This window comes from Hemitrygon akajei, chromosome 16 (genome assembly GCF_048418815.1).
Source record: "Hemitrygon akajei chromosome 16, sHemAka1.3, whole genome shotgun sequence".
NCBI classification, from domain to species: domain Eukaryota; kingdom Metazoa; phylum Chordata; class Chondrichthyes; order Myliobatiformes; family Dasyatidae; genus Hemitrygon; species Hemitrygon akajei.
Window position 1 is genome coordinate 78,852,925 of NC_133139.1, and position 144,179 is coordinate 78,997,103.

Consider the following 144,179-nt stretch of genomic DNA (forward strand, 5'->3'; position numbering starts at 1 on the left):
CACGCATGCAGATTCCTCTAACACAGCACACCAGCTCCCACGTGATTTACTGAGTGAGGGCTTCCTCCACAGGTATGGGGGCACAGTCCACCAGTCCAAATGGACACCTAAGTCCTCTGCATGGATCCTAATGCCCACACAGAGTGGGACCTACCCCACGAGTACTCATTTGCTCATGCACCCTATGTATCTCCCACTGTCTCCCTCCTGGCTTCTCACCACTCCTTACCGACAAGATCAGGTGGAGTCCAGTCCAGATCCCTTTCCACTTCCTTGGTTTGAGCTACATGCTGACAATATCCCCGGGTTCTGACTCAGGCCTCATCCTTGTCCCCGATCGCTGACCCTGTCCACACCTTTGTCAACGCACCAGGCTCTGTCCACACTCCAGTCCCTGGTCCCTGACTCTTCACATACCCTTGGCCAAATGCCCAGGCTCCACTCACACACTGTTTCTGCAGCCTCTGCCCACAATCTCTGTCTGTGATTTCTGACTGTGCCCACACTGTCTGTATGCCCATGTACATAAAAGGATCTGTCTCTCTGCCTACACGCCTAGCCGTGACCCTGGTCTCCAGCTCTACCTGTGCATCAACTCTGACTTTCTCCACTCTCATTCCAGGCATCCATTTCAAGTTTTCAGGTGTCCTTCACATGGCCCTGATAAGATAATGCTCCAAACTACCTCTCCTATCTCCCACCTTTGGTTCCTCTGATGCTCGAGGCAGAGCTGTGTCTTGGAAGGAGACGCCCAAAAAGGCAGACCAAAGGGTTCAAGGATCCCCTCCTCAAAGAAACGAACTGTCCCCATTGACTGTTGGGAACCTTTGGCCCATGCCAGCTTAAAATCGAGAGTGGATTTGTCAGTTTTCTTTTGCATGAGGTGTGCGTTTGGGGTTTCGTGTTCTTGCCTTTTGCACAATTTTGCAGGGGGTGTTTGATGTTTTTCTTTGAATAACTTCCATGGTTTTCTTTGTTTTGCGGCTATCTGGAGAAGACAAACATCAGAGTTGTGTACTGCATACGTACTTTGATAATAAATGAACCTTTGAACCTTTTGAATCTTTGAGGTATCTAGTATGGTATTGATAACCCTAAGGCCATGCACTGGGAGGACACAGAGTGAATTTTGCAGCAGATGGATTGGACAAACCGCCCACCGCCTGTCCCATCTTTGAAAGAATCTGCGATTCCCATGTCAGTCTCTTCGGAAGTCTCAAAACCAGAATGGAGGTTAGTCTTCCTCGCTCCCAAGTAGAGCCCTTCACCAAAACCTGATCAGAGCTATTCTTATTCTGTGGCAGCTTTTTGTACATTGGCACCCAAATTGCCTGCATTGAGCAAGAGGCATTGACGTATTGTAAAGGTTGTGAAGAGATGAAAGATTCCACTTCCTTCCTCAACTGGTAGATTGGTCGGACAGCGAGTTTCAATTGCTTCCGTCCAATAAGTTATTATAAGTCAACCTGCCTTTTCAGTAACAGCCAAGGAAGCAAAGTAATGTCAGAGGTCATGCCTCCCTGGGGATTATGGGACAAGTGATAGCGGCGAAAATTGCAAAATAATTATGTGAGGAGAGATATGCAGTTATCAGCCAATGTGCTGTTTTTTTAATATCTGTTATTGAATAATCTATACAATTTAGTCTGTTGTGAAGATGGCAAGCTTCCAATTGATAGTAATCTTCAGGATAATTCACAATTATCAAGGTTCAAGTTACAGGAAAGTGTCTTTTATTGCTTCAGTAGCAGATGGAGTCATATGCGTGCCGGCCGGTACCCAGGGGATGGAGTTTATGAAGGATAATGTACTTTAGTTTTCAAGTTTCATTTTGATAGAGCTTCACACGCTGCCAAAGACTGCCCTGAAATTCAAAATAGTCTGTAGTCAAGTTGCTCAGAATAATCTTTGCAATCATTTTAACGTTCTTCGGTACCGGGTGGTTTAACGGGCCATTTCAGAGACCACATCATCGGTGAGGTGGAGTCACATATCGGCCAGGCTGGGTAAGGAGAGCTGACTTTCTTCCCTGTGTGATAGCTGTGGGTCAGGGTGAGTTTTCATAACAATCCACTCATCTCATGCTGTGGTGCCACCGATTTTTAAATCCAGCTGGGGTGAGTTCATGTCCCCAAAACCATTAGTCGACGTCTTTAACCAGGTTACTGGTTACCGTTCCGGTAACTTAACCTCATGTCGCCACATCTATGGAAGCTACTGATTCTTCCCTCCCCTTATCCCAGGAACCCCTCTATCAATGGTTCCAGCAAATGGGAATGTGGCTCCTGCCCAGAGTTGTCGTCTCAGGACATCCCAGTGGATTTTGGGACAGAATTTTCGAAGGAGCCTGGTCTAACGAGGACACATTTATACTGCACTGCTCATAACATTAAAGACATGGTTGTACTGGATGAATTATGTGGAACTGTGAGTTCAAATCCCAACATACCAACTAGAAAAATTAAAATGTTAATTAATTCAAATAAATCTGGAATAAAAAGCCAGTAATGGGCACCATAAAACTGCTGGATTATCAGAAAAGCCCATCTGGTTCGCTGAGGTCCTATGGGGAAGGAAATAAGCCATCCTTCCTCTTTCTGGTCTCGGTCTTACTCTAGACCCAGAGAAATGTGTTCAGCTCCACAGGGGGGCAGCGTGGTGCAGCTGTTAGAGCCACTGCTTCATGGCTCAAGAGGCCTGGGTTCAGTCCTGACCTCAGATGCTGTGTGGAGTTTGGACAGTCTCCCTGTGGCTGTGTGGGGTTTTCCCTGGGTGTCCGAGTTTTCCTCCCAAAGACATGCAGGTGGGCACTGTACACGTGGGGGAGGGTGGGAGAAAATAGTGGGGGCAGTCTAAATTGATAGAAACGTGGGATGAGTAAATCAGGATTGTGTAGGCTTAATGCATGTGATTTGGTTGATGGCTGGAATGAACTTGATGGGCAGAAGGGCCTGTTCCAGTCCATGCTCTAAATCTCATCTGGATATCCAGCATTCCCAACAAGCAGAACAGAGGTTAATTGGGCATTGTAAGTTGCCGTGTGGTTAGGATAGGATTAAATTGGGAGATTACTGGGCGGCCCCGGTTTGAAGAGTTGGAAAGGCCCGCTCTGCAACGCATGTCAATGAAAGTGAAGTGTAAAAAATTAGCGCCCACACGAACACCCCCCATTCTCCGTCCACTCTCTTAAACCAAGGGCAAATTATTGCTGCCTTTAAATTTACAGGCCTTTTAGTGTAAGACGAATCCGGATCATCCCGGGGCCACAAGGCAAATATGCGACTCCCCAGGGACCATTAAAGACCAGGAGGAAGCCTGTAGTCTGAGGAACGGTGTCAAAGAGCTCCAACTTCAGGCTACTCCAAACCATTTCACGGCCAAGTAAATCTTCGCAAAATGCGGTCACTGCAGAAGATGGGAATCCTGTCAGCTGATCTAGACACAAGAAATTCTGCAGATGCTGGAAATCCGAAGTGGTAACACACACCAAAATGCCAGAGGAACTCGGCAAGTCGGGCAGCATCTGTGGAAATGGATAAACAGCCAATGTTTCAGGCTGAGACCCTCCTTCAGGACAAATTATATGTACATTGTAAGCTAATGCCCAGAAAAACTGGGTTTGATTACTTTTGTAAGAGTAAGTATTGGCTCAGACCCTAGAGAGAGCTCCTCTCATCTTCTTTACATTTGTAAAGCTGAATACCTTTTTTCGAGTGCTGAAACTTCCTATTCTAACATTTCATGTAAAGGACCGCACCTCTGGCTGTGCATTCATCCATAGGATCGTGTGTCAGTGCTTACTATCTTAAGCAGAAGAAAGATCATAGAGTCCTACAATATGGAAGCATCCCATTGACCCACTGGACCATCAACCACCCACTGACAATCAGTCCCATTTTAACTGCCCCACATTCCCTTCAAACGCAGGTTCAATAGTGGCACTTTAAGAGGTTTTCAGATAGAAAAATAATCATAGTTGAATTTATTGTCATAAAGCACAAGTACATGCCTGCACAGGTGCCATAGTATCAGCTAAGTATTTCTCACACAAGAAGAAAAACACAAATTAAATGTAAATGATATACTTTTTTCACAATTAGAGCAAGTCCACTGTAGTGCAATGTGATCAAAGTGTAGCTATACTGAGGTGGTGATCACAGTTGCACAGGTTAGTCCCAGAAAACAAATAATTGAAGGAAATTGCTGTTCTAGAACCTGGTGGTATGGGCCTTACAGACACGTGAATGTACAGGGAATGGAGGAATATGGATCAGATGCAGACGGAGGAGATTTAGTTTAATTTGTCTGTGTCTGCCACAGATATTGTGCGCTGAATGGCCTGCTTCTGCACTGTCCCCTTATATTTTCTAGGTTCTATTCTCTCTGTGTACTGTAGGGGCAATTTACAGTTGACAATTAATCTATCAACCTCTACACTCTTTTGGATGAGGAAGGGAATTAGAGCAATTAGAGCCACTCTCTCTGGTGCTCCTCTCTCTCCCTTTCTTCTTTCTTCCATGGCCTTCTGTCTCTTTCACCAATCAACATCCCAGCTCTTTGCTTCATCCCTCCCCCTCCAAGTTTCACCTATCGCCTGGCGTTTCCCTCTTCCCCCCCCCCACCTTTCAAATCTACTCCTCAGCATTTTTCTCCAGTCCTGCCGAAGGGTTTTTGGCCCGAAACGCCGACTGTACCTTTTTCTGTAGAACGCTGCCTGGCCTGCTGAGTTCCTCCGGCATTTTACGTGTGTGTTGCTCAGCTCTCCAGCATCTGCAGACTTTCTCTTGTTTGTGAATATCGCCAATTGGATGGGTAAACAGGTTTCCCAAACTTGCGCAAGAAGAACGGTGTTTCCTGCCCTTCATCTGTAACCCCTCTGGGATCCATGTACTCATAGAGCCACAGAGCATGGAAACAAGCCCATCAGCCATCAGCCACACATTTGCACTCATCCTCTGTTAAATCCCATTTTTACCCTCCCCATGTTCTTCTCGATGTTTCTAAGTTCAATAGTAGCTGGCTCAGTGGCGACTGGTGATGGCCGCTCTTCACGGAAGGACTGAGTTCATAAGGCTGCTCTCCTCCAGTGCTGACGGGAAGGCGTTCTCAACATCTGAAATGTATGTGATTATTGGACTGTACTTTATATTTTCGGTGCTTTCCTTCTTGTGGCCAGTTGGCGGGTGGGTGATATGTTAGCTTTAGTGCGAGGAAGGGTTTGGGGATTTGAGGTCTGACTTTCCTTGTTGGTGTTTTTCTGTGTGGGGCGACCTGTTTTGGTGTGTCAGAGAGGGGGGTCGGAGTTTTGATGTTATTGTTGGTGTTCTTTTTTTCTGAGGAGGAGGGAGTTGGGGATTTGATGCTATTGTCACTGTTTTATTTCTCCGTGTGGGGGGTTCAGGGTTTGAGAGTTTTGTTTGTTTTTCTTTTTCATGCGGGGGGGGGGGTGTAGTAGATGTCTTTTCTTTAGATGGTTTTTCTGCATCTCATGGCTGTCTGGAGAAGACAGATATTAGAGTTGATATTAGAGTACATGAATACTTTGACAATAAAGTGATCCTTTGAACCATTAAATTCTATTATCAGAGTGCATACATGTCATCACTTCGAACCCTGAGATGCATTTTCCTGCGGACGTACTCACAGATCTACAGAATATTAACTATAACAAGATCAATCGAAAATCAAGTACAGCATAGCAGACAACCAACTGAGCAAATGCAAATATAAATAAATAATAAGACCATCAAATAACAAGATAAGGAGTCCTTAGAGTGAAGTCATTGATTAGGGAACATCTTGATAGCTGTTCATCTGTTTAAGAGCCTTCCCCCCCTCCCCCCCAGCCCCTACTGTTAATTCTACCACTCACTGGTGGCAATTTGCAGTGGTCAGTTAATTTACTGACCCCATTCTTTGGAGTGTGTTAGAAAACGAGAGCACCTAGGGGAAACCCACAGAGTCACAGGGGGAACGTGCAAACTCCACCCAGTACCAGAGGTCAGCATTGAACTTGGATTTCGGGTCCCGCGAGGAGGTAGCTCAGCTTGCTGTGCCTCTGTGCCATTCTCCGCTTCATGTTACAAAGAACTGCTACAGGTTCTGTAAGCTGCAGTTGATCCCAAGCCTTAAAGTGATAAGTTTCCCCAACCCTTTTAGTAAAATCCTTAAAGGGTCTCATTTTTTTTATAGATCTGGCTTAGCAATAGAGTCATAAATCTCTGGAGTAATACCGCATGGAAACAGATCATGTGACCCAACTCAATCATGCTAAGCAAGGCTTCCATGTACACTAGTCCCATTTGCTTGCATTTGGCCTGTACCATGCACCTGTCCAAAATGTTTTTACTGCCATTATTGTACCCAGCTTAATGCTTACGCTGGCAGCTCGCTCCACATAAACACTCACCCTCTGCTGTCCTTCAGTCTCTTTTAAACCATTTCATTCTCATCCTAAGACTGTGCCCTTGCGTTTTTGATTGCCATTTCAGGTGAGAAAGAGTGTGCATTGCCCTAGCCATGGCCCTTATGATCTTCAACATTTCTACAATTGCCTCTTCTCAGTCTCTTAGCTCCAAAGAATGAAGCCCTAGCCTGCCCAGCTCAGGCCCTTGAATTCTGGCAACACCCTCATAAATCGTCTTTGCACTCTTTCCTTTTTATTGGTATCATTCCCAAAACAGGGTAGCCAGAACTGTTACATTACAAAAATGAACAACTTGTACAACGTAACATATCAACTCCTATACAGTTTATGTTTCTCTTATGAACGTTGTTTATCTGATGTTTTGTGCCTGTGAAGCTTCTCCAAGAAAGTTTTTTATTATACCTATAAACTCAGCTTTGACTCTTACACAAGTCACGACCCCAAAATTTGATACGGAATGAAATTCACTCTTCCAGGTTTATATATGAAAAACATATTTAGATAAATGCAAAAGGTGAAAGAAATGACAACTTTTCTTAATCTTTTCTTTTAGTCTCAATACTGTGGGGCAGTAACATTTGGAAGCAAACATCAGATGTATCGTTATTGCAATGGAGTGACAGGAATTACGGAGGCATGAGAGAGGAGCTGGCCAAAGCTGACTGGAAGGGGATACTGCAGGGATGATGGAAGAGCAGCAATGGCTGGAAATTCTGGGAGTGATTCGGAAGGTGCGGGATAGATACAGCCCAAAGAAAAAGAAGTATTCTAAAGGCAAGATGACACAACCAGGGCTGAGAAGGGAGGTCAAAGCCAAAGTGAGGGTATATAATAGAACAAAAAAAAAGTGGGAAATTACAGAATAGGGGAAGCTTTTAAAAACCAACAGAAAGCAACTAAAAAGTCACAAAGAGGGAAGAGATGGAATAAGATATCTAACAGTATTAAAAAGGATATCAAAAGTTTCTTCAACTATATAAAGAGTAAATGAGAGGTGAGAGTAGATATTGGACTACTGGGAAGTGATGCTGGAACAATGGTAATGGTAGACAAGGAAATGGTGGATAAACTAATTAAGTATTTAGCTTAAGTCTTCACTATAGAAGACACCAGCAGTATGCCAGAAGTTTGAGAGTGTCAGGGGGCAGATGAGAGTGGAGGTGCCATTAGTAGGGAGAAGGTTTGCGGGAAACTAAAAGGTCTGAATGTAGCGAAGTCATTTGGATCAGTTGGTCTACACGCCAGGGTTCAGAAAGAGGTGGCTGAAGAGATTGTGGAGGCAGTAGTAATGACCTATCAAGAATCACTAGATTCTAGAATGGTTCTGGAAGACTGGAAAAGTATCGGTTCACTGTTCAAGAAGGGAGAGAGGCAGAATAAAGGAAATGATAGGCCAATTAGTCTGACATCAATGGGGTTGGAAAGATGTTGTGGTCGATTGTTAAAGATATGGTTTTTGGATACTTGGAGGCACATGACTAAAGAGGCTGAAGTCAGCATGGCTTCCTTGCCTGACAAATCTGTTGGAATTCTTTGAAGAAATAACAAGCACAATAGACGAGGGGGAACTGGTTGGTATGTACTTGGATTTTCAGAAAGCCTTTGACAAGGTGCCATACATGAGGCTGCCTAACAAGTTAATAGCCTATGGTATTACAGGAAAGATAGAACAACGGGTCGTTTGTAGTATAGTTAGTGGGATTGGCTGACTGGCAGGAGGCAAAAAAGTGGAAATAAAGGGAGCCTTTCTGATTGGCTGTCGGTGACTAGTGATGTTGAACAGGGGTTTGTATTGGGACTGCTTCTTTAAACATTATACGTCAATGAGTTGGATAATGGAATTGAAGGCTTTCTGGCCAGGTGTGCGGATGATACGAAGGTAAGTGGAGGGGTAGATAGTTCTGAGGAAGCAGGGAGGTTGCACGAGGACTTGGAGAGATAGGAAGAATGGGCAAAGAAGTGGCAGATGAAATATAGTGCCTGGATGTGTATCTTTGGTAGAAGAAATAAAAACATAGACTCTTTCCGAAAAGGAGAGAAATTTAAAAAATTCGAGCATGGCAAGGGGACTTGGGAGTGCTCATGCAGGATTCCTTAAAGGTTAATTTGCAGGTTGAGTTGGTGGTGAGGAAGGCAAATTCATTTCGAGAGGACAAGAATATAAAAGCAAGGATGTAGTGTTGAGGTTTTGTAGGGCACTGGTGAAGCCTAACTTGGAACATTGTGAACAGTTTCAAAGGTTTAAAGGTTCAGAGGTCGAATTTAATGTCAGGGAAATGTATACAATGTACATCCTGAAATGCTTTTTCTTCACAAACTTCCTACAAAAACAAAGTGCGCCAAAGAATGAACGACAGTTAAATGTGAGAACCCCAAAGTTCCCCCCCAAGTTCCCCCCTCCCATGCGTAAGTGGCAGCAAGCAACGATCCCCCCTCCCCCCACCAGCAAAAAAAGCGCATTGGTACCGTCACCGAGCCCAAGCTTGTGCTAAGCAGTAGCAAAGTCACAGGCCAAAGTTACCCCAAAGGCTTCGCATTTCATCCGACATTCGACAAACCACAGGTTCTCTCTCTCCTTGGCAAGGGAGAGGGTGGTGACCCCCATTTTCACAGCAAGTGGGAGACATGACAACAACCCGCTGGTTTACGATGTTAAAAGACGCTTTTTTCAAGCTCTGTGTCTGAAGATCGTAAAGACCTCGGATCTTCAGGCCCACAGCAAAAGATTTTCCGGCCTCCCCGACGACACATGAGTCTCCTGCCGTGACACCGACCCTCGATCCCCCCGTCTCCAGAGCCCCGAGATCTTAAGCTTCTGAACACGATCGAGACTCTGAGGCCAAACCCTTGGCATGTCGAATAACGGCCAGTCATCGAACCCCGAGAACGGGTCCCATTCCCACAAAGAACCGAAGCCTGCGTGTAACTCCAGGTCAGGGTCTTCAAAAGAACCCTGAAAGGGAAAAATAGAGATATTAAAGATGGAAATAGAGCTGTTTCCACAGATGCAAGCAAAGGAGTCGCCATTAAGTGCCATTATCCCTCCTAAGCTTTGGACCCCTTATCTAAAAAAAAGATGTGCTGACATTTAAACAGGATTAGAGGAGGTACACGCGAATGATTCTGGGAATGAAAGGGTTACCTTATGAGGAACCATTGATGGCTCTGGGCCTGTATTCACTCAAGTTCAGAAGAATGGGGAATGACCTAATTGAAACCTATCGAATGGTGAAAGGGCTCGATAAAGTGGATGTGGAAAGGATGTTTCCTATGGTGGGGGAGTCTTGGACTACAGATCATAGCCTCAGGATAGAAGGACATCCATTTAGAATTGAGATGAGGAGGAATTTCTTTATCCGTAGAGTGGAATTCATTGCCACAGGCGGCTGTGGAGGCCAAGTCATTGGGTATACTTAAGGCAAAGGTTGATAGGTTCTTGATTAGTCAGGGCATGAAGGGCTTTGGGGAAAAGGCAGGGGACTGGGGCTGAGAAAGAGATAGACCAACTATAATAAAGTGGTGGAACAGACTCGATGGGCCAAAATGGCCTAATTCTGCTCCTATATCTTATGGTCTTATGGGTGTGATGTGACCGTATTGATTGAGTAGTTACAGTTGATTGGGTAGTTGCAGATTTGGCACCCCCTTTCCAGTCTGTGAAGATGTCAGCAAGTATCTAGGAGGGCAGCCCTCTTGCATTCTTCTTCATCTGACGGGCATTTTGTCTGATACCATGGAGTGCAGTGAGTCTCATTGCCATGGGCAGCTCCTGAAAGTAATCTCTCAGACCACTCTACCTCCGTTGTGTCTTAACCCATTACCCCACTTCACCTCTCTCCCGGTCCACAAATCCTATCTCTTTCCCTGTTATCCCTACTTCTCTAATCCATGAACCTTGCGTGTCAGAGAAGATGTTTCACAGTTGAGAGGGGGTGGTAGTGGATGGACTGTGAAGTGATAGACAACACAATCAAAGCTAACTTATAACCAAGCCTAATTGCCCTGCCTTACTGAGAGACTGAGTGTACGCTGGCGTAGTGGCTAGTGCGATGTTATTACAGCTCAGGGTATCGGCATTAGGAGTTCAATTCTGAGCTCATCCATGCGAAGTCTGTTTATCCTCCTCATGGAATATATGGGTTTCTACAGGTGGTCTGTTATCCTCCCACAGTCCAAAGACGTACTGGCTAGTAAGCTCATTGGTCATTATAAACTGTCCTGTGATTAGGCCAGGGTTAAATCAGGGGTTGCTGGGCAGTGAGGCTCAAAGGAGTGAAAAGGCTTAATCTGTACTGTATCCCAATAAATAAACAAACAAACAAATTGACAAGATTTACCGTTTCTTTCACTTGAGTATTGTCCAACACCCAAGTCTGATGTTGGCCTCAGCTATTAAAAATCAGCAGTGGATTATATTGTCATCACACATCTCGCAGGAAAACATCTCCGTGTATAATATGTGATTCAATGGAAAAATGGGATTTGTGGTATGGACTGCCACAGCATGGATAATTCTCCAGGTACAATCCCTCTGTAAGTGGTTGCATGCTTAAGATAGAGATGTAGGTGGTTGAAGCAGTCTTTGAACACTCTTAAGGCAGAGTCGGCAGAGACTAAGTGTTGAAAGGTTACCACAAGGAGGTAGAAATGCTAAGTTAAGATTACAATCGATCGTGACCTTATTAAATTAATGTTTGTAGGTTAAGATAAGCTTTTCTTTGTAGATACCTTCACCTGCCTTGGAAGGTTTGATGCAAAAATATCAAGGGAATTAACTCTGGACATAACGTTGTTATTCATGTCCTGGGAGTCTTTAACAAAAGAGTGTAAGGACCTGGAAGGACTCTGTGCCTGAGAGGTCCCTGCTCAAGGACTGTTTGATGCAAGAGTGAAGAGAGGTTTTTAGTCTATGCCTTACCCAACACTGTCACAGTGTGACACTTTTGATACGGCTAGTAGAACAGTTGCCTCACAACTCCTGGGACCCGGATTTGATTCTGGCCTCACATTCTGTCCTTGCGACTGTTTGGGTTTCCTCTGGATGCTTCAGTTTCCTCCCTCCTCCCAAAGACGTGCAGTTATGCACCGAAGAACAGGAGGAGATTATATCAAAACATATAAATTTACGAAAGGGATAGATAAAATAGAGGTGAGAAAGTTGTTTCCATTGGTAGGTAAAACTAGAACTTGGTGACAGAGCCTCAAGAAACGGGGGAATAGATTCAGGTTGGAGATGAGGAGAAACTGCTTTTCTCAGAGAGTAGTGAATCTGCAGAAATCTCTGCCCAGGGAGACAGTAGAGGTTGTTTCATTAAATATATTTAAGTTACAGTTAGACAGATTTTTGCATGGCAGGGAAATGAAAGATTCAAAGATATAAAATACATTTATTATCAAATTATGTATGCAGGATACAGCCCTGAAATTTGTCAAACCCACAGACATGAAATAAAGAAAACCATGGAACCCATTCAAAGGAAAGCACCGACCCCACCCCACACCCCAATGCACAAAAAAGAAACAAATAGTGCAAGCGGCAACCAAAAAATGAGCAAAAATTCAATATAAAGCACAAAATTGAAAGAGTCCAGCCAAATTCAGGTCTGCTCACTGTTTAGTACCTGCAGGCTGCCCAGATTCAAAATCACCCGAAATGGCATCAAAGAAAAGGGGAAACTAAGAAGCAGAAACACATCGTAATGTGAACTACTAACCGTAGACCCAGAACTCCGGCACCATCCTCCAACGACATTCAGGGAGAGAGAGACCATTCAAACACAGGGACCTTCCTTCGGGAGCAGCAAGGTGAAAGAGAGAGAGAGAGAGACACCATCACACATAAACACCTTCCTCCGGCAACAGCGAGCGAGAGGCTGGGAGATGGCGCTGAACATCCCCTCGCCTTCCGCACTCGCCTCATTGATTTCAATCTCCCTCAGGGCTTTAATTGGCAAGATCAGCGAGAAACAGCCGATCATGGGCTCGTGCCCCATCTTCAGGCTTCTAGGCCGCATGCTTCACTTGGAACACCCTCAGAGACAGCAACGCACCAGATCGTTCAATCGGCTGGAAAACACACCACCAGCGTGTAGATCGCAGGCTCCAACAGAAGCAAATCCACGTTTAAAAGAAAAAGAAGATGTAAAAGAGGTGAAAGAAGTAGTTTTGTGAACCATCAGGAGGATGTTGCCCTTGGTCGCGTTGTTCGCTGGCGCCATTTTCTCCTGGACTAAATTAGAAGGTGATGTGAGAAAGGGCAATAGTTGGAGTTCAGCCTACAGCCTGACAGACTATGGCCTTATTGAATGACAAAGCAGGATTGGGAGGCCAGCTATTCTATGTTCTCATGTTCTTTTGTAGTTCAGTAGGTTATTTGCCACCTGTAAATGTAGTGCTGAGTGGTAGAATCTAGGGAGGGTTGGTAGGCCCTTGGTGGGCTTCAGTTATACAAAACACAGCATCGAAGTAGGCCATTCAGCCCATCTAGTCCATGCTGAACCATTTAAACTGCCTACTCCCATTGACCTACACCCTGAGCTGAGCTCTCCATATCCCTATTATCCACGTACCAATCTTAATTTCTCACAAACATTGAAGTTGGACTCACATGCACCACTTGTGCTGGCAGATTGTTCCACACTGTCATGACCCTCTGAGTGATGAGATACCCCCTCACATTCCCCTTAAGCTTTTCACCTTTCACCCTTAACTCATGACCTTTGGTTGTAATTCCAGCCAATGTCAGTGGAGAAAGCCTGCTTGCATTTACCTTATCTACAGTCCTCATAATTTTGTATAGCTCTATCAAATCTCCTCTCAATCTTCTACATTCCAAGGAATAAAGTCCTACCCTGTCCAGTCTCTCCTCATAACTCTGATCCTCAATCACAATGATTCTACCAATATACTGGAACAAATAGTGTTGGTAGGAATGGGCCCTTGGTGATGATCCTTTTGCTGTGCTTGTCTGGGGACCTTATCATGTTAGGGTGAGAAGGGATCTTGGCGTTGTACCCGACTCTTGGTGCAAATGCCTTAGACTGTCTGTTCCAGGGAAGCAGGCTCACGGGTGAGACAAAACACCCTGATTACAAATAAGCACATTAATAATTTATTTACAAACAGTAAAGCATTCAACCAAACATTTAAGTCCCCCCAATGCAACAGAACTACGAAACTAAACATGCAACAAACAGGCACTTAGCTAAGAGTGCACGTGGACCTTCCTATATCTGCAACACACTTTTCCAACGGTCCCTCAGCACTGGTCACGACCTCGGTGTAAAAATCAGTCCCCTGAAGACAAAGGAAAGGTGCTTGAAACCAGACACTGATGGTGGGGCACACAAGAGAAAGCTACTGTGTCCTTCCACCGGGCCATCAATGACTGGCACGGTAGAAGCGGCTTTCAATCGACAAGTAAGCTGACTCCCCAACCTGACACTGTCTAAGGTGGACCTTTGCATCTACGTTCTCTGCCTAGAGTCTGAATTGGAAATGCTTAGACCAGACACTTCTAGTTGTACCCTGGTAAGCATGTAGCCTTGAAAGAATGGTAGTCTATGAGTCAATGAGTAAATATATTATCTAGGTCACTGCAATTTTGAACGTCTGAGAGTTAATGCATGATTTAGTGATTCCCTGTGTAGTCCACAGTGTTCAATTAGATCCATCCCATTTATTTCCCTGTCTACTCCCCTTCTTAAGCCGAGCACATTTTCAGTTTTCAACCTCTCTTTCAGTTGCTTGGTTTTCCACTTAGCCCCATGCCTTTTATGAATGGCCTTATTAAATGCTTTATAAAAGCCAAGATATCTAAAATCCACCATATTACTCGTCAACACAAATTCTGTTACGTACTCAAAGAATTCCAATAAATTTGTTAGCTATGAACTGCCTCTGTTAATCCAATGCTAGCTTAGAGTTATTGCTTCAGTCCTTGAGAATCTCTTGAATTGCTTCCAATAATAGACTCCAATACTTTTCCCACTATAGCTGTCAAGTTAAGAAACCCATAATTCCCTGGATCATGCTTCTGACCTTTATTAAAGTTTTGAATACCATAAGCTATTTTCTCAGTCTCTGCTGCAGTAACAATAAAGAGTAGACAAACTTAGTTGAGAGAGGGAGGACTAAAAGAGAGGAGTCCGTTTGTTTTTAAGGCTATTGCAGGAAGAGATTGGGTGGCAGGGTGGAGATACGTCTCTCCCAAAGGAGGCACAAGGCGCTCCTTCCCACCGCTAGCCTGCAGGCCACCCTTGGGCAAGGTGTAGCACCTGCTTAGCACCACCCCCCAATCAGGGTCACATGAAGCCAGGCAAACAGGTGGTAGATAGTCGTATGAGCAGCTGGTGCATACCACAAGTCCGAGTTATGTGACCACTGATGCCAGGCAGACAATCTGTAAAGAGTATTGATAATGGCTGGGATCATCCGCCTTGTAAGGACACTGCCCAGAAGAGGGCAATAGCAAGCCACTTCTGTCAAAAATTTTGCCAAGAACTTATCAGTCATGGACCGGTGGTAGACCATGATCGTCCACTCCGCAGGGCATGGCAAATAATGATGATAATGGTGCAGAAGGGGAATGGTCTGAAGGCAGCAGCACAAAGTGCTGGAAGAACTCAGGTGGTCAAGTAGCAATGGTGAAAAGAGAAAACAGTTGATATTTCAGGTTGGTGAAGTTGGGGTGGGAGGTAGATGATGGTGGAGAAGTTACAAAGCAGCACCATTGGGGGATGCGGAGGAGCGAGGTGTAGCGTACATGATACAGAGATTGCCTTAGACCGACCCGGTGATAAGGAGCATGATACAGAGATGAGGAAGGGGCAAAAACATGATGAAGGGGAGCATTGAGAAAAACGATGGATACTTGTGTGGAGACCAGGATAGAGGTCTCCGATATCTTTAAATCCTGCCCTTTATTGTATCAGTGCTTAGAGCTGCCTCTGAATCTGCTCCACTGAAGGTGGAGGAAGGTTTGAGGTGGGTAGATAAAAAGATCTGGTAGTCAAAGGAGAGGCAGGTAATGAGATTAGAGATTAGAGAGGAGGGTAGGACAACACAGGAATAGGGATTGCTTAGAGATGGGGTTAAGCAGGATGGTGGGAAGGGAAGACTGGGAGGAATGGAGACAGGCTAGCCCCTATTGACATCAATGGATCTGGGGTTGAGAGAGTGAACAGCTTCAAGTTCCTCAGCATCCACATCACCGAGGACCTCACGTAGTCTGTACATACCGGCTGTGTGGTAAAAAAGATACAACAGTGCCTCTTTCACCTCAGACAGTTGAGCAAGTTTGGTGTAGGCTCCTAAATCCCAAGAACTTTCTATAGGGGCTCAGTTGAGAGCATCCTGACTGGCTGCATCACTGCCTGGTATGGGAACTGTACCCGCCCCCCCCCCCCCCCCCCCCCCCACCCAATCGCAGGATTCTGCAGAGAGTGGTGCAGACAGCCCAGCGCATCTGTAGTTGTGAACTTCCCATGATTCAGGACACTTATAAAGACAGGCATGAAAAAAGGGCCTAAAGGATCATTGGGGACCTGAGTCATCCCAATCACAATCTATTCCAGCTGCTACCATCCGGGAAGTAGTACTGAAGCATAAAAGCCAGGAGCAACAGGCTTCAGGACAGCTTCTCCCACCAGGCCATCAGACTGATGAAGTCATGCTGACTTGAGTGTACTCTATATTACATTGAATGTTCTATTTATTATACATTATTATAAATTACTATGATTGCACATTGCACATTTAGATGGAGACTTAACGTAAAGATTTTTACTCCTCATGTATGTGAAGGATGTAAGAAATAAAGTCAATTCAGTTCAATTTTCAGGAAACCAAGAGTTAGCCAGGGGACCTTGGTCTTTTTTCTTGGAGTTAGTCATTCTCTTAGAGTCATACAGCAGGGAAGTGAGTCTGTCAGCTCAATTCATCCATTTCAACCAAGATGACATTTGACCTAATCAAATTACTAGGATTTAGCCCATCCATTCTAAACCTTTCCTATCTATGTACCCGTCCAAATGTCTTTTAAATGTTGTATTGTGTCCCCTCTACCACTTCCTCTGGCGGCTCATTCCATATATCCACTGCCCTTTGTGTAGAGAAATCACCCCTCAGGATGCCTTTAAATTTTCCCCCTCTCACCTTAATCTATGAACTTTAGTCTTAGACTTCCCCGCTTCAGGAAAATGAGTGATCTACAGCCATCATCCTTTTATAAACCTCATTTAGGTCACCCCTCAGCTTCCTTCACTCCAGTTACAGTAAGGCATTCCCAGCCTATCCAGTCTCTCCTCATAACTCAGTCCCTTCAATCCTTGTAACATCCTCATCCATATTTTTCAGCATTCACCCTCTCTGTTTCCATTCCTCCTTGTCTCTTGTTGTCTGAAAGAAACAATTTTCGGAATAATCCTTGGTTTTGTGTTTCTTATGTGGTTCAGCAGCCGTACCAATCTCCCTTTTACTTTCAAGCAGAATCTCTTCAGGCCAGCAACAATGAATCAGAGCAGGATGAATCTCATTCTGCTTGGAGGTCGCTGAAAGTGTCCAGGCTACAAATTCCAGGGGAGAACTCCATTCCACGAGAAGGGAGGAGGTTAAGTTCAAAGGCAAAAACTCCTTTTTGGATGAATTCTTGGGGGCAAAGGTCAGCTGTTGGATTGTGTATCACAGTTAAAGCCTTTCCAACTACTGAACTCATTTACTGTACGTGAAACGCTGTCATAGGAAAGCAGCATCCATCATCAGAGATCCCCACCACCCAGGTTTCGCTTTTTCTCACTGCTGCCATCAGATAGAAGGTACAATAGCCTCAGAACTCACACCACCAGGATCAAGAACAGTTACTACCCCTCAACCATCAGGCTCTTGAACAAGGGGTTATCTACACACTTGCCATCCATTGAGATATTCCTACAACCAATAATCTCTCTTTAAGTCTCTTTATTTTGTCGTCTCATGTCCGCATTATTTACTGCTATTAATTTATATCTACATTTGCACATTGTTGGCTTCTGCACTCTAGTTGATCTTTCGTTAGTCCTGTTACAGCTACTGTTCTATAGATTTGCTGAGAATGCCCGCAGGAAAATGAATCTCAGGGTTGTATATGGTGACTGGCATACATGTACTTTAATAGTAAAATTTACTTTGAACCTTAGAATGGTTGGAAGATAGGAATCCTTACCACAAGCAGCCAGGGTACTGTGTTCAATATGGCTTTACGCAAGGTGAATACAATGAACTGGTGAGGGGTAGGGGAAGGTAGCGAAGAGGTGGTTCTGAGCAAATGAGGAGGAATGGATTGGATTAAATTATTCTTTCACATCATTCCACTGATTCCCAGGAAGTGGGTTAGAATGGATACCTGGATGAGTAAAATCACCTTCCCAAGCCATTCCCCTATCTCAATGGATGCCCCTAGGCTAAACATTCTTACCATACGCCACTGTTCCTTTGAAATGGAGTGACTGAAAGCTTAAAGTGTAGGAATTAGAAATTACAGACTGAGGCATTCTGAACCCAAGTCCACTCAGGTACAGTGCTTGTAGAGAATTTGCATTTGATTCATAGCCTGAAGGTGTTGATAAGGTAGTTTCAAAGAGTATCAAGCCCAGGCTCTAGCAACGAAGACAGGGAGTGCTGGAACAGTGTAAAGGGAGCTTTACTCTTTATCTAACTATTGTTGTACTTGTACTTAATAAAAATATATCTTTATTTCATATCATATTCTACAAAACTACAACAAAAGAATAGACGATAATAGTAAACAACAGAACTATCAACACAAACTAAATTAAATTAATATGTTGCCATTCCTGTTAGAAATGACATTTATCCCTCGCAGTGCCCAAAGGTCCTGGAACACGTCCACAGTGCCCGTGGACATTTTGTGTTCCCTCTCCATGTTTACCAGGGCACAGACATTTCCTGAGAACATCATTAAGTAGTCTACGTGGGTGAAACGCTCCATTGCCAGCATCCAGGACCCACTGATAGCTGTCTTTGCCTGGTGCAGCTCTACCTGTTCCAGAAGTGTTTGATGGCACCGTGCAGAGGATGCTCTGCCCTTCTCTTGCCATGCTCCACCTGCTTGATGGGGCAGAATAGAGAGGACTTTACCTCGTATCTAATTCTCAAAGTTTTATCAGCACAGAACTGACAAGTGCAAAGTTGTCTGGCAGCAGTAGATTAATCCTTGGATTGCACATGCAGCAGTAAGCGAAACAGCAGAGATAATGGAACTCATGCAGCTTATGTATAAACAGCAGTATATAAGGGTTTAAGAAATAATAAGTGGGCAGGGGGATCCCATGGAGAGGGCGAAGACACTAACACCACATTCTAATCCTCAGAGACAAAAACCAGTATATCCTCCTCTGCATCTTCATACTTCGGTGATTAATTTTTTTTTTACAAATGTCAAGTGTGCCAAAATTAATAGATTTTTTTTTCCACCGCAGTTCCTTGAATTCTGTTTCTCTGACTGATGTCTAGCTTCTGGGTAGGATGCAGGTTGAATTCTCAGCCAAATTCTGGGCACCAATGGGTGCCCATTGGCTTCTCATAACCGGGCATCATGGGGCAAGGGAGCAGTAGGAAAGAGTCACCATTCAGACGGTCATTCAAAACATTCAGCCATGGCTTGAGGCTGCAAAAAACTCAGGACTTCAATACCCAGTCCCTTGCATTTGTTTTTCCTTCCAATTAGATGCTGACAAAGCTATACTTCAATCCAATTATGTCATATACTGTACTTTATTACCAATGTTTTGTTTCATAGCTGGGGGTGGTAGTGGGGATAAGTTCCATTACCTATTAAATGCTCCCAATGGCATGCATCTCAAATAGTCTTTGACAGTCAAGTCCGACTCTAGGCCTTCACGAGTAGATTAGCTACAAAACCCGACAGGAGCATTTCGACTGACAGGTGAAGCTGCAAATGCTGCTTGCTGGTGCCTTAAAACCCGTCGCTTCTAGCAGATAGGCCTCGTCTACCGTGATTGGCGGTTCATCAAAGAGAAGAAAATCTCTGATCCCAAAGCTACACTGCCTTGGGGCTATACCCACTCCTGGGGAAGGCTTTGGGAGTGGACCCAGAGGAAGAATCTGGAGCTGGAGTCCCTAAGGCAGTCCTACTTTAAATTCAGTGCTCACTGACAACTTGATGCCAAGTTGTATCAGTCTCTGCTGTGAATGGGTGACTGTCAGGAGAGGGAAGAGAGAACGTCAGGTAGTGGAGAGCACCCCTGTGTCCATCCCCCTCAACAATTACTACTCCATTTTGAGTTCTTTTGGGGGGGGGGAATCTACCTGGGGGGAGCAACAGTGACAGTGCCTCTGGCACTCAGTCTGGCCCTGTGGCTCAGATGGGTAGGAAACTGAAAAATATGGCAGCAGTAATAAGGGCCTCTATAGTTGGGGAGATGATAGGCAATTCTGTGGACATGAAAAGGAAACACAGGTGGTAGTTTGGCTCCCAGGTGCCAGGGTCTGCGATGTTCCTGACTGCGTTCACTATATCTAGAAAAGTGAGGGTGAGCAGCCAGAAATGGTGGTGCATATTGGCACCGATGACAAAGGTAGAAAAGGGGGAGGAGACCCCGAAAAAAAGAATACAGGGAATTAGAAAGGAAGCTGCGAATCAGGACCTCAAGTGTAGTAATATCAGTATTGCTTCCCGTGCCACGTGACAGTGAGGATAGGAATAGAATGAGGTGGCAGATAAATGCGTGGCTGAAGAATTGGAATGGGTGTAAGGTTTCAGATTTCTGGATAACTGGAACCTCTTCTGGGGCAAGTGGGACCTGCACAAAAGGGGCAGGTTGCACTTGAATCTGAGGGGGATTAATATTCTTGTGGGCAGGTTTACTAGATCTGTAGGGAGTTGTGTAAACTAATATGGCAGGGGAAGGGAAACAGTACGATAGAGCTGAGGATGAGCCCGCAGGTTTACAAGTGGACGATGGGTGTGACATGAATGTAAGGAAGGACAAGTCAATGATTGGGTACAAATGCAGACAGAGCAAAGAGTTAAATTGTACCACAGAGGCAAAATTCAAAAGGGCAAAGAATGCAGGACTGGAGGTCTGTATTTAAATGCATGTAGCATTCGGAATAAGGTGGATGAACTCGTGGCACAATTAGAGATTGGTCGGTATGATGCTGTTGGCATCACTGAGTCATGGATGACAGAGGCCATAGATGGAAGTTTAACATCAGAATCAGAATCAGGCTTATTATCACCGGCATGTGAAGTGAAATTTGTTAACTTAGCAGCAGCAGTTCAATGCAATACATAGTCTAGCAGAGGGACAGAGAAAAAATAATAGTAATAAATAAAATAAAACAACATAATGATAAGCAAGTAAATCAATTACATATATTGAATAGATTATTAAAATGTGCAAAAACAGAAATACTGTATATTAAAGAAAAGTGAGGTAGTGTCCAAAGCTTCAAAGTCCATTCAGGAATCAGATGGCAGAGGGGAAGAAGCTGTTCCTGAATCACTGAGTGTGTGCCTTCAGGCTTCTGTACCTCCTCCCTGATGTTAAGAGTGAGAAAAGGGCATGCCCTGGGTGCTGGAGGTCTTTAATAATGGACGCTGCCTCTCTGAGACACCACTCCCTGAAGATGTCTTGGGTGCTTTGTAGGCTGGTACCCAAGATGGAGCTGACTAGATTTACAACCTTCTGCAGCTTCTTTCGGTCCTGTGCAGTAGCCCCTCCATACCAGGCAGTGATGCAGCCTGTCAGAATGCTCTCCATGGTACAACTATAGAAGGATATACAACTATCAAAGGATATACTTTGTGTGAAAAGGGCAGGCAAGAAGGCATAAGCGGTAAGAGTTGGAATTATATCTTTAGAATGAAGTGACACAGGGTCAGAGAATATTGAATCTTTGTGGGTGGAGTTAAGAAACCGCAAGGGTAAAAAAACCACTGGGGGAATCATATGTAGGCCTCCAAATAGTAGCTAAGATGTGAGGGTGAGCGGGAGCTGGAAAAGGCATGTAATAAGGGTAATGACACAATTGTAATGGGGGCCTTCAATATGCAAGAGGATTGGGAAAATCAGGTTGGTGTCAAATCATAAGAGAGGGAATTTGTTGAATGCCTACCAGATGGCCTTTAGGGGCAGCTTGTGCTTGAGCCTACTCAGGGAAAGGCTATCTTAGATTGGATGTTAACCAGATCTAATAACCCAGATCTTATTAGGGAACCCTTAGGAGGCAGTGATCATAATATGATGAATCTATACTGTAGTTCGATAGGGACGAGCATGTCACAGGCATCAGTATCACAACGGAATAAAGGGAACTATAGAGGGAGGAGTGAGGAGCTTGCCCAGGTGGATTTGAGGAGGATACTGGCAGGGATGACGGCAGAGCAGAGATGGCTGAAGTTTTTGGAATTTGTTCATAAGGCACAGGATAGATATGTCCCACAGAAGAAGTTATTCTCAAATTGGAGTGGAAAGTAATCATGGCTGACAAGGGAAGTTAAGGACTGCATAAAAACCAAGGAAAAGGGCATATAAGGTAACAAATGTGAGTGGGAAGCTGGATGGCTAGGAAATTTTTAAAATCCAACAAAAGGCAACTGAAAAATCTCTAAGAAGGGAGAAGAAATACAAACGTATGAGGGCGACCTAGCCAATAATATAAAGCCACATAGACAGCTGGGACATTCCATCCATGGTCATCCCTGACCATTGGAGCACCCCTCAAATGTCCAAAATAAAACCAATAGAAGGTTTTCACTTTCAATTGCTCAAGGTTCTCAAAAAAATGTTTTTCTTATTTTATCTTAGAATGAAACGGAGTGTCACAGTGTGCATTGGCAATGTCAGAACCCAAGTGTGGAAGAAAGACAGAATCCAATGTAGCAACAGCAACCAAAGTTTATTCATAAAAATTCCAAAAGAACATCAATGACTTGGCTGAGCAAAACCACAAGATGTAGCGTTCTCAGAACTAGGATCACACAATTGCCTATCCGCTTAAAAAAATACCAGTAAGATGGAACCAGCACGCCTATCAAAATAAACCTAACAAGTTTAAACATCACAAAGAGTGAATCATTTGATAAAAAAAACATAAGGAACTCTAAACGATGAATGACTCTTGTTAAACAATAATTAACCAGTTTGGATACTCTAAATTCCCTGGAGCCCAATTGTCTCTGGCTTCCTGCACAAGCCCAAAGAGCTTATTACAATACTGCCTCCCCTGCCCCCCAACTCCCCACCCCCATGGCAGCACCTGATGACCCAGGGAGACCTGAAAACTTGAGAGAGACCTGGGCAACTTTGAGAAAGACCAGGATGCCTCAAGAGAGACGCAGGGAACATCAACAGAAACTTGAGAATGCCGAGTGAGGCTTGGGAACCTTGCGAGATATTTGGAAACCTCAAGACAGGGAGAACATTGAATAAACTTTGAAAACATTGAAGTCCTGGAAAACTGGGAAATTTTGTCAACCTTGAGATCCTTCGACAGCCTGGATGAATTTTGAAAACCTTGATGACCTTGAGAACCTTGATGACCAGGAAAAAACTTGAGTCCCGGAAAAAGCCTTAAATGTAGACTAGAGAAACTTGGAAAGGGGACTTGAGAAACACGGAGCATAGAGAAGAAAAATTCAGGACATGGACAGAACGTGGACTTGATAATGTAGACTGGAGACACTCAGAACATAAACTTGGAATGTGGACTTGAGAAACTCATAACGTAGACAAGAGAGATGCAGAACATAGGCTCAGAACGTGGACTTGAGAATAGAGGTCATCCTCACCTAAAGCCTCCCAATGTCAGAACAGTACTGTTCAACGTCACTGCTTCCCAGCTCTTTACTTCACCCCTCCTCTCTCCCGGTTTCACCTATCACCTGCCACCTTGTATTTCTTCCTTTTCTCCTCCCATCTTCCTACTCAGACTTCTCTTTTTCTTTCTCCAGTTCTGAAGAAGGGTCTCAGCCTGACACGTTGACTGTTTATTCTTTTCCATAGATGATACTTGGCCTGCTGAGCTCCTCCAGCATCTTGTGTGAATTTATCAATCTACCTTGTTAAATCCTTTCTGTTGCTTGAACATCTCAGATAGATCAACCAACACACACAAAGTGCTGGTGGAACACAGCAGGCCAGGCAGCATCTATAGGGAGAAGTGCTGTCGATGTTTTGGGCCGAGACCCTTCGTCAGGACAGGTCTCGGCCCGAAACGTCGACAGTGCTTCTCCTTATAGATGCTGCCTGGCCTGCTGTGTTCCACCAGCACTTTGTGTGTGTTGATTGAATTTCCAGCATCTGCAGATTTCCTCGTGTTTACTCAGATAGATCAATGATTACTTCCTTCTGCCCTTCAGAATTTAATCCTTTGGTCCTGTTACCATTAGGTGCTCAGTACCCACCCCCAGCTCACACCAGAGGAGATGTGTTGCAGAAATATTTGCTAACATATTCTACACAGAACTGAAGTTGCTGTAGCTACTCACCATCAACCCTCTCCTTTCATTAACACGGCTAATTGAAAGTAGCAATTATAAAATCAGTTTAAGGGAACATACCTCTACATTGTTCCTGCTGATAATCAAAATGTTCCACATTTTGGTGGTGTGGTTTCAGACTGACTGAGCGATCTGGAGCTTTGCTGTCTCCAAGAGGGTTCCACGAGGCTTCGAGCGAAGCGTGCAGCATTAACGTTACGGAGTCTGATCGACTTAATTTCTCACCGATCTTGCCAATTAAAACGCCAAGAAAGATTGAAATCATCGAGGCGAGTGCAGAACGTAAGCAGGTGTTCAGCCCCTTGTTCGCTGCTGACGGAGGAAGGTGTCTGCTTGTGATGGTCTTTCTTTCCCTCTCGCTCACTGTTCACGAAGGAAAATCCTTACATTCCAATTATCTCTTTTCCCCTCGATGCTGTCAGGGGATGGAACCTGAGCATGTTATGATGTGTTTCTGGTTTTTGGTCCCTCCTTTTTTTGTTGCTATTTTAGTCAATTTTAAATCAGGGTGGCCTGCAGATAATGAACACTGAGCTGATTGAATCTGCCAGGACTCTTTTGATTTTATGTTTTATATTCTGTGTTTTCCGCTCAATTTTGTATTTGTTGTCATTTGCTCAATTTGTTTTCTATTTGCCCATGGAGTTGGGGGGAGGTGGTGTTTGACGTTCTTCTTTGAACGGATTCCATAGTTATTCTTTGTTTCATAGCTGTCTGTGGGGAAAACAAATCTCAGGGTTGTATACTGCTTACTTACCTTGATAATAAACGCACTTTGAATCTTTGAACTTTGCAAACTGCGCAGCGTGACCCATAGCTTGATCAAGATTACCACAGCCACATTGTGAGGAACTACGACACCGCATGTTGATCTCCGTCGATGTCTGGTCTGGTTTGATTTAGAACTTGCCCTACCTCTCTCACAAGACTGCGACCTGAAGGTATCACCACTAGGTTGGAGATTAAATATTACATTCCATGTGTTCATCCTTTGCTTTGCTCTGTTGAGCCTAGGAAATGTTTGTTTCCAGGACACCAAGAAATTAGCTCCCTGTTTTTATGAGGCCACCAACCAAACATGCTGAACCATCATGGTTGTTGGATTTGCATATAAATATATTTATAACTGCATGATGGATCATAGCCACTGCATCCTAACACCGTGGCATTCAAAATTCCATTTTAAAATAGTTTGGATGGTTCAATTTAATATCAGAGAATGTATACAGTGTACAACCTGAAATTCTTACTCTTCACAGACATCCACAAAACAAAAAACCCAAAGAATGAATGGTAGAAACATCAGAACTCTGAAGCCCCCCATTGCACAAATAGCAGCAGAAGCATTGACCCTTCCCATCCCCCCTCAAGCAAGCAGAAGCCCCAACACCACCCCCACACTCCCCACCATTCAAGCAACAGCAAAAGCCCCCAAAGAGAGCTTGATCTAGAGTCCATCAGAAGCTACAGTCCATAACCCCGCACCTCAGTATCTCAGACAGGCTCTTTCCCTCCTTCGAGAGAGGGAGAGGTCACTCCTGCAACAAGAGCAGAGACCAGCAGCTCGCTGTTCCGACGTTACAATCTTCTGCGTCGCTTCTCCAGGTACCCCCGTCTCAGGGACTGACCGGCTCTCACTCTCCATCGAGAGAGAGAGAGAGAAAGGGAGGGGGTGGGGGATCGCTTGAGCACCGGGGTCTTCTGACAATAGCACGGACCGCCTGCTGCCTCGATGTCCCATGACACTTCAGTCAGCAAAATCAACGAGGAACTGGGCCACTTCCCAAAGGCTCAAGTCTTCCGGGCCTTTCCTGGACATGATGGTGACAAGCCACACAGCTGATCCATAGATTCCTTTAGAATTTAATTAAATTTAAATTTAATATAAACTAAATTCCATTTGACTTACTTCACTTTTTATTCCACTCTTTCACTCTGAATTCCATCCTTCTTTCTCTCATTTATTTTCCTTTCTCTACATGATTTCATATTGAAGTAACTATGCTCACTTATATTTTTCAGTGTGTGGCATCCGTTAGTCTCGCAAGACCATGGATCTGTGCCCTCTCCAGGGCACAGGCCTGGGCAAGGTCATACGGAAGACCAGCAGTTGACCATGCAGCGAGTCTCCCCTCTCCACACCACGGATGTTGTCCAGCTTGGCACCTGTATCGTCGCAGGAATTGCCAGAACGAGGTTGAAGGCAACGTCGGACTGCCTTAGGAATTCCAGCTCCATATTCGTCCTCAGGGTTTATTCCCGAAGCCTTTCCCATGAGTGGGTATGGCCACAAGGCAGCGGAGGTTTGAAATCAGAGTTTTCCCTCTCTCAGGTGGACTGCCGTCACAGGCTGACGAGCTCCATCTATCCGAAGTGGTTCTATTTTTTCGGTAGTGTTAAAGGAATTAGGTTAGTAGGTTAATACATCACCTTAATGTATTGAAGAGTCAAACTATTCCCTCCCTTATAGAGTTCTAAAACCAATCTGGAAGTAAGTCTACTTACTCCTCAACATTAGGCTGACTCTATGATCAAGTGCACATGTAACAATCACATTGTAGTTCCCTCACTACTGGACCGTTACCTCGGAGGTAAACTTCTTCATGTGGCCGTGTTTCCCTAGTGGACCAGTCATTGCACTTAACTCATCCTTCATTGTTTCACAGAAAACCAGCACAGAAGCAGGCCCTTTGGCCCATCCAGTTTGTGCTGAACCATTTAAACTGCCATCGACCAGAGCCCACCATACCCCTACCATCCGTGTGCCTAGCTAAACCTCTCTTAAACATTGAAATCGAAATATCCACCCGCTGATCGAAGAAGTTTACTCTCATGTTCCCCTTAAACATTTCACCTTTCACCTTTAACCCATGCCCTCTGGTTGTAGTCACATTCAACCTCAGTGGAAAAAGCCTGTTTGCATTTACCCTATCTGTACACCTTATAATTTTGTATACTTCTACCAAATCTTCCCTCTATCTTCTATGCTCTAGGGAATAAAGTTCTAACCTATTCTATCTTTTCTTCTAACTCAGGATCTCCGGTCTCGGTAGCGTTCCAGTAAATTTTCTCTCTGACTACTTGAATCTTGCCTTTTGGTAGGTGACCAAAACTGCACACAATATTTCAAATTAGGCCTCACCAATGTTATATACAACTTCAACATCCCATCTCCTGTAATCAATACTTAATCTATGAAGGTCAATTTCAGACTCCTGAGGTTACAAACGATTTACTTCACTTATGGCATAATAATACTGACCTAAGCCTTTTCAGAGGCTGAACCACAATATAGAGCATAGAACAGTATAGCAGAGGACTGGTCCTTCAGCCCATGGTGTTAATTAACTGCCTAACTAAACCGAACTCTTTGTCCGTATCCCTCCATTCTCTGCACATTCATCGAAGAGCCTCATAAACACCTCTGACATATTTGTTTCCACTGCCGCCAAGAGGCTTGGACTAGATAAGAGGTCCAATCCGACAAAAGAAAAAAAAGTGTTCTGCTTCATTTGAAGCAATCTGGGTTTTAAACAGTATCCCACTACAGATAAAGACAGAACCTCGACACTAATGCTTTCTTCATCGGAATCCCATCTGATTCACCTTACCTGATAAATATTTCTAGTACACAATGTCCCCAGGTATCTAACTGGTTCTATTTTCGCACACATCCTTAAGTCAGAAAATGGACAGAAATGACGACGGAACATTATAATGATGCATTCATTAAAATACTCCACAGTATTGTAATGAATGGCATCAAGGCACATACGTAACAACAACAATAATTGGAGAGAGGAAACCAGCTCTGCTATTTGTAGGAATGAATGTATGCACCTACTTCAGATATTTGAATCTTATAATATTACGGCAACTAATTTATTTGTAGGGGGGTTCTATAAATCAGGTGTTCATTCTCAAGTTTAATTGTTATTCAACCATACAGATGTAAGCAGCGAAATGAAACCGCGTTTCCCTGGAGCCAAAGTGCAGAACACACACAGCACATACAGTTAATAGTAGCACAAAGAGATAATATTAGCACGTCCCTGAGTGGCATGGCCTGAAAACTGGTGCATGGGATGTTGTCCCGGAGCCAGTTTTCTACAAGAGCAAGTATGCAGCAGTTTCTCATCTCACGCTGGCTCGGCCGCAAGTGAACGCAATCCGGCTTGTCTTCTGCGGAATGAACACTGGAGCACAGTGCCGATGGGAGGAGTGGCCTGCAGGGGCCAGCCCTTCAGCCCGGCATGGACTCCAGAGCACCGCACCTCTTGCTGTCTCCCACATTGCCTCCGCAATCTCCTCCTTGATGACCGTAACAGCCGACACCGCAACATGAGGGTCCTGGCCACTCAGCCCCTCCACTTTCAGTCTTGCCAATGAGCCACTGGACTGGACTTGCACTATTTTACATGAAACCTTCCTTTACAGGGCATCTCTGGAAATGCAGCTCGGTATCCCACAGCTAACAGCCACTGGATCCGTGGCGAGAAATCCACCTTCCTCAGGCTTCTTACATCTAGGGTGTGTATGACTTTGGTCCCACCAGATCCGTGAGGTTGGGATGTGTCGCCCACCCAAGCCCCAGTTTGTGTGAATGCTGTGTGATATGCTGCCCCCTGCAGAAATAACAGGTCGTACACTGCATACGTTTAATAAGAAGTATATTTAAGAATGTTAACTTAAGCAAACAGTTATTAAAGGAAAGAAAGAGAAAGCAAAAAGGGACCATTATACTTAAACAGTCACATATGGATGGTGGAGCTCAAATCTTGAACTTGTCTGTAACTCATGCGCTGGATCCTCGGTCTTCCAAAGGTCGTTCAAATCCATCTTGAACAAATGGGCTGTCATACAGGAGTGTTGCTCCTTCCTCCTTGAAGCCATTCATCTCCACAAAGCACCTCGTGTAACAGAGACGGCATGCTCCACCATCTTCCCTCTTGTCTTCTCCCAGCTCCTGCCAACCAAGACGTTTCCACCCAGCTTTCTCTAGAACCTTCTCCAATCCCACCATCCTGATTGGCTGACACTACATTCCTAAGCCTCTTATCTCAGCTCAAACCCAAACAAGCAGAAAGCAGAACAGACTGCTCTTACAGGACTGTTAAAACAAAATACCTACAGCATAGCAATAAAAATCTTAACCAGGGCATTACATATATCACCAGGGTCTTGCAACCAAATGAAAAATGTTTAAGATATGCACTTGCACTTTCTGGTGAACCCAGAGTGAGGTGCCAGAGAGCATCACGCTCCAGTTTTTAGAGTACCTGAATTGGTTAATTGTTGTTTAATGAGAGTCGTTAATCATTTAGAGCTCCTCTTGTTTTTCTCGAGCGACTCACTCTTTTTGTCACTCGAGAGATACACAAGGAACTCTAAACAAGTCTCCTGCTGATTTCTGTTTAGGCTTGTTAAGTTTATTTTGATAGGCTTGACAATTCTCTATTACCTGTATTATTTCAAGGGATATCTGATTAGTGCTAATCACGGGGTCATAGTGTTGAGAATGTTAGGTCTCGTGGTGTTGCTCGGCCGAGTCACTGATGTACTGTTGGAATTTTTAAGAATAAGCCGTAGTTGCTGTCTCTTCATGGGAGTCTGACTTCCCCCTGCACTTGTGGTCCAGTATTCCCAGCAGGCATCATAACAGAAGCACTAACTGTTTCTCTATCCACAGAGGTCACCTGACATGCTGAATACTTCTGGTAAAAAATTGAAGTTTTCATGTATCGATAGATGCTGGAAATCTGAAATAAAAACTAAAATCAGAGATGGTCAGCAGCTCATTCGGCACATTCAGACCTGGGTCGGTGGTTTTCGGCCCCAGGTCGGCAGTGTCAGGACCCGGGTTGCCGGTCACCCTTTATGGAAAGTCAGCAGCCGGTTCGATGCGTTCAGACCCAGGTCGGCAGCTTTCGGCCCCGGGTCAGCAGTGTCAGGACCCGGGTTGGTGGTCACTCTTTACGGAAGGTCTGAATTTGTGCGGCTGTTCTCCTCATACGCAGACAAAAAGATATTTACTATAATTCTGAGATGTATTTGATTATTGGAATGTACTTTATATTGATTTCCTTCAGTTTTTCAATGTTTTCTTTCTTGTGGATGATTGCAGCTGGGTGATCTGTTAATTTTTGTGTGTAAGGGGATTTGGTACTACTGTTGCTGTTCTCTTCGGTGAGTGAGGGGTCAGGGATTGTTATGTGTAGGGGACTGGTGATTGTTATTGTGGCTGTTTTTTGCTGTGGGGGAGGGAGATTTTGGGGCCTGTAAGTTTTGTTTCTTTCCTTTGTAATGTGGGGGGAGGGGTAGTTGACATCTTTTCTTCCATCAACACCCATGGTCTCTCTGTATCTCATGGCTATCTGGAGAAGACGAATATCGGAGTTGCATTGTACAATATACTTTGACGATGAACTGAACCTTCGAATCTTTGAGTAATTGTTGGACAGGTAGTGTCTGTGGAAAAAGGAACAAAGTTAATGATTCAAGTTGAAGGCCTTAATGACAAGAGCAGTCAAAATCCTTCACCTATTGAAATTCCAGGCCTTTGCTCGTGTTTGGATCAAAATTGTAATGAGATCTGAGCAAATTCCCCACTGAGGTGTCTTGGTGAGCTTTTGCCAGTTGGTAGCATGTTGACGACACCAACCAGAGAATGGTTGGATGGAAATATGCTGGATTAGATCAGCCCTGTCTTTTGTGGACAGGACATACCTAAAGCATAGAAAAGCATAGTATAGGCCAACCTGGCCCTTGATATCCACACCGATCATGATGCCATATGAAATCAATCCCATTAACCCACACATGGTCGATAGTCCATCACATCCCTACATGCTTGAATGCTTCTTAGATATTGCTTTCCATAAGATATAGGAGCAGAATTAGGCCATTTGGCCCATTAGGAGCAGAATTAAGATATTTGGCCCATTGAGTCTGCTGTGCCATTTCATCATGGCTGATCCAATTTTCCTCTCAGCCCCAATCTCCTGCCTTCTCCCCATATCCCTTCATGCCCTGACCAAAGAATCTTTCACCCCTACCTTAAATATACCCACTGTCTTGGCCTTCATAGCCTCTTGTGGCAACGAGTTCCACAGATTCACCACTGTCTGGCTGTAGAATTTCCTCCCCTCCTCCATTCTAAAAGGGTGTCCCTCTATTCTAATACTGCCTGCTCTGGCCTTAGATTCCCCCCATTGTAGGAAGCATCCTCTCCACATCCACTCTATCAAGGCCATTCAACATTTAATAGGTTTCAATGAGGCCACCTCTTATGCTTCTACCGCAGCCCCTGGCAGTGGGTTCTAGACTCTGACCACTCTCTCTGTGTAAAAATAAAGCTTCCTCACGCATTTCCCTTAAACTTCCCCCCTCTCAGAAGTTGTGTCACATTTGTTTCTGAGCTTCTTATGAATGCTGCTTGCTTGATGCAACGTGCCTGTAATGCTGCTGCAAGTTTGTCACCGCACCTGTGCATGCATGCACTTGTGCAAATGACAATAAACTCGACTCTTTCAACCTCTCACTGCTATGGGCGGAATCTCCCATGCTTCAAAAAGGCAACAATTATAACTGTGCCTAAGAGGAATAATGTGAGCTGCCTTAATGACTACTGCCCGGTAGCTCTCACATCGACAGTGATGAAATGCTTTGAGAGGTCGGTCACTGGGTGATGCCCTCTAGTATGATACTGGGGAAAGACTCCGAAACTTTCCCCAGTATCATTCCGAGTCGGCATGGATTTCCAAAGGGGAAATCATGCTTGACTAATCTTCTGGAATTTTTTGAGGATGTAACTATGAAAATGGACAAGGGAGAGCCAGTGGATGTAGTGTACCTGGACTTTCAAAAAGCCTTTGATAAGGTCCCACATAGGAGATTAGTGGGCAAAATTAGAGCACATGGTATTGGGGGTAGGGTACTGACATGGATAGAAAATTGGTTGGCAGACAGGAAACAAAGAGTAGGGATTAACAGGTCCTTTTCAGAATGGCAGGCAATGACTACTGGGGTATCGCAAAGCTCGGTGCTGGGACCACAGCTATTTACGATATACATTAATGATTTAGATGAAGGGATTAAAAGTGACATTAGCAAATTTGCAGATGACACAAAGCTGGATGGCAGTGTGAAATATGAGGAACTTGTTAGGAGAATGCAGGGTGACTTGGGTAGGTTGGGTGAGTGGGCAGATGCAGTTTAATGTTGATAAATGTGAGGTTATCCACTTTGGTGGCAAGAACAGGAAGGCAGATTACTATCTGAATGGTGTCAAGTTAGGAAAAGGGGAAGTACAATAGGTGTCCTTGTTCATCAGTCACGGAAAGTATGCATGGAGGTACAGCATGCAGTGAGAAAAGCTAATAGCATGTTGGCCTTCATAACAAGGGGAGTTGAGTACAGGAGCAAAGAGGTCCTTCTGCAGTTGTACAGGGCCCTGGTGAGACCACACCTGGAGTATTGTGTTCAGTTTTGGTCTCCAAATTTGAGGAAAGAAATTCTTGCGATTGAAGGAGTGCAGCATAGGTTCACGAGGTTAATTCCCGGGATGGCGGGACTGTCATATGTTGAAAGATTGGAGCAACTGGGCTTCTATACACTGTAATTTAGAAGGATGCAAGAGGATCTGATTGAAACATATAAGGTTATTAAGGGATTGGACACGCTAGAGGCAGGAAACATGTTCCCAATGTTGGGAGAGTTGAGAACCAGAGGCCACAGTTTAAGAATAAGGGGTAGACCATTTAGAACGGAGTTGAGGAAAACTTTTTCACCCACAGAGTTGTGGATCTGTGGAATGCTCTGCCTCAGAAGGCGGTGGAGGCCAATTCTCTGGATGCTTTCAAGAAAGAGTTAGATAGAGCTCTTAAGATAGCAGAGTCAAGAGATATAGGGAGAAAGCAGGAACGGGGTACTGATTGTGGATGATTGGCCATGATCACAGTGAATGGCGGTGCAGGCTTGAAGGGCCAAATGGCCTACTCCTGCACCTATTCATTGTCTATTGACTCAGATTACCTATTCTATCCATGGCTCTCATAAACTTGCAGTCCTCTAGTAGGTCTCTCCTCAGCCTTTAATGCTCCAGAGAGAACAAGTGAAGTTTGTCTAAACTCTCCCCAGTGCTGTAGGATTTCACAGGCCAGGCAACCTCTGTGGAGGGGAATGGGCGGTCAACAGGGTGAGACCCTTGTTGTGATCTGAGAGGTAGAGGGGAAATAGCAGAAAGAGATGGCAAGAAGGAGTGGGGCAAAGGCTGGCATGTAGTAGGTGGATCCTGGTTAGGAGAGTTAACAGGTAGATGGAGGACGGAAGAGTAGAAACAGAGACAGAGGCTGGGAAGTGATAACTGGAGGTGACAAAGGGCTGCGGATGATGGAAACAGTTAAGAAAGAAAGGTGGATCATGGAAACAAGGAGGGAGGTAGGGTTGATGGGAATAGTATGGTGGGAGGATTGTGTGGGTGATGGGCAGACAGAGTAGGTAAAAGAGTTTAAAAAGAAATTAGAAACAGGGAGTTGGGGGACTGGGGAGGTGGGTGCGGGAGGAACCAGATAAGTCAGGAGGAGAAAGAAATTGGACAGAGGGGAGCAGATGAATTGAAAATGGAGAATTCAGAGTTTATGTTATTGGGTTGTAGACTCCTCAGCTGGAATATGTGGTCCAGGTCCTCTAGATTGTGTTTAGCGTTCCTCGGGCAGAGAAGGCCATAGACAGGAGTAGGGAGGGGAATCTGTTCAATTACATCAATAGATTAATTAATGCACAGGTTCCTATGGAAGGGAAACAGGCCCTTCAGCCCATTGAGTCTGTGCCATCCATTAAGCACCAATTTACACCAATGTATACTAATCCAATTTTTTTCTTCCCATGTTCTCCTCTACTACCTTACCACCCTGGATTCTACCACCCTCACACACTTTATGGACAATTAACCAAAGAAGGCAGAACATCTAGTGGAAGCACAAGGAGAAATATCAACTTCACCCAGATCACACCAGAGGTTAGGATCGAACCCCGGTCACTAAAGTTAATAGGCAGTGGTGGTTCTACCAGATGTGCCACCAGCTCCAGAGATTCAACCCTATGTTATTTCACCAAATAAAGCAGATAGCAATGTCTTTGTGAGTTGGATGTTGAATGCAGGTTATTCACAGGAGCTCCTGAATAGTCCCGTTGGATCTTCATATCCACCTTGGAGGGGCGACGGAATTTAACACTCAATCTTGCAAATAGTGCCTCTGATGCCACGCACTCCAGTGAATTGGTGCTCCAGTCCCTGGAGTGGGAGTTGAACTCATGACCTCCATACCTGGGAGGCATGAGCACTAACCACTGAGCCACAGCTGACACTGTTAATTTAGGAAAAGTATGCAACCCAGAGCAAACACGGTAAATGATCTGTGGCTGAATAAAAAGACGCAGAGAGAGCAAATTGTCTAAAAAAGAAAACTGTTAGATGCAGTTGATAAAATTTCCATTTCAAACCCAGAGCTATCAGGAGAGCCAGCAGTTACATATTTATGAACTTCGAGTCTGCAGTCAGGGCTCGAAGTAGCTAATTTCTTCCCTCCCTTTCTCTCAGCCCCTGGCAACATGCTGTGATTGTAATTTAAGAAAGCAGGTTTAATAATTGGGAATATTACACTTCCACCATAATTCCATCTTGGGGCGAAAGGAATAATAATGCAAGTAGTCTAGGCAGAATGGTTGCAATCATCCTGCGAGCTGCAAATTAATGTCAGCAAATTAAAGAACGCCACAAATGGGAAACAATTCGAAGGTGAGAAATCATATTAGAGTCAAAGAAGGTAGCCAGACTGACTGTGAGGATGAGCTGATTGTACTGTAGTTGCGTTGCTGAGTGGAACTACAGCAGTGAGTGGAACATGTCTGACCAGCTTAGTTCAGCCAGCACAAAGGTCTGAAGGGAAGCACCACTGTCCAGGGTCCTGCCATCACTGGACACTGAAGTGGCAGGGCTGCGTGTAACATTTTGCTGAAGCAGTGATTAAGGTGATGTGTTGATATAATATCAGAATGCATTGAATTTCTTGGTACACTGAATGTAGATAATGATATGTCCCAATTGTACTTTCTGTATTTATTATCGTCACTTTTCTACCTTGGGAAGAAAAGTGTGATTGTGGTGGTTATGGTAAGTTTCTCTGCTTTAGACCACAAAATCTACAGAGTTATGACTCAGCCTGGTCCACATGCAAACCAGTCTCCCCTCTATTGACTCCGTCTACCCCACTCACTGCCTCAGGAAAGCATAATTAAAGGTGTCTTCCAATGAAGTCATTCTCTCTTCTCCCCTCTCCTGTCAGGCAGAAGACACAAATACTTGAGATCATGTACAGCAAGACTCAAGGACGTCCTATTCTTCACACTCTTGAACAGACTTCCCATATGCCAAGGATGACAAGTGGTGGATTCGGCCCAGTCCATCACAAGCAAAGCCCTCCACACCACTGAGCACACCCACAAGGAGCACTGCCACAAGAGAGCAGCACCCCTTCTCCTTCTTGCTCTTCTCTTGCTACTGTCTTTGGGAGTGAGGTATAGGATCCTTGGTTGTGTCAGGAAGTGTAAAGGAGGCTTACGCAGCGGAGGCGATCCAACAGTGAGCAATAACGGCTTAACCCAAAAGCAGAGCAGTGGAGATGATTTAGCCAATGAACAGTAACTTTAATAGTCAACTGCAAAATAAAAAGCCATGAGGGACCCCAGACCAGAAGAGAACAGATACTAAGCTCACAAATAACACTGTAACTGAAGGCTAGGAGCAACTGGTTGAGCCTGGCTAGTTTTATATATGAATATAACTGTGGATGAGAGATGGGTTTTAATAGGCTGCAGGTGATCAAATCAAGTCAAGTCACTTTTATTGTCATTTCAACCATAACTACTGGTTCAGTACACATTAAAATCTAAACGACGTTCCTCCAGGACCATGGTGCTACATGAAACATCACAAAACTACGCAAGACTACGTGAAACAACACAAAACTACATTAGATTTTAGACCTACATGGGACTACATAAAGTGCACAAAACAGTGCAAGGCAGTACAATAATTAATAAACAAGAAAATAGGCACAGTAAAGGGCAAATTACAATATAATAATAAATGATGTAAATGTAAATATAAGTGTAAATGTAAATGTAAACAATGTTTTAGCAGAAATTGAGAAAGAATTGAGCAAAAATTGCAAAGGGAGTGGAGTGGTGTGTGTGTGTGTGTGTGTGTGTGTGTGTGTGTGTGTGTGTGTGTGTGTGTGTGTGTGTGTGTGTGTGTGTGTGTGTGTGTGTGTGTGTGTGGAGGGGGGGAGGGGTTTGGTGTCAGACTAGACTCTGGGAATTGAAGAGACTAATGGCTTGGGGAAAGAAACTGTTGCACAGTCTGGTTGTGAAAGCCCAAATGCTTCAGTACCTTTTGCCAGATGGCAGGAGGGAGAAGAGTTTGTATGAGGGGTGTGCGGGGTCCTTCATAATGCTGTTATCTTTGCTGATGCAGCTTGTACTGTAAATATCTGTAATTGCGGGAAATGCGTGACTGATGATTCCTGTGGGCTGAGTGGAGACTGGGAGGTCCCTATCTGTGCAGGCCTGCGAAGGTTCTACACCACCAGGTCCAGGCACAACTATGGAGTTCCTTTCAAGGACTCTGCAACACACTGTCAATAGATTTAACAGGTACAGTTAATGTCAGAGAAATGTATACATCCTGAAATTCTTTTTCTTTGCAGACATCCACGAAAAACAGAGAAGTGCCCTAAAGGATGAATGACAGTTAAATGTTAGAACCCCAACTCCCCCCTCCTACACATAAGCAGTAATAAAGCAATACCCCCTTCCCCCCACCTGCAAAAAAGCATCGTTGACCCCACTGAGCACTCAAGCGTGCAGCAAAGCATCAATAAAGACACAGACGCAGTACCCCAAAGACTACTGGTTTACCTGGTAATTTGACATACCACAGGCTCTCTCTCTCTCTCCCTAATAAAGGAAAAAGAGGTGTCCCCATTTCACAGCGAAAGGGGTGACATAACAATCACTGATTTATGGTGTCTGTCATGTCGCTTTTTCTGAGCTCCATGCCCAAAGAACTCAGGTCTCAGCCAGTAGCAAGATCACTGCTTCCGATCTTCCGTGTTCTCCCATGACACATCAGGCAGCAGCACCAGCCATGAATCAGCTCATCTCCAGAACCATGAAAATCCAGCACCCTAAAGGCATGCTAGCTTTCCGGTCCACGTCCTTGGCATATCGAAAAGGCCCTGAGAGTGGATCCCATTTCCGCAAAGAACCAAAGTCAGAGTGTAGCTCTAGGTCAGGGTCTTCAAAAGAACCTTGAAAGGAAAGAAAAGAGAAATCAAAGATAGGAACAGAGCTGTTCCAGAACGCAAGCAAAGGAGATACTGTTAGGCACCATCATTCTAAGCTCTGCCCCTTCTCAGTGTCATTTATTCACTTTTGTATTTCCACAGATCGTCTTCTTCAGCACATCAGCCGTCAGTCTTTGGTCATTTGTAGTTTTTCACTGATACTATTGCATTCCTCTTTTTTACTGTGAATGCCTGCAAGAAAATGAATCTTAAGGTAATATGTGGTGTCATATACGTACTTTGATAATAAGTTTATTTTGAACTTTGAACTTTGAATTCTTGTCCAAATCTACCTCATCGTGACCTTTGCACAGTATTTGTCTACCTTCTCTCTAACTCTCTCTGCACATTCTCTCTAACTACAACACTACCTTCTGTTTTCATTTTATACCTTGCTGTTCTTAATGTCTGAAAGGATATGCAAGGATGGTTTGCAAACACATTTTTGCATGCCAGATGTGTCTGGGGCTCTCCCACTGCGTCCACCCCCCCCCCCCCCAACCCAACCTTAACTGAACTTTGCAGGAGCACTGTTGAGCGCCTCCTGACAAGCTGCATCTCCATCTGGTATGGGAGTAGCTGAGCTTCAGTATGGATATCCCTACAAAGAACTGTGAGGATGGACGAGAGGATCATAGGGGTCGGCCGAGCATTTATCAAGGGCATTGTGTATACAGAGCCCTTAGTGTTATCAAGGAGCCCACCCATCCATCCAGCATCCTCTTTGACTTCTATCATCAGGCAGGAGGCTCCGATGCATAAAAACAAGAACGGTCAGGATGAGGAACAGTTTCTTCCCTCAGGCCATTCGGCTTCTGAACTCCCTGTTGCTTCATATTCAAAGTGTCACTGGTTAATCTGTTCTGCACCCTGCAAAATTTAATTTATCTACTTTACTTTGTTTACTTGTGCATAATTCATTTGTAGATTTTATTCTTACTTTCCTAAGTTATTGTGTGTTATGTGTACCACTGTGTTTTACAGCCTGGTCCAGAGAAACATTGTCTTTTTGATGGTATACATGCACATAGTTAAATGACAACAAGCTTGACCTGACTTAGCCTGATTTTATACTGTAACGTGATACATGTGACAACAATAACCCAATAGCAGCCTTTAGAAGAACAATACACAACTTGCTGGAGGTACTCAGTGGGTCAGGCTGTATCTATTGAAGAAAATAGATGGTCGACATTTTGACTGTCCATTTCCCTCAGTGGCTGCTGCCTGACCCACTGAGTTCTTCCAGCAACTTGGAAGTTGATCCAGATCCGAGCGTCTCCCATCTCTGGTACCTCTGGGAAAGAACAATGTCAACATTGTTAGTGGATTGATTATGACAATCTCTGACAACAGGACAGAGCAGATCATGGCTTCACAGCAGCAAAGATCAAAGTTCCACCCCGATCTCCGCCACTGTCTGTGAAGAATTTGCATGGTTCTCCCTATCATTTCATGGGTCTCCTCTCTGTGCTCTGGTTTCCTCCCACATCCCAAGGACCTGTAGATTGGAGGGGCAACTGGGCATTGTTAATTGCCTCTAATGTGCAGGTAAGTGTTAGATTCTGAGGGGGGAGGGAGTTGAGGGGAGAATAGAAAATGAGATCACTGTAGGATTGGTAGAAAACTGGCTGGTTGATGTTTGGTGTAAACTCAATGGGCCAAAGAGCCTTTTTCCATACTGTATATCTCTGTGGTATAGGGTATCTAGAAGCATGAAGCAATCAGCTAGGAAGGTAGGCCAAAGAAGGCTAAATGGTGTTCAATAGGTAAGTGTGAGGTTTTGCCTTTCAAGAGATCAGACAAGAGCGGGACTTTCACGTCGAATAGTTGAGCCTTTGGAGTATTGCAGAACAGAGTGCAAGTAGCCTCTTCACTCAAAACAGCACCACAGGTAGACAGGAGGTGAAGAAGCCATTTGGCACACTGACGTCATCTGTCAAGGCACTGAGTATAGGAATTGGGATGTAACGTTGTACAAGATGTTGATGAGGTTGGATTTGGAGCATTGTGTATTTTATTTACCCCATTATCGAAAAGATAGCATTAAGCTAAAAAGAGTGCAAAGAAGATTTATTAGGATGTTGCTAGGACCAGAGGTGGCAGAGTAGAGATACGTTTCTACCAAAGAGTTATGGAGCATTCCTTCCCTCCGCTAGCCTGCAGGTCACCCTTGGGCAAGGTGTAGCACCTGCTTAGCCTCCCCCCCCCCCCCCAATCAACAGGGTCATGTGAAGTCATGGGAGCAGGTGGTGGATGATCGTACGAGTAGCTGACGCATATCACAAGTCCTGGTTATACGACCACTGGCGTCAGGCAGACGATCTCTGCGGAGTATTGATAATGGCTGGGGCCATCCATCTTGTAAAGACTAAAGACACTGTGCAGAAAACGACAATGGCAAACCACTTCTGTAGAGAAATTTGCCAAGAACAATCACAGTCATGGAAAGACAATGATCGCCCATGTCATATGTCATTGAACATAATGATGATGATTGAAGACAAGAGGGCCTGAGTTATAGGAAGTGGTTGGATAGGCTAGGGCATACTTTTGGAGTCTAAGAGACTGAGGGGAATATTCTAGAGGTGTATAAAATCATTAGTGGCATGAATAGATGGAGTGAGTTCCTAGGGAAGGGGAATTAGAACTAAAGACATAGTTTTAAAGTAAAAGTGGAAATACATATTTCAAAAGATCTGAGAAGCAACTTCATCACACAGAGGGTAGTGCATATATGGACTGAACTGGCAGAGAAGATGTAAAGGGCAATGCAATAACAACATTTCGAAAACAATTGCTTAGACCACCAGAACAGGGAGGAACCATCGTGCACCCCCATGTCTCCCAATGTTCCTTTGGTCTCAGTACCTGAAGATGCCTTCAAGAGATTGAATCCAAGGAAAGCCTCTGGTCCAGATGGAGTACCTGGCCGAATACTAAAGACATGTGCTGACCAATTGGCTGGTGTGTTCACGGATATCTTCGACCTCCTGCTCTGGCAGTGTGTGGTACCCACCTGCTTCAAGTAGGCTTCAATCATGCCAGTGCCCGAGAAGATCGTGGTAGCACGCTTCAATGACTATTGCCTAGTGGCACTTACATCAACAGTGATGAAGTGTTTTGCAAGGTTCGTGTTGAAGCACATCAGCTCCTGTCCGAGTAGTAACTTGGATCCTCTTCAATTTGTCTACCGAGGCAACAGGTCTGCAGCAGATGCCATCTCACTGGCTCTTCACACAACCCTGGAATATCTGGAGAGTAAAGATACATAGATCAGGATGTTCTTTACCAATTACAGTTCAGCATTTAACACCATCATCCCCTCAAAGCTAGTCAGTAGACTCCAAGACCTGGGCCTCAATACCCCTTGTGCAAATGGATCCTGGATTTCCTCACCAGCAGACCCCAGTCTGCTTAAATTGGCAAAACCATCTCCTCCACAATCTCTGTCAGCAGAGGAGCTTTGCAGAGATGTGTCATTAGCCCCCTGCTCGACTCGCTTTACACCTATGACTGTGTGGCAAAGTACAGCTCCAACAACATACACAAGTTTGCTGACAACATCCCTGTTGCGGGCTGTATCAAAGGGGCAGATGAATCAGCATGCTGGAGGGAGATTGAAAACTCGACTGAATGGTGGAATAACAACCTCTCACACAATGTCAATAAGACCAAGGAGAAGATTGTAGACTTCAGGAGAGGGAAACCAGAGGTCCATGAGCCAGTAATCATCAGAGGATCAGAGGTGGAGAGGGTCAGGAACTTTAAATTCCTGGGTGTCACTATCTCAGAGGACCTGTCCTGGACCCATCATATAAATATAATTTCAGAGAAATCTTGACAGCACATCTACTTCCTCAGGAATCTGTGGAGGTTTGGCATGTCATCAAAAACCTTGGCAAACTTCCATAAATTTGTGGTGGAAAGTGTGCTGACTGGCTGCATTACGGCCTGGCACGGGAACACCGATGCCTTGGAGTGGAAAATTCTACAAAAGGTAGTGGACTCGGCCCAGTACATCACGGGTAAAACCCTCCCAACCATTAAGCACATCTACATGAAACTTTGCCATAGAAAAGCAGTATCCATCATCAAAGATCCTCACCACCCAGGCCATGTTCTTTTCTCGCTGCTGCCATCAGGGAGAAGATACAAGAGCCTCAGAGATTCACTCCACCGGGTTCAAGAACAGTTACTACCCCTCAGTAAAAGGGGATAACTACACTTATTCTATTTCTGGTGTTCTCAAAATTAATGGTCGTACTTTAAGGACTCTTTGTCTTGTTATTTCATGTTCTTGTTATTTATTGCTGATTTTTATATTTGCATTTGCACAGTTTGGTGTTCTTTGATCCTGTTTACAGTTACTGTTCTATAGATTTGCTAAATATGCTCACTTATTCACTCTGATAATAAATTTTACTTTGAAATTTGAGCTTTGACATTTGAACAATTGGACAGGTACATGGATAGGAAAGGTTTAGAGCAGGGGTTTCCAACCTGGAGTCCATAGATCCCTTTCTTAATGGCATTGGTCCATGGCATTAAAAAAAGGTTTGGAATCCACTGATTTAGAGGGATATGGGTGAGCAAATAGGACTAACTTGAATGGGAATCTTAGTCAACATGGATGAAGAGGGCAGAAGGATTGATTAAGTGCTTAAAAATAATCCATGCTTGTACCGCAACTACTCTGACATGGATAAGGCTCCAAATGAATTCTCCAAGGCAGGAAGCTGACTGAGAATGAAGTGCAAAGGGCAGGACAAGATAGATGCAGAAGGATATTGATGGGTTAAGTGACTGGGCAGTGCGCACAAAGTATTGGGGCAAATGTGAAACGATCTACTTTGGAAGGAGCAAAATGAGAACAGAATACATCCTTTGAAGCTGTGAGAGACCAATAAAAGTTGACCTTCAGAGGAGCATTCGTGCCTTCAAGGGGTATATATGATTCCAGGAATGAAAAGACCCTCCCAAGAGGAGAGGTTGAAGGAGAGGATTATATTCTATGAAGTTTATAAAGATGAGATGTGACATAATTTGAACAATAAAAAACTTCTTGACAGAGTTTGTATTTCTTCTGATTGATGTGCTTAGAATTGTGAACTGAAGTCTTAGTGTATCTTATAATGGCACTCAAGGAGGCCATTCAGACCATCATATCCATGCTAGCTCTAAGGGAAGCAAAGCCAGAGTTTATTGCCCTTTCCTACTGTTACAAGAATCACCCCTTGTAATAATGATCAGTGAGGCACAGAGTCTTATACTGTTCCTCATCAATTGAACCATTGGATCTCCACCCCATTGGCTCAAGGTCACCTGACCTACCTGGGTTACCTTCTTACTGGTCATTGTACAAGACTACAGCCAACATCATTTCATGGCTCTGCCACCCCAGCCTCGTGTTTTTGTATCTTTACACTCTGACTGGTCCAAACCAGTTAAATGAGGCAACCCAGACAGAGTCGGACGAGATTACCGATTGCAGGTCTGGCATTTTACATAACAAGTAGCTACTCCTCTGAGAATGGTCTCAGGTATATTGCCCTGATTAGATTGTCCCAGAGCAAGGATCAGTTCAGAGTCCATTCCCTTTACATTACAAATGGCTATTTGTTTGAGAAACGTCTCAGGTTTAGCAGATCATTACCTGAAGCCTCCTGTGTCCACATTCCGTTGCTCTGATTAGATAGTCCAAGAGCAAGAAACTGTTCAGAGTGCACAAAATGGGGGAAACACAATAACTTGTCTACTTCCCCTGTCCTTGATCAGACTGCAGCTTCTTCCGGCCAACACGACGTATCCTTGGAAAGGTGGTGGCCAGCCGTCTTCTGGAAGGGCTGTATTTCCTCTGGCGGAGGAGTTCCCACACTGCTCTGCCCACAACACCAGAAGCTGCAGAGCTGTGAATGTGGCTCAATCCATCACAGAAAAACAATCTGCTGTCTACACTTTCGGTCACCACAGGACAACAGGCAATGTAACCAAAGACTGCTCCTACTCTGATCATTCTCATTTCTCACCTCTCCCAACGGACAGAAATTACAAAATCCTGGGAGCACAAACCATGAGGCTCAAGGACACCTTCTATCCCACTGTTATTGAATTCTTGAATGACCAGCTCATACACTAAAAGATGACTTGTGGATCTCCTAATCCAATGCACCATGACCTTTGCACTGGATTCATCTGTCTTCACTACACTTCCTCTGTAACTGTGACGCTATATTCTGCATCCTCTTTTCCTTTGACTACCTCAATGTGGATGACATGCAAAGCAAAGTCCTTGCACTGTACCTTGGGCCACGTAACAATAAGGAGCCAATAACTGGGGAGAGAGTCCTCAGGTTTAAACCCAGTGAAAAATGAAGGACTGGTGACATATTTCCAAGTCCGGATGTTGCATGCCTGGAGGGGAATTGTGGTATTCCAATGTACTCAGTGCCATTGGAGGTAGAGGTCACGAGTTTGGGATGTGTTTCTGGGGTCACTAGGATGAGCATCTATGGCATGTTTGTCAGGGGTTCAAAGTATATTTATTAACAGAGTATGTATACATTATACAACCTTCAGATTTGTCTCCTTACAGGCAGCAACAAAAACAGGAAACCCAAAAGATCCCACTAAAAAAGGGCCCGAAATGTCAGCTGTTTACTCTTTGCCATAGATGCTTCCTCACCTGCTGAGTTCCTCCAGCATTTTGTGTCTGTTGCTTTGGAATTCCAGCACCCGCAGATTTTCTTGTGTTTGAGACAAACACCCAACGTGCAAACAATAAGAATAAGCAGATAGCGTTTAGAATGGAAGTGAGTACCCAGGCAGGAAGCCCGGAGCAGCCTGATCAGGCCACAGCCTCCAGCTCAGTTCGGCACATGACAGTGCAAGCATTGCGGAGTCCATGCGCAGGAAGCTGAGGGCAGCCTGAGCAGGCCGGAGCATCAGCCTCAGTTTAGCACACAGAGAAGCAAACGTCACGGAGAAGCAAGCAAACTGGCCTGACCCTCACCTCTGGTCCCCACATCCTACACAGTGCAGTGCGATTTTGTGCTCTGGCCTGAGAGGGTAGGTGTGGCTTTCAATAAAATAGGTCAGCAATCGCTTTATGCCGTAAAGGTACGCCAGTTACAACACTGAGTGTTTAACCTCCCAGTCGGACGAACACAGAGACTCAGCAGGAAGTGAAACTACTCACTGCGCAACAGCACCAACAATGGCATTGTCCTCTGCTGGCAAGTAGCTTTGGGGATCACACACTAAAAAAGATTTTTTGGTTAATATGTGCCACCTCAAATACTACAGATTGGCATGACTTCCAGACCATTCCCTCAAATCTCAGGCTGCTGAATGTCTGAGTGACCTGCTTTTGTCCATGTTCAATAAGTAAATGATAACCGCATCTCAACAGGATGATGGGGGCAAAAACCCTTGCAATATTTAAGAAATTAACTTGACAAGCACTTGAATCTCCAAGCCATAGAGCATTACTTTTCAAGTGGTGGTAAAGGCGCTCAATGGCCAACACGGACATGATGGGAAGAACGGCCTGTTTCTGTGCTGTTTGACTCTATGACTCCAGACCTTTAAGATAATATTAGCCTCCTCACTGCATTCACACCATTGACTATCTAATTAAGACTCATCATTTCTTACTGGTCAAGGCATTGAACAATTGTAATTAGGTGCCCAGACAGGACCAAGAGACAAGCCTTAGCAGTGGTGCCTTGGATTCTGAATATAGAAGGAAATCTCCCACAGCCAAGATTTAAAGGCTGCATCATCCAAGTACTAGAAACAGACGTGTTCACCAAGGATGGTGAAGTCGTTTTGGCAACTATTCCCCATTTGCCATCTGCCCATGATTTTTCTGATTGTTCATAGCTCAATGGTAGGGATAAGTCTCTATTTCTTTCCGTTCATGCTGTCTGCCCCTACGTTGAGGAGCGACGGGCAAGCACAAATCCTGGCTTGACTCTCCTTCTCGCTGAGGTGTACATCACAGTAATAGACATGTCTACTTAGAACTGGCTTTGACCAGCTTCAGCCCACACCTGTTCTGACCAGAGTCTCGGATGGTAATTCATGGTCCTTTTCCAAGCAGCTTATCATTAACACTTTGCAGGGAATGCCAGGTACAATGTTTGATTAGGCATCAAGACAAATTGGAATAGACGCACGGTCTGGAAGATCCAGATGTCTTCGGTTCTGGCTAGAAGCTCCACATTGAGTATTTCGGGACAAAAGATTCAGATTTATTAGCTGTTAAGGGCTTAATAAACAGGGGCAGGGAATAGACCAAGCAGCCTCTTCATCCTGCTTCACCATTCAATAAGATCATAGCCAATTCCACCTTGGCCTCAACACCACTTTCCTGTTACCTCTGCATTCTTCTTGATGCCCCTCATAGATTAACTGTCTGCCACGTCTGACTTGAATACATTCAAAATCTCACCTCCTCAGTTCCCAAGGGTAGAGAATTTCAAACAACACTCTAACACAGGAAATTTAAAGCATCAAAGCAAACCTTCTGGCCCACAACCACGCTGACTAGTATATATCCTCCTATATTGATTCCATCTCCCATTACTTGGTCTATAACCCTCTGTGCATAAGGTAGGTAAGTGTTCATCTAAAAACGTGTCTTAAATACTGTCAGTAACCCAGCATTGACCACTCTTTCATGCAGTGTATTCCAAAGACTCACCACTCTCTGGGTGAAGAAGGTCCCCCTCAGATCCCCCTCTAAGTCTCTTTCCCATTAGGCTAAAACACTCACTGAAACACTCCATCCCAGACAGCACGCCGGTCAATCAACCTGCTCTCAGGACGTTTAAGACATGTGAGATTCTGAAGGGATCTGACAGGTGGGTGGAGAGTGGAGGAACGTAGAACTGGAGGCCACAGTCTCAGAAGAATGGGTTGTTCATGGAAAGAAGGAACTTCTTCTCTAAGAGGGGCAGGACTTTCTGAATTCTCTGTCCTAGAGTATTGTGGAGGGATAATCGTTGAATAAGTTCCAGGTGATGACGAAAACGTTTTTCTGCAAGGGCTTAGGTGGGACTGGACAGGAGAATGGACAGTTTCAGCCATATTCCATTGAATGACGGAGGAGCCACAAAGAACCATTTGGGCCACTCCCCCTCCTACTTACTGCATCAGCCCTTGATAGGAAGTTGTACTCCCACCTACTACTGGGGGCTTTGTAACCCAATCCAGACACGAGTACAGCGTGAAGCCATTAGCCCTAGCACAGCCTGGTAGGATTTTCACGTTGACATCTGTCTGATGTGACCTCCCCGCAGGGTACCAATTGGCTTCTCAAGTAGGCATGAGGGGAATGGAAACACTACAGACTGCCCTCTGGGTGTAACAGTTGCTCCTCAGGTTTCCATTAAATCTCTCCACCCTCACTCTAAGCCTATGCCCTCTGGTTCTTGATTCCTCAACACCGGGAGACAGACTGCACATTCAGCTACCTCTGCCACTCATGATTTCACGTGCCTCGGTAAGATATCCCCTCATTTTCCTCCATTCCAATGAGTAAGCTCCCAACTTGCCCCACCTCTTTCTATAAGTTAATTCAGTGAGTCCCAGCAACATCCTCATAACTATCCTCAGCACTCTTTCCAATTTAATGGGCGTCTTTTCAAAAGCAAAACTGAACACAATACACCATGGGTGGCCTTAGCAGCACATGTACAACTGTAAGATAACATCCCGGTTTATATACTCAGTGTGTTATCTGATGAAGGTCAGTCTGCCGAGAGGCTTCTTCACCAACTGGGAAGAGTACTCTCAAAAAGTAGCCTCCCTTCTTCTTTCTATCATCCCTTTGCTTTGTCTCAGTAGAGAACCCCACATTCAAACCTTTTCTAAATGTGAAAACATTTTTCTAAAGGTTTCCTTATGTGCGTCTATTTTTGTCTTTCTTTCCCTCTCTTTCTCTTTTTTTCTTCCACCCTCTTCTTGCCAGCTTTTTCCTTTTTCCCTTGTTATCTCCTCCTGGATCCCTTCATCCCCAGGCCCCTTTCATCCTAGGTCCCAATTTTCCCAAGCCCCCTCAAAGAAGAAGAAGAAAGCCCTTATCTCCGAGCGGATTCATCGGGGTGCCATTGTTTTTTTTTAGCAGGGTCTCTTATTTTTACGAGGCTGAGTTGCTAGCTCGACGCTCAACCCAGCACGGATGGAAAGCGTGCAAGGGAGCCGGCTAGATTCGAACTCGGGAGCCTTCGCTCCGAAGGCCGGCGTTGATGCCGCTACACCATCGGCTCAGTCTATACTCATTTGTGATTCTTTCAGTTTCAGATCCCTTCCATCCTAGAATCCCCTCCTTACCTCAGGTGCAAGACACTTTTTCCAGCAACAGTATATGAGTCTAGCCCCGTTCAGATGATAGTTTATTCACCCTTTATCCTCACCCCTGGAACTCCTTCAGAACTTTTATAGTGGTCAGATACATGCTACATGCAGAAGTTTCCATTCTTGCACTGTTTTTGCTTCCTTACCAAAGACAGGGCACAATAGCATTAGGCACGTTCTGAATGAGAAGCTCCAGGCTGATCCCTGCATTGAGTAGGATTTCCTATTCAGGCTGTGTCTCTACTCCTTGGAGTTTAGAAGAATGAGGAGTGGTATTAGTTAAACATGTGGGCTTTACAGGGTAGAAGTTGAGGAGCTTTCACAAGTGGGAGACTCTTGTGAAAAGTGACAAATTGTTAAGATGAGGGATTACTTATTTTAAACTGACGATGTGAGGATGTGGGGGCTGGATAATTAGAAATATTTAAAGTGAAGTTAGGTAAGTTTTTGAAAGATGGGGGAATTGAAGGTTATGGGGAACAGGCACAGGGGTTGAGGCCATGAATAACAGAGCAAGCTTGAGGGGCTGAATGGTCTAGCTCTGCTCCTATTCTCCTGTGTGTATTTTTATAAATTTTGTTTGTAACTTCATCCATGACCTTTTGTCTCCCTCAGCAACATTTCTGGTTTCTGCTGTTCCTACTTGACTATTGTGTTTTCAGATATTTGGACCTGAACTCTGGATTTCCTTCCCTAAGCTTACCTACAGCATTCTCCTCCTTAAAATACTTTTCAAAAATGGAACCAAGGACTAATTCAAGGTCCATCAGAACAGAACAAAGTTTATGCTTCTCAATGTGAGAGTCTGGAGTGTTTGATGGAACGGTGCAGAGGGATCAACTCTCTGCCTGAACCACTTTTGAACGCGAGGAGGAATTACTGTAAAACAACTTGACTAAAACATTACCAAAACTTAACATTGATCATGTAGCCAAGATGGACACAGTCACAGTTAATCTCCAGTGAGACGGTGAGCACCTCATGCTCCATTTCGAGAGACACCTGCTGCCTCGAGCTGTTAATGGCAGCTAACCCATGCCGTCTGTGTGTTATGTTTTGTAACTTCAGGACATGAAATTAATTCAAAGAAAACATGGGAGTCTTTGAATGCAAGTCTGGCTTTGTTTTTAACTTTAAGTGAGGCGCGCATGTATCATGTGATAGTGTGATGACATATGCAATTAACATAATTTTACATATAACCCATATTAATTATTTAAATGAACAAGAATGTTTAATCAACCAATATATATACAAGATTACTCAAATATTATTGAAATATTAAATATACAACACCGTGCCCTGGGATTGTCTGATGGGAGAGTTCAGAGCGATGCCTCCGAGCAGGGTAGCACCTCATCTCAAGTGAAGAGTTTTACTGGGAATGGAGACGGGCAGGCTCCAGAAATGGGTCCTCCAATCCAGCAGGACCTCGCAGCCTTCCCACCCTTCCACTTTCCGTCCTGATGCAAGGTTTCGATCACAATTGCCAACGCTTCCTTCCCCCCCCCCCCGATTTCCTCCAACAGATTGTTTAGAACTCGCAGCCAAGTTTTGTCAAAACCTCACGGAGAACATACTTCTCTTTCAGCTCTAATCTTGAATAAAAATCCGTATTTAGGAGACGGACACAGAGTCCATAGAAGTGAGGCAAAATGGCATCATCATCCTGGATTCTGTACAGATTACAGAGGTGGAGGTACTTGGTGTCTTGAGGCAAATTAGGGTGGCTAGATCTCCAGGGATTTATCCTCCCCAAGCTTTAACCTTTAAGATAAAAACACTTTTAATTCTTTATGAAAGTGCTCAGATAAATATTGCCAGCTGTTTCTGTTGCCTACACTTCAGAATCTCACAGCTCCTGGGGTTACATTTGAATTGGCAATGAGTGACATAGCAGAAGCAACTCAAGGTACCCAGGACGCTGAGACCAGGACCAATTTCCCACATCCTGCACTAGCTTCCCAAAGGTCAACGGGACAGGGCTGGAGAGAAACCATTCCGCCAAGCAAAAATATGATCCTTAATGCAGCCGTGAGGGGAAATGTTTGGCAATTATTACATAATTAAATGTAATGAAATCACCTCGTGAAAGTGTCAGGATAATGTAATCAATCAAGTTTAGAATGGTGTAATTCAATATTTACTCCATGGGGATCTGTTTTATTCCAGTGCCTATGGAAGTAAAGTCAACAACTGGCTTTTTATTGTGGAATCATATTAACATAAGTGAGTTTTAATAGCCAACCAAGAGTAATGTAGCAGATTGTCCTTAATAAAACTCGCAGTGATCAGGCAGTGCCAGGCAGCAACGCAGCTGAGCGCAGAGGAATTAGAAGCCCCTCTTGAGAACAATCCCATAGTGCAGGAATGCCACCTGAGTGAGCTTAAAGTGAAGGGTTGCTGCCTTTTATAAAAGGCCTTCGCAGAGGGGAGGTGTTGTAAAATGGATCTCAGTCTTCCATGATTGTAGCCTTTCCCCTTCTTTGATCTGTACGGGAGTGAAGTGAAGCAGCAGACAATATCGGGGAGAGTCAGGGGAACAGTGTCGCCTGTGGCACTGCCAGTCCCGGGGGCTTGTCCCATAGTGTCCAGGGATTCCAAACAGACCCACACAAGACTCACATAATATTCTTCCGAATATTAAGAAATACTTCCATTTCTTGGAGTATTTTGTTTTTTTTTATATATAAAAAGATCAGCAAGAGGAATGAAAGGCTGTTTGTTTGACAGTCAAAAGCAGCACAGTCAGTGCTGTTCCCTTGGTGCTCCAGTGACCCTGGTTCGAACTAGACTGCGGGTGCTGTCTGTGTGGAGTTCGCACGTTACTCCAGTAACTGTATGAGTTTCCTCCAGGTGCTCCGGTTTCCTCCTGCATCCCAAGAACATCTTCCTTGGCTTCTGTGAAGTTCCTCGAGCATGGTTGGGGCAGCAGGATCAGGGAGTGGTTGCTCAGCACAGGAGACAGAAGAGCAAATGGAAGGGGAGACTTGCTGAGGTACATAGCTTTCTCCAGATCGAAGTCCTTCCGTTATCTATAGTCGTTATCATATTAAAGTTTGAATTATTATCAGTCAATAATCCTTTCAACTGTGAATTACTCCACTAGTGTGATACATTAGTACAGCTGGCAGAGCCATTGCCAGACAACACCGCAAACCTGGGTTCAGATCTGACCTCTGACTCTGTGGTGGAGTTTGCAGGATCTACCTGTGAATTGTGGGTTTCCTCCTCTTTCCTCCCAAATCCCAAGGCAAGGATGTGTAGGTTGGTTGGTTATTCAGCAGGTTGCCTCTGGTCTGTAGGTGAGTGGGAATCAGAGGAACTGGACAAGAATGAAACAGCATTAATGCAGGATTAGAGTAAATTGTGGTGATGGTCATCATAGGCTTGGTGGGCTGAATGGCCTGTTGCTGTACTGTGGTGTATTCATGCCTATGTCAATATATGACAACCACATAGCATTATGGGGTACTTGGCCGGTCTCGAGACAGAGAGAGGGCAGCTCAGTTCTGAAAAGATTCAAGGTGTCGTCAACATAAGAACGTCAATCCCTTTGGATCTGAGGACCAGGAGCATCGTTCAGGATGACGGATAACAGATGGATGGTGGATGGTGGAAGAGCTGAGTGGCTTAGTCACCATGCATATGAAGATAAAGATACCTTGTTCGACTGAGGCATTTGGCTGACAGAGAGAGGCCCTTGTGCAGGACAATGGAACGGGCAGTAACGTCACCTGTCAACAAGAAGGAGTGTAAATGGTTTGATCAGCATCTATTAAACTTCACTCTTTTTCCCAACTGTAAGGAGCTCGGTGAACTCTGACCCTTGCAGAGATCTCTTGCTCTGAGAAAGGAATGTCACTCTTCAACTTTCCAACTGGCACCTTAATCCACGACGGTCTGAGCTTGGGGATCGGGCAAAGCTCCACAACCGTTTCTGGTTTAGGGGCAGGTACTCGCACAGGCCAGTCAGACACAGTTCAAGTTCGCCTCACTTTCGGATGCCACCTTAGGTCATCCCATTATTAGCTACCCCCTGTACCTAATAAAGTGGCCACTGAGTACATGTTCATGGTCTTCTGCTATTGTAGCCCATCCATTTCAAGGTTTGATAGGTAGTATTCAGAGATGCTCTTCTGCACACCATAACACGTGTTTTGTTTAGTGCACAGTGCCCGAGCCTTAACCTAGTCCACACAGTTTCCTCTCTTCTGTATCCACTGCCTACCCTAGTACCTCTTTTGTATTTGATATAAATGCCTCCCTTTCTCCTCTCTGTCCCATCTTTCTTGCCACATTTGGATGATTTTTTAAAAGTCAATCCTACGGCCATTGCGATTTCTCTGGGTAGCCCAAACAGATACACATCCTGTGCTTCTTGATGAACCTGTCGCTACTGCCTGTCTTCTCTATATTTCCACGGTTTCTGGAAGGATCACCAGGATCCTGAAGAAACACCAGATTAACACCACCCACTAACCTGCAAGAAAGGTCAAGCAACAACACACACAAAGTGCTAGTGGAACGCAGCAGGCCAGACAGCATCTATAGGGAGAAGCGCTGTCGACGTTTTGGGCCGAGACCCTTCATCAGGAAGATCAAGTCACAGCTTCTGTGGGTCAAAGATGACCTGGGACTTAGGTCGGCTGGCGTTTACAGGATTCCCCGTGAATGTGGAGCAGTGTACATCGACCAGATGGGGTGCACAGTGGAAACCCGCATCAAGGGGCACAGGAGGTGTGTTAGTTTGGGTTCCCCGGTGAAATCGGAGGTAGCAGAACATTGTGTTCGCAATGGCCGTAGGATTGACTTTGACGGCGCAGGACTATCGCAATGTGCCAGTAGCTTTTGGGACCACCTGTTAAAGATAGTCATTGAAATAAAACTAGAGGAAAATAACCTTAACAAAGGCAAAGGTGTCAGCCTCGAAATGGAATTCAAGTGTAAACAAAGTGAGACAGCAGAAACCTGATTGGATGAGAACTAACCAATCAGGAGGGACGGATGACAGGAGTATACCACTGGACTAGACATGCCCAGGCATCATCCTTGATGAAGATGGCAGAGTTTGTGGTTGAAACATCAATTAAAATCGATACCTGTACCTGGCTGGAAGCCCAAGAAGAATTTATTCATCATATACACTGGGAAAGCACGGGACCCCATACCCAAACCACCCCATCCGGCATCAACGATCATTCCAAGGTCAAAGTCACTTCGATCACATTTATTTTCCCAATTCTGATGTTTGTTCTGAACAATACTGAACATCTTGACCATGTCTGCATGCTTTCATGCATTGAGTTGCTGCCACGTGATTGGCTGATTAGATATTGCATTAACGAGCAGGTGCAGAGGGGTACCTATAAAGTGGTCACTGAGTGTATGTCACACCACTAAAGATCCTGACAGCAGGTGCACCAATATGACAGCACAATTGAACAAAAAGACTGAAATGCAAATATAATCCACTCAACTGTATTTTTTTTGCAAGTGAAGCTTTTCCATTGAATCGAGTTGTTGAAAATATTAACAAAAAAAAAGAGAGCGAGATAAAAGGGTATTCTTGTTCGAAGGGCTGAATAACTTAATTTCAGATAAAGCTGGAATGTCTCTTTGCGACAGACTTTCCAAGTCGCAAGCCAGTAATTGTTTTCTGAAAGGGCGGTTTATCTCTGCACCCTTTACAGGACAGATAGGGAGATTGTCACTGCTTGCTAAGCTCCAAACATTGCCGTTATCAGCATTGCCTACAGTGAAGGCAGCAGCTCTACCAAGCGCTGCTGAATTATTCAACGCTGCAAAGGAAACAATGGCTGAATGCGGTTCCATTGAGGGCTGTGGGGGCCCAGATTCAGCTTCTGTGTTGTGCTGGGAAGACTGAGGGGTGTGGGGGGGGTGGGGGCAACAGAGTGGACGTAGATGTGGAGGCCCAAAATGCTGCTCTCAGCCCTTCGAAGCAGGAAGCAGCTAAGTGTTTCGAGGCAGCACACACAAAATGCTGGAGGAACTCAGCAGGCCAGGCAGCGTCTGTGGAAAAGAACGCCGTTTCGGGCTGAGACCCCTTCACCAGGGCTGGAAAGGAAGGGGAGAAGTCAGAGTAAGGGAGGGGGGCAGAAATGGGAGGAAGAAGTACAAGGTGTCAGGTGATATGTATTGTGTTGCATTGCTGCTGCAAAGATAACAAATTTGACAACATATGCTAGTGCTATAAACCCTGATTCTGATAAGATGGACTCTTGACCTCACAATCTACCTCGTTCTGATGATGCATCGTACTCTTGCCACAACCGCGGACTGCTGTGGGGTCTACACAGCCCCGTAGGCAGGCTGTGCGCTCATGAAAATGCACGCTCCAGTTTCATTGTGGTGGTATTTAACTCCCTTCCTTTTGTTGTAGGCTTGAGCAAAGCACAGCAACGTTACGCTCCCTGCTTACTTTCATCCTTCTCTGAGAAAGAGGACTATTGTTTCGACTGATACAGGAAAGAAGCAGTACTTGCCTAGTGTAAATATTGCTTTCAGCCGTGGTGTTGCCATTTAATTTTCCGTTTGAGAATTTTAGCTAACGGCTCTTTGGGCTTGCGTTTATTGTTTTCCTTTCCCGTAAAATTCTGCCAAGTTCGCATTAAGGAGCGTGAACCTTCGACCCACTTCAGTGTCTCTCTCTCTGTCTCCGCACTTGGGCCATGTCCAAATGTTCTGACAATTCTTTACCTCTGCAGCGCTAATAGTTTATTCTGCATTGTTATTGTTTTACCTCGCTCTAACTCAATGTACTGTGTAATGAATTGATGTGTATGAATCGAATGCAAGACAGGCTTTTCACAGTACCTCAGCACACGTAACAATAATAAACGAATAACCATTTCATGCAGGGCTATGAAGGAGAACAATGAAAGTAGTTCCATTTCTGTTGCAACTTTCTCAACACTATCAACCACTGGCAGTGGAGACCATCATCCCCTGACATCGTGCCTGTCATAACTGGACATCCCAGGTGAGGAGTGCAGTCATATGCCTCTCACCCAAAAAAAAAGGAGATGGAGGAGTAGGCATCCAGCCCCTTGAGTTTACGCTCTGTGCTGTTCTCCTGCACTGACCCCTTCTTTCATGGCTCCCCTCATCGGATCAGCATTGTTTTGGAGATATTCAGCTGCTGACCATCCACAGTCAGCTTGGGTAGGGAATTCTAAAATGTCCCCTCCCTTCTCTGGGACTAAACCCTTCATCTAAGGACTTGTTTGATGCTGTCAGAAGAGACATCACACCACATCAAGAAGAAGATCTTACCTGCAACAATGGGACATTATAAGAAAGGAAGTTGTCCTCTTCACCCTTTTTCATGTATGAAGATACCCCGTAATTTTCATCCACGTGTGACTTCTTCCTCTCTGCCAGGCTGCCCCTTGCACTCAAAGCCAAGGAACTCCCTCAGAAGTCAGTGTTGCTGACTCATCACACACAAGGTATCCTCCTGGACCCCACAGTCGGACTTCCCATCGTAAAGCATGCACGAACAAAAGTGGTGGCCACATCTCGCACTCTCTTCACCATGTGCTTGAGAATACAGAGGAGGATTTATTTTCCCATTTGCTGGATATTTGAAAGCTCTCTGCCTCTAATGACTTCACCCTGTTCTTGGTTCTCAGTGGGGTAGGGTCTGCGATGCTTCGGATGTAGATCAGAATCAGATTCTGAATCAGACTTATTAGCACTGTCGTATGTGATATGAAATCTGCTGCTTTACAGCACAGTACAGAGCAAGACATAAAAAATACCATACCCCTACGGAACTATAAAACTGTATTAGTTCTTAATAGTTATCGACAGAGGAATTCATCTGCCATGTTCTTTTGATTGACTGTAAATGAAAAATATCAGTACACACAACTAGTGCAGATAATGGACTCCATTCATACAGTGCATTAGATGATTGTGCCCTCCAAATCTTCATTTTCATTGGAACATTCAAGATGATTGTCGATACCTTCAAATTCCTAACTTGTTGAAGTAGTGAAATCATTTCATTCTCACTCCTGGTCGTTTCTAGCATCTCCAAACCTGAATGCTTGAAACTACAGTGAGCAAAACAGTTCTGAATTGTCTTACTGCTTATTTCTTACCAACTATCAGTGACAAGTATCGTGGCTTTTTGAACACAAACCCACGTAAACGACACCATTTAAAAACTGATCGTTCTAAGCACAGTGTGCTGTCTACCGGCCATACAAGGACACGTGACTGACAATAATTAGAAACTTCAGCAACCGTCTCCCGTCCCAATTAAGCGGCATGGTGTCCCAAATAAACAGAGAAAATCCTGGTTATTTTCTCAATTTAGTTTTTTGTTCTTTAAATGTTGTCCCAAATAAGAGGATACCCTGATTAATCAATAGCCCAATAAACCAGAATCCACTGTATTTTGCAATAAAGGGAATATCAAACTAGTGTTTATGGATTAATTGGCCATCAAGAAAGCTTAGAGATGCTAGAAATGACCGGGAGTGAAAATGAAACAATTTCACTACTTCATCAAGTTAGGAATTTGAAGGTATCGACAATCATCTTGAATGTTCCAATGAAAATGAAGATTTGGAGGGCACAATCATCTAATGCACTGTATGAATGGAGTCCATTATCTGCACTAGTTGGTGGAGAAGATGCAGCTGTCTTCTGACTCTTCAACGAACCTCCTGTACGATGAGGTGGACTCTTGACCTCCCAGCTCATTATGATCTTGGTTGTTTACCTAAGCTACACTTCCTCTGTACCTTTTCCATCTTATTCTGCATTGTTATTGTTTTACCTCAATGCACTGTGTAATGATCTGTATGAACTGTAAACAAGACAGGCATTTCACTGTGTATTGGTATATGTGTCTATAATAAACCAAATCCAATACCAATACCAAGCTTTTGAGAATGGCTCTTCAGTCTTACACAGCAGTGAGTGACCCACCTTTGCCATCGCCTGCCAACAGGTTCCTATTCCCTCTGTCCATTCACCAAATGTTCTTTAGATCATTGAGTTTGACAGCTCAGACATAGGCCCTTTAGTCCAACTCATCCATGTCGGCCAGGGTTCCTGCCGGACTTCTGGCTGTCAGGTACCTGGTGGAGGTGGTTCTTTCCCTTTGAGGAGAGGTGGACATCCCAAACCAGAAATGCCTTATGACGGGCAGTTAATTAGTTTCTCAATGATTTGGGTCATTCTCAACGAACATTCAAGAAGGTTGGTTCTGATGCAGGCTCTGGGCCTGGAATGGTGAGCAGCCCTCTGCCTCCACAGATGCTGCATGATCTGCTGAGTTCCTCCAGGATCTCCACCATTTGTCTCTCATCAGAACAGTTCCGGTTCTTAGAGTCATAGTGTAATGCAACATGGATACAGGCCTTTCAGCCCAGAAACCTCATACTCCCTGCTAGTCCCTGTTGGATGTGTTTAACCCATAATCCTCCAAGCCCCTCCCCTCCATGTACCTATTCAAACACTTGTTAAATTGAACAACTGTACCCATCTCCACCATTTCCCCTAGAAGCTCATTCCATGTACTCATCACCCTCTTGTTAGAAAGGCCAAGAGTCTCTACTAAAACCTTAGGGCACCCCTTACACTCTTTGTACATAGGAGATTTTCTGTAAGGCACTGCCTCAGAGGATCTTCTTCCATGGAGACCCTGAGAGCTTTGGTGGTGAGCAACACCCACAGAGTGCATGAGGAACTCAACAGAGCAGGCAGTATCTACGGAGGGAAATAAACAGTCGACTTTTCAGGCTGAGATCCTTCACTGACATTGCAATTGAAAGGGGCAGGATGCCAGAATGAAAAGGGAGGGAGTTGCATAGGAGCACAAACTACTTCCCCCTCATCTATCGCCAGCCAGTTTGTGCTCCTCCCCCCCCCCCACTTTTATCTGGCTTCTGCCTCCTTCCTTTCCAGTCCCAACAAAGGGTCGCGGCCCGAAACGTCGTCTGTTCATTTCCTTCCGCGGATGTTGTCCGACCCCAACGAGCTCCTCCAGCATTCTGTGTATTTTGCTCAAGGTTTCCAGCATCTGCAGAGTCTCTGGTGTCTCAGCTTTGACGTTGAACTCCCAGTGGCAGCGCTTCTGGTGACCATGACGACCTGCAGCCAGGTTGATGGAGATCATAGAGCAGTCTAGCTGGTGGTCAATCTAGACACTCTCAATTGAGTAAATCCCTTAGAGCCCAGGGAACTTTCTTTTAAAAAGTGGTACTCTGAAATATGTAAAGGTTAACTCTACCTCCTTGACTTCTGTGCTGCTTGTTTAATACATTTCTAAAGCTGAAGTACCCATAAGCTTTGCATAACCTTTTCCACTTGCTCTGGTCTCAGCAGAGGCGAGTGTATATTTATGCCTACATTCCTGTGACCCCATACCCTTTTTAAAATTGCACTATTTAATGTATACTTTCCTCATTTTTTCTTCCAAAATTCATTATGTTGCATTTCTTCAGTCGCTCAGGCACTCTGTAATCCCCATTGCTATTTCTGATTTACTGTTTGGATTGCAATATTGTAAAATTGGTTCCATTGTGTTTACTAATGATGACATTTGCGATGCAGTGGATTTAATGACGCGAATTGCACATCAAGAAAGGCACATTCGGATGTAGTTTGAGACCAGAAACCAACAAACCATTGCCCCCGGACCTGCTTCACTGCTGTGACCAAGACACCGCCTGGACTCACGCCACCAAATAATAATGAAAATAAACAGATCCCATGGGGGAGAGCAACACATTTATTTATCAGCTTACAAGTTAAACTATGGTGTATAATTTATGTTAATTTAAGTTTATGCTAACTTGTTGTGCTGCCGCTGCAGAAAGCTGATGTTTTTGTGCCTATGACAATAAACTTCAAACCGTAGCTGAGTGCGATTGTTGGAGTCAGGAGATTGTGCGTTCAACCTCTGCTTCAGAGACTCAGGTAGAAGAGGTACAGACTCTGCTCCAGAGATTTGAGTGTAGATGTGAAGCTGATGCTGCACGTTCCGCCTTTTGGCTGTGAAGCAAAACAGATGTCCCATCTGCCACCTTGGACTATGCAGGAGGTCCCAAGACAGAAGAGTCGACAAGTTAGCCCCGGTGTTCTAGAAATTGTCTGCATCTCAGCAAAGTTGCAGGTCATAGAGGTGCTGACAGAATAGTTGAAATTTTCGGGAGATTACTTCCTACCACAAACAGAGCTTTCTTGACTATCCCTGATCTGTGCCTGTCCATCCCAATATTTATGCGACCAGTCCCTTAGTATACCTTCCAAAAAATTACCCACTACTGACATCTGGCTCACTGGCCTATAATTTCGCATCTTATTATTGGAGCCTTTCTTAAACAATGAGACGGTATTAGCCATTCCTCGATCCTCTGACATCTCGCTAGTTACGTGGAGAAGGCAGGAGAACGGAGATCAGAGGGATAATAAATCAGACATGACCAAGTGTCAGAGCAGACTCAATGGGCCAAGTGGCTTAATCCTGCTCCTATGTGTTATCATCCAATTAATCTCCCCGCTTTACTACAGGGACTACACAGCTTTGAGCTGCTTCAGTCTCGGTACACCAAAACAACACAAGAACATATGGTGGTGTTAAAAACACCTTGTGATTCTGATGTTGAAATTTGCCCTCCCTCAGTATCACAATAAGTAGGCCTCAGAACTGATTCGTTTATTCATTGGGATACAGTGCGGAATAGACCCTTCTGGCCTTTTGAGCCCCACCGCCCAGCAATCCCCCGATTTAATCCCAGCCTAATCAACAGACAATTTACAATGACCAATTAGCCTACTGACTGGTATGCTTTTGGACTGTGGGAGGAAACCAGAGCACCTGAAGGAAACCCATGTGGTCAAGGGGGGGGGGGGGGGACATACAAACTATCAAACTATTTACAGGCAGCAGCAGGAATGGAACCAGGGTCACTGCTACTGTAACGTGTTATGCTAACCACTACACTACCATGCTGCCCACAAGAACACAAAAAAAATGGAGCAGGAATCAGATAATCGGCCCCTCATGCCAAACTGCCCTGTCCTTCAATTTGATCATGGCTGATCTCAGATTCAGGTTTATTATCACTGATATACTCTGTGAAATTTGTGGTTTTGTGACAGAAGTACCATACAAAATGTAAAAATTACTATGTCAGAATATGAAGGGAAGAAGATGTTCCTAAAACACTGAATTTGCGTCTTCGGGTTCCTCTACCTCCTCCTGATGGTAGCAATGAGCAGATGGCAAGTTCCGGATGATGAGTGCCCTTAATGATTAATGCTGTCTTCTTCAGGCATTGCCTATTGAAGATGAACATGTACCAGCAAGCTGGATGAACTCAGCAGGTCGGGCAGCATCCGTTGAAATGAGCAGTCAACGTTTCGGGCCGAGACCCATCGTCAGGACTCAGCAGTCAACGTTTCGGGCTGAGGACTTGTTCGTACGTGTCGATTTGACCACAGCATCTGCAGTGTACTTTGTGTTACCTATTGAAGATGTCCTTGACGAGGGGAGGCTAGTAGCCATGATGGAGCTGGCTGAGTTTACAACCCTCTTTAGCTTTTTCCAGTCCTGTGTATTGATGACCGCACGTCAGACAGTGACTGCAACCAGTTAGAACGCTCTCCGTGGTCCATCTGTAGAAATCTGCGAGAGTCTTTGGTGACATACCAAATCTCCTCAAACACTGAATGAAATATTGCATGCGGAGTGCCTCCTTCACAAATACGTTGAAATGTTGGGCTCGGGATGGGTCTTCAGAGATACTGACACCCAGGAACGTGAATCTACAGGGGCTTCAGCTCCAACTCTATGCCAGCTCCCAGAAGCTTCAGTTCCTTGATCTTCCAAATCTTGATCACCTTAAATATATTTAATATATGCAGAGTAGATGTTTCCTATGATGGGAGAGTCTAAGACCAGAGGACACAGCCTCAGAATAGAGGGGTGTCCTTTTAGAACAAAGATGAGGAGGAATTTCTTCAGCCAGAGAGTGGTGAATCATTGTCACAGGCAGCTGTGGAGGCCAAGTCATTATAAATGTTTAAAGCAGAGATTGATAGATTCTTGATTAGTCAGGGCATGAAGGGATATGAGGAGGAGGCAGGAGATTGGGGCTGAGAGGAAAAATGGATCAGCCAGGATGAAATGGTGGAGCCAACTCGATGGCCTCTCAGCCAAATGGCCTAATCCTGTCCCTATGGTCTAATGATCTGGCCCCCACCTACCTCCGGGGCAGAGAATTCCAGAGATTCACTCCTCTCTCAGTCCAAATGCTTCTTAAATAATGTGATAGCTTCTTTGTCTACTCACTCCTCTGGCCCCACCTGTCAGATCGACAATGTGGGATCAATTGAGGTACCACCAATTCAAGATCTGTAAAATAGAACGCATCCTTAGAGACCAAGGCGAGAGATCAGGGGGTCAAGGTTTTGAAGGGTTGGGGAAATAGAACAGGGAAAACTTTTTTCACTCAGAGTGATTGGAAGTCAGAGATTATAAAGTCAAGATTCCTAAGGAAATCTTACTGCACAGGCACCCACTTCCTGAAAGGCGGATGTGAGCAGATTCAACAGTAATTTCCAAACTGGAATTGTGCTTTGTTTAAAAATTGCATACTCCCAAAAGAACTCTCCAAAGTATTCTGCTCTCTGCTCCAAGAATTCTGGGTAGAGAGCAGGGTAGTGTGGAACATTCTTTTGAAAAAATGGGCAGCACGTTAATACAGCTAGATGAGATCACAAAGACCCGGGTTCAGTCCTAGCTTTGGGCGTTGTCTCTGTAAAGTTTGGGCATTTCCCTTGTGACTGTGTTGCCTTCCCCCTGGGTGCACCAGTTCCCTCCCACACCCCAAGCACAAGTGGGATGGCAGGTTAGCTGGCCACTGTAAACTGCCCCGATCTATAAGTGAGGGCTAGCATTTGTGGGGAACATGTGGAGGATAAATTGGGGTTATCGTTGATCAGTGCTTGATGGTCAGCACAGAGCAGGAGGACCAAAGGGCCTGTTTCTCTGTAAATGGTCCATGACACTATTACGTATGCACAAAGCAAGAGTGACAGTGGAACGGTAGTACGAATAAAGCTTTTAATGAATCATGTCCGTAACGGTACACACTGGGCAACTTACGGTGCCGGAGCAACGAATCGAGTCCCGAGATCAGAATCAGAATCAAGTCTGATCCCACCAGCATATGTCGCGAAATTTGTGGATTTTGCAGCAGCAGTACAATGTGATTCACGATACTAGAGAGAAAAAAAAAGAGAATTACTGTAAATATATATACTAAAAAGTTAAATAATAGTGCAAAAAGTAGGAATTAAAAATGTAGTGAGGTAGTGTTCATGGGTTCAATATCCACCTCAGGAGGGCAGCGTCCATTATTAAATCCAGCACCCACGGCATGCCCTTTTCTCATTGTTCCCATCAGGAAGGAGGTACAGAAGCCTGAAGGAACACACTCAATGATTCAGAAACAGCTTCTTCCCCTCTGCCATCCGATGCCTAAATGGACATTGAACCCGTGAACACTACCTCACTTTTTTAATATACAGTATTTCTGTCTTTGCACATTTTAAAAAATCTATTCAATATAGGTAATTGATTTATTTGTTTATTTATTATTATGTTTTATTTTATTTATTATTATAATAATTTTTTTTCTCTCTGCTGCCGCTGCTAAGTTAATAAATTTCACATCACATGCCAGAGATAATAAATCTGATTCTGATTCAGAGATCAGATGACAGAGGAGATGAAACACAGAGTGTGCGTCTTCAGGCTTCTGTATCTTCTTTCCAATGGTAGCAATGAGAATAGGGCATATCTTGGGTGGTGGGGGTCTTTAATGATGGACACTGCCTTTCTGCGGCACCGCTCCTTGAAGACGACCTGGATACTACAGCGGCTAGTGCATGCAGACGCGAAAAGCCATGCCGGGAAGAGAGTACCCCCTGCTCATTGGAGGCCCAGTCGATTCACCGCACAGTCAGTCAGACAAATACGCACTTGCCCCATTCTTGCAAATGACCTGATGCAGTTAAGATACCATCTGCGCCATGTGTCCACTGAACAATTCTATGCTATGCAAAGAAAATAAGAATGGCTCTTATAGGGGGAGACCCAGTGGGAACATAAAAGTGAAGTATGGAACTCAGCAGTCATCACCCACCAGGAATTTCCTTAATACTGCAATCAAATCTGGATAAGATGCTCGTATATCCCACTCAGGGGTGAGCTCAAAATCTTGACTTGCAACAACATATTTTAATTCTCGGCGACGGAGGAAACGTATTCGCCGCCGTCGGCAATTCCAAGATGTGTTTCAGATAAACTTCCTGCCTTCACTTTTGTGCAGACACAGTTAATTAAATCGACCGAACAAATAAATGCAGATGCATCCCTTTCGGTGCACTGGAGCACTTTCCTGTGGGTACTGGACTGTTTAGTGGATGAGGGAACATTAATGAATAAATTAGAATTCGTTAGCTGGCACCATAGCAACAGAGGTGGAGAAGCCTTTTTGCAAAATGCAGCTGAAGAAGTTTATATTAATTATCAGTCGGAAATGGGGTAGGAGGCTGATGTCTGCTTGTCCAGGACACATCTTTCCTTAAATTCAGTGCCAAAAATAGGCTGACAGCTTCTCTCTCCCAAAGCCTTGCTTTCGTGTAATACATGCCATATCCCATTTAGCACTTTGCAAAATGTTTTAGAGTCAATAAAGTACTTTTGAAATTGTTGCAGTCTCGTAACTGGCAGGAAAAGCTGACCAGGTGATAGGAAGGGATTGAGCAGGAAGTCGGAGAGACAGTAAAGTTGCCCACTCAGAGAGGCTAGATGTTGGGGTTAACAGGAGCTTGACCCTCTCCAAAGAGTATAAATGAATGTGTAAAACTCATTTTGCATGCTCTGGTAGAAATTCCTGTATCTCACTCACTACCCTTCTCCAGTGGAGGTTTACTGAGTAGCATCCTTACAGCAAGACGGAATTCAGCAGCTGATGTAGTCTGGAGCGGGAAACAAGCTTCCAGAGGATCCCAGTGGAGGGATGATCTGTGTTTCAGGTCAAGAACTGGCATCAGGACTGAAGGTGTAGAGGGCAGAGAGCCAGCGTAAAGTTATGGAAGGAGTGAGGCAGGGGTGAGTGAGGAGGGAGATGGAATCGGGGAGGAGGTGCAGGGGGAAAGTGCTGAAGTGAGACAGAGGTATGCCACCCACACGGAAAAGTGTGGGCAGCGGGCATTTCTGTTCTCTCATAACCCCAGTGACCTGGGTTCCATCCTACCCTCTGGCGCTGTCTGTGTGGAGTTTACCCATTCTCCCCGTGAACACGTGGGTTTAATCTGGGCGTTTGGTTGTCCTTCCACGTCCCAGAACTGAGCGGGTTGCAAAGTTAGTTGGCAGCTGCACGTTACCCCCAGTTTAGTTGGGCGGTGGGACAATGGAGGGAGAAGGGTGCGTCTTCCAGATGCACCCTGAGTGATAGGAGTTCAGTGATAGAGGAGGAGACACAGACATGGGCTGGACAGCTCGCTGAGTTTAAATAAGAGCTCATAAAACATGTGGTGGCAAAAAGGAATTGATCCAAAATCTAAGCAAAACAATTGCCACCAGCCTGCAGCCCCACGGAGTTGCTCTACGTGTGCGACACGCCCACAGCTCCAGCGATTGCTCCAAAGAGTCAAATTCCCTACTTCGATCCTTTATTAGCAATTAGCGAACATGCAATTAGGCATTATTGAGCGTTATCTCAGCAGTCAACAAAGATATGCCCTGCGTGGTCCCAAGCTACAAACTGCCAAGAGGTAAGCGTGAATATGTAACTTTGCTCTTACTACACTTGCTTTTATTTGTGTAGGCACCGAGTTCAAAAGTCAAGCGAGCAGGTTGCAACTTCGTGAAACTCTGGTTAGGCCACATCTGGAGCATTGGAGTGTCGCCCCACTATAGGAAGGGTTCTGAGGCTTTGGAGAGGCTGAAGAAGAAGTTTACCAGGATGCTGCCTGGTTTAGAGGGCACGTGCTAACACGTGATGGGGGTTGTTGTCTCTGAAGCAGCGGAGGACGAAGGGAGATCTGATAGAGGTTCCTAAGACTATGAGAGGCATAGATGGAGTAGACAGGGAGTATCTTTTTCCCAGGGTAGAAATGTCTAATACCAGAGGGCATCCACTGACGGTGAGGGGAGTAGATTCAAGGGGGATGTGAGGGGTAAGTTCGTGACTCAGAGAGTGGTGAATGCCTGGAATGTGCTGCCTGGTACGGTGGTAGAGGCAAATGCATTAGAGAGGTTTGGATAGGCAGATGGATGTGAGAAAGATGGACGTAGTGTAGGTAGGAAGGATTAGTGTTTGAGAGGTTTTGATTCACTATTTGGCTAGTTTGGCACAACATTGTGGGCTGAACAGTCTGTTCCTTATGCCGAACATGCAGGACAAAGAGAAGTAACAAATGCTGGACAAACAGGGCCACAGACAGAAAGAAACAGTGCCATCATTGCAACTTAAAAGCAGAAACCTAGAACTAAGTTAATACTGCTCCTTCAACAGCATCTATCTAAACCACTGATCTTTTTTCCCTGAACGTGGACTAAGGTAAGCAGGAAGCGTTGTCATCACTGTGCTTCCATCAAGACTGAAACAAAAGGAAGGGAGTTAAATACAATTATAAAAAAAACCCTAATTGGCTGGATCGTGTGGGTTCTCACCTGCGTGATTGTTGTCTTCTTTCAACTGTCTGCCGCTGGAGTGCCCAGACTCTGTGGCAGTGTCCGCGCTTGTGACGGGGTGCCCCTCTCTTGGTGCGGTTCCTGAGGTGCAAGAAGACTGTGCCTACTTGCCCCAGATGAGGGACGTTCAGGATGTGTCGAGTTGCAACGGAGGAACGTTCCTCTGGGCCACACCCCTTCCATTCAGTGAGGTACTGGACACTGCCCCACACCCAGCGAGATGCCAAGGGGTGCCATAGAGAATAGACGAGGGACCCACCCACCAAGGGGAGGAGGAGTTAAATATAATTACAAAGACATCCTAATTGGCTGGAATGTTTGCATTCTCACGTGCATGATTTTTTCAGCTGCCCACCTGCGAGAGCACCCAGCTCCCGTGGAGCTGACTTAGTTGTGACACCGAGACGATGGTCTGTAAGTCAATTAAAGCTAAAGTGCAGTACTGAAAGAATGCCGAGATATTCATGCTGGAGATGTATTAGAAGCTGTATCTCTGACAGGGAAGGCCATTCAGCCCATCAGAACATAGCAACCAATCCCATTTATCTCAGTTACCCGCCTGCATCCTATTTTGTGCTATATACCCATCAGAATCTCCTGCTTGCTCACCTACGCTGCGGAGAATTATTAACTCACGAACCTGCAAGTCATTGAGAGGACAGCGGAGGATCTGGGGAAAACCCAGACATCATAATAAGCACATGTAAATTCCACGCAGGCCGCACCACAGTTCCAGAGCGGATCTGGATTTCTGCCGCGGTGAGGCAGCAGTAATTCCAATGTCACCTGTTAGAAGTCTGTGCGTCCTCTGTGTGCAATGTGTGGGTTTCCTCTAGATAATAGATAATAGGTGCAGAAGTAGACCGTTCGGCCCTTCGAGCCTGCACCGCCATTCTGAGATCATGGCTGAGATGAAGGGATGAAGGTGAAGGGTTTCCTCCTGATGAAGGGTTTCATCCCGAAATGTCGTCACTACCTCCTCCCATAGATGCTGTCTGGCCTGCTGAGTTCTGCCAGCATTTTGTGTCTTTATTTATTTCCAGTATCTGCAGATTCACTCATTGTTTCCTCTAGGTGCTCCGGTTTCCTCCCACAGTCCAAAGACGTACTGGTTAGTAGGTTAATTGGTCATTGTAAATTGGCCCGTGATTAGGCAGTGTTAAATCAGGGGCGGCCTGAATGGACATGCAGAATCTCTAAATAAATTAAAGAACAAAATGTATCACCATTACACCTTCCGCACCACTTCACCAGCCACAATTCCAAATGGTCAAGGGAGCTAGCCATCAACTAGAGTAACACCCAAGCCAAACCCAGTGTCCTGCTCATATAACCGTTCTGATTTGTGGGATCCCTTTAGTGGCCCCTGCACCGAGCAAAGTTCCTGGAACACTTCATTGGCTTTGGGAGGTGATGAGGTAGGAGTTAGTAAAACTGCTAACTTGGCTTATTATTGTCACATTTTCTGAAGTACGATGAAAAACTTTGTTTTGCAAGCCATCCATGTGGATTATTTCATCACATCAGTGCATTGAGGTATTTATTCATTTATTTACCGGTACAGTACGGAGTAGGTCCTTCTGGCCACTTGGGGTGCCACCCAATCAGCCTCCAACAATTAACCCTAACCTAATCACGGGACAATTCACAATGGGCCAATTAACCTGCCTGGTACGTATGACTGTGGGGGGAAACCGGAGCACCTGAGGAAAGCCCACACACTCCACAGGGAGTGTGCACAGACTTCTTACAGAGGATGCCAGAATTGAACTCCGACCTCTGACGCCCCAAGCTGTAATCGTGTCATGCTAACGCACTTTCAAGAATGTTGCCAGCTCTTGAGACCTGAGACAAAGGCAAAGGATGGACACGTTGGGACTTCATTCCCTGGAGTGTAGAAGGATGAGGGGAGATTTAGATAGATAGATAGATAGATACTTTATTCATCCCCATGGGGAAATTCAACATTTTTTCCAATGTCCCATACACTTGTTGTAGATTTGATAGAGGTATACAGAATTATGAGGGGTATAGATAGGATTACTGCAAGCAGGCTTTATTTCCACTGAAGTTTTGTGAAGCTGGAACTGAAGGTCATAGGTTAAGGGTGAAAGGTGAAATATTTTTTGGGAACATGAGGAAGAGTTTCTTCGCTCAGAGAGTGGTGCCCGAGGAAGTGGCGGATGTGGGTTTGATGCCAACATTTAAGAGGGGTTTGGATAAGTACATGGATGTCAGAGGTATGGAGGGTGCAGTTTGGTGAGTCTAGGCAGACTAAGTTTGACATGATCTAGATGGGCTGAAGGGCTGTAGTATTCTAGAGCTTTATGACTCGGTGGTTTGGTGCTTGTGGGTGTGGGTTTGGAGGTCAGGGTAAGGAAATGAATGTAAATAAGCTTTGGTTTACGGAGGGATTGATGATTGGGGTCAGGAGTGAATCCAGAACTCTGGAACTGTGAAGCAGAGGCTCTACCAGCTGCATCATTGTGCTTCCCAATTGCGAAAAGTTTGCAACCCTTAAGGAGGGAGTTATTTCAGAAGGAAGAGGGAACAGCACAAAGGAAGATGAGAGAAGGTAGGTCTGAGGTTGGATTGTGACAAGAGACTGGATCAAGAAAGAAATTATCCTCACCGGGAATTTTTGAGAGGCGTTTGTAGTTTTGTCCAAATGTGGGACGAAGACAGGATAGACTTGCATTATAAAGAAATAAAAATAACAGAAAATTCTGGAAATACTTAGCAGGTTGGGACCTGAATGAAGTCATTCCATCCAACCATGATCAGAGCCCAGAAGCCCCACAGTGCAAATACTCCCAGGCTCAGACCAGACATTGGAAGTCGCTAAATCTAAGTCTAATCTCTTAATTAAAGTGTCAAACCCATTGCCAACAAGCTGGATGTCAAAAGCCATGCCAAAGTCTTCTGAGTTTTCCAGCCTTTTCCGGAGTTTTCCGGTCAATTAAGACATTAAACTTGAATTTAGCTTGGGACCGGGCACATTCACATCGCTACATGTAGGACGACCTGGTAGCATAGAGGTTAGCACAGCACTTAACAGTACAGGCGACCTGGGTTCAATTCCTGCCTCTGTCTGTAAGGTGTTCGTATGTCCTCCCCGTGACTGCATGTGCTTCCTCTCAGTTCTCCCACAGTCAAAAGACGTACCAATTGGTAGATTAATTGGACATTGTAAATTGTAGGCTAGGATTAAATTGGGGGATTGCCTGGCAGTGGATGACTCAAAGGCCTGGAAGGGTCTATTCCACACTGTGTACCAATAAATAAATACGTCTTTGACCTACTGATACAAGGTGCAATTGAAGGAAAAGTTGCTGAATGTGAGAGCACGTTTAGCCAGGTGAATGAAAGAGTTTACTGCGAGATGGGAACTGCTGTCAGCTGACTGGCAGTAATTGTCCATGCACTGTTCCTGAATGGAGTTGCTCCACCCAGCCATGGTCAGAGCCGGGAAGAGGCACAGAGCTAACACTTCCCGGTCCAGACCAGCCATTAGAAGCTGTGAACCGGAGAAAGCTTTGAGCTTTGTTAAGCTACAAGATACTTTGAACTTGAATTATTCTTACAGCGAATCCTCAAGGATAAGATACCCTTGTAATACAAGGTTTCATGGGTCCCAGAGCAGAACAGAATATGCTCATTAAGCTGCTCTTATTATGGGGTTTGCTTTACCTCGCTTTTCATTTAACACTTCCAAACATCGGTCTCAGCCCCTGGGGTGGAAGCGGGCTCTGGTGGGGTTTCAGGCTGAGTGCGTCCGGCCTCATCCTCCGACAGACTGTCAGGTGAGAAATGCCTTTTACAGCGATCCTTGGTGGAAAGTCATTTCTTCATTTGCTGAAGCAGCCAAGTGTGCAAAGGTCAATGCTCAACCATTATTGCCAATCACGCCATCTTTCACCTTTCCCTTATCTCAACCCGCAGCCAGCTAAGGAAGGGACATAGAGACTCTTCCGGAGATCCCCAAACTTCTTTGCAGCTGATGAAGTGATTTTGAAGGCTGATCGCTGTTATAATAGAGGATGCGCTTCAGATAATTTATGCACAGGAATAATCCCACCAATGATATGAACAGTAAGACCATCTGTAGTTTTAGGGACACTGGATGAGGGCTGGAAAACTCCGAAGTCTTCAACATGGTCTTTGACACCCAGTCTCTCCACAATGATTTAAGAGGTAAGAGTCATCAGCAATGGCTTTAACACTTCTATCAAATGTTTAGCGTCATATAGTCATATAATCAGAGTCATACAGGCCCTTCAGCCCAACTGCCCCATGCTAACCAAGATGACTATTTAGGCTAACCCTACTGACTGTATTTGACCCATATCTTCTAAACTTTGCCAGTCCTATCCAAATAGCTTTTAACTGTTGCTTTTGTACCTGCCTCAGCCTTTTCTTCTGGCACCTTTTGCGGCAATAAATTGTTTTTCAGATTTCCACTCATTTATAGAGTTAGAGATACTGAGCAAGGAACCAGGCTCTTCCACCTAATTCATCCATGCCCACCAAGTCGTCTACCTGAGCTAGTCGCATTTGATTGAAGGAATTTCACAACGGAGGTGAGTGGAGATTGACTCTACTGCGGGAGGGAGCTGGGCGGAATGGAGAGGGAGGTAAGAAATTCATCTGTGATTGTGACTGCTGTGATTGGCTGGCGAATCCCCTCCTCGTGTTGTTGCTGAGGTCTGCGGAATTGAGCGTTGCAACGGCTGCCTGTTTGGTACAAACAACTTCACCATTCCCATCATGGAATAGTGGTGCAGCGAGCGGAGTTACTGTCTCACGGCACCAGAAACCCCAGGCTCAGTCCTGGCTGAGTGTTCATATGAAGTTTACTGTTTCTGTCTGTGACCAAGTGGGTCTGTAAATGGTTTACGTGTACTGCGGGGCAGTGAAAAATCTCATTTTACTGGCCATCTATACAGATGTTCCCAAATATAACTACATCCGATTAGTGCAAGAGAAAAACATCATCAATATCCCAATTTAATATACAGCATACAACCCGAATCAAAGTGCAGAATGTAGTGTTATGGTTACAGAGAAAGGGCAGTGCAGGTGGAGAACAAGGTGTAAGGCCACGGAAAGGTCAAGAGTCCATCCTTTCACATGAAAGCCTGACAACAGCAACAGTCAATAGTCTTATAACAGTAGGACTGAAAGTGTCCTTCAGCCTGGTGCAATGTGCCTTCAAGCTTTTGTATCTTCTGTCTAACTGATTTCAAGACTCAAAGTACATTTATTATCAAAGTATGTAGTGTACTGGTGAGGCCGCACCTGGAGTACTGTGTGCAGTTCTGGCCTCCTTACTTGAGGAAGGATGTACTGGCTTTGGAGGCAGTGTAGAGGAGGTTCACCAGCTTGATTCCAGGGATGAAGGGGTTAACCTACGAGGAGAGATTGAGTCCCCTGGGACTGTACTCACTGGAATTCAGAAGAATGAGGGGGGGTCTTATAGAAACATACAAAAATTTGAAAGGGGTGGATGAGATAGAAGTAGGAAAGTTGTTTTCATTGGTAGGTGAGACTCGAATCAGAGGACATTGCCTCAAGATTCAGGGGAGAAGATTTAGGATGGAGGTGAGGAGAAACTGTTTTTCGCCAGAGACCGGTGAATCTGTGGAATTCTCTGCCCAGGGAAGCAGCTGAGGCTTCTTCGCTAAATATATTTAAGATACAGTTAGATAGGTTTTTAACAGAGTAGGGGAATTAAGGGTTGTGGGGGAAAGGCAGGTAGATGGAGCTGAGTTTACAGACAGATCAGCCATGATCTTATTGAATGGCGGGGCAGGCTCGATGGGCCGGATGGCCTACTCCTGCTCCTATTTCTTATGTTCTTATGCATGTGGTATACAACCTTCAGATTTGTCGTCACTGCAGACAGCCACTAAATAAAGAAAACCATGGAACACATTCAAAGAAAAACATCAAAACCCACCCCCCCCCCACCCCCATGCGCAAATAAAAAGCAAATCAGAATCAGAATCAGGTTTAATTTCACCGACGTGTTGGGAAATTTACCAATTTTGCATCAACAGTACAATGCAATATATCATAAAAGTAGAAAAAAACTGGATTACAGTAATTATACGAATGTATATTAAATAGTTAAATTAAGTAAGTAGTGTAAAAACAGAAATAAAAAGATAGTGAGGTAGTGTTCATGGGTTCAATGTCCATTCAGGAATCGGATAGCAGAGGGGAAGAAGCTGTTCCTGAATTGCTGAGTGTGTGCCTTCAGGCTCCTGTACCTGCTTTCAAATTACACAAACATCAACAAAAAAAAAGTGAAAAACACAGAATATAAAATACAAAATTGAAAGAGTCAAGGCAAACTCAGTTCAGCGATCGTTATCTACAGGCCATCCTGATTCAAAATTGTCCAAAGCAGCAACAAAACAGGAATGACCAGAAACCAGAAACACATTGTAATGTGAACCATGTCGATTAAAGCTTGCCCAAGACCCAGGTCTTTGGCATCATCCTCCGACAGTATTGAGGGAGACGGAGAGACCATTTGAATGCAGTGGCCTTTCTTTGGAGGTAATTAGTGCGTGGGAGAGAGAGACTGTCTCACACACAGATACTTTCCTTCGGCAGCAATGATTGAGAGGTTGGTAGATGGTGCTGAATAATTTTTCAACTTTCATACTGGCCTCAATGATTTCAATCTTCCTCATGCTTTAATCAGCGAGATCGGCAAGAAATAGTGTCGAACGTGGACTCAGGGCCCATCTCCAGGTTCCTTGGCCTCAAGGCCGCACACTTCGCTCGAAGCCTCACGGAGAACCCTCGGAGATAGCAAAACGCCAGATTGCTCATTCAGCCCTAAAACACACCATCAAAATGCACAGGCTACAATAGTAGCAGAACTACATTGGACAGAAAAAGAAGAGAGTTTTGTGAATCGTCTGTAAGATGTTGCACTTGGCTGTGTTGTTCACTGGTGCCATCTTCTTCAAACATGTGAGAGAAGAGAGAATATCAAGGATGGGAGCAGTCATTGATTAGGGCGTCTGCTTTACTGAGGCAGTAAGAAGTGTAGCCAGAGTCCATGGAGGGAAGCTGGTTTTTGTGATGAGTTTAGTTGCGTCCACATCTCTCTGCAGTTTCTTGTGGACTCAGGCAGAGCAGTTGCCATACCAACCATGATGCGTCATCAGTTGATTTCAAAGGTGAATTGACAAAAATCGGTGTTATGTCAACAAAGATACACTGAACTTCCTTAGGCCCTCTGAGGAAGGCCAGTGCACTTTCTTGGCCACCTGGTCTATGAGGTTGAACCAGGTCAAGCCATCGATAACGTTTACACCTAGGAATTTCAAACTCACCAGTCTCCTCCTCAACACTGTTGACATTTAAGAGGAGCACGTGCACCACCCTACGCCCTGAAGTCAATGACCATCTCCTCAGCGGTGGGTTGCCTGGCCACTGTAAATTGTCCCTAGTGTGCAGGAGAGTGTCCAAATTGGGAAAGTGTTGATGGGAGTGTGAAGATAATAAAATAGGTTTCATGTAGGAATGATTACCATTCAGATTCAGATTTGTTTATTTATCACACGTACATAGAAGCTTGCAGTGAAATGTGTCAATGGCATTAACGACTGACGCACCTAAGCATCCAGCGCCAACGCAGCTTGCCCACAATGCAGAACACGAAAACCGCAAAACAAGCTGTCACCGTGTTCGGATATGGAGTGCGGAGTGAGAGACACTGACGCGGGTCAATATTTCACCGACTTTAACGTGAACAATGTTAAAAGGAACAGAAAACAATAAACACTAGGCCAAACAGGGCTGTTAACTAAAACTCTCAAATGGAAAATGAACTCTACACTGCGGCTGAAGAGAACAACTAAGAATAAAATGAATACCGCTGGTCTTCAGTCAGTTGACTCGACAGTCCAATTTCCCAGGCAAGGCCCAATGCAAACAGGCAGTGAGTTGTTGCTGTGGTCGATGTCCAAGTCTTGACAAACACTACGACAGAATGAATGGAGTTAAATACTCCCACAATGGAATAATTAGCTGACACGTGCACATTCATGAGCGCAGCTGCCGAATCCACGGTTGTGACACAAGCACCTTTCCTCCTCCCGCCCTACCAGAGACCTAACTGCGCACATGGGTATGTCCTCCAAGTGAAATCCAGTGCAGGCCTCTGGGTCTCCGCTCTCCAGGCTTTGGCTGTCCAGCTTCAACTCCCAGTCTTCTGATTGACCATCGAGTTTTGGTATATGGAACGGGGTAAATGGGTGATTTGTGCTCATTGTAGACTGAGTGGGCTGAAGCTAGCTTTTATACTTTTTGACTCTGAGTCTCCAGAAGCAAAGGCTTTGATCATGTGACCATTTGACACCAGGCATGGTGTAACCCCTGTTATTAGAGGAACGGCTCAGGACACAATCTGTACCGGTGAAAAAAAAGGCTTCTCCCAAGTTGCTCATGGACCTCACTCATGGATAACATATGCCATTTTCAGATCTTTAATTTGAGTAGCACCACAGTCTGAAAAGGAATGCGGTGAAAGGGAACTTCCCCATCGCAGGTTAGCGAGCATTTGGATTTTCCTGCCCAGAACCAAAATAGAACAGAACGAGCAAAAAAATGTCAGCAAAACCACCCCCTTCCCTCTCTTCCATCCTGTCAGTAGAAATCTGTGGAACTTCCATCTCTGGGTATCTTCAGGACACAGACTGAGAGGTCTCTAAACATTGAGCAAAGTGAGGGACGTGGAGTTAGTGAGGGGAGGTGGTGAAGGAAAGGACCATTCAGGGGCAGCACAGTGGTGGAGTGGCTACCATGATGCATTGACCCAGGTTCAATTACTGCCGTTGTTTGTACGTTCTCCCCTTGACTGTGTGGGGTTTCTTCAGAATCTCTGGTTTCCTCCTGTTTTCCGAAGACGTATGGGTGAGTAGGGTAATTGATCACATGGGGCACGGGGTCACTGGCCCAGCAGAGTCTGTTACCCAGCTGTACCGCTAAACTTTAAAAGGAATTAAAAATCTTGCCGAATGTGGGAGCAGGCGCTGAGGAACGAACTCGAGCACTTTCTGATGCTTTGTAAGGTCTGCACAGGTGTCAGTGCCCTTGGTTGTTTTAATTGCTGCATGATTTAAAGGGAGCAGGACCTCCTTCCATTACCTTATCTGTGTGCCGGTGAGTTCTGGGCCTGATTCACAATGTGTGTTCAGGTGACAGGCTCTGCCACAGAATGGGGAGCTGGCAGTGTTAGGAAGCTCTGATAATCCCGGGGAACTGAAAGGACGTTTAACTCCATTTCAGATAAAAAAAACCATATGTCTTTCCTTGCTGCTGTTTCCTTAGTCAGAGTTTATAATTGTTTTTTTTTTAACAGCCAGGTTTATCTCGGTCTTCTGTTACAGGACAGACATGTGGATTGTCCCATTTTTATAATTTCTGACATCGCTGTTATCAGCCTTGTCAACATGGAGACCTTGATGATGTGAGGGTTTTTATGAATTATTCAGTCTGCCGCAATAAAACAAAATTTGCATCTGTGAATTATTCGCACCTTTCGGACTTTTCGTGCCCACATGCCATTCACTATAGCAATTTGTTCCAATAATGTAGGAAACACAACAGTGAGTGCTGGTAAAACACTATGACAGATTGCCTACTTCCCTTCAGGCCTTTCTGCACACTCTCCCTATCCTTGCTCAGATGGCACTGATAACTTGCTGCCTCAGACAGAGCTGGTCCTCTTGGGTGAGGCTAAGATGGTGACAGTCAGCAGATTGTTCATCTTTGGAGGGCAAAATTACTTCTCTCTCTGCTCGTCAGACTAGTGCACACAGACAGTGTGCATGCATGTTTCCTCTCATCTCACACTCACACAGGCACGCACATACACACACATACACATACAGACACACACAAATACACACGCATGCACATACACACACATCTACACAAATGCACGCACAAAAACACGCCAACACATACATACACGCAGATACACAGCATGCACTACACACATACAGACACACACTCACAAATACACACACACACAGACACACACACATGCACATAGTCAGACATGCTCTCATTCCACAGAGACAGGACACATGGGGAGGGAAGAGCGATAGGTAAATCAATTAGGAACCCAGGCTAGGTTGGTGGAGGATGTGAGAGAGGTGACCAAGTGGATATAGGCGTTCCCTCCCTTTACAGAGCGTTCCTATAAAACCTTCCTTAAGCCAAAATGGCGTAAAGCGAAGAACCATTAATTTATATGGGAAACATTTTCGTGAAAGCGAAAATCCTCTTTGTAATGCGAAAAAGCAGGTTACTAATGTAGGTCTTCTGTGAAAGCAGAATGGCGTAAAATGAACATTCGTAAAGCGGGGGACGCCTGTACACAAGGGTGATCAGTCAGCCATTAAATCAGAGACTTCAGGCAGGGCAGCATGTGATGTGTAGAATGAGAAACAAAGCTAACCTTTCAGGTCAACAAGTTAGACTTCAGAGAAGAAGGAGGGGTGCAGGGAGCAAAGGGAATGCCTGTGGTGCGTCTGACTGGCGTAAGGGGCGGTGGTGCTGGCTGAGAGGGGTGATGCTGTTTAGCCCAGTTGATCCGCCTGGTGGAGTGAAACTAGACGGGAGGTGATTGAGAACTGGTGAGGGGGAAAAGGAGCTGCTGGAACGATGAAGCACAGGAATCTGAAGCTGCTAGAGATCTGAAAAATAAAGGAAATATTAGAAATACTCTGAAGGTTATGCAGTACTTGTAGAAACATGAAAATTGAGATTCTAACTCTGCTTCTCTCTCCACAAATTGTTGCCTGATCTTCTGAGTCATAGTCATAGAAAGAGGCCCTTCAGCCCATCTAGTCTGTGCAGAAACCAGTTAAACTGCCGACTCCCATCAACCTGCACCGGGACCATAGCTCTCCATAGCCCTACCATCCATGTACCTATCCAAACTTCTCTTAAAAATTGAAAAGCATGCATCACTTCTGCTTTCCAGCATTTATGGTCTTATTTCAGTTTTCCAGTATCTGCATTTTTCTTTGTCTCGCTTTGAATTCTGGCTATTGGACAGCGACCATATGGCTGTATCCCTGCTTATTGGATATATTCCAATAAGCCACCATTTGGGTGACACAGAGGTGCAGCAGTTAGTGTGGTGTATAGGTGCTCCCTGTACATTCCTAAGGGTCCTCCAGATTTTCCTCAACATCCCAAGCTCAAGTAACTGTAGATTAGTTGCAGACCACCAGTGGTGTGGGTGGCAAGAGATTTAGGGGGAGTATCAATGGAAAAATAAGAAAGAATAGATTTCAGGGAAATAAATGGGGTGTTGGAGAAGATGGGATTGTTCTGAATGTTAGCACAGATTCAATGGACCAAATGTCCTGTGGAACACACACACACACACACACACACACACACACACACACACACACACACACACACACACACACACACACACACACACACACACACACACACACACACACACACACACAACGTTGAAGGAACTTGGAGATCAGGCAACATCTATGGAAATGAATAAACAGTTGACCTTTCAGGCCGAAACCCTTCTTCAGAACTGAGAAGGAAGGGGGAGGATGACAGAATAAAAAGGCAGAGGGGAGGAGAAGGAGACCAGCTGGCAGGTGGGTGGGAAAGATCAAGAACTGGAGAAGATGGAATATGATGGGAGAGGAAAGTGGACTACAGGACTACAGGAGAAAGGGAAGTTGGAGGTGACCCAGGGTAACATGATAGGTAGGTGAGAAGAGGTAAAAGGTGTCCTAAGATGAAATATATTGAATTACTTTGTTCTAACTTCAACAATTCATCAATCAGTCATAGTGAGATTGGAGAATGGGAACTGTGTCACAAGGGGGTTGGGGGCTTTATTTATAATTTGACTTGTGTGGGGAGGAGGAGTTGGCAATTATTCCCCAAACTTGCGACAGAAGATGGTGAGGAGCTGCTATTCTGACTTACCACACTGCTTGTGGCCTTGGAACTATAAGATCAAGTCAAGTCAAGTCACTTTTATTGTCATTTTGACCATAACTGCTGGTACAGTGCATAGTAAAAATGAGACAACGTTTTTCAGGACCATGGTGATACATGACACAGTACAAAAACCAGACTGAACTACGTAATAAAAAAAACAACACAGAGAAAGAAACAACTACACTAGACTACAGACCTACCCAGGACTGCATAAAGTGCACAAAACAGTGCAGGCATTACAATAAATAATAAACAGGACAATAGGGCAATAGGGTGTCAGTCCAGGCTCTGGGTTTTGAGGAGTCTGATTGCTTGGGGGAAGAAACTGTTACATAGTCTGGTCATGAGAGCCCGAATGCTTCGGTGCCTTTTCCCAGACGGTAGGAGGGAGAAGAGATTGTATGAGGGGTGCATGGGGTCCTTCATAATGCTGTTTCCTTTGCGGATGCAGTGTATAGTGTAAATGTCCGTGATGGCGGGAAGAGAGACCCCGATGATCTTCTCAGCTGACCTCACTATCCGCTGCAGGGTCTTACGATCTGAGACGGTGCAATTTCCGAACCAGGCAGTGATGCAGCTGCTCAGGAAGCTCTCAATACAACCTCTGTAGAATGTGATGAGGATGGGCGGTGGGAGATGGACTTTCCTCAGCCTTCGCAGAAAGTAGAGATGCTGCTGGGTTTTCTTTGCTATGGAGCTGGTGTTGAGGGACCAGGTGAGATTCTCCGTCAGGTGAACACCAAGAAATTTGGTGCTCTTAACGATCTCTACCGAGATGATAAGATCATAAGACATAAGAGCAGAATTAAGCAACTCAGCTCATCAAACCTGCTCTACAATTCTACCATGCTGATTTATTATCCCTCTCAACCCCCTTCTCCTGGTTTCTCCCCATAACCTTAGACACCATTATTAATCAAGAACCCATCAGCCTCCACTTTAAACATATCCAATGACTTGGCTTCCACAGCTGTCGGTGGCAATGAATTCCACAGATTCCCCACCCTCTTGTTAAAGAAATCCCTCTTCATCTCTGTTCTCAAAGGACATCCTTTCATTCTGAGGCTTTGCCCTCTGGTCCTAGACTCTCCCATTGTAGGAAGCATCCTCTCCATGTCCGCTCTATGTAGGCATTTTAATATTTGATACATTTCAATGAGAATACCCCCTTCATTCTTCTAAACTCCGACCAGTACAGGCCCAGAGTTGTCAAATGTGCCTCGTACATTAACCCCTTCATTCTGGAAATCATTCTCGCGAACCTCCTCTGAACCCTCTCCAATGCCAGCACATCCTTTCTAAGACAACGGGCCCAAAGCTGTTCACAATACTCCAAGTGTAGCCTGACTATGTCCTTATAAAGCCTTAACTGTTATCATTTTTGCTGCAGCTGTGTCAGTGGGAACGAGGGAATGGGCAGGACTGGGAAGGCACCTCATCAAGACAACATGTCTTTAACGTGACCTCCCGCTCATCTCATTAATCTGCCTGAGTGACAGTTACAGTTTGGAACTACTGCCAGCATTGTTGATGGGGTTGGCGCCTATGTGGAGTGGAGAGGCAGGACAGGATGTGTCAGGACGCAGGCCCGTGTATCAAGCTGCATTGTGATGTCTAATTTGGAACATCATCCACTGGTTCTGAGAGAGTCAGACAAGGAGGAGGGGATCCACAGGGAAGTAATAGATGTAAAAGGTCAGAGTGGGACCCAAGGGAAGTAATAGATGTAAAAGAATAGAGGAAAAGGGGGAGGGGATGCTATTTTACTGGAAGAAGAAATCAATATTCATGACATCAGGTTGGTGGCTACCCAGATGTTTCTCCTCCACCCTGAGGGTGGCCTCATCTAGGCACAAGAGGAGGCCATGGACTGACATGCTGGGATGGGAAAGGGAATTGGAATGAAGATGTTTGCTGTCCAGGAAGTCCTGCTTGTGGCGGATGGTGTGAAGCTGGTCAGTGAAGCGGTCTCCCAATTTACGACGGGTCTCACCAACGTAGAAGAGGCCACACTGGGAGCACCGGACGCAGTAGGCAACCCCAACAGATTCACAGGTGAGGTATTGCCTCACCCAGAAGGACTGTTTGGAGCCCTGAATGGAGGTGAGGGAGGAGGTGAATGGGCAGGTGTAGCACTTTGGCCACTTGCAGGGGTAAGTGCCGGGAGAGAGATTAGTTGGGAAGGTTGAAAGGGCAAGGGAATCACAGAGAGATTGAGCCCTGTGGATAGTGGGGGGAGGGATCAGGGTGGGCGGGAGGTAAAGGTATGTTTAGTGATCGGATCCCTTTGGAAATGGCAGAAGATGTGTAGGATAATGTATTGGATACGGGGACTGACGGGGAGGTAGGTAAGGACAAGAGGAACTTTATCACTGTCAATGTGGCTAGAAGATGGGGTGAGCGCGGATGTTCGGGAAATGGAGGAGAGTAGCATTAAGAGTGGAGCCTGTGCTTGTAGGAAAACACACTGAACCAACGGTTTGGTACCTCCTGCCTGACACTAACATTGAGAAGAGTGTATGGCCCAGAGAGTGAGGATTTTTGATGTAAAGGTTGTTGATGGCTGGAGGGTCACTATTAACATTCCTGTACTGCGCAGCAATACAAAACACAACAGCCAGGCTATCCCCGCTGAATACAGTGAACTCTTCCTCATGTCAAACTCCAACATTTCAGCAAGTAGCTTCACACAGTACCAGTGCCTTCCGCTCTCGGTCTGTGTGCTGTGGTGAAGACTGCGTACCCTTTCACAGGGAAGTCAGCAGCTGGGCATGCCTGCAGGCTAATCTCGTCAGTGTCCATGCGCGGGCAAGTCCCCTGCACCGAATCATGCAGTCAGAAGCTTCTGTCCCATGCACAGTGCACTGGAAGTGTCAATCAAGTCTCCCAATAGGCTTCTTAGTTCAATTCAATCGCGCACCTCAATTGAACCTCATAATTGAATTTGCAATGTTTCATGTCCTAAATCACATGTATACCGCATCCCAAAATTATATTCCCCAAAAGAAATTTAATTTACATGAAGGAGCCTGTTCAGTCGATAGGACACCTGGCCACTGAGATGCTTTTCTGCAGGTTGCTTTTAAATTTGTTTTCCCTCAAGCAAGGGCAGTGTGGTCCCACCCTACTGCTGTGGACAAGGTGAAACTACCTGTCACAGTTACCTTGTCCCTTTGGAATCCGAAGCTTCCTTCTCCCTGGCATTCCTTGGAAAAGTTAGATGCCTTTTCAGATCTGGTATTAGTATAAAAGAACACCCCACTGAAATCAAGCTAAGCAGCAACAATTAAGTCAGTGTTTTCATTGTTACGATGAAAATTCTACTTTGATGTTTGGTGTAATTTCTGGAGAAATTTAAATCAGTTTGAATTTAGAGATAAATTCATAGATGGCAGAATTTCAATGTGTTTAACTGAAGCAAAATAACGGGAAATGCTGAAAATCTAACAGAAAAAAGTGTTGACGATCAGATCAGCTACAAAGAAGAGCATTAACATCTCAGATGCTGACCTTACTATTCAAGGGTTATTGAAATCCTGTCTTATATTCTGCACAGGCCACCTGACAGCCTGAATACTTCTCGCTTTTCTTTGTGTTCTTATTGCAAATAATGTATACTTTAAAGATTTTTTTTCCCCTGAAAACACAGGGCATCAAATCTGGCATCAGATCCCACGGACAGCAAACTGGTGAACTATTGTGGTGATCTTTCATGGGGGGTACTTATTAATCAAGACACCATGGAAAATTCCCAGCTTCATTTTTACAAAAATCCAATGGGATCTTTTTCATCCATTTGGAAGAGGAAAGAGGACCTTGCTTTGAAATCCTGGAGTACCTGTTGCCTATCATCTCATCTGTAAGGCACCACATCTTATACAACACTGTATCTCTGGAGTAGAACTTTAAACCATGACCATTTGGTTCAGAGGTGAGAAATTCACCCACTGAGGCAGCGTACAAATCACAGGTCTAGGTTTAGTCGCTTATCCAAGTCTCTCGTGCCTTCCTCCCTACCATATTCACCTGAAAGAGGCTGCAGAAGGTTGTAAATCTAGTCAGCTCCATCTTGGGTACTAGCCTACAAAGTACCCAGGACATCTTCAGGGAGTGGTGTCTCAGAAAGGCAGCCTCCATTATTAAGGACCTCCAGCACCCAGGGCATGCACTTTCCTCACTGTTTCCATCAGGAAGGAGGTACAGAAGCCTGTAGGCACACACCCAGCGATTCAGGAACAGCTTCTTCCCCTCTGCCATCTGATTCCTAAATGGACATTGAATCTTTGGATGCTACCTCACTGTTTTTTAATATACAATATTTCTGTTTTTGCACGTTTTAAAAAATCTATTCAATATACATAATTGATTTTCTTGTTTATTTATTATTATTATTATTTTTATTTTATTTGTTATTTTTTCTCTCTGCTGGATTATGGATTGCATTGAACTGCTGCTGCTAAGTTAACAAATTTCACGTCACATGCCAGTGATAATAAACCTGATTCTGATTCCTTACAGGCAGTGTAGGCTGCACTGGTTGGGCCATGTCTGCCCAAAAGATACCCTTTATAGTGAGCTGACAAGAGAATCGTGGGCCACCCTCAACTGCGCAACAGGGGCATCTGCAAGTCGGACATGAAGGAGCTGTGCATCAACGTTGAGTCCTGGGAGGAACTTGCAGCGGCCGCACCCTGTGGAGAAGCGCCCTGAAGCAACACCTTAAGTCAGGATTGGAAAAGTTCCAGGAAGTGGCAGAAGAGCTACAGGCCGATAGGAGTGAAGGCTGTATCTCCGGCAGAGATGAGACCACTTATAGGTGTGACCTTACCAACAGAGACGGCCACTTTTTCATTGGTCTCATCAATCACAGACGGCACTGCACCAACAACCTAGACAGCTAGGATGCAGCATCCGTGGTCGACCTCAACCAACAGAGGGGCACAATGATACTTATTTATTGTAGCGCCGAAAGAAGCCATTCAGCCCATCGCCCGTTCTGGCCCCAGCAGAACAAGCTCATTCCATCCTTTTTATTTCCCTGCATCTAACACAGCGCTTCACAGTGCAGAGGACCTGGGTTCAATTCCCGCGGCTGCCTATAAGGAGTTGTACATTCTCCCCATGGCTGCATGGGTTTCCCTGGGTGCTCCGGTTTCCTCCCACAGTCTAAAGAGGAATCAATTGACAAGTTAATTGATCATTGCAAATTGTCCTGGGATTAGGCTGGTGTTATATTGGGGTTGCTAGGCAACGCGGCTCGAAGGGCTGAAAAGGCCTACTCCGTGCAGAATCTCAATAAGCAAACAAATAAATAATATTTTCTCTCTCTCACGTAGCCATTGGCTTTCCTTTGATTCTCCTCGCTACACCGGGTCGCAGCAACCGATTAAATCACCAGCACACCTCCAGGATGTGGGAGAAAACCAGGACACCTCGGGGGAATCTCACACAGTCTCACTGCACACTGCACACAGACAGCACTGGAGGGCTGGATCGAACCCGGGTGCAGTTGCTGCGAGGTCACAGCACTGGCCACTGCATCAGTTCGCTCCCCAGGGTGACAGGTGCATCGGATCCACGTTGGTTTTCTTGATTAAGGATCTGTTCCGGCTCGGCGTACTGTTGGGGAACTGGCCTCTCTCGAGATAATTGTTGCTTCGCAGCTATGCACCGACTACCAGGCTTTCTCACTTTAAACGTGAGGAAGCAGCCCCATCTGCTCACCACGAATAGTCCAAGACCCAGTGAGGAAACAATTAGGAACATGACAGGGAGAATCACAGGCTGAGCAGTCTGGCAGAGCAACATTGTGACTAATGGGGCAAAAGCCCTTTAAGGGAGGAAAAGGTCCTATTTCTTCAATTCCCCTCCATCTGCCAATTAATTGTACTGATGAAATCATTGTCAGCTGGGGTAAAATGCTTCGGCTTGTGTTTTTCGATTTATTCATTGTTGTATCTGGTTCTGAGCAGTGTCAGTAATCGCTGTGTTACTTGGCACTTACCTCTGCTCAAAGAAGGGCTCTTGACAGAGTAATGTTCAGCCTGAGCTTGCAGATCCTTCTCCCTCCGTCATTATCTTTGACACTTCAAACTATTTCAGCCTCTCTTATTTACCCCACTGGAGCCCCTGTCTCCATTAACATCACTCAGCGCCCTGTGTCCTTAGAAGGCACTCCAAGAAAATAACCTCTCTGCAGGAGAAAGTCCAGGATGCCTTGCAAAGTGAGCAGCAGGGAAAATGACGAGCAATAATGTACTATTAGGGACAGACAGTTTAGCTCTGCTCTCTGAAGAATGTGCTTTGGCTCTGCACAAAGTGATCAGTGCCAGAACCAGGTATTACTACACGGATCTGTCACAATTGTCAGCATCTAAAATGCCTTTACAGAGTCATTCAGGTGTGGGTAACTGGAAAACTATAAGTCTTGGTAAACACCTGCCACTTACGTTGCTCTTTATACAATTGGGGGGGGCAGGGAGGCATCGCAATGCGCCGTGGAAGGAGCAGCATCACGGTGGGTCAGCACGGTTTGGGTAACCAGTAGAAATTGCTTCACAGCCCTCGTGACCTGGCTTCGATCCGACCTCAGGTGCTGTTTGTGTGGAGTTTGCATGTTTTCCCTGTGACTGCATGGGTTTCTCCAGGGCGCTCCAGTATCCTCCCACGTCCCAAAGAAGTGTGAATCGCCAAATTAATCGGCCGCTGTCAGTTGCCCCTGATGAAATCTGGGGGAAGCTGACGGGAATTGATATGGGATTAGTACTAACGCGTGGCTGATTGTCAGAAAGATGTCAATAGGCCCAAGCACTCAGAATCAGGTTTAAAACCACCAGCACGCGCTGTGAAATTTGTTAGCTTTGCGGCAGCAGGTCAATGCGATACATGTTAATAGAGGAGAAAACCTGTGAATTACAGTCAGTATATATAGTTAAATTAAATAAATAGTGCAAAAAAAATAAAAAATGTAGGGAGGTATTGTTCCTGGGTTCAACGTCCATTCAGAAATTGGATGGCGGAGAGGAAGAAGCTGTTCCTGAAGAGACACGCTCCACACCGTATTACTCAAAGTCTCTCTGACCCCATGTTTTGTTACCTTGGTCAATATGCAGCTTACTGATCAAGGTAACAATTATTAGTGGAAGTAAATTGGATTGACAGATTGTTGTTAGCCAGACAACTCTTCAAACAGTGCCAAGGGACCTTACACATGCACAGGAACAACAGGACAGGATTTGCCTAATGGCTGGTCTATTCGTCCCTTTGAATATTATACTATCTGCACTTAAAGAGATTTACTCCATGACCTCTGGCATGCATGGAGAAGGTAAAATGGGAAGAGGTGATGGACTGGGAAGGACTCAGTAAACACAAGAATAGTTCAATGTCAAGTTTATTGTCATATGCGCAAGTACACGTATACGCAGGTACAATGAAAAGTTATTATCAAAGTATGTATACATTATACAATCTTGAGATTTGTCTCCTTATAGACAGCTACAAAAACGAAACCCAAAAGAACTCATAAAAAATAACAAACTAACACCTAATGTGCAGAGAGAGGGAGAGTGAAAAAACAAATTGTGCAAATAATGAAAGTTAGCAAATGGCATTTAGAACGAAAGTGGGTTCTCCAGACACAAAGCCGGGGCAGGCCCACAACCTCAGCCTCAGCTCAGTGCAGGGATAAGTAAATGTCACAGAGACCACAGGCACAGGGTCCAGAGCAGCCAGAGCAAGCCCACAGCCTTAGTCTCAGAGCAGCAAAGAGCAGAGTAAATGTCACAGAGCAGTGAGCAGAAGTGGCCCAACCCTCACCTCTGGTCCTGACGCCCTTCCCTTCAATGCATCTGGCCTGGTGTATAAATCGTCCAAACATCGAGTTGTTCCTCACTCTGATCTGGGCTCTATTGCTTCAATACACTCTGGGCCTGGACCCTACCACCACATTTTGGCCCATACCTGACCTTTTGAAAATGGCCCGGTGCTTAGATGAAACCTCACTCCCGGCTTTGTCCATTCTGAGTTTCCCCACTTTGCACGCACCAACTCCATCTTGAACATGCCTCCACCTCACTCCTGCTCCATCATGATGCCTCCACCTCACTCCTGCTCCATCATGAAGATGCCTCCACCTCACTCCTGCTCCAGCATGAAGATGCCTCCACCTCACTCCTGCTCCAGCATGAAGATGCCTCCACCTCACTCCTGCTCCATCATGAAGATGCTTCCACCTCACTCCTGCTCCAGCATGAAGATGCCTCCACCTCACTCCTGCTCCAGCATGAAGATGCCTCCACCTCACTCCTGCTCCATCATGAAGATGCCTCCACCTCACTCCTGCTCCATCATGAAGATGCCTCCACCTCACTCCTGCTCCATCATGAAGATGCCTTCACCTCACTCCTGCTCCATCATGAAGATGCCTTCACCTCACTCCTGCTCCATCATGAAGATGCTTCCACCTCACTCCTGCTCCATCATGAAGATGCCTTCACCTCACTCCTGCTCCATCATGAAGATGCCTCCACCTCACTCCTGCTCCATCATGAAGATGCCTCCACCTCACTCCTGCTCCATCATGAAGATGCCTTCACCTCACTCCTGCTCCAGCATGAAGATGCCTCCACCTCACTCCTGCTCCATCATGATGCCTCCACCTCACTCCTGCTCCATCATGAAGATGCCTCCACCTCACTCCTGCTCCAGCATGAAGATGCCTTCACCTCACTCCTGCTCCATCATGAAGATGCCTTCACCTCACTCCTGCTCCATCATGAAGATGCTTCCACCTCACTCCTGCTCCATCATGAAGATGCTTCCACCTCACTCCTGCTCCATCATGAAGATGCCTTCACCTCAACTTTGAACTGCTTCTAAACTGTCCCATCAAAGACTCACTTACATTGACACTCCGATTTGTGACAACCATTCCTTTTTGCCTGGCCTGAATGATACTGTATTTTCTTCCTGGAAACAGAGTGGCATCTATAGTGTAGGTGACCTATATATTAATGGAAATTTTGCCTCATTTGTGCAGTTACAAGCAGTTTACAATATCCCTGCATCAATTTTTTTTAGATATTTACAAATTCGAGATTATGTTTGGAAATATATACATAATTTCGAAGTTTTAGACAAACATGAGTCCCTGGAGGCAATAAATAAATTTGATCCAGTTACTCGTAGTGCCGTATCCTATTTTTATCAGATCCTACATAATGGAGCTCGGGTGAATACTGCAGGTCTTAAACAGGCATGGGTGGATGAATTGGATATAGAACTGACAGAGGAGGTCTGGGATGAATGTTTAAAGAGTATACATGATTGTTCGGTCAACGTCAGACACAGACTCATACAGTTTAAAACAATACATAGACTCCATTATTCCAAAGAAAAGTTGCACAGCTTCTACCCTGATGTTTCACAAGTTTGTAATAGATGTAAGTCTGAGAACAATAACTTGTCACATTCATTCTGGTCATGTTGTAAGCTTTATGCATGCTGGAAAAGTATTTGTCACTGTTTCTCTGAGGTTTATGGGAAGCGGTGGGAACCGGACCCGCTCATAGCCATCCTTGGAGCAACAAGCTCCCTATCTTCAGCCAATAAGTATGAAAAAATGGCTGTATTGTTTGGAATGCTGATTGCTAAGAAGTTAATCCTGCAAATGTGGAAAATGGACTCTGTGCCTACGTACGATCTGTGGCTGAGAGAACTGGCAAATACTTTACACTTGGAGAGACTAGGACTATGTAATGAGGACAGAGGGGACATCTTTGAAAGGATATGGGGCCCTGTATTGGGCTTTCTTACGAGGTGAGGACTGAGGTTTTTCGGTGCGGTGCACCTCTGCTGTGTACGTTTACTTTTGTCTTTATATTTTTCTCCCTTTTGCTGCTCAATATTTAATTTGATTTTATTAAGGTCGTGGTTTTTGTAGATGTGCTGTATTTTTTTTGTTTGTAGGAAAAAAAGAATAAAAATATTTTTAAAAAAAGACTCACTGGGCAGGGACAGGGTGTATTAATATTCATCAGGAAGGAATTCTGCCTGATCCTTACTCTATTGCTGTATTAGTATTACTTTATTATTGTTACATGTACAAGGATACCGTGAAAAGTGTTTGTCTTGCAGTAGCGTAGTGGTTAGCACGATGCTTTTCAGTACCAGTGAACCCGGCATCAATTCCCAGCACTGTCGGTAAGGAGTTCGTACATTCTCCCTGTGACCACGTGGGTTTCCTCCAGGTGGTCTGCCTTCGTCCCACAGCCCAAAGATGTACTGGTTGGTCATTGCAAATTGTCCTCTGATTAGGCTAGGACTAAGTCGGGGGCTTGCTGGGTGGTGCAGTTCGACGGGCTGGAATGGCCTGTTCCGCACAGTATCTCAATAAAATAAGTGAATAAATCATGCCATACATAATTAGGTCAAGGTAGTGAAAAGAAAACAGCTCGCAGAATATTGTGCTGCAGTTACAGATAAAGTGTAGATCAGGTGGGCAAATCAAAGTCAATGTCAAAGCTATTGTCACGCTCATAAATACACCTACGTACAGATGCAATGAAAAATTTACTTGCAACATCATCCCAGAAACGAAGCATCATACAAGCAGTACCACAAGAAAAATAATTAGAATCAGAATCAGATTTAATATCACCCGCAAGTGTCGTTAAATTTGTTAACCTAGCAGCAGTAGCACAATGCAATACCTAAAAATAGAAATAAAAGCTGTGAATTACAGTAAGTATATATATAAAATAGTTAAATAAGGAATGCAGAAATGGAAATTAAAAAGTAGTGAGGTAGTGTTCGTGGGTTCAATGTCCAGTCAGAAATTGGATGGCAGAGGGGAGGAAGCTGTTCCTGAATCATTGAGTGTGTGTCTTCACACTTCTGTACCTTCTTCCCGATGTAAACAATGAGAGCAAGGCACGATCTGTTTGATGGGGTCCTTAATGAAGGATGCCACCTCTCTGGGGCATCATTCCTTGAAGATGTTCCAGATAGCACGGAGGCTAGTGCCCTTGGTGGAGCTGACTAAGATCAGAACTCTCCGCAGCTTAAATTGATCCTTTGCAATAGACCCACGCTGCACCCCTCCCCATTAAGAACATAAATTAAAGGTATTTTACAAGAATTAGAACAATTATATGATTAGAACGAAGAAAATCTATTTTAGTGCAAGCCAGGTATAATGGGAGATCAAGTGTTCAAGATTTCATATTTATTTGAAAGAGCACCAGATCTGTAAGTGGATTTTAAAAAAAACATTGTTAGTAATTCATAAGTCTTAGAATCGAGATTGAAAGGAACAGAATGAGCTTAATCAATGTAAGGAATAGTTCTGCTGTAGCTATCTCCCATCTAGTTGCTATACAGTAGATGGGCCAAATGGCCTGTTACTGTGCTGTAATGATTCTATGATTCTAAAACTCAGGTGCAATTTTGGAGATTAATCTATGATTAAGTATGGACAATTCTTGCTGTTATAGTCAGCCAATTCTAAATCCTGTAAATAAAGCAAAAGGGGGTAAAACACTATCTGGGCAATGTAACACACCCAACTAACATCCTATTCAGGGTAACACACCCAACTAACAACTGTTCAGCCCCTAAGCCTGGACATACCTCGGTTGCGATCATGGTGTGAGCCCATGATTGACTCTGTTTTCTGTAGGCTTTGAGGAGGATTGAAATCAATGAGGACAAGTACAGAGTGCTCAACGCCATCTTCCTGCATTTAACTGGTCTCTCTCTCCCTCTTGCTCACTGTACCAGGAGGAAAGTGTTGGCATTCAATCGGTCTCTCGCCCTCTCGTTTGTTGCTGCCGGAGAAAGGTGCTGGAGTCTTTCATCTTAGACAAGGTTAAATAGACCTGGTCTGTGGACTGGACTGTGTAATTCGTGAGTTTCTGGTTTCTTGTTGGTCCCTTTCTGTTGCAATTTTAATTGGGGCAGACTGGTTCTGTGGCCTGCAGTCAGCGAATGACACCACGATAGACTGCACAGAACTGAACGCTCCTGGACTGTTTCAATTCCTTTGTGCTTTGTAGCTCTGTGTTTTTCGTTTGTTTTTTTGTTGTTGTTTGCACTATTCTTTTGCGTTTGCGCATTGGTGGCTTGACATTTTTCTTTGAACGGGTTACGTGGTTTCTTTCTCTTTTGTAGCTGACTGTGGGGAGGACAATTCCCTGGGTTGTACACTGCATACGTAACTTGATAATAAATGTACTTTGGATCTTTGAACCTTTTGCAGTTTGGACTGCCTGTAGCAGCTCACTGAGGCTTGTTCAGCAACACTCCCAGAAATTTGGTGCCCACTTTTTCCCAGATGCGAAGAAACGGCGCTCGAAGAGATGCACCATCCCGAGTTGGACACATATCGCATTGCATATTCACCAGCGCGGGGTTGAAATCCTGAAATTCCTTCCCAAGCAGCATAAAAGTTCACCTTCAGCAGCAGCACTGCAGCACTCACAGAACGTAGCTCACTCATCTCAAGGGCAAGAGGAAATTGGCAATAAATGAATCTTCAAATGCATTTGGAAAACATCACATAATTAACCTCAGCAAAATTAAAGTCCATAAGATTAAGGAGAAAATGACGGCTTGAGTGTTCTACTGGCAAAATGACAGGAACGGAGAGTTAGTTGTAGGGGGATATATTTCAGTCTACAGTGAGCTAAATTGAGGTGTTAAATTTACCAATCTTTTGATATACACTCAGTCACCACTTTATTATACACACCTGCACGCCTGCTTGTCAGTTAATGCAAGCATCTAATCAGCCAATCATGTAGCAGCTACTCAATGCATAAAAGCATGAAGACGTGGTCAAAGGGTTTAGTTGTTCAGACCGAACATCTCAAATGGGGAGGAAATGTGATCTGAGTGACTTTGACCGTAGAATGATTGTTGGTGCCAGACAGGGTGGTTTGGGTATCTCAGAAACTGCCGATTTCCTTGGGTTTTCTTGCACAGCGATCCCCAGAGTTTGTAGAAAATGGTGTGAACGTCAAGTGAGCTGCAGTTCGGTGGAAGAAAATGCCCTGTTAACGTGAGGGGTCAGACTGGTTCAAGCTGATAGTGTCACCCGGTGCGGATACTGGCTCAAGTGCGGGGCGAGAGATACTGAACTGGATCAATATTTCACAGACTTTAATGAGAACAACGTTAAAGGGAAAAGGAAACAATAAATGCTGGGCCAAACAGGGCCGTTAACTAAAACACTCAAATGGAAAATGAAGCCCACACTGCGGCTGAAAAGAGCAACTAAGAATAAAACAAATACCGCTACTCTTCAGAGTCAGTTGACACAACAGTCCAATTTCTCAGGCAAGACGGAATGCAGATAACAAGGCGTAGCTATGTCCAAGTCTTGACAAATACTGTGGCAGAATGAATGGAGTTAAATACTACCACAATGAAGCAATAATTAGCTGACATGTGCATATTCACTAGCGCAATTGCCGAATCCGTGGCTGTGATGGATGGGAAGGCAACAGTAACTCAGATAACCACATGTTACAATGGTGGTGTGCAGAAGAGCATCTCTGAATGCACAACCTGTCGAACTCTGAAGTGGACGACCTACAGCAGCAGAAGACCACACAAATGTACGTTTAATGACCACTTTATCAGGTACAGGTGCTACCTAATAAAGTGACCACTGAGTGTACTTTTATATCTTAAACTGGGCCAGAGGTACAGGACCCTGAAGTCCCAGACCATCTCATTCAAGAACAGTTAATTCCCTTTGACCATCAGCACAGCCCTAATCACTACAGTATTGCAACAAGATGAACAAATTGCACTAAAATGGACATTTTTACAATTCAAATGGCGTTTTTTCTTGTAAAGCTTATGTATAATTTATGTTTAATTTATCCTTCTTGTGAATTTGCTTACAGCATATGATTAAGTGGCTGTGATGTTGCTGCAAATGTGTGTTCATTCAGCCTGTACATACAGATCCACTTTATGACCACTTTATTAGGTATGCCTACGTACCTGCTCGTTATTGCAAATAGCTAATCAGCCAATCATCTGGCAGCAACTGAATGCATAAAAGCATGCAGACGAGCAGTTATTGTTCAGACTGAACATTCGAATGTGGAGGAAATGTGATCTAAGTGATTTTGATCATTGAACGTTTGTTGGTGCCAGACAGGGTGGTTTGAGTATCTCAGAAACTGCTGATCTCCTGGAATTATCATACACAACAGTCTCTTAGAGTTTATAGAGAATGGCATGAAAAAAGAAGTTCTGGCAGTTGTGTAGGGAAAATGACTTATTAATGAAGGAGGTCAGAGGAGAATGGCCAGACTGCTTTAAACTGACAGAAAAGCAACACTAACTCAAATAACCGTGGTTTAGACCATAAGATACAGGAGCAGAATTAGGCCATTTGGCCCATCAAGTCTGTTCCACCATTTCTTCATGGTTGATCCATTTTCCCTCTCAGCCTCAATCTCCTGCCTTCTCCCCGTGTCCCTGCATGCCCTGACTAATCAAGAATCTATCAAACACTGCCTTAAATATACCCAAAGACTTGGCCTCCACAGCTGCCTGTGGAAATGAATTCTGGCTAAAGACATTCCTCCTCATCGCCATGCTAAAATAATACCCCTCTATTCCGAGGCTTTGCCCTCTGGTGTTAAGTTCTCCCACCACAGGAAACATCCTCTCCACATCTACTCTATTGAGGCCTTTCAATATTTAATAGGTTTCATTAAGATTCCTGGCCCCATTCTTCTGAATTCCTGTGAATACAGGCCCAGAGCCATCAAACGTCCCTCATATGATAAGCCTTTCAAACCCAGAATCATTTTTGTGAACCTCCTTTGAACCTCCTCCAACGTCTACAGGGGCCCAAAACTGCTCACAGTACACCAAGTGAGGCCTTGGCAGTGCCTTATAAAGCCTGAACATTATACTCTTGCATTACAACAGTGGTGTGTAAAAGAGCATCTCTGAACGCACGACACATTGAACCTTGATGTGGATGGGCTACAGAAGCAGAAGGCCACGAGCATTCTCTCAGTGTCCACTTTATTAGGCATGGGATGAACACCGTGGCTTAATTATTTGAAATAAATCTGCGGACATTACCATTTTTTAAATTGCTGACTTCCGCGATTTAGACCATGCAGGCGTAATGCTCCAAAGTCGCAACACAATTTGCAAATTCATTTATGTAGTGAGATGCACTGTTCTGGGTGGCTCGTCTGCCTGAAACAGATTCAAAAGTAACTTTCCAAAGGAGAACTGGATGTATACTCCAAAAGGAAATACTTGTCAGACCGTGGGGAAGGAGCATGTGGATAATTGGATAGCAGGAGTACAATGGAAAGAATGACCTCGTACGCTGCTCTATCATTTCAAGATAATTCTATTCACATGGCTTGTTTGGGCAACTCTTTGAAGCTGGCAAGGAGAACCTCATGAATAAACATAAAGCAATTCTAATAACAAGGCCCTTATTAAAACATCTGCTCCCACTTACACTGCCAAGTCAAAGCCCACCAAATAAATTGGTTAAAGTTAAGAACAGGAAGCTTTGACAATGCCTGATCCCGGGCAAATCAATCAACAAATTCCCATATTAGGCACCGGAGGCGGGCCAGGACTTAAAACTACAGCTGTGAACGTTATGTCCTTGAATTATTAAATCAGGCGGTTTGGTTCATATAGTGAACAAATTGGCAGTGAAGAAGAGGCGGGGTCCAGTAGAAAAGACCATGTGGAGGTTTTGTTAAGGCAAGTCTCCCGTTTGACATTTCATTTGTGCGTTTGTAATGGTCACCTTTGGACAAAATTACGTTTTGGATGGTAGGGAAAATGCTCCACATTGTTGCTTTGAGTGCCATTGCAATAATCCCCTCAGAAGTTCAATCGGATGTCAGAGACATTAAATAGAGCTAAAATGCCACAAAAGGAGGGTAATCGGCTTTCTGGGCCTTTTTCCAGTTACTGAATACTGGTTTCTATCTACCCTGCTTTTTATCCTTCATCTTATCACTGTCGGCTCTGTCAGTTGCCAGCATCCGTGAATTTGCCTCCAAATTTCGGGAGGACTAGAATATGAAAGCAAAGATATAATATTTATAAAACATTTGTTAGTCTATACTTGGATTATTGTGAGCAGTTTTGGGCCCCGTATCTAAGAAAGTATGTTCTGGCATTAGAGGGGCTCCAGAGGAGGTTTACTAGAATCATCCTGGGAAAGAAAGGGTTAATGTACGAGGACGGTGTAATTGCTCTAGGCTTCAGCTCATTGGAGTTTAGAAGAATGAGGGGTGAAGTCATTGAAATCTATCAAATATTGAAAGGAACACTCTCAAAATGCTGGAGGAACTCAGCAGGCCAGGTAGCATCTATGGAAAAGAGTAAACAGTTGACGTTTTGGGTCGAAGCCCTTCATGAGGACTAGAGAAAAAGATGAGGTCTGAGTAAGAAGGTGGTGGGAGGGGGAAAGAAGTTCAAAGTGGTTGGTGATAGGTGAAACTGGGAGAGGGGGAGGGGTAAAGTAAAGAGCTGGGAAGTCGATTGGTGAAAGAGATAAAGTACTGGAGAGGGGGAATCTGATAGGAGAGGGTAGAAGACCATGGAAGAAAGGGAAGGGGGAGGAGCACCAGAGGGAGGAGGTTGTCAGGTAAAATGAGAGAGGGAATTGGATAGGGAATGGTGAAGCAGCGGGTGGAAGGGGGGGGGGGGGGGGAATTACCAGAAGTTCGAGAAATCGATGTTCATGCCATCAAATTGAAGGCTACCCAGAGAGAATGTAAAGTGTTATTCCTCCAACCTGAGTGAGCCCTCATTGTAGCTAGATATTGAAAGGCCTAGGTAGAGTGGATGTGGAAAGGACATGGCCAAAAGCAGAACGTTTAGAATCAGAGGGCGGAGCCTTAGAATACAAGGACTCCCTTTAGAAGAGACATGAGGAGGAAATTATTTAGCCAGAGGGTGGTGATTCTGTGGAAAGTATTGCCACAGATGGCTGTGGAGGCCAAGTAATTGGGTATACTTAAAGGGGAGGTTAATAAATTATTGATTTGTAAGTGTGTCAAAGGTTATAAGGAGAAGACAGAGAATGGGCTGAGAGGGAAAAATAAATCAGCCATGATTAAATGGCAGAGTATACTTGATGGGCTGAATGGCCTAATTCTCTTTCTATGTCTTATAATCTTATGGCTAATGGTTCAAGACCCACTCCTGTGATCTGACTCTTTAACGCAGAATGGGTACGCTGTTGGAGAAACATTTTAGAGAAAGATGCACACACTAAATGCTGGAGGAACTCAGCAGTCCAGGCAGCATCTATGGAAAAGAATAAAGTCGACATTTTGGGCTGAGACCCTTCTTCAGATGTTCAGACAAAGCATGAATGAGGAGTGGAAGTGAAAGATCCTAAAGAACTATTTCAAACCAGATCAAAGCTTTCTCCTGGCCAATGTTTGTCATATAACTGATCAATTAAAAAGCATAGTCCATGTCTATTAACAGTGAAATAAAAAAGTAGATGCTGGAAATTTAAACTAAAAGCATAAAATGTTGAAAATTCTTAATAGGTCAGGATGTACTGTATCTTTAATAAAGATAAATGGAGTTAATGTTTCAGGTTGGAAACCCTTCAACAGAATTGGGACGGAGAGAAGGAGCTTGCTGAACTATAGGGAGAGGAAGGGAGGATGGGATGTCTCTGAAAGAGCAGAACTGAAGTGACCATAGGCATAAGCTATAAACAAGGTCAACGAGTCATTAGGAACAGATAGAGTGTGAGAATACAGACACAAAAACTTAGACATAAAAATGTGGGAGCTGTGAAATACGGAGCAGCAAGACATGCCCGGAAGGTCAACCTAGTTAATATGAGTTTGCTGATTAAAGCTCATTGCTGTGTGCCAAGGCTCCATTGTGTCTTCAGCTTCACAGAAGTGAATACATATCAGAGGTATTTAGTCAATTGTAAAGCACGTTGGCACATTTTGAGATTGCGAGAAGATGCTATATAAATGCAAATCTTTCTTTATCAATCTGTATCTCACTGAGAATGTTACAATATCTATTTTGATTGTAGAACATGATGTCTTTTCTCCCTTTCGTGGATTCTAGCCTCGGGCACAAATGCATTGCGTGGAATTATAATGTGAACTCCCAGCAGCTCATAACACATGTTTGAATCTCTGTATTGTGCTGAAGTTAAAAGGAGCATTATTGTTATCTGCCAGTCCCTCAAAATGGTGGAAATATATCTTGTTTTTATTCTATTCTCAAAAGGGGAATGGAGGATGTGAGCTATTTGGTGAAACAACAGAGGCAGGGCTAGTTCTTGTTATTTCAGGGAATATAGGACATAGAACATAGAACAGTAGAACATGGCAAGAGGTCAATTGGCTCATGATGCCAAATTAACCTAAAGCTATCTGCCTACACATGGTCAACATCAGTCAGATTATTGAATGCTCATATACAGTATCTTCTTCTGTCATCAATAACATCTTCAAAGGAGATGCCTCAAGAAGGTTACATCCATCACTAAGGAACCTTCAGGGCATGCCCTCTTCTCATTACTACCATCAGGGAGGAGACCAAAGACCCACACTCACTGTTCCTGGAACAGCCTCTTCTTATCTGCAGTCAGATTTCCAAATAGTCCATGAACTCGACCCCACTCTTCCATTTTCACAATATTTGTTTGTAACTTATGGCAATTTTTATGTTTTGAACTGTAATGCTGCCACAAAACAACAAATTTCATGACATATGTCAGTGATAATAAGCCTGATTCTGATTCTGTCCAAATGTCTCTTCGATACTGCTTCCTCTACCTCCACTGCCAGAGCGTTCCGGATGCACAACATATTATGTGTATATAAAAAAGTATTCAATAACATCCTTTGAATTATCCTCCTCTCACCTTAACCAAATGCCCTCCTGTATTTGGCAATTCTAGCCTGGCAAAGAGACTATGACAATCTAATCTATGCATCTCAATACATTTATAAACATTTGTCAGGTCTCCCATCAGCTTCCGAAACTCCAGAGGAAACGATCCACATTTATCCAATTTCTTCTTGCAGCTACCGCTCTTTAATCCTGGCAACGTCCTGGTGAACCTCTTCTGTATTCTCCACAAAGTCTCCACATCCTTTGTATAATACAGTGACCAGAACTGCACACAATACTCAAAATGCGGCCAAACCAAAGCTTTATACAGCAGCAACTTGACCTCCCAATTTTTATGGTCGATGCCTTGACTGATGAAGGCAAGTATACCATAAGTCTTCATTACTGGCCCGTCCACTTGAGTTTCCACATGCAGGGAGGTGTGGACTTGCACCCCAAGTATATCAATGTTCCTAAGGGTCCTGCCATTTACTGTATACTTCTCAAAATTCTCCACCTCACCGTCATCCAGAATAAGCTCCTTCTGCTGGTTCCCCACCAACGTTTTAACTGATCTGTTTGTATATTCTTCTGTCTCCAAAAGGAAATAACAGGAGTTTCAAAGGACGGCTCCAACAGTTTGAACATCTCCTGAGGAATTCAGGTCCGTAGTGGTGTATTTGGTAGAGGAGCCGCCTCAGAACTCTGGAGATCCTGGTTCAAAGCTAAGCCTGAGTGCTGCCTATTGGAATATTCACATTCTCCCCGTGACCGCATGGATCTCTCCTTGGTACTCCAGTTCCCTTCCACACCTCAAAGACGCGAGGGTTGGTAAGTTATCTGACCTCTCTAAATTACCCTTAGTAGGTGAGTGGTAGAACCTAGGGGGTTATCTGATGGGAATGTGAGGAGACTAAATATTGTATGAGTGTAAGAACAGTTGCCTGACACTCGGTACAGAAACAGTGGAGCTAAGGGCCTATTTCTGTGTCGAATGATTCCACAGGTAATTATAGAGAAGCTGATACTCAGAAGAAGTATTTTAAAATAATTGGCAGTGAATAGAAACACAGATGGCAGAAAGAAGATATTTTTTTACACCAAGTTATTCTGATCTGGAATTGGCTGCTTGGAATGTGGGAAGGAGGTGGGATTGGATGCTGATGAAAGCGGTTTAGTCAGCAAAGCCTTGAAAAAGGAAAGCAATGTGGGGTGGGCGAGTGGGGGCTAGCTCTTTCAAAGTGGAAGAGGCAAAACTGTCTCTACATGACCTCTGCAATTCTGTGATTATCAATCCTAAACTCCTGTTCCTGATCTGCATCCTCTCTTTAAATAGCAAGTGTAGACACAGAAGGATGCCTTCCAATTTTGCTAGTCTTTGGATGACTTTCTGATTTTGAAAGTATCTTACAATATGGGGCTTGGCTGCCAACCCCAGAACAGGTTCTTCGTGACATCTGTGTCACGGTTACAATCCAACATGCTGACAACCCTTCCAGACTCCTTGCTCATGTATTTCATCTAACCCCAGAAAATATACAAAGGGATTCATGTAGTCATATAAATGGTATGCACTTCCAACAGCGCAATCTAGTGAAGAGAACAACCTACATCTACAAATCAACACACACAGTGCTGAAGGAACCCAGCAAATCAGGCAGCGTCTATGGAAAAGAGTAAACAGTTGACGCTTTGGGCCGAGACCCTTCTTCAGGACCGAGAAGGAAGGGAGAAGGTGCCTGAATAAAGAGGTTGGGGGCAGGGGAAAGCGGCTAGCTGGGAGCTGATAGGTGGAGCCAGGTGGGTGGGAAAGGTCGAAGAATGAAGAAGGAATCTGATAAGAGAGAAAGTGGACCATAGGAGAAAGAGAAGGAGGAGAGGACCTGGGGGAAGGAATAGGCAGGTGAGAAGAAGTAAAAGGTCAGAGTGGGGAATAGAGGAAGGGATGGTGGGGAAATTTTGTTCACTGGAATGAGAAATCTATGTTCATACCATCAGGTTGGAGGACAGGCAGCTGGAATTTAAGCTGTTGCTCCTCCACCTCGAGGGTGGCCTCATCTTGGCACAAGATGATGGGAATGGATTGACACATTGAAAGGGAAATGGGAATCGGAATTAAAGTGCTGGCCCGCCAGGAAGTCCCACTTGTGGCTCATGGTGCGGGGTTGCTCAACTACAACCGTCTTGTTTTGAACCCAACCGCAAGCAAAGGGACTCTAAATGAGACTCTCCCTGTGACTACGTAAGCTTCCTCTGTCTGCTCCGGTTTCCTCCTACATCCCAAAGATGCGTAGGTTGGTAGGTCACTTGACTCTTGCCAATTTCCCCTAGGGTGTGGGTGAGTGGTGATTTCCAAAGGTGTTAATGGGCATGTGCACTAATATAATTGTTTAGTGATGTGGAGATACATCTCTACCAAAGAGCTGTAAGGTGTTCCTTCCCTTTTCTCCTGAGATTGACTCTTGGTTCTAGAGACCTAGTCAGCTGAAGCACCTCCCTGCCTCTGCATTGTTGAACCCTAAGAAACTTAGAGAGTTCAACTGGTCACTGTTCTTGGGTGGTGGGTTGGAGATACATCTCTACCAAAGGAGACTTAAGGCACTCCTTCCCTCTGCTAGCTTGCATGTCACCTTTGGGCAAGGCATGGCCACCCATTTCAAGCCCTCCCCCTCACCCCAAATCAGGAACACATGAAGCCATGGGAGCAGGCGGTAGATGGATGTATGAGCAGCTGGTGCATATGACAAGACCACTGATACTAGGCAGACAGTCTCTGAAGAGTATTGATAATGGCTGGGGTAACCTGTCTTGTAAAGACACTGCCCAGAAGAAGGCAATGGCAAACCACTTCTGTAGAAAAAATTGCCAAGAACAATCATGGTCATGGATAGACCTTGATTGCTTGAGTCAAATGACACAGCACATAATGGTGATCATTAGATGGTATGGAGATAATGGGCCGAAGGGCATTTTCAAAGCTCTATTGTTCTATGACATAATAAGTACTGTCCAGGAAGCCTTGAATGGAAAATCCTACAAAAAGTAGTTGATACCGCCCAGACCATCTGATGCACCATCAATAACTCTCGGAGACGTGAGGCGAGATATAGGCTTTTATTGGCTGGAAGAAAGAACAAGCAGCAAGTGACCACCACACAACATCCTGGAGACTGAGGCCGGGGCTGTGTCTCCAATCGCCTTTATACCGGGGTCCGTGGGAGGAGCCATGGTCAGTGGGAGGAGCCACAGGAGCAGTCAGCAGGGGGGGCGTGTCCAGACAGGTATATGTAGTTCACCGCACCATCACAGATAAAGCCCTCCCCACCATTGAGCACATCTACACAGAGCATTATCTCAGGAAAGCAGCATCCACCATTGTGGACGCCCATCACCCAGGGTGTGCTCTCTTCTGGCTGTTGCCATCAGAAAGGAGGTACAAGGGTCTCAGGTCTCATACTACCAGGTTCAGGAACAGTTATTACCCCTCAACCATCAGGCTCTTGGACACGTGGGGATAATTTCACTCAGCTTCACTTGCCCCATGATTAAAATGTTCCCATCACCTATGGACTCATTATCAAGGACTCTTCATCTCATTTTCTCGTTTCTTTTCTTACTTATTTGTTTGTTTACTTAATTATTTTCTCTTTTGTGTTTGCTGTCTTTGGCACATTGGTTGTTTGTCCAGTTGGGTATGGTCTTTCATTGATTCTTTTATGAATTGACTGAGTATGTCTGTAAGAAAGCGAATCTCAGGATTGTATACTGCGACATATGAGTATTTTGATAATAAAATTTACTTTGAATTTTGACTGATACAGTTTGAGCACAAAACGAGGTTATTTGGCCCATCGTGTCTGTGTTATTTCAAGAAATAAATACCAGCTGGATCCTACCTTTCAAATATTTGTCCATATCCCTGCAGGTTAGGTATATATCCAGTTCCTTAAGGTTGTCTTACTGGGGCAGTTGGTGGGGATAAGCTCCCACTACCTACTCATGGTCTCAATGGTGTGTGTACCAAATAGCTTCTGACAACCAAATCCAGCTCCCGGCTTTCATATGTAACTTACCTACTAAGCCTAGTAGAACAATCTCTACTGACAGGAGAAGGGGCAAAGATGGGTTACTTGCTCTTTAAAACCAGTTGCATCTGGCAGATGGGGCTCAGCAGCTGTGGTTGGCAGGGAAACCCCAATCTCAAAACCCTGCTGCCTTTCAGCTATACCCACTCACCGGGAAGGCGCCGGGGATAAAGCTCAAGGAAAAATCTGGAGCTGGAGTCCCTAAGGCAGTCCAATGTTGAGTTCAACGCTGACTGGCAACTCCTGTGACTGCATTGACATCTGCCATTCATCAGCTGCATGGAGAGGGAGAGCCTACGGCATGGGCAACAGCTGGCTCTCCATACCATACTACCCTGGCTTGTGCATCATGTAGACGGCCAGGACACAATATCCATGATCAACCCTGACAAACTGTGGGCCTAAAATCAGGTATTGCTTAAATTGCGAGAGGGTTCCTGCTTCTATAACCCTTTAACCAATTAAATTTGAGGTAACCGTGACTTTCTGGCCGAAATAAGATTTCCTTTATTGTTTTTCTAATCCTACCACTAATTGGTTTAAGTCTTTGTCCCCTTGTTTAGGACCCCAATGCAAAAGGATTTAGGTTCGTTTTACTATGTGCAATTATAAGATACAACAGGTAGCCTCACATCCCCGGGACCCAGGTTCTGTTCTCTGTGGGTATGTTCTCCCTGTGATCAGATGGAGCTTCTTTCCAGCCCACCCGCATCTGAGAGATGTGCAGATTGTAGGTAAATAGGTTGTCACCCCTAGTGTGTAGGTGAGTGGTACAAAAAGGAGGGGAAGATGATGTGAATATGAAAGAAAACGGGTAACAGGGGAAGTAAATGTGAAAACTGAAATTGCTCCGAGAACCAGCAGAGACTTGATGAAGCAAGTCAAGTCGTTTATTGTCATTTAACTATACATATGTGTATACCATCAAACGAGACAATGTTCCTCCAAACCTGGGTGTACAGTACTGTAATTCCATAACTCGGCAAAGCAAGGGTAAAATCTACAGGTGAATTGCGCATAAACAAAATGCATAAATTAAATATTGTAAGGTACAGAACAGATAGGCCAATGACACTTAGAATGCGATGTGGCAGGAAGTTCAGAAGCCTAATAACCTGAGGTAAGAAACTGTTTTCCATCCTAACCATTCTTGTTTTTATGCAACAGAGTCTCTGGCCAGATGGTAGAAAGTCAAAGGGGATGCTGGATGGATGGGTGGGATCCTTAATAATGCTAAGGGCCCTGCGTAAGCAGCGCAGATAGCCTCCTTACAAGTCCTAAAACAAAAGAGAAATCTACCCACTTTGATGTTTGAAACACTTCAAGTGAATTTCATCTTCTGTTCCAAGGAAAACAGCCCCAGCCCATCCCCTATCTTTCCTCATTCCTGGCACTATCTCCAAATATTGTGTACAGTTCTGGCCTCTGAATTATAGGAAAGATGTCAACAAAATACAGAGAGCACAGAGGAGATTTACTAGAATGTTACCTGGGTTTCAGCACCTAAGTTACAGAGAAAGGTTGAACAACTTAGGTCTTTATTCTTTGGAGCGTAGAAGGTTGAGGGGGGACTTGATAGAGGTATTTAAAATTATGAGGGGGATAGATAGAGTTGACGTGGATAGGCTTTTACCATTGAGAGTTGGGGAGATTCAAACAAGAGGACATGAGTTGAGAGTTAAGGGCAAAAGTTTAGGGGTAACACGAGGGGGAACTTCTTGACTCAGAGAGTGGTAGCTGTGTGGAACGGGCTTCCAGTAGAAGTGGTAGAGGCAGGTTTGATTTTGTAATTTAAAAAGAAATTGGATAGGTACAATGACAGGAAAGGAATAGAGGGTTATGGGCTGAGTGCAGGCCAGTGGTGCTAGGTGAGAGTAAGTGTTTGGCACGGACTAGAAGGGCCGAGATGGCCTGTTTCCGTGCTGTAATTGTTATATGTTATATGGTTATATCTTCTTTGCACCTACTCCTATGTACTTACGTACTTCCTGCAACATAGTGACCAGAACTGCTGGCTTTTCTCAAGTAACCTAACTGTAGAGTTGTAGTATAATCTTTCTGACGCTAACATGTCTTTCATCCACTTTTTTCACCTGTCCTGCCACCCTTGAGCGGTGGTGGACACACGGTCAAGATCCTATCTGGCTGTCCATTGTATACCCTCCTGCCCTAATGCATCATCAGTGGGAATCGACCCCACAACCCGCTGGTTCAAAGGCAGGAGATCTACCCGCTGAGCTGCAGCTGAGACAAATTCATTTTACCATCCAAGATGAGGGGAAACATTTCTTTTTCCTCTCCTGGAAGGGGGTGCCTCCAGCTGGGGTGTTATTCCGCAGACTTTGGCAGTATCTGGGCATTTTGAAGGTTAAGACAAATTACCAGCCGGGATGACAGCTGTTGCTGAGTGATGGATTTATTCCAGAAACGATATGGATCCCATTCCCATTGATTGGATGCTTATATGACAGGTGGCCTTTCATTCCTGACCCGAATCATCCAGCCATAAATAGGATCGCAGCTGAACCTCCATCTCTGGATAACCAGGGCGCCCGGTGAATTTGTGGACCAGCATCTGGAATAGGACCAGAGGCTGGAATTTCCACTCGCTAGCTCAGTTGTCACATCCCTACTCCTGGCCTTGTCTAGGCCAGCTCAATCATCACAGGCTGCTACTTTCTTGGCCTCAGTACCAGAGCAGCTGGTGTGTTTATCCACTGACAAGAAGACCATGCAAAGTGCACACAAAATCATTTGTCAGTGTTTAGCAAACAGGAAAAGATAAGATTCCCAAGTGCACTGTTTAATATTAAAAACTGTACGGCAGCTAAAGGGGCTGATTAAAGTATCATCACTGTAGCCAAACTTCCAGCATGACCGTATTTAAACGTGGTAGCATTCACGAAGTTGGGCAGCTGTATTTAAAGCCTCTATAGTGGCCACATAAATTGACCGCACTTAATATCCCTGCATGCTGTGAGGAATGAATGAGCTTTATAACAAACAGCGAAAGCATGTCATGAGCCAGGGAAAATGTTAAAGGAAGTGGCACGTGCTTGTTGAAATTTAACTATCTGTTTGCTTCTCTGGCTGGCAACAAGGTTTACAAGTCAACGCATAAGGAGCAGCAATTGTTCCAAGATTTCAGGAAATATCTTCGACTTCATTTGAATGTGGCAAACATTAAAATCCTCCAAGAGGGCCAGAACCTCGTCGTAGGGTTTGCAGGCTTTCGTGCCTCAAGGACGCGGAGAGCTATGTTGGCCAGATTCAGGGCTTTATGCTTTGGCTCTTTGTAGGGTCATCCATGCCAAACAGATCAAAGGGTAGAGAGACCGGACTTATACTGGTCCACTGGTCCTCTAATTTTGCGTGTTTAGCTCACAGCTAACACCACTGACTGGTAAAACAAAGTTGTTAAGGAAACAGCAATAAAGAATCCTTCTACATCTGAGTGTGATGGTATTCCTCTGTCTCCACTCGGGACTTGCATGACTGACAGTAGAGAAAATCGAGAGGAAGCTACTGACATGATGAAGGAAGCCCTGAACACCGGCAGAGATGGAGGACCTTCATTACAGCCCTAAATGCCAGTGGCATAACGGGCAGGAAGTAAACATTAAAATGTTAACTGTAGTACCAGCTTTTCAGAACATTGGTTCATTCAGGCTTCTCCACTAAAGCAATTCTACTGTCTTTGTAGCTTTACATCAAATAGAACAATACTGGTTGGTAAGTTGATGGAGAAGATCCTGAGAGGCAGGATTTATGAACAGTTGGAGAGACATAATATGACTAGGAATAGTCAGCATGGCTTTATGAAAGGCAGGTTGTGCCTTACGAGCCTGATTGAATTTTTTGAGGATGTGACTTAACACATTGATGAAGGTAGAGCTTTAGACATAGCGTATATGGATTTCAGCAAGGCATTTGATAAGGTACCCTATGCAAAGCTTATTGAGAAAGTAAGGAGGAATAGGATCCAAGGGGACATTGCTTTGTGGATCCAGAACTGGCTTGCCCACAGAAGGCAAAGAGTGGTTGTAGACGGGTGATATTCTGCATAGAGGTTGGTGACCAGCCTTAGGGATCTGTTCTGGGGCCCCTTCTCTTCATGATTTTTATAAGTGACCTGGATGAGGAAGTGGAGGGAAGTGTTAGTAAATTTGCTGATGACACAAAGGTTGGAGGTATTGTGGATAGTGTAGAGGGCTGTCGGAGGTTACACTGGGACATTGATAGGATGCAAAACTGGGCTGAGAAGTGGCAGATGGAGTTCAACCCAGATAAGTGTGAGGTGGTTCATTTTGGTAGGTCAAGTATGATGTAGTATTAATGGTAGGACTCTTGGCAGTGTGGAGAATCAGAGGGATCTTGGAGTTCGAGTCTATAGGACACTCAAAGCTGCTGCGCATGTTGACTCTGTGGTTAAGAAGGCATACGATGCATTGGCCTCATCAACCATGGGATTGAGTTTAGGAGCCAAGAGGTAATGTTGCAGCTGTATAGGACCCTGGTCAGACCCCACTTGGAGCACTGTGCTCAGCTCTGGTCACCTCACTATCGATAGGAAAGATGTAGAAACCATAGAAAAGGTGCAGAGGAGATTTGCAAGGATGTTGCCTGGATTGGGGAGCATACCTTATGAAAATAGGTTGAGTGAACTTTGGCCTTTTTTCCTTGGAGCAACAGAGGATGAGAGGTGACCTGATAGAGGTGTATAAGATGATGAGAGGCATTGATCGTGTGGATAGTCAGAGGCTTTTCCCCAGGGCTGAAATGGCTAACACGAGAGGACACAGTTTTAAGGTGCTTGGAAGTAGGTACAGAAGAAATGTCAGGGGTAAGTTTTTTCACACAGAGAGTGGCGAGTGCGTGGAATGGGCTGCTGGCGTTGGTGGTGGTGGTGGATATGATAGGGTCTTTTACAGATTCCTGGACAGTTACATGGAACTCATAAAAATAGAGAGCTGTGGGTAACCCTAGGTAATTTCTAAGGTAAGGACATGTTCGGCACAGCTTTGTGGGCTGAAGGGCCTGTATTATGCAGTAGGTTTTCTATGTTTCTATGATATTTCTTATCAAGTTCAAGTTATTGACATTCAGCTGTATACATGTATACCGACAAATGAAATAATGTTCTTCTGGACCAAAGAACATAGAAATCTACAGCACATTACAGGCCCTTCGGCCCACAATGTTGTGCCGACCCTGTAACTTACTCTAGAAACTGCCTAGAATTACCCTAACGCATAGGCCTCTATTTTCTAAGCTCCATGTAGCTATCTAAGAGTCTCTTAAAAAGACCCTATTGTATCCACCTCCTCCACCTTCGCTGGCAATGCATTCCATGCACCACCAGTCTCTTTGAGAAACGTACCTCTGACATCCCCCTTGTACCTACCTTCAAGCACCCTAAAACTATGCTCCCTCGTGTTTGCCCTTTCAGCCCTGGGGCAAAAGCCTCTGGCTATCCACACTTTAATGTCTCTCATCAGGTCACCTCTCGTCCCCTGTCACTCCAAGGAGAAAAGGCCAAGTTCACTCAACTTATTCTCATAAGGCATGTTCTCCAATCCAGGCAACATCCTTGTAAATCTCCTCTGTACTCTCTCTATAGTATACACATCCTTCCTGTAGTGAGGTGACCAGAACTGAATGCAGTACTCCAACAGTGGTCTAACTAAAGCCTTGTATAGCTGGAACATTACCCCGCGGCTCTTGAACTCAATCCCACGGTTGATAAAGGCCACCACCCCATACACCTTCTTAACAACACTATCACCTTGTGCAGCTGCTTTGAGTTTTCTATGGATACAGATCCCAAGATCTGTCTGATCCTCCACACGAGCAAGAGCCTTCAAATTTGACCTACCAAAATGACCCACTTCACACTTATCTGGGTTGAACTCCACCTGCCACTTCTCAGCCCAGTTTTACATCCTATCAATGTTGTACTGTAAACTATGACAATAGTCCAGCCTATCCACAACACCCCCAACTTTTGTGTAATCAGCAAATTTGCTAACCCTTCCCTCCACTTCCTCATCCATGTCATTAATAAAAATCACAAAGAGTAGTGTTCCCAGAACAGATCCCTGCAGAGAATCACTGGTAACTGACCTCCATGCAGAATATGAACAATCTACAACCACTTTTTGCCTTCTGTGGGCAAAGCCAATTCTGGATCCACAAAGCAAGGTCTCCTTGGATCCCATGCCTCCTTACTTTCTGAAGGAGCCTGACATAGGGAACCCTAACAAATGCCTCACTGAAATCCAGATACACTACATCCACTGCTCTACCTTCATCAATGTGTTTTCTTACATTCTCAAAGAATTCAATCAGGCTCTTAAGACACAATGTGCCCTTGACAAAGCCACGTTGACTATCCCGAATCAGACTATGTTTCTCCAAATGATGATAAATCTTGCCTCTCAGGATCTTCTCCAACAACTTGCCCTCCACTGAAGTAAGACCCACTGGTTTATAATTTTCATAATTTTCTGAGTTATCTCTACTGCCTTTCTTAAACAAGGGAACAATGTTTGCAACACCGTACATATAACTCGCACACAGCTCATAAAATATTATTACCACTAATGAGTTTACAGGCAATAAAATGAATTCCAAATGATTGACACTTACCATGCGGTGCATTTAGAATACACATTAAAAAATAAACAGTATAGTGCTACTGGTGCATCATACGTGGTGAGACCTGGGTGTTGGGAGGGAGTTCAGAGGTCTCGTGGCCTGGGGGAAGAAGCTATTTCCCATCCTAACATTCCTTGCCCTGATGCTGTGGTACATCCTTGCTGAAGGTAGAGAATCAAAGAGATTGTGGGATGGATGGGAAAGATCCCTGACAATGCTAAGCGCATATGTAGCAAATTGGTTAATTCATTGGTTTACATCCAGTGAATGGGATATAGAAAGTGCAGTCACAGGAAGGAAGGGAGTACTGGAACTGGTGTACTTTATTACACAGAGTGTAACTTAATTGCAGGGCTGTGGTCCTTTGGATTATATGAGGACACAGGTGCAGCTGACATAACATAGATAAAGATCTGAGCGGAATTCCTGTATGCCGAGGTGTTAATCATACTTAAACATACTTATTACAACACAAGAGTGTGGCCATTCAGTCCATCAAATCCATGACAACTCCATGCAGAGCAAGTACAGCAGTCCAGTTCCTCTACACCTGACTCACCTTTACCTTTGAAACTTATACTCTTCTATGTCTTCATTGCTTTAGTACCTACCTGCACGAGGGGTAATTGACTGTAGCTAATTAACATATCAGCACACCTTTGGGATGTGTGATCATCTGCGGGAGACAGGCACTGGGAGAGATCCGTGCAGGTCATGATCTTTAATCCACATGCTGACCGGGAAACTCTCCAAATTTCAGCTTCAGCCTAGAATCAAGACCACTCCAACCATGGGCATTGACGTAAAGTAATGTCCCAGGTCATTCTTGACTTCTTCAGCATTGCCTTTGGCCCACTGCAGAAAAAAAGTGTTTGAAAACCAAAAGCTCAAATCTGGCACAAAGTTCACGGTCAACCAAACAACAACGAGCTCCATAGTCCTGTATGCTTTGGAAACATTAAATACCTCATCAAAGCTGACTGAATTTATAAAATAGTTGGCATGCAGGTTCAGCAAGTCACTAGGAAGATAACTGGCATATTGGCTTGTCTTTTTGACGAGGATTGAAGGATTTTCACAATTATACAGGCTGTTGGTGAGGCCATGCCTGGAGTTTCATTCTATTGAAGAAAGGATGTACAGGCATTGGAGGAAGCTCCTGTGCACTAAGTTCTATGCTATAATCTACATCATTATGATATTGCAATCACAATGCAGTGTGTAATGATTTGATCTGTATAAACAAGATGCAAGACAAGATTTTCACTGTATCTTGGTACATGTGGCAAAAATAAACCAATACCATTACCAATGACCGATGTAAGCTCTATGTTCTGTTCCGAGTCTATCGCAGGAAGAGAATACCAGGTGAGCCAAGGAAACACCTCAAGGATATGGCCAAAGTCTTCGTGAAGATGTGCAGCAGGCCATGTTATTCTTGGCAATCGCTGGCTCACAAAGTGGAGAAGTTACATTCAGTCTGCTATTGAGAGCATTGAATCCATGAATCGGAGGCACAGAGAAAGAGTGAAGCAGCTCACAGGCAATCTGACCATGCACCTCCTGCTCCGTCTGTTCCCATCTTGGCCCCATTAGTCACCACAGAACTGTTGTCACCCCCCAAACGCAAAGAGGATTACAACAATAACTACAGTTCAGAAGTAACCTAAAAGCATCAAAGAACATTTCTCTAACAAAGTCAGCTTTTGTGATGTGGCGTGTAGCCCTTTAAGAATATGACCACGTGGCTCAGCATTGTTATGCTGCTCTGGTTGAATGGGATGGAGCCAGTTGGAATGCCTGCTGGTGAGCAGGCAGAAATGTTCTCTTCCTCCCCCACCCCCTTTCTTCTCTGTATGTTGCTTCGTTGAAAACATTTGGTTAGTTTAACGTACAAGTGATCTTCCAGAATCTTAGAGAGTGATGTTGATGCAATCTGGAGTTCATGAGTTGTTGCTAGAGAAATTGAACTTTTTTTTCCCCTTTGGGGGAAAGTCAACCAATCAGCATCAGTAACTCATTCTTCATATCTGTAGCTGTAAAAGTTGAAGAAGGACCTTGCCAATTGTTGTGCAGTTACAGCTAGCTCAGGTTCCTTCCCCTTTGCCTGTCTTCATCAACAAAACCAACTTTAGCATTTACATCTAGTCCAGGTTCCCTGCTTTTTGCCTGTTCTCATCAACAATACCAACTTTACACTCTGGGGGAACATTGGTTTTCCTTCCCAGCTTTGTCTTAAAGGTTGCCCTCTCATGGCCGAGATTGTATGCCATCTAAAACATTAAACTCACTCTATCCTGGGTCAGCAAAGTATCCAACACACTCTGCTCCTGTCCAATGAGTTATCCTACAGTGCTCTGGATTGAACTATCATTAGTTGCCCTGTTCTATTCTGTTTAACAGTTGGTTACTGGCCCCAGTTCATGCTCTCTTCTCATTGCTGTCATCAAGAAGAAGGGATAGTAGCCTCAGGACTCACACCACCAGTTTCAGGAACAGTTATTTACCCCTCAACAATCAGGCTCTTGAACCAGAGGGGATAACTTCACACAACTTCACTTGCCCCATCATTTAAATGTTCCCATAGCCTATGGACTCACTTGCAAGGATTCTGTATTTCATGTTCTTGCTGTTTATTGCTTGTTTATTTATTATTATTCATTTCTTTTCTTCTTGTATTTGCACAGTTTGTGGTCTTTTGCACACTGGTTGAACTGCTAAGTTTGTGATTAAAGGTTAAGATATTAAGAGGAATATATAGAGTGGACAACCAGCTCCTCTTCCCCAGGACACCACTATTCAATACAAGAGGACATGGCTTTAAGGTAAGGGGTGGGAAGTTCAAGGGGGATATTAGAGGAAAGTTTTTCACTCAGAGAGTGGTTGGTGTGTGGAATACACTGCCTGAATCTGTGGTGGATACAGATACACTAGTGAAATTTAAGAGACTACTAGACAGGTATATGGAGGAATTTAAGGTGGGGCTTATATGGGACATAGGGTTTAAGGGTCAGCACAACATTGTGGGCTGAAGGGCCTGTACTGTGCTGTATTGTTCAATGTTTCTATGTTTTTATTATGGATTTATTGAGCATGCCCACAAGAAAATGAATCTCAGGGTTGTATATAGCGACATATATGTGCTTTACTAATAAATTCACTTTGAACTTTGTTTATTTTGCTGCTTGTGTTGTTTGTCTGAGCATCGTGGGCATGCCATAGGTGGTTGCACTTGCAGACTGCCCCCAGCCCATCCTTACATAGTGTTGGTTGTTATTGCAAACACCGCATTCCACTGTGATAAGCCAAGAATCTGAATCTGAATCACAATGAGGCAGCCACTCCCCGCTGAACATCGATGGCTCCTCGGTACAGATCGTAAAGAGCACCAAATTTCTTGGTGTTCACCTGATGGAGAATCTCACCTGGTCCCTCAACATCAGCTCCATAGCAAAGAAAGCCCAGCAGTGTCTCTACTTTCTGTGAAGGCTGAGAAAAGTCCATCTCCCACCCCTCATCCTCACCACATTCTACAGGGGTTGTATTGAAAGCATCCCAAGCAGCTGCATCACTGCCTGGTTCAGAAATTGCACCATGTTGGATCGTAAGACCCTGCAGCGGATAGTGAGGTCAGCTGAGAAGATCATTGGGGTCTTTCTTCCAGCCATCATGGACATTTACACTATACGCTGCATCTGCAAAGCAAACAGCATTACGAAGGACCCCACGCACCCCTCATACAATCTCTTCTCCCTCCTGTCGTCTGGGAAAAGGCACCAAAGCATTCGGGCTCTCACGACCAGACTATGTAACAGTTTCTTCCCCCAAGCCATCAGACTCCTCAATACCCAAAGCCTGGACTGACACCTTGCCCTACTGTCCTGTTTATTATTTATTGTAATGCCTGCACTGTTTTTATGCACTTTATGCTGTCCAGTTTAGGTCTGTAGTCTAGTGCAGCTTTCTCTGTGTTTTTTTTTACATAGTTCAGTCTAGTTTTTGTACTGCGTCATGCAACACCATGGTCCTGAAAAATGTTGTCTCATTTTTACTATGTATTGTACCAGCAGTTATGGTCGAAATGACAAATAACTTGACTTGACTTGACATAAGAAGCCCAATAGATATTGCATAGACTTCTTCACCATTGATAGTTTCTAAAGCAGGTGCTGCCTCAACAAGGCAGACCTATTATCTAAAAGCCCATGCCATCTTCTCGTATCTACCATGAAACAGGAGGTACAGAAGCCTGAAGTCCCATACCAACAGGTACTTCTATTTAACTGTTTGGTTCTTGAACTCACTAACACACAGGTCAGGTCAGGGCAGCATCTATGAAAAAGAGTAAACTGGCGATGTTTACACTGAACAGTCCTGAAGAAGGGTCTCAGGCTGAAACGTCGACTACTTACTCTTTTCCCACAGATGCCACCTGACCTGCTGAGTTCCTCCAGCATTTTGTGTGTGTGTGTTGCTCGACTTCATTACAGCAACAGCACGGCCACTTTGAACACTTTGCACTGCAATTCATTCTAATTGTGTTCCTTCTTCTACAATTTTATAACTTGTGTTTACTTTTTGCCTTTCTTATAAATGCTGCTTCTATGATGCTCTGAGCTGGTGTTGCTGCCGTAGAAAAGTTTTATCATTGCACCTGGGCCTATGTGTATTTGTTCATATGATATCAAACTGAACTCTGACTTTGATGTTGGACTCGAACTCTATTCTGCATGAAAATCAGTTGGCCTAACTTGCTTCATTCTCCACGGTATTTTGATGCCTTATCCTGCCTGGCAATTGTTCCTTTATTGTGCATTGGCCTACTGTGCTGTGCCATGATAGATGATAGAAAAATTATTTGAAGCTGGGAATGTGGATTGAAGTAATAAGTACATCTAACTCATTGCCTCCCCATCAGTTTCCCCTTTTCCCATCAGTTACAAGAAATTAGTTCTGATGTGGCTTTTTATATGCATTTTAATTATTTACAGACTGTAAGTTGGAAAGGTCTAGTGAGCCCAATAGAACAAGGGATGAGACATAAAGGAAACTGGAGCATTCCCACTGATATTTGCTCATCTCCTTCCCACTGTCAGCTTCAGTAAATGGTGAAAGGCTTTATACCAGACAGAGAATGAACAGGAAGGCAAAGCTGGAGCACTTCAGCAGCATTGTACATAGCTTGAGGATTAAACGATTGATGTCAGTGATAGAGCGAAGCACACATATTGACAGTGCAGAAGTGCGGCTTCGAGCTGACGCCAAGTGGCAAGAGACAATGTGGTGCAGCATATGGAGAGCCTTGTTAACCTAGGGAATCTCATGGGAAGAGACTTATAAGGTAGGTTTACAACTGGGGTGCAGTGGAAGATGTGGGACTTCTACCAAAACACTAAATCAAGTAGGAAATATATTGCACGGTCAGCTTAGCTTCGTGGAAAAGGTGCCATTAAACCGGAAAAAGTGCAGAATAAGTTTACCAGGATGTTGCTAAGGCTCAAAAGACCAACATGTGGAGAGATTTTAGCGACTTTGATCCTTGGACCATTGAGAAATGAGAGGCGTGTTATATCAAGTCGGAGCATAGATAGGATGAGTGCAAACTATCTTTTTACTGCAGGTTTGGGGAATCAAGAACTAAGCAGTATACACTAGGGTTACAGTGGGAGGAGAGAGATTTATTAGAAACTTGAGGGGCAAATTTGTCACCCTAATGTATGGATTGAACTGTTGGAGGAAGTGCTTGAATCAGACACAATAACCACATTTGAAAAGACTTTTGGATAGCCCCAAGGATAGGAAGGGTTTAGAGCAAATGGCACTAGCTGAGAACAGCACACATCAGCGATAGGAGCCCCTCCCTACGTCACAATGGGGTTTCTGTAATGAGAGCCCCAGTCAGCTGATTGCTAAGTATATAAAGGCCAACCATTCAGAGGGCGCACCACAAACTAACTGGGCATTGATGATGTCTCCTTTTACGGTGATGAAACATTTGAAAATGGATTGCCAACATCCAAGAACAACTCAACCCAACCTTCAAACACCCGAGCTACACATTTCCCAAGTTATTCCCGACAAGAGATTGTGGAGCGCTAGATATCTGGATACCAGGTGCTGGAGGAACTCGGCAGGCTTGGACGGAAATGAACCGTCAGCGTTTCACTCTGACACCCTCCATCAAGACTGGATAGAGAGAATACGTAAAAAGGGTGGGTGAAGGGGAAGAGCATGAGATGTCAGGTAGTAGGTGAATCCAGGTGTGGCAGAAAAGTTCGATGGATGGTGGACGGGAGGAAATAGGAATGACGTGAGAAGCTGGGAGGTGATAGGTGGATGGGGATAAGGGCTGAACAAGATGGAAACTGACAGGAGCGGACAGTAGACCATGAAATAAAGGAAAAGAGGTGGGGAGCTAGATGGAGGAAGGAATTGGTGCTGGGCAGGTTGTGAAATGGGAGAGGAGAAAGAGAAAATGATACTGAGGCAGAGGGATGAGGGAAAACAAAATTGGTTGGCATCTTGTTCAGCATAGACCAGGTGGGCCGAATGGCCTGTTTAATTATCATCTATTAGCCTTTCTACCCAGCTGCCCAGAATTCCCACCAAACAAACGGCACATGCCCTGGCAATTATGGTCCTTCAGCCCACTGAGTCCACACAGGCCACCAATCCAACATGAATCCCATTTCTTATTCTCTCCACATTCACCTCACGTTCTCGCTGTCACAACCACAGATTCGGCAGCGCAGTAGATACGGCAACTGTGCTTGTGAATATGCACGTTAGCTAATTATTATTTCATTGTGATTGAATTTAACACCTTACCTGTCGTCGTAGCGCTCGTTGAGACTTGGACACAGCAACGCTTCATTGCCAGTATTCCGCTTTGCCTGAGAAATTGGACTGTCGAGTCAACTAACTCTGAAGACTAGTGTCGTGAAATATCAACCCACTGAAGTGTCTCATTCTGCACTTGGGACATACCGAACTGATGACACTCTCTGAATGTAGAGAAGACTGAAGTCGTACATTCAACATTTTAGGAGCAGCTTCTTCCCCTCTGTCATCAGGGCTCCAAACAGCTCATGAACATTACCTCTCTATTTTACTGACTTTTTGAACTATTTATCCATCTGTCCATCTATCTACCTAACTACTTGTGTTGTGTGGATCTACTTCTTTTAGAGCAACGACAGCCTCCCCACCCCAGCACTATGTGTTGATCTATTGTCCACACATGCACATTTTTCTCTCTCTCTCTCACTCTCGCTGCAACGTGAGTACACCAGTTAAAGCCATCTCCCGCGTGCATGCTTTTATTTAATTGATACATTAATCGTGCACAGACACAACAAATTGGCGATGAGTAGGGACCTGTATGTCAGAGAATATCACCAACAGTTACGGGACGAAACAGCGAGAGTTAAACAGCACGAGAAGGCCATCACAGATGCTAACAAATGCTTGAGTACAGTGCAGAGGAACAGTGAAAGGCACGCTGAATTTAAAGTGAAAATAACGTGCCAATGCCGTCAGTCAGGAAAGTTTGTAAATTTGATAGAGCTAATGAAGGCTGGGTGTCATATACTGAGAGATTTGAACTGTATTCAAACACAGACAACGTAGAGGAGCAAAGGAAAGCCCCTGCAATGCTTAGCTTACTGGGTGAAAGGAAGTACTGTCTCTTATGCAACCTAGTAACCTCTGAAAAGCCAGAAAGCAAGACACTCAATGAAATCGCTGCAATTTTCCGAAATCACTTAAGCTCTAAACTGCTGGCAATAGCTGAGAGATTTAGATTTTACAAAAGGAACCAGTCAAAAGATAAAAGCATTTCTGAATACACAGCAGAACTGTGCAAACCTTCCCAGTACTGTGACTTTAGAGATGGACTTCCTGATGCATTAAGGGACAGGCTTGTATATGGCACGCATAGTCAAAGCACTCAAACGAGGCTACCGTCAGAAAGAGACCTAACCTTAGAACGGGCATTGACTATTGCAATATAGTTAGAGACTGTAGCAAAGGATACATTTGAACTACAGAAAAGGAAATTAGAATGTGAAATGCACAAAGTGTCCCTAAATGGTGCAAAAAGCCAAAAATGTTATTGATGTGGCAAAGCCTCCCATGATGCAGATGAAAGAAAGTCTGCAGGATGTGTCACAGGCAAGGTTGTACAGAGACAGAGTGCAAGGCGGACAAAAAGCACAATCATGTGAAAAGTCTCAAACACAAAACTAAGCAAATGCACAGAATTAACTAATGTAAAAGAGAATCAGACAACATTGGGTCCAACAAAGGTGAGCTGTCATACCTAGAACTGCATAATGTTTGCAAAGCAGATCACTGGCGGCGGTGGTGGAGGTGGAAACAATGGGGTCTTTTAAGAGACTCCTGGATAGGTAAAATAAGAGGTCTATGGGTAAGCCTAGGTCGTTCTGAGGTAAGGACATGTTCGTCACAGCTTTGTGGGCCAAAGGGTCTGTATTGTGCTGCAGGTTTTCAATGTTTCTACAATAGATGTGGCTGGTGTAAAACTGAAAATGGAGCTGGATGCAGAGTCAGATTAGTCCATAATTCTAGAGACTGACTAGAACAGACTCTTCTCTAAGATACCATTAAAGAAGACCTCAGTGATGCTAAAGACCTACACAGGTGTAAAGGGTCCCCCAGACCAAACTGAATGTATGGAGGCCAAACACAGGAGTTCAAGCTTTACGTATTGAAAAGTGGAGGGCCAGCACTTTTTGGATGTGAATGGTGGAGAAAAATTCACATTATCAACGCTCTCAGTGTGGCATCAACAGACAACAGCAGCCCAAATGGTAGCACTAACCAGGGACTGGCACAGCTGCTTAATGCTAATGAGAAGGTGTTTGAGAAGGGTATTAGTAAATTCAAAGGCATGAAGACCAGAATTGAAACAGCAGTACTGAGATTCCGTAAAGCATGTCCAGAGCCTTATGCACTACGTTTCAAAGTGGATACTGAACTGCAGACTTGAAGGGGGCCTGGAATTCTTTCTAGGATTGAGTGATGTGATTAGGCTGCTGTCATTGTCCTGGTGATCGAGAAAGGAAGGCCTTCACATTCACATAGGTGGGGAATTCAAGATGAGCAGCAACCCAATGTTGAGAACTATGCAGTATCCCCTGCTACAAATAGAAGATACTTTTGCATCTTTGGCAGGTTGGGAGAGGTTTTCAAAGATTGACTTGTCACAAGCCCATCTGCAAATGGAGACTGAGGAGTCAAGAAGGAAGTTCCTCACAATCAACACTCACAAGGGACTGTTCCAGTAAAATAGTCTCATCTTTGGCATCGTATCAGCTCCAGCAATTTGGCAAAGAGCGATGGACCAGGTGCTCCAAGGCATCCCAGGGACACAATGGCAGCTTTGTGACTGGAAAAATGATGTAGACCACCTCCCAAACTTTGGTAAAGTGTTTACCAGGCTGAGTGAGTAAGATCTGTGCTCAAATTTAATTTTTCAAGAATGAAATCTCATGACAGGCATGGGTTACATAAGTCACAAGAGAAGACTGAGCAGTGCTACAGGCACCCAAACTGGAAAATGTGTCACAACCCAGGTCATACTTGGGCCTTGTACTACCAGTGTCCCCCAAACTTTGCTACAGTGCTGCATCCATTGAATGCACTGTTACAGACAGGAGCAAAGTGGAATGGTAAGAAAGATGTGAAAGAGCATTCAAAGAAACAAAGAGACTAATAACATCAGATGAACTGCTCGCCCATTATGGCCCATCCCTGCCCATCAGACCAGCATGCGATATGTCCCCTTAAGGCACTGGTGCCATTTTGTTACATATTACAAAAGATGGATCTGAACACCCGATTGTATTTGTTTCAAGATCGCTGATGAGCGCAGAACGCAACTACGCACAGACCGACCGAGAGGACCTTAGTCTAGTATGGGGAATAAAGAAGTTCCGCCACAACCTCTAAGGACAAAAGTTTGTGCTAGTGACAGATAACCAGCCCTTGTGTCCACTTTCAATCCCAGGAAGGGAATTCTAGTGATGACTGCTACCCAGGTACTATTCCTAGGAACCCACATAATGGTACCAAACGACACAGCAATGCTGATGGCTTGTCACGTCTTCCACTGCTGGCAACTGAAGAAGAAAAGTCTTCATACTGTGACCCAGCAGAAGTGTTCCACACCGCACTGGTGGACCAGTTGCCGATAACAATTTCCGAACTACAAAGGGAAAGAAAGAATGACCCAACGTTGTCAAAAGTCTATGACATCACCACGCAAGGATGACCAGTTCACGGTAATCCTCTGTTTCCAGGGTTCTCAGCGAGATGAGACCAACTGTCAGTATGTCAAAGAATGCTGATGTGTGGATCTCGTGTTGTGGTTCCCTCTAAACTGCACAGCAGAGTGTTAGAGAATCTGCGTGGACACCTAGGTACAGTCAAGATGAAGAGTCTTGTTCAGATCTAGGGGTGATGACCAGGAATATATAGACAGATTGAACACATAACCATAAGCTGTTTGGAATGCCAAAAAGTTCAAAATGCTTTCCTACCGGAGCCATTACACCTATAGGAGTGGCTGTCTTCACCATGGCAACAGTACACGTTGACCTTCCTGACCGTGTTTCTGATTGCTGGGGACGCTCATTCAAAGTGGCTGCAGGTTATACCAATGAAGTCAACCACCAGAGCAACGACTGTCTCCACTCTGAAGCCTATCTTTGCCAGAAATTGCTTGCCGGACAAATTGTGACAACGGACCACAATACACGCAGGAAGAATTCCGAATGTTCATGAAGAAAAATGGCATCTGACAGTCCAAGCCAGATCCTCACCACCCAGCAGTGAATGGGTTAGCTGAAAGGTTTATTCAAACTTTCAAGAAGACCATTAAAGTGATGAAAGAGGAGGGCATTTCTCCACAGCACAAGGTGGACAACTTCCTTTTTGTGTATCGGAACTCTGTTCATGTGATGACAGATTAAACACTGGCAATGCTGTTCATGAGCAGGGATCTTGCATAGAAACCAGATCTATGGGGGGAAGTGCAGAATGAACAGTTCAGCCAGTTGCCAAGTGATACAGCAAAGAGCTTTGACATTGGACAGGATTACCAGGAAGACAAGTGGACACCCGGTAGGACAGCAACAAGAACTGGAACATTGATGTACACAGTGGATGTTGGAGAACAGACATAGCGATGTCATGTGGACCAGCTACAGGATACTCAACCGAAGTACACATCCGAGTCGGACAACAAGACGAACACATCACCAGACTTACCTCTCAATGATGATCATGTCATTGACAGCAATATGACACAGGAAACTGAAGATGTTGTCTTAGATAAGACACCTACCAGAGCCGAGACCACTTCACAGGCCCAGAGGCGCAACAAGAACGTTATCATTGACAAGGCACCTGCCAAACCTGATGCCACTCCACAGGTCTAGAGGCGCTATCCTGAAAGAAACAGTGCAACACCCAAAAGACTGAATCTTTTGAACTGTGAAGTTAATTATGGACTGTTAGTGTGAAAGCATGTTTATTTGGAATATGGGTTTATGAAAGGGAAATTGAATGTTTTCTACACATGCAGTTTTACGTTGCATTAATCTAAGGGGGGGGAGGAGGTGAATGGATCTATTTCTTTTAAAGCGTTGACAACCCCCCCCCCCCAGCAGTACGTAGTGATCTGTTGTCTGTGCATGTGCTATTGTTTTCTCTCACTCTCGCTGCAATGTGAATACACCAGTTAAAGCCATCTCCCGCGTGTGTGCTTTTACTTAATATATACGTAGCTATGCACAGTCACAACACTATCCATCTATCTGTCTATCCAGATATCCACCTATTTTGCTCTATTGATAATATTTTTTTATTATGCATTATACTGTACTGCTACTATAAAACGACAAATTTCACAACACACGTCAGTGATATTAAACCTGATTTTGATCCAGATACTTCCTGCTGGCTTTCCACATTATTGCCTCCCTGCACTGCACGTTCACCGTAACTGTCCCACCCTCAGCCTGGCAGTTCAGCAACACCACGGCCTCTTGGGTCACACCACACAAACTGACTCCTTTGTTTCTTCTAGTCGTGCTCCTTCTTGTAAAAGTCGGGTGCCATTTATGTTTTCTGTCATTTCTGCTTTTCTTGTAAATACGATGCCGTATGCCTGTGACTCTGCTGAAAATAACTTTTTCAATGTATGTGTGCTTGCGCATATGATAGTAAGTTTGACTTTGTAAGCGTAACACTGCATTCTCCAACCTGTCATTGAGTTTCCCTTGCACTACCTCGACGCACTGCCAGTGTGAGATGGTCGGAATGCTTTGTTGTGAAAAACAGTCTGCTTCACTGTACCTCAGAACATGGGATCATTTTAAACCAATTACCAAATGCAGTTACAATCCCATTAACTCGCTCGAGACTCTACCACTCACTACGTGCAGTGTGCAGTGGCCAATTCACCTGCCAATCCACACTTCTTTGGGAGATGGGCACCCGCTCAGTTACAGGGAGAAAGAGCACACTGAAAGTAGCTGGGTTCAGTAACAAACCAGGGTCCCTGGCACTTCCAGTGATACTGCTGGCCTGGCACTCCCCTTTCAAATTCAGAACCAGTTGAAGATCAGTTCAGATCAAGGGCCTCCCCTGCCTGCTGGCTTTCTGAGTCCTTTGAGAGACTAAGGCTGCAACCTGTGTGTATTTTTGAAAACCATTAGGGCTGGGGAACAGAAAACTGGCGCGCGAGTACAGAAGGAAAATGCCTTATGAACAAAGTCATAGGGAAGCATAGCATAGAAACAGGACATTCGGCCCATCTAATCCATGGTGAAACCCTTTAACCTGCCTATACCCGTCGACCTGCACCGGGACCGTAGCCCTCCATACCCCTACCATCCATGTACCTATCCAAACTTCGCTTAAATGTTGAAATCGAGCTCACATGCACCACTTGCGCTGGCAGGCTGTTCCACACCCTCAATACCTTCTGAGTGAGGAAGTTTCCCCTTATGTTTCCCATAAACTTTTCAGCTTTCACCCTTAACCTATGGTTGCGGTCCCACCCAACCTCACTGGAAGAAGCCTGCTTACAATTACCCTATCTAGACTCCTCATAATTTTGTATTCCTCTTTCAAATCTCCTCTCAGTCCTCTAAGTGCTAAAGAATACAGTCCTAACCGATTCTATCTTCCCTTACAACTCAGTTCCTTCAGACCCAGCGCCATCCTCTAAATGTTCCCTGTACTCTTTCCACCTTATTGACATCTTTCCTGTAGGTAGATAACCTGAACTGCACAAAATTATCCAAATTAAGCCTCACAAACATCTTATACAGCTTCAACATAACATCCCATCTCCTGTACTCAATACTTTGATTCATGGAGGCCAGTGTGCCAAAAGCTTTCTTTACAACCCTATCCACAGAGCTAGGGTGGATCTTCTCCCAGCCCATCTGCGAGACAGTTTAAATTCTTCTTCTCCCTAATAACTCTTTTTTCTTTTTTAAGGTAGCTGGGGTCATGTCGGAGTCCAGCTGCAGTCAAACTGTGGTTCTTCACAGCGAAGGGTTCCTGTTCTCGGAGCTCGCCGATCGACTGCGCTTCGACGTCTCCAGGAAGATGTGCGCCTTCGGGGTGTGGCCTAGTGCAGCCCTGTGGACCATTTCTTGAGGGTGTTGCCAACTGAAGCGTCGCAGGAGATCAGAACTTCGATTCACGGGGTGCGGCTGTCAGAGGCCTCTGCACTCATGCGATTGCGCTCTCCGCGTCTCGATACTCAGTGAAGGTTTGCTGCCAATTCTCGAGTCGTGGGAATCTCAAAATAAGAGCATCACTGCAGACTGTAACATCGAAACAGCGAGCTGATCATCTCCCCTCTCACAGTAGAAGGAGTGATATCTCTTTCTCCCTTGTGTGTGTGTGTGTGTGTGTGTGTGTGTGTGAGAGAGAGAGAGAGAGAGGAGAGAGGGAGAGAGAGAGAGAGAGGAGAGGGGGGGAGAGAGAGAGGGGGAGAGAGAGAGAGGAGAGAGGAGAGAGAGAGAGAGAGAGAGAGGAGAGAGAGAGAGAGGAGAGGGGGGAGAGAGAGAGAGAGGGAGAGCGGAGGGAGAGCAGAGGGAGGGAGAGAGAGAGAGAGAGAGAGGAGAGAGAGAGAGAGAGAGATGAGAGAGAGAGGAGAGGAGAGAGAGAGAAGAGAGAGAGAGAGCGGCCTGACATGTTGAACTGTTTGGTGGACAGTGGTTTTCAATGGGCCTTGTCGATACATGGTCTCTCTTTGGGGAATTTGATGTTGCTTGTATGGTGGGTTGTGGCGGTGCTGATGCCTTCTGCTGGAATAAGATGGGGGAAGGGGAGGGGGAGGGTTGATGCTTCGCTGCTGCTTGTGCATGGAAGGGGGTGGGGGGGGCTTTAGGGTTCTAACATCTTCCTGTCATTCATCCTTTGGGGTATTTCTTGTTTCGTGGCTGTCTGAGGAGAGTAAGAATTTCAGGTAGAATACTGTATACATTCTCCGATATTAAATTGAACCATTGAACCATTGAACCTGCGACTGAAGGGAAGTGTTGGAGCTGATTAGAAGAAACCTCATTTGATGTCAAAATTTGTTCTTCAGGCAGTCCTCACTTGAAATGTAATATACTTCATTCCTCTGAAGAAAATGACAACACAACAGCAGAAGTCTAGAATAGAAACACTTTTGTGTTGGATACAGTGCCTCAAAGCACTGGGTGGGTTAATTAAATGAGCAGTCTGCTCCGGCTGAACTGTGAGTTGATCAGGAAGTGAGGCAGCAGGGAATTGTAAGACTCTGAACTGTGGGTAACTCAGTGCCCTGGGACACTGTGGTCGGACTTTAGGCTCCTGATAGAGGAGACACGGCCTAAGTTATTTAATAATAAGAAATGAGTCTTGGGTTAGAACTGAGTGGGTGGCTGAATATTCTCCCTGCCAGACATGCAATACACTTGACATCAAGAGACAGCTATGAGAAATGCCTCAAGGAATCCAGCCATTCGGTCCATCGAGTCTTCACTGACCATTAAACTATGCTTACTATTAATCCTACGCTAGTCACTAGTCCTGTTGTATTAGCCTCTGCGCTCCCTGGATTCTACTAATCAGCCACACTAGGGCTAACTTACAGTAACCTAGCAACCCAAATGTCCCTGCAATGTGGGAAGAAACTGGAGGAAGGAGAATTTGGGGAGGGGGCTAGAGGGAAAGTAGCCCACATGGTCAGAATCAGAATCGGTATAATATCACTGGCGTATGCCGTCAAATTTGTCAACTTTGTGGTAGCAACACCAATGCAATACATAATAATAGAGAAAAAACTGAATGACAGTAAGCATATATATAAAATAGTTAAATTAAGTAAGTAGTGCTAAGATAGAAATTTTAAAAAGTAGTGAGGTGTGTTCATGGGTTCAGTGTCCATTGAGAAATCGGGTGGCAGGGGTATTAAAGCTGTTCCTGAATCATTGAGTGTGTCCCTTCATACTGCCACCTCCTTGATGGTAGCAAGAGAACAAGGCATGACCCGGGTGATGGGTGTCCTTAATGATGGATGCCACCTTTTGAGGCATTGCTCCTTGAAGATGCCCCTGGGTATTATGGAGACTAGTGCTCATGATAGAGCTGACAAAGTTTTCAACTCTCAGGAGCTTACTTTGCTCCCCGTGCAGTAGCCACCCTCTGGCACCCCCCATACATTACAGTGATGCAGCCGGTTAGAAGGTTTTCCACGCTACATCTGTAGAAATATTTGAATGTTTTTGGAGACATATAGAATTCTCTCCAAACTCCTAATGAAATATAGCCACTGTCTTGCCTTCTTTATAGCTGCATTGATATGTTTTTTCCAGGTTAGATCTTCAGAGATACAGTATTGACACCCAGGAATTTGATGTTGCTCACTCTTTCTACTTCTGATCCCTCTATGAGGACTGGTGCGTGTTCTCTCATCTTACCCTTTCTGAAGTCTACAGTCCAGTTCTGAGGTCTTACTGACGTTGAGTGCCAGGTTGTTGCTACAGCACCATTCAAGTAGCTGATATATCTCACTCCTGTACGTCCTCTCGTCACTGTCTGAAATTCTGCCAACAATGGTTGTATCATCTCAGGGAGAACATGCAAACTCCACCCAGCAGTGGATGTCAGGATTGAACCCAGGAGCTGTTGGTCAGCAGTTCTACCAGCTGTTTCATGTTATAAAGTCAGCCTCTGTGTGAGGGATCCAGAATGAATGTGCTTACACCGATTAGATCTGAGCAGTTTCCCTGACAGACACTCCTGATTCACGCTCTCCATGGCAATAACAGTGCTGGTTCTGTTTATTATGAAAAAATAAAACTGATCTCTATAGAGGGAACTGAAAACAGCCATTTCAACATGGCCATAACAGGTCATTCACTTGAGTACCAGCCTGTGATGATTACATTTGTAATAGGGAGCAAGTTCTTGGTTTTGAACCTTAATCCATTTCTGCTGTTTCAGTATGACTCTATCTATCGAAAAATAGTTGGTAATTCCAAATAACATCAAAAGGACAGCTTACAACATCCTTGCCGCGGCCTACTCCCACACACGTAGGTCACTACGACCCACTTTTGTATTGAGACATTTTCAGCAATATACAGAGGTTGCTTGGAAAGCAGCTGCTGTACCCAGTAATATTGAAGCCACTCACAATACCACAGACCTTTGCAGCACATCCTTAAAAATAAATTAATTGAGCCATAAAGTGTTGGTGGATGGTTACGAAACACCATCTGATATATTAATCAGTAATAGAGCAGAACTTGTCACTATATCAGACCGAGGCTGCATTTTGCAGAGAATGAAGGTCACTTCTTTCATGAGCTCTGGCAGGCTGGTTTCAATTGTCCCTGTGGAAGAAAGGAATTTTCCAGGATCCAGGAGATCTGTGGATAGAACAAAGGAACTCAGGAAATTAGAAATGTGAGTGGTCATTCAGCCCTTCAATACTGGCCCACCATTCAATGTTACTATAGCCGAACAATGATGGCCTCCAGCTCCTCTCCTGTGTCAGTTCTCCATAGTTTTCAGTTGCTTAGTATTTCAATAATTTATTTCCCTCCTCTCTAAACACATCAAGTGATCCTTCCTCTGCTACTTTCTGGAGTAGGCAAGTCCAGGGATTCACCACCCATTGCGGTAAGAAATTCCTGCACATCTCAGTTTTAAATGGCAGACCTGTAATCTTGTACGTACAGCACACCCTCTTGTTCTTGACTCTCCACTAGTGGAAACATCTCAACATCGACTCTGTCATATCCCCTCAGCGTGTGATATATATCTCTACAAGATCTCCCCTCGTTCTTTAAATGCCAAAGAAGATACATCAATGTCTTTAGCTACGAGTGATGTGAAAACTGTCCCATCTCAAACAGTAGCACTGTGAATTGCTTTAGAACTGCTATCCATGCTTGTTTATCCTTTAACTACAGAGATCAAAACTGAACACAATCCTCCAGGTTTGGATAACAGTATCCTGTACAATTGTAACAATACTTACCTATTTCTAAACTCCAAATCCTTTGGCAGAAGGTCCAATATTCCATTTTGTTTATTTATTTTTAGAGCTGCCATTCTTTAGTCGATGCATAAAGAACCTTGAGTGCATCTACCCTGCGTGTGAATGAAAGAAACTGCAGAGTTGCAGACTCAGATCATCACATCGCAGAAACCAATCTCCTTTCTCCAGACTTGCATTCCACAAAATGGCAAACTTCACGGCATTTGCCGTTGATAGGAAACCTGAAACTGATTCTGATTCTGCTTTGGAAAGGCAGCCTGCACAATCAACGTTCAAATTGAATCTATTACCAAAGTACATATGTATCTATCACCCTGAGAAATACAACCCTGAGATTCATTTTCTTGTGGGCATACTCAAAAAATCCAATAACCATAGTAGAATTAATGAAAGACCGCACCCAACAGTGTGGGCAGCCAATGTGCCAAAAAAACAAGAAAGTGTGCAAAAACAAAAAGAAAGGAAATAAATAAATAAACAAAAGAATAAATAAATGGATGAGCAATAAATATTGAGAATGTGAGAGGCAGAGTCCTTGAAATTGAGTCCTTAGATTATGGGAACAGTTCAGTGATGGTGCAAATGAAGTTGAGTGAATTTATCCTCACTGGTTGACGAGCCTGATGGCTGAGGGGTAATAACTGTTCCTGAAACTGCTGGTCTGAGCCCTGAGATTCTAGTACCTTCTTCCCGATGGCAGCAGCGAGATGAGAGTATGTCCCGGGCGGTGGGGGTCCCTGATGATAGATGCTGCTTTCCTGTGCCAACACTCCACGTAGATGTGTTCAGCTCACCCACCCACCCCGAACACTCTCTCTTCTCCCCTCTTCCATAGGGCAGAAGACACAAAAGCCTGCAAGCACACACCACCAGGCTCAAGAACAGCTTCTATCCCACTGTTATCGGACTCCGTAATATCAGAACAATTCTCTTGTACCATAAAATGAATTCTTAACCTCACAATCTACCTCATTATAATCTTGCAATTTATTTTTACCCACACCGCAACTTTTCAGTAGCTATTACACTCTATCCTGCATTGTTATTGTTTTACCGTGTTCTACCTCAGTATAGTATGTAATGATTTGACCTGCATGAACAGTATCCAAGACAGAATTTTCACTGTATTGGTATATTTGACAAGAGTAAACTAATAAACTAGAGGGGCTGAGTAACTAAGGGCAATAAGAAGCAGACAATAAATATGACCTTGTCAGCTGTGTAAGTGGGAAATTTGAAGATGTTATCGCGTTCAATTGGGACTCATGATACACCTGTTGTAGCCATCAGCAGTACCGTGTTCCTCACAGCATGCCGTCAGGAACCCAGTGCTCTGTTGCTCACTCTTAATAGTGGTCACCCAAAGGGAACTGAGAAGTGTTGATTTCAGAGCTGATTTTAACTGCTTCAAAGCTGAACCCAGCGAGGGAAAAAAAAGGTTCACATCAATATTCATTACTTACAACCAGCTTCCGAGCAAAGTGGTGGCATTGTGTTATTAATGAATTGTCAGCGAGACTTGATTCCATCTCCATCACTCTCACAAAAGAAGAGGGCTGTCTCTATAAAAAGGGACTTCTCGCAGTCGGAGGTGAAATGCAAGCATCATGTCACAGAAATCACTTCAATGACAATACACTGCAAATCATCAGACGTAAGTGACATGGCCAGGCACTCTGAACAATGAGGCAGACTCGAAACAACGATGTTTTAACACACTCACACTCGTGCAGATGGAGTGTGGACGTGTGGCTGCAGTATCTAAGTGCTTTGAGAGCTTCTGGCTCCAATTGAAACGTCTGAGGACTATTACATTGAGGAGACACCTTTGACTGAAGGTTTCAAAGCCAGGAAAAGAAAATTACAGTACCTGGCTGCACTCGGGAAGAATGGGCATCAATTTGAAATAAAGGATGTGTTGCAAAGGTGCGTGAATTTTTGAACCTTCTTCTCTATCTCTGTCAGAGATTCAATCCAACAGAGCATCTTTTCTCAGTCTCATGACAACCATTTCACCTTCTCAATGTCACTGAATATCTGTCGCACCACTGGGTTTTGCTGAGGGTCGCATGTCCTTCTGAAGGTGTGGACTTTAAAGATCAGGTGGCAGGCCACAACAGCACACTCAGTGCAAAGGTGTTAATTGTGTGACAGAAGTTTAAAAAGAGTGCACAAGTATTTACAGTGCAAAAAATGGCAAAATAACAAAAATGACAAAAGGGAAACTGCAGTTATACACCATCAGACCTTTAGGAGTACAGTTCCAAAACATCGGTCTGAAGTAATACACCTCACTTTACCACACCCCCCGCTCCCTCTTCACTTACACCAAAATGAACCTTTATTAAGGATCTCCTTACTCCAGGTGAAAAGGGACAGCCGATTCTTTGGAATGTGGAAAATGGGGGGGGGGGGGGGGGTCAGGGAGTTGTTACCATGAGCCTGAATAACTACGCAAAAACAACAACACAGGAATTCGCATCCTCCTTCACAATTGCAAACGTCCACAAGTGCATTCATCACACAAGATCACAATGTCGGCGCGCAGCCGAAATCAGTCCATGGGTAACATTCCCCCAGGAGCCAGCGCTCTTCCCCATCCCCCAAAATGAGCTCTTCCATCGAGCCCGCACTGAGCATGTGCCACCACAACAGGCCCCTCCTCTCAGGCAAACCACCCCCCCCCCCCAGTCAGTCGGGACCCCTCCCTGAAATTGGAAGTAACAATGAACAACACGTGTACCACTGTCCCGGAGGCTGCAAGTACATACAAAAATGTCCATGCTGTGCATTAGCCTATCATGTGCACCCAAAAAGCATAACATCAGTACTCTCAGAGGGGAATTATAAGAACTAGGGGGCTACTGGGGGGGGGGGGGGAAAGGAAGAAATTACTTGTGGCAGGCCTGCTCTGTCACATTATCACAGTTGCAATAAGGCACAGTTATAGAAGCTGAATTAGCCCATCTGGCTCATTGACTCTGCTCCACATACTTGCAGAAGAATGTTTTATCGACACTTTATTAAGTACACCTGTTTGTTAATGCAAATATCTAATCAGCCAATCATGTTGCAGCAAATCAATACATAAAAGCATGCAGACATGGCCATGAGGTTCATGTGTTGTCCCAACATCAGAATAGGGAAGAAAAGTGGCGTAAATGCATTTGACTGTGGAATGATTGTTGGTGCCAGATCGGGTGGTTTGAGTATCTCGGAGACATCTGATCTCCTGAAGTTTTTATGCACAACAGTCTGGAGCTTACAGAAAATTCTGAGAGAAACAGCAAACACCCAGTGCACGGCAGTTCTGTGGGCAAAAACGCCTTGTTAATGAGGGAGGTCGGGGAGAATGGCCAAGCTGACTGGAAGGTGAGAGTAACTCAAGTATCCATGCATTTCAATAGTGATGTGCAGAAGAGCATCGTTGAGCATACAGCATGTGAAACTTTGAAGTGGGTGGACTACAGCATGAGAAGACGGCAGATATATACCCAGTGGGCACTTTGTTATGTACAGGTGCAGCCTAATAAAGTGGCCACTGAGTGCACATCTGGGTATGTTGCAGCCCTCCTGACTCGAAATCACTCTTTCTTTCTGTCGGAATCACTTCCTGTCTGTTACCCTGCTCAGATTTTGCGCCGCAGTTTTTCCCACATATTAGTATATCTGGCCTGCTGAAGGCAACACATTAACACAGACAAGGAAGCACGCTTCCATATGACGATTAGTAATTGGCTTGTTATTCTCACATAGTCGGAGAAACAGTGGAAAAACATTGTTTTCCAGGTCAGTCTGTGTATCAGTGCATCGAGGTGATTAGAGAGGAAGAGTAATGCAGAATATGCTGTTCCAGTACAGGCTAGCATAGATAGATAGATAGATAGATACTTTATTCATCCCCATGGGGAAATTCAACTTTTTTTCCAATGTCCCATACACTTGTTGTAGCAAAAACTAATTACATACAATACTTAACTCAGTAAAAAATATGATATGCATCTAAATCACTATCTCAAAAAGCATTAATAATAGCTTTTAAAAAGTTCTTAAGTCCTGGCGGTAGAATTGTAAAGCCTAATGGCATTGGGGAGTATTGACCTCTTCATCCTGTCTGAGGAGCATTGCATCGATAGTAACCTGTCGCTGAAACTGCTTCTCTGTCTCTGGATGGTGCTATGTAGAGGATGTTCAGAGTTTTCCATAATTGACCGTAGCCTACTCAGCACCCTTCGCTCAGCTACCGATGTTAAACTCTCCAGTACTTTGCCCACGACAGAGCCCGCCTTCCTTACCAGCTTATTAAGACGTGAGGGCGTCCCTCTTCTTAATGCTTCCTCCCCAACACACCACCACAAAGAAGAGGGCGCTCTCTACAACTGACCTATAGAACATCTTCAGCATCTCACTACAGACATTGAATGACGCCAACCTTCTAAGGAAGTACAGTCGACTCTGTGCCTTCCTGCACAAGGCATCTGTGTTGGCAGTCCAGTCTAGCTTCTCGTCTAACTGTACTCCCAGATACTTGTAGGTCTTAACCTGCTCCACACATTCTCCATTAATGATCACTGGCTCCATATGAGGCCTAGATCTCCTAAAGTCCACCACCATCTCCTTGGTCTTGGTGATATTGAGATGCAAGTAGTTTGAGTTGCACCATATCACAAAGTCCTGTATCAGTTTCCTATACTCCTCCTCCTGTCCATTCCTGACACACCCCACTATGGCCGTGTCATCAGCGAACTTCTGCACATGGCAGGACTCCGAGTTATATTGGAAGTCTGATGTGTACAGGGTGAACAGGACCGGAGAGAGTACGGTTCCCTGCGGCGCTCCTGTGCTGCTGACCACCGTGTCAGACCTACAGTCTCCCAACCGCACATACTGAGGTCTATCTGTCAAGTAGTCCACTATCCAATCCACCATGTGAGAGTCTACTCCCATCTCCGTTAGTTTGTGCCTTAAGATCTTGGGCTGGATGGTGTTAAAGGCACTAGAGAAGTCAAGGAATGTAATCCTCACAGCACAACTGACCCCCTCTAGGTGAGAGAGTGATTTGTGCAGCAAATACGTGATAGCATCCTCCACTCCCACCTTCTCCTTATACGCAAACTGAAGAGGATCCTGGGCGTGCCTGGTTTGTGGCCTCAGATTCTGTATTATCAGCCGCTCCATGGTCTTCATAACGTGCGACGTCAAGGCAACAGGTCTGAAGTCATTCAACTCCTTTGGTTGTGGTTTCTTCGGTACCGGGACAATACATGATGTTTTCCACTGTCTGGGTACTCTTCTCTGCTCCAGGCTCATGTTGAAGATGCGCTGTAGTGGTTCTCCCAGCTCAGTCGCACAGGCCCTCAGTAATCGTGGGGAAACTCCATCCGGTCCAGCCGCCTTACTGGTACAGATCTTCCTCAGTTGACCTTCCACCTGTGCAGCCGTAATCCTGGGCGTGGGCAAGGTCTCCTGTGAGTGGCTATTTTCCTGTGAGGGAAGTAAGCCTGGTGTGGATTTCTGCGGTGAGGATGAGATTGAGCTGTCGAACCTGTTGAAGAAGTTGTTCAGCTGGTTCGCTTTCTCCACATCTCCACTTATGTTCGCCCCCCGCTTTGCACCGCATCCGGTGATGATCTTCATCCCATCCCACACCTCCTTCATGCTTTTTTTCTGCAGCTTTTGTTCTAGCTTCCTCCTATACTGCTCCTTTGCCCCCCTTATCTGTACTCTGAGTTCCTTCTGAACTCTTTTAAGCTCCAACCGATCACCATCTTTAAAGGCCCTCTTCTTCTGGTTTAGGAGGCCTTTGATGTGACTAGTGATCCAGGGCTTATTATTGGGATAGCAGCGAACAGTTCTAACAGGGACAACTGCATCCACACAAAAGTTAATATAGTCCGTTGTGCATTCAGTGACCTCCTCAATGCCCCCACAGAGCCCCCCTTGCAGTACATCCCAGTTAGTAGTACCGAAGCAGTCTCTCAGGGCCTGTTCAGCTTCAGGAGTCCACTTTCTAAAAGAGCGTGTGGTAGTGGGATGCCTCATCACAATTGATTTATATCTAGGCTGTAACACACAAATAAGCACAGGGGCATCTGCAGCATTAGCCCATTTGCACTTGTCCTATCAGAGACTTTCCCTTGTTTTACCCACCCTCTGTACTACTGAAAAAAACAGCTTATTTTCTCTTTCTTTCAATTCTAATGAAAAATCTCAGACTTCAAATATTAAACACTTTCCTTTCCACAAATGCTGTCTGATCTGCTAAGTATTTTCCTGTTATTTTTAATTTCTGATTTCCTGCATTTGCAGATTTTTAAAAAAATTTTCGCTTGATCAGGAGCAATGAAAAGAGTTTCTGATGTGTCTGCTCGGCCCATTCCCAGCTCTCTTTCCCAACTAATATTACTGCATAATGGACTAGTTTTCTGACTACTAGAGTATAAAATATTTTGCAGTTATCAAAGAGACATAGAAGGGAACAATTTGAGTGTTTGGGGTTATGGAGGGACTGGTTTATGAGGAGTGATTATGCAAACTGGGCAAATTCCTACCAAGGAAGACAAGGCTACTAAGTGGTACGTTTGCTGCTTCTGGAATTCTGAAAGGAATAGATAAGGTAACCAGGACAAACAACTTCACCTTGCGCTGCCAGATGACATGGAGGTTCACAGTGGGAGAAATTCAAAACTAATCTGCTGAAGTGTATTTCAAGAAGCAAGTGAAGTCTCTAAGATTCGGGTTGCAGAAGGTGGATGAAGTTAGTACAGATCCATTTAAATGCAAATTGTGTGGATTTATTTTTTAAAATGTAGCATTTTGAATGCAGGATATGAGGCAGCATCTTCAGGTGAAAATGGCGACTTATGGCGCCTACATCGACCATATCCTAGAGACAGATTCGAGGACGAGGGAAGTAGAAGATCAAAAGCATTGGCAAATCAGAAAGGAGGAACGTAAATAAAAACTGGTGACGACCTGGAAGTTGCTGTGGGCGGTGAACATAGAGTCAACCTGGATAATTGGATCGGCAGCAGAGAACTTGCACGGCTGGTTAACAGTACGGGTAATGGGGTTGATGCTCCACAAGGGACCAGCACAGACTGATGGGCCAAATGGGCTCCCTGAAGCAAATTTAGGATCTGATGAATCTACCATACTTGTCTAACACTCCATGATCATTGTCTCACCGGCCATTTGAGTCCAGAAGGCAAGTTAAGTACTTCTCCACTGGCACACTCTATAAACCAACTCCTACTCATTGCCTGCGATCATTCACTTGTTGAGGGTTTCCTTAGTATCCTTTGAGTGTTACTCTCATGTGTAGCATCCAGCCATACAACCAATGGACAATATTGCTCTAATTGAGAAGGTTCTTATAGCCAATAATAGCCTTCCTATTCACTGAGTCTTATGCTAATTGATGTAACAGCTCCAATGTCCATTGAGATTTATACAGCCATTCAGCCCTTCTCCCTTCTCCTTCCTCATTACTTTATAAGCATTTCTATCCAACAAGTTCCCCTTACAGGTTTTCATTCACCTTTTTCTGTACCTTTAATTGCCAGCAAACAATGCAACCAAGGGTGACATCCTCCACATGGAGCACAAAGCTACTTTCACATTTTTTCCACATCTTTTTTTCTTTCAAATGCGGTTCTGTTAGCACTGGAGCCTGTGATCGACATTTTGGCGGCACGCTTTTCGGTCCGTTTGAGCGATCTGGTGCTTTGCTGTCTCTGGGGGTGCTTCGGGTGAAGCATGCGGGCTGGAGGCCAGGGAGCCTGGAGATGAGGTGCGAGCCTATGATCGACTCCATTTGTCACCAATCTCGCCGATTAAAGTGCCAGTGAAGATGGCAATCATTGAGGTGAGTGTGGAAGAAGGACCTCAGCGCTATCTACCAGCCTCTCACTTGCTGCTGCTGGAGGGAAGTGACTCTGTGTGATGGTCTCTCTGAACCTTGAACTCACTGGTCCCGAGAGAAGGTCCTGGATTCGAATGGTCTCTCTCTCTCACTTGATGCTTTTAGAGGATGATGCTAGAGTTTTGGGTTTTGGTCAAGGTTTACTTAATCAACACGGTTTGTAGCTTGAGCTCTGCAGTTCCTGTTATGACGTGTTTCTGCTTTCTCGTTGCTCCTTTTCTTATTGCTACTATGGGAGAATTTGAATCGGGGTGGCCTACAGATAACAAACACTGTGCTGAACTGAACATGCCTGGACACTTTTGACTTTGTGCTTTATATTCTAATTTTTTTTGGCTCATTTTTTTGTTGCCATTTGAATGATTTTTTTGTGCATGGTGGGGTTTGATGTTTTTCAATCTACCTCCATCATACCTTCAACATTCTGCAACTGGGTGGTACAAAGGGCGAATTTCTGTGTTGTGTGACCACTCTGCTGACTTATACAGAAACTCATAATTTCTTCTGAAACTTTTGGTCTGTTATCCAAAATCTCCCTCACATCACTGATAGTTTTGAAAGCCTCTATTAAATCTCCCTCTGAACTTTTTCTGCTGCCCACACATCCTCTTGTTTTCCTCCTCCTGAAGGCCATCATTCCTCATACCATTCTAATAAATCTCCTCTGCACCTTCTCCAAGGGCTTGGCATGCTTTCGAAAGCATTTTGATCAGATTTGAACTCAAATTTACAATGATTTATTAATGTTTAACATAATTTCTTCTTTCTATGTCATTCCTGTGCCAAATCTCGCCGTTGTGAAGCAATACCTAAAATTGTAAGAATAGAGCCTTCCTTTCTTTCCTACACACTTAAATCAGCTCAGTCTGCATTTTGCATAATATTTGCTCAGACAAAATGACAATCTGACGTCTATTAGGAAAGACAAAGTCTATATATCACAAATGTACAAAAATTAACTGCCAAACCCATTATTTTCTTTAAATTTGATATTAAAACTGGGTAAAGTATAATTTCTTTGTACTTCACAAATACATCTAACTATTTTGTTTTATAGTGCTAAATATAGTAAAAACATCTTAACTGGAAATAATTGGAGCCTTATCTCCTAGAGGGATAATATTATGGGATTTAATTGCCTTTTTGCAGAAATGTAATAACTAAATCTCGTAAGATTTAATCTTCTCACATCAGTAATTTCATTGCGCCATCAACAGAGGGAACGGAAGTTCCTTAAGTGGCTCTGGTGTATGGGTCTGGTGGCCAAATATGGCTGGAGGTGAATCGGAAAGCTTCCTGTGTTGGTTCTGAGATTGTGGTAGGCCAGGAGATTGAGGGAGATTCTGAGAACGTAGCAAGCTAGAGTTTTAGCTTTACAATTGATGATAGGCAGAGCAAGGTTGCTAAAGGTCACTCAACTTTCATATACTTTATTCTCACCACCTCAACACTATCTATTAGATATCCTCCAATATCCACATCCCACATATCCAACATCTTGGCTTATTCCCCAATTCCACCTGCTTAGCTGCTCAACAAACTCCTTTGACCTCTTAAGTGAGTAGGATGAACTAATGATCTTTTGGTTTACATCTTCATGGCCTTTGCATGGTATTTGGCCACGTGTATGATATTTGTCTAACTCTGTAACTGCATCACTGCATTCTACATTCGCTATTGATTTTCCTTTGTACCTCATTGATACAGAATAAACTAACTAGATGGCACGCAGATAATTCTTTTCTGTGTTTCAATGACAATAATAAACCAATTCCCGACCATCTATCTTCTCAGTTCCTCTTATTGCTCTCCTAGTATCCAGCAATCCCCCCTCTACTATAATCTTCTGCCCTAGCTTTCCACCATCTTGGCCAGTTCCTTACTCTGTCCAAGGGAGGATCTTCAGTTGATTTCCATGTTCACAATTCACTGAGTTTATCCTTTGTGGTAGCTAGAACAGTTTATGGAGAGCAAGAATAGAGGTTCCTAGAGACAAAATGCAGGGTGAAGAAAGGCCAGAGAAATTGAATGGAAAAGAAAAGGACATATTAAGCAAATGAACACAATGGGAGTTCAGGCCTTGATGGATAAAATTCATCTGGAAGTAAGGCTCAAGACATTGAGCACAACAGGAAGAAAGGGCACCAAGAGATTCTTATGTTAACCCCTTCAAGCTTTGTTTGTAAGCTTCTCTGACGAAGTGATAGTTGTTCCAACAAAGGAAATTTCTCTCTTTGAGACTATAGAACTGACAGATGATTTTGAGGCCTGCAAATCTGCTGCACGGTGTCCACACTCTTGTACTGGTCAGAATGATGGTGCACAACAAGAGTGACCTTGCCAAGCTGTCATTATACCACACCATAAGCCTCTGGAACATCCTTCATATTTTCTGGCCAACAAGATCTCCAACCACACCCTACTCCTTCAATTTCACTGAGGACATGGCCACAATCATCATGAGGAGATGCTGGAGATGGATTTGACATGTGATGAGGAGAGAGGCCAACTCCATCCTCAAGACAGCACTTCTTTGGAAGCCTGATGGGTGGGGGAGATGTGGGAGACCAAAGAAAACTTGGTGTCACACTGCAGAGGCAGAAATGAGGATCATGAACCACACCTGGAGCATAATAGAGAAGATGACTGAGAACAGACAGAGATAGAGGACCTTCATTGCTGCCAGTAACATAATGGGCTGTAAGTTAGTAAGTAATCTGTTGAATTCATCCAACCTTCCTCTGCAGAGGAGGTGCTTTTCCACAAGTTTGTCCCTATCATCTGTCCAGGGAAGAAACTCATTGAAGGTGATGGGTGAAGCCAGTTGGTGGAAAAGGTCAAGGACTGGAGAAGAAAGAATCTGATTGGAGAGGAGAGTGGACAGTAGGAGAAAGGGAAGGAAGAGGGAACCCAGGGTAAAGAAACACACTGAGGATTTGATGTTATCTATTATTTCCAGAGACTTAGGGTGTTCTCACAACTCCACGAGGTTTGCACACTCATCTAGATACAGTTGCAAATCCTGATGGCATGGCAACAGCATCAAGACCATGATGGAAGCAATCCAAATATAAGTGAAGAGTCTTTACAGCAGCTTACTGTGGAGTCAGGCAATCTGTGAGTAACATATGTTAATTGACTGGCAACAAGGGTTAATGTTTTGAAAGGGAAGCCATTAGCGGAATGCCACATACTTGGTCCAATTGTGTTATTTTATGTTGAAGGACCACGCGCACTTATGCAAGAGCTGATAAGAGGCAAGCACTCAAGTTGGAGAGGTCCTTATATTCAGCACCCATTTTCTTTCACAACAGACCTAGGAAAGATGTGTTCACATTGGTGGGAGTACCAGTGACTACAGGATTAAAACAACTGGCAAAATGGAGGAGTGTGTTGAAAGAGGTGACTGTTTTAATGAAGAGATCTAGGCTGCCTGAAAGAAAGGTAAAACTAGATATAAAAGGAACATTTGAAAGAAAATTTGGATAACTTAGGCAGCACCATGAAGCAGCTGGTAGAGCCCATGGCTTACAGTACCAGAGACACCTGTTCAATCTTGACCTTGGGTGCTGTCTGTGTGGAGTTTGCAATGTTCTCCCTGTGACTGCATGGGTTTTCCCTGGGGGTGGGGGGGGGGGGACTCCAGTTTCCTCCCACTTCCCAAGGACATGCAGTTCGGTGGGTTAATTGCTCACAGTGAGAGATTTCTAGGCATGGGATGATCCAAAAAAAAAGATTGGAACTAATATCTTTTTATTTCTTTGGTAATGTTGGACAGAGTAGGCCCTTTGAGCCACGCCAACCCAACAACCCCAATTAACCATAGCCTAATTTTAGGCCAATTCACAATGACCAATTAACCTACCTGGTACACCTTTGGACTGTGGGAGAACGCCAGAGTGCCCAGGCAAAACCCACGGGGAAGACAAGGAGGACGTACAGACACATTACAGAGAGCGCTGGAATCGAACTCCAGACTCTGACGTGCACCGAGTGTAATAGCACCACACTCACCACGGCGCCTGCATATAGGATCAGTGTGAGTGGGTGCTTGGTGGTCAGTGTGGACACAGCGGACCAAAGTGCCTACTTGTATGCTGTATCACTCCAGGGCCCTACGGAAAAGTTCCTGATGAGGAACAGCTTAGAGTGAGACACAGTAGGAAGGAATGAAACTAATCAGAAGGGTCTTCCAAAGAGCAGGCAAAGGCATGGTAGGCCAAGCGACCTCCTTTTCCTTTGCTGTGAGATTCACAGACAGAGAGCAAAATTTAGACAGCTTTCTAAAACATGCATGAGGATCATGAAGAACAATTAACCCAAGCATGTTTGACAGTACAGGACACGCATAATAATCATCCTCAGGATAACGATTGTCCCTTCCAGCTAGTAGAACCACAATGTTTATTAGATTAAAGACATCAGTGGGAAGCAGTTCAGTGAATAAATATCACAGAAACATAAGAAATGGGAGCTGAAGGAGGCCTTCCGACGTGATCTGTCATTCATCAGGATCTGGGCTGGTTTTCTCTCTCGGTGTCATTTCTGTGCACGATCCCATATCCCTTGATTCCCTTAGTTTTCCAAAAAGATTGTCAATATTTAAATAAATTAAGTACAGCATCTCCACATACCTCCAGGATAAAGATTCACCCCTCTCTGAGTGAAGAGATTTCTCTTCTCCTGAGGCCTAGGTGGTATATCACATTTATTATGAGATTGTGCCTCCAATCTCTAACAGGGAAACATGCTCATTAAGTCTTGCCTGTCTAAGTCCTTTCAGAACTTATACCGCACAGGAACAGGACCAACTTGTTCAGGTCAAGAAGTTGCCTGTCTGAGCTAGTACCTTTTGCCTTCATTTGATCCACATCCCTCTTAACCTTTCCTATCAAGAACCTTTCTGCTTTTTAAAAAATGTTTTTTAATTCTACCAGCCTCTATCACTTCCTCTGGCAGCTCGTCCCATACATGCACCACCCTCTGGGTTGATGAACTTGACTCTCAGATCCTATTTAGATCTTTTACCTCTCATCTTAAACCTCCAGTTATAGTTCCCCTACCTTGAGAAGGGGAACTAATTTGCCTCTCTACCCTATCTATGGCCTCTTGGTTTTATAAAGCTCTATAAGGTCGCCGCTCAGCGCCCTTTACTCCAAGAGAAAATGAAGTCAGCCAATCCATTTGTTCCTTGTATCACAAACTCTCCATCCCTGATAACAATTACAATCTGTGCAATCTCTAGATTTCCACACATTCTTCCAAAAATATCAACAAACAGTTCCAGCCTATTCAGTCTAGTCTCAGTCTATTAGCTGAGGTGCCCATTGCCTGCCACTGTCGCTGGGAGACTCAGCAAATGTCTAGCAGCAAACCATTCTTGGATATGCATGAGAGAGACCATCGTGATTTTCAGATGTATGCCTGAGTGCAGAGAGAGAGTATGAGAGCTTCCTCTGAGTTCATGTCCCCAGGAGCGTTCCTGTACCACCCTTACTGGGAAGCACAGTTAGTGGAACTGCTGCTTTCCAGCTCCAGTCAGTCTGGTTCGATCCTGACCTTGGAAGCTGTCTATGTGGAGTTTGCAAGTAAGCCCTGTCACAATGTGTACTTCCCCTGGCTCTTCTCCAGTTTCCACTCACGTCCCAATGCCTCTCTTGTAGATTGCATACTGCAGTGTAATTGAAAGGGAGAATCTTGGGAGAACTAACGAGCAGAGTAAAATGCATTCATGTAGGATGGGTGTAAATGGGGAGCTGAAATGAAACCATTTCACCCCACATTTTCTGTTTGTATAGATTACTCCTTCTTGGCTGTAGAACTCATTTCAACCTTCTATCCAGTTCTTTTTCTAATTTGTTCCTTGACTAGTTTGTAAATGGATTTCTCCACTTTTTGGGACTTGTGTTGTTGACTTTGTTCTGTGTTGGGCCTGGGGAATAGGTCTAATAAACCACAAAGGCTGTTCATGAAGGACCACTATTAATGGACCCACATTTACAACGGGCAGGGATTGAATATCGCTGGTTCTACAGGAATGTAATGAAGGATGACTGACCACTGTCAGGATGACCTTCTTGTGTTACTGGAGTTGAGAGATCACAATAACTTAATGCAATGTTGTCACTGCAGTGCAACTTCTGCCATTTCCTCTCACTAAGTTACAAGCTTAAGTTTAGTTACACATGTCTATCCTGGAGTTCAACCCATTGAGGAAGTGCAGGTCTGACCGAGTGAGCACCCCTTCCTAACTCTTGTGTGACATCTTCAGAGTTCTCCACTGGTTCCACACTTCCTCGTGCTCTCCAGCCTCACTCGCTGGGCCATGTTCACAGGCTGCAAATCATGTCTGTTCACTCACAGCTCTTCAGACCACATGGTCTTGAGTATGCAATAATTCAGACCAAGCTCTGCTCTCTTCTCTTTGCATTATCTTCACCTTCACCAGTTTTGTTTCTTATCACCCCCCCCCCCCCACCCCCAGTCCCTGTTGTGGTATGTCTGTACACACTTATTTAGAGAACAGGTCCTTGTGGGCCATCGCCCCACCAGCAACCCACCTAATTAACCCTAGCCTAATCACTGGACAATTTATAATAACCAATTAACCCACTAACTGGTATGTTTTTGGACTGTGGGGGGAAACTGGAACACCTGGAAGAAATCCATGCAGTCACAGGGAGAACGTACAAACTCCTTACAGACAGTGCCAGAACTGAACTCTGAACACCAGCACCCCCATCTGTAATAGTGTTGTGCTAGCTGCTACACTATTGTGGCACAATTATCCTATTGGTTTGATTTTTGTCAATGAACTGGTTAATTTGGTTAAGCAGCCATTTTCCTCAAAGTTTCCTATCTCGATGCATCACAGTCTGGTATGGCAGCTGCTCTATCCAAGATCGCATGACATTGCAAAGAGTTGTGAACATAGTTCTCTGCAGTGCAACTGCCTTTCCCCTCCATGGACTCTACACTTCTTGCTGCCTTGGTAATGTCACCAGCATAATCAAAGACCCCACCAACCCTCATCCTTCTCTCTTCTTCTCTCCTCCCATTGGGCAGTACATACAAGATCTTGAAAGCAAGTACCTTCAAGCTGAAGGACACCTATGACTACTGAACAGACATCTTATATGAAAAGATGGATTCCTGACCTCACGGTCTACCTCGTTATGTTCTTGCAACATTTTGTCTGCCTTCACTCCACTTTCTTAATAACTGTAATACTTTATTCTGCACTGTTATTGTTTTCCCTTGTATGACCTCAAACCACTGTTGTAATGAAATGATCTGTGTGGACAGCATGGAACTTTTCACTGTCCTCCGGTGCATTTTGCAATAATAAACCAATTTGCCAAACCACCAATTGAAGAAATCTCATTCTGTTTTATGTTTAACTGTTATCACACAAAGAGAAAAGGTTCCGCATTTAGCAGAATTTTGAAAGAGTGGCAAATGATTTTTAGAATTGCTATGATCTGAATGTTTATATTTTCAGAAGATTTTTAGAGCATGTCCAGAGCTGACGGAGGCAAGGTTGGAGGTGTGCACAGCTACACCAGAGGGCTTCAGAGAAGGAAAGCAATCAGCTCCGTCATGCGCTCTAGCTTCCCCAACATCCAGGACACCTTCAAGGAGCGATGCCTCAAAAAGGCAATGTCCATCATTAAGGACCCCCTCCACCCAGGACATGCCCTCTTCTCATTACTACCATCAGGGAGAAGGTACAGGAGCCTGAAGGCATAAACTGAATGATTCAGGAACAGCTTCTTTATCTCTGCCGTCAGATTTCTGAATGGACATTGAACCCCTGAGCACTACCTCACTAGTTTTGCACTAGTTATTTAATTTCACACACACACACACACACACACACACACACACACACACACACACACACACACACACACACACACACACACACACATATACACTTATTTATTTATTATATATACTTCTTACTGTAATTTCAGCTTTTATTATTGTGGATTGCAATGTTGTTTGCTGTGATTTTTTCTCTATTATTATACATTACAATGTACTTTTGCCACATAACAACAAATCTCACGGCTTATGCTGGAGATATTAAACCTGATTCTGATGAATCGCATAATGCGGGTCTGCTGAGTGTGAAGTCCACCCTGATTGTGTCTCAGTAGGGATGTCTCCTGCAGCACCTCCTTCAGCTCACAACCTGTTTTCAACGTTCTCAAGTAACACTCTGGCATACCCGCAGTGATGTTAGACAACTTCGGTTTGGTTAATTTACACCCATGAAGATCTCAAAGCTGCTTTTACGTCATGGTTTGAACCTTTCAATGTTGAGTTTTCTGGAGTTGCACGAAGCAGTTTAGGCCACAGTACAGAACATTATTTTTAACCTCTTTATCTTATTTATTACAGGATCAGGGATGGCATTCCACATCTCCCTTCTCAGTCTGATCTCCTCTTCTGGGATGGCAGGTGACAGTGTGAGTGGGATTTTGAGCTGCTTCACACTTGTCTGCCTCCAGCACAGGTGCCAGTTGCAGCTCCCCTCAAATCGTATTTTCGGCAGACAAGAGTTTGAGTGAGTCAGTGGGATCAGCTGGAATAATTAAAATGACAAACTGCTCTAAGTGTCTGAGGCAACTTGCATAATTTAAGTGCTTCTCACTCCACCCCAAGCTCAACAGCTCTGTCATTCTTGCTGTCTTTGAATTCGGTTAATAGACCAGGACTAGCACAGACAGTAACAGCTGAAATGTGTTTTGATCTGCCTTGTCTTTTGCATGAAGCGTCCCACACAACATACTGGAACATCCCCAGGTACATCTCCTTCTCAAACATGAGGAAGTCTGCAGGTGCCTGGAAATACAAAGCAAAGCTCACAAAATGCAGGAGGTACACAACATCTACGAAAATGACTACCCAGTTGATGTTTCAGGCCAAGACCCTTCTTCAAGACTGAGAAGAAAGGGGGAAGGTGCCAGAATTAAAAGGTGGGGTGATTGGAAAGAGGCGATGGAAGGTGATGGATGAAGCCAGCTGGTGGGAATGGTCAAGGACTGGAGAAGAAAGAATCTGGAGAGGAGAGTGGACTATAGGAGAAAAGGAAGGAAGAGGAGACTCAGGGGGAATTATTGGGCAGATGAGATTAAGTAAAAGGTCAGAAAGAGGAAATAGGGGAAGGGAAGATTTGCTCACCGGAAGGAGAAATCAATGTTCCTGCCAATAGGTTGGAGGGCACCCAAATGGAATATGAGGTGTTACTCCTCCACCCAGTGGGTGGCTTCATTGTGACACAGGAGGAAGCCATGGGTTGACACGTAGCAACGAGAATAGGAATTGGAATTGAAATGTTTGCCTTCCAGGAAATCCGGCTTGAGAGAGGTGGTGCGGAGGTGCTTGGTGATGTGGTCCCCCAATTTACGAAAGGCCATTCTTAATGTTCTACAGAAATGTAGCATTATTAAGGCACATAAGGTGACTATTCAGTCCACTAAGTCAATGCTGCCTCCTAACAGAGAAAGCTGGTCAGCGCATTTTGCAGTTCTATGCAATAGTCTTAGGCACATATATATGGCTAGGGAGCCTAAGATTTTGCACGGTACTGAAGTAATTTTATGTAATGGACTGTACTGCTGGCACAAAAGAAAAACAAATTTTATGACATATGTAAGTGATGAGAAACCTGATTCTGATTCTGATTCAGCCTCTATTGTGCAGGCAGAGTGGAAAGGGAGCAGGGAGAGGGGAATCATGGTTGGGAAAAGGGAATGGGAGAGGAGAATGAACGGGAAGCACCAGAGAGACATTCTGTAATGATCAATAAAACAATTGTTCAGAATCAAATGACCTTGCCTGGTGTCTCAGGGCTGGGTGTGTCTGCACCAGTTCCACACCCCCCCCCCCCACCCCGGCACTCCTTCTCTGCCACCTGTCCCACACCCCTCCTGCGATGCTCCACCTTCACCACCCCCAACATCCTTTGCTCCCGCTAGATTTACAAACTCGCTCTCCGCTCAACGTTGATAAATTACTCTGCAAAAGTCTTCGGCACCCTGGCTGTGGTATACGTAGGTGCCTGAGAGAGCACTGTAACGTACTTGGAGACCGAAGAGAGTGTAGATGTTGGAATCTGGAGCAACAAGCTGCTGGAGGAACTCAACATTTGTGGAGGGAAATGAAAAGTCAATGTTTCACTTATATAGACCGATAGAAAGGGGCCAGATAATCAGTGTAAAAAGATGGAGGGATGGGGTGGGATAAGAGCTGGTTAATAGTTGATAGGTGGATCTAGGTGAGTGGATGTGAAAAGCAGGTGGGGGAAGGGGGAAGTGGAAATGTTCCTGTGATTTCAGTCTCTGAGGCTGATGTGAGCTCATTCTTCAGGAGGGTGAACCCTTGGAAAGCATCTGGCCCAGATGGGCTAACTGACCGAGCACCAAAGACCAGAGCTGATCATCTGGCCAGAGTGTTCACTCAGATCTCCAACCTCTCGCTTTGGCAGGCTGAGGTACCCACCTGCTTTAAACAGGTTTCAGTTGTCCCAGTGCCTAAGAAGAACTGGTAACCTGCCTTTATGACTATTGCCCAGTACCACTTACATCCACAGCGATGAAGTGCTTTGAAAGGCTGGTGATGAAACACACTAACTCTTGCCTGAGAAATGGCTGGGAGTGGTCCAATTTGCCTACCGGCACAACAGGTCCACAGGAGATGCAATTTCATTGGCTCTTTACTCAACTCTGGAACATTTGGACAGCTTTAATGTATACATCAGGATGCTCTTTATCGACTACAGCTTGGCAATCAATATTATCATCCCCTCAAGACTAATCAATAAGCTTTAAGACCTTGGCCTCAATACTTCCGTGGGTATTTAGATCTCCTCAATTTCCTCACTTGCAGACTCCAGCCCGTCATCTTCTCCACAATCTCCATCAGCACAAGCTCACCATAAGGCTGTGCGCTTAACCCTCTGCTCTATTCGCTTTACACTTATGACTGTGTAGCTAAGCACAGCTCCAAAATCATATTTAAGTTCGTTACAACACTACTGTCACAGGCTGAATCAAAGGTGGTAATGAGTTAGCATGTAGGAGGGAGATTGAAAATCTGGTTCAGTGGTGCCACAACACCAACCTCTCACTCAATGTCAGCAAGACCGAGGATCTGATTACTGAGCTCAGTGGGAGGAAACCAGGGGTCTATGAGCCAGTCCTCATTGGAGGATCAGAGGTGGAGAGGGTCAGCAACTTTATATTCCTCAGTGTTATCATTTCAGAGGATCTGTCCTGGACTCAGTATGTAAGTGTAATTATGAAGAAAGCACAGCAGTGCCTTGATTACCTTAGGAGTTTCTGAAGACTTGGCATGACATCTATTTCTTTGGCTAAGTTCTATAGATGTATGGTGGAGAGTCTATTGACAGGTTGCATCACAACCTGGTATGGAAACACCAGTGCCTTTGAACAGAAAATCCTACAATAAGTGATGGATATGGCCCAGTCCATCATGGGTAAAGCCCTCCCCACCACTGAGCATGTCTATGTGGAGCGTTATTG